The sequence below is a fragment of the Xiphophorus maculatus genome, chromosome 18 (genome assembly GCF_002775205.1).
Source record: "Xiphophorus maculatus strain JP 163 A chromosome 18, X_maculatus-5.0-male, whole genome shotgun sequence".
NCBI classification, from domain to species: Eukaryota; Metazoa; Chordata; class Actinopteri; order Cyprinodontiformes; family Poeciliidae; genus Xiphophorus; species Xiphophorus maculatus.
In genome coordinates, this window is record NC_036460.1 from 15641354 (window position 1) to 15767281 (window position 125928).

At 37.6% G+C, this 125928-nt stretch overlaps 2 protein-coding genes across 3 annotated transcripts; one reads left to right on the forward strand and one right to left on the reverse strand.

Annotated features, from left to right (window-relative positions):
- Positions 1 to 2032: 2032 nt before the first annotated feature.
- On the forward strand, positions 2033 to 93381 carry kcnab1 (potassium voltage-gated channel subfamily A member regulatory beta subunit 1). Of its 2 annotated transcripts, none has more exons than XM_023351402.1 (14): positions 2033 to 2822; positions 57596 to 57639; positions 70553 to 70590; positions 75345 to 75424; positions 76576 to 76620; positions 78100 to 78144; positions 79459 to 79502; positions 79618 to 79704; positions 83004 to 83089; positions 86104 to 86224; positions 87058 to 87152; positions 87384 to 87504; positions 87818 to 87906; positions 89137 to 93381. In XM_023351402.1, exons 1-14 carry the CDS (start codon positions 2542 to 2544, stop codon positions 89224 to 89226), a joined length of 1266 nt encoding a protein of 421 aa, XP_023207170.1. In that variant the 5' UTR covers positions 2033 to 2541; the 3' UTR covers positions 89227 to 93381. The 2 variants fall into 2 exon arrangements, with proteins under 2 accessions (XP_023207170.1, XP_005805983.1); XM_005805926.2 differs by lacking the exon at positions 2033 to 2822 and adding an exon at positions 25447 to 26214.
- Positions 93382 to 94394: 1013 nt separating this feature from the next.
- On the reverse strand, positions 94395 to 97429 carry ssr3 (signal sequence receptor subunit 3). Its single transcript, XM_005805927.3, has 5 exons — positions 97181 to 97429; positions 95480 to 95606; positions 95213 to 95311; positions 94920 to 95051; positions 94395 to 94642 (listed from the first exon to the last, which is right to left on the reverse strand). The coding sequence occupies exons 1-5, from the start codon at positions 97311 to 97313 to the stop codon at positions 94576 to 94578; spliced, it is 558 nt and encodes a 185-aa protein (XP_005805984.1). The 5' UTR covers positions 97314 to 97429; the 3' UTR covers positions 94395 to 94575.
- Between the last annotated feature and the right edge of the window lie 28499 nt (positions 97430 to 125928).

Below are 125928 nucleotides of genomic sequence, written 5' to 3' on the forward strand. Positions count from 1 at the left end.
TGTATGGATCCCATGTCTATAAATACATGCTAAACACACTTATGCACTGCATAAACTCAGCTGACATTCCTGACGCCTGGCTGGATCAGTTTTTCCATCGACCCTGCTGGACAACAAACGCAGCTGCCCCCCCACCCCCCTGCCTCCACCGACCTCTCTGCCTAATTCTGTGTGCTCAGATGTGCATGCACTCGCTTTCACCTTGGCAATGCTGAAAACCTTTTTTAGTTTATAAATATCTATGCTGCATAAAAAAATGGAGGCTCTGAGGCATAATGGGGGTCATGACTGAATAAGTGCAAATCACTTTTGTTGCTAAGAATGTCAAAGACCTGAAATGTGAAACATTTTGGGGTCCAGAGAGAATACCTTCACATTTTTCATCTCATGATACGACACTTTTCCAACACTGTTTATGAATTTATTACAGACATCAACAATAATACGAGTTTAAAGATAGATGGCTAGATAACAGACAATGCTGGAATCTTGCATTGTTCTAGTAAAAGCAAACTTTCTTGCAGGTTTTAAATGATGATTTTTAAGAATGGATGCAAAGCTTAAAGAGAGGAAGGGGTATTAAATAAAAATCTATATTCTGATCTTTATATTCTTTATATCATGTTATGTTATTTCCTCATCAAAGATATACCTAATGTGTTGCTTTGATTCTTTCATGGATGTTTGAGAAATCATTTAATCTCCTGTTGCAGCAATCCCTTCATTGATCTGAAGTGCTTCCTCTCATCTTTTCCACAAAGTTCTTCTTTGGAGCTGCAGTCTCCTACCGCATACTTTCCCTACAGCTCCTCCAGACTAGCGGCAGCAGCAATTAGCAAACACCTGGCGGAACATGTGTGTCTGCTGAGCTTATGATACGGACTACTTCTCAGTCCATTGCTCCTATGAATGATTGTAAACGGCATAATGGAGGAGCATTTCTGTGGTGATGTGAATGTCGGGAAGAATAGAGGCTTCTTAAAGAGACACAGGCCCATTTTCAAGGAACACAATTGTGAAGTGAAATTTTGTTTAAGTTGTGTTTGATGTTCAGCGTTTGATTCTGCTGTAAAATGGCACCATGTGCATGGAAAGTGCATACCACATCTTTATGAAAACCTACAGAAAAACCAGTGACCTAAGAAACCAAATAATAAATGTGGATTTATTCTGAAGCAGTGCATGAATGAAAGCATCCATCATTTGCCTGCATGTGCGGATCTGCAGAAAGAGTGACAGAGTGTATCTGAACACAGATTTCCTCATATGGGAGAACGGCATTTTTCTTCATTCCTACAATCCACTGGAGGACCAGACATGATGTCACTGAACGTTCTCATGAGAGGACCAAAGGGGTGTGTTTGTGTATGTAAGCAAAGAGAAAAAAGCAGCTTCCCCTCTTCATTATGGTGGTTCACCTTGTTAAAAACATGTCCTCCAACAGGGTGAAACTGGGCATAACATGCTGCTGGCTATGTACGACAAAGTGTTTGAGAGTTGTTTTTTTTATTTCAGATGTTTATTGTGGACAAAACTCCACTACGATTTAAGAGGTGGACAGATAAGGAGATGGAATGGTAGGAAATACAAGATACAAACGAAAACAAATGAATATATGTTTAAGAAAAACTTTTTACAGTAGCTTTGTAACATTAAAACGTTTGAATAAAGCTAATATATGGGGCACGACCCCATACAAAACGTACAAGACAAATGTTAAGAGGAAGATGGAGACAAGAAAGGAAACCAGGAGTTGGGTAAGAGCTTGTGACGTAGGGAATAGTGGGAGACAAAGGAAGGATGATGAGGAAAATGAGAATGGGAGAACGGATAAAAGGGAGTTGAGGGGGGAAAAAAAGGCTAAAAGGAATGAGAGAGTAAAAGAAACCAATGGAGAGAGAGAACGACAGAAAGAGAGAGAGAGGTGGGGGGGTGGAAATGGAGGGAGGGAGAAAAATAACGTCCCAGATTCCCAGACCATTTAATAGGGAGCAAAACCAAACTGAGCTTATATTGTAGTCTGGCTGAGCAAGGGGCAAAGTGACAGCATGAGTGCATGTTTTGTGTGTGTGAGAGCGATAAGAGGGGGGGAAGAGTCAGGGTTATCTGTGAGTGCATGTTGCCACTCTGTGTCTACATGTGGGGTTTGACAACATATGTGGCCCAGCGCATCGAGATGTACATGTAAGGAAAAATCAGTTTTCACTGAGTGGACATGCGGCTGCCTGCACGTTGATTGGACTCCATTCATTTTGTTGCATTTTTTTTTCCCTCGGAGTATTTTAAGCTACTTCTTTTTTTCTCTTTTTTAAATTAGAGAGTTAAAAAAAACACAAAATCATTTTGTGTTTTGTTTGGAGATAAGTTTTCTACTGTTAGGTTTTCATCAAAAGCTGACGTACTCCCACTCCTCAGCACTGCGTAGGGCTGAGTGGGCGAGGGGCCTACCTGGATTACTGGGAGCTTAGATGTTTGTGGGGCACACAAACAGGAGAAAAGAGAGACTGAAAGAGAAGATAAAGTGACAAAGACAGCTTGAAGATGTACCTGTACAAAGCAACATGCCCGGAGATCCCCAACCCGAAGCAGAAGAATTCCAGGAATCCTGGTGGAGTCGGAGTCCCGACCCAGGGCCTGGGTCAGGGGAGACTGATCAAGCAGGTGTCCATGGGGCCGGGGTCACAGTCTTATGCCCCTGTGATGCTGTGGGCCACAAACAAAGCCAACAATGCAGGGCAGCTCAAACAGCTGGAGGAGTTCCTGAACTTCCATTCGCTGTCTTTGCACGACACTGTGAGGAGTCAGACTGGCATGGTCTACAGGTAACCCTACCTGGCTTTTTTTTTTTCAAATTTGCAGTCCACTTACCTCTGAAATCAGTGTGTAGGTTAGGAAAAGGGGCTGTGTAATATCTCCTGTCTCTTTGCGAAAGGAATTTAAGAGAAAACGTTTTCAGAACATTTGCAGAGAGAAAAAGAACTGCAATCACTCCTGCATTGGTTTTATGCACTTTAATGTTCTTTAATATTCACTTGAATATGCTGTTCACAATGCATTACACGGACTGTTGAGCTCACTTTAAATCTAAATCTTTATGGTTCTTAAACAGTTTGAGAGAAAGGAAATAGATGTTTGGTTGTTTTTTTAACTGAGTTACATACCTTAAAGTTGACACAAACTAAAACTTTAACAAAATGCAAATGAAAGTAATCTTAATCTTCTACCATTAAACATTAATAGAAATTTATAATATTTTGCATCAAATGCCCCTTTCCCTTTCTAATTTTACATTACCTTTAGCAGGTTTGTATTGTGGACACACAATAGAAGCATAACTGTAATCATGACAGCAATAATTCGGCTCAGATCTGCATTTTAAAAGCAGGTTTTTACCTGATTGGCTTAATAGTCGACTGTAATCAGAATGTCAGCACTAGATAACAGATAACAGGATTAAATCATCTTCCTGTTAAAGGTCTATTATTAAATAATTGCTTTGAATGTAATCCAGTTTCTGTTAGTACGGCGCTGGTGGAAACGACTGCTCTGTGCTTGTTGTTCAGAGGGTTTGTCATGTCTGTGAGTAGGCATCATGGTTCTAGTGAGTGGTTTGAGTGGATGTGACTGGGACTGTTGATCGCTGCTCAACCCTCAGGCAAGGAAGCAGCATGTAGCTGCCTTACACACACTGAACTGTCTTTGGTAGGATGGAAAAGAAGCTGTGCAGAACGAGGGATTTTATCTTTATGTTATCCTTTTCATGCTTGATTTACTCTAAATCATAACACTTCAATAACAGCAGCACAAGACTTTTTTTAATCTACCTGCAGAAATATTGTGTTTGCGTTTACAGGGGGCTGTACTCTGTGATTTTAAGATGTGTGTGCATTAGGGTTTTATATTTGGAGAGGCTGCCGGCTTAACTTTTCCATGAATGACTGTATGCTTTGGTCATTTGAATAGTCCGTTTATCCCCCAGGGCTTTCTCTCAATTCTCTGCTAAATTCTGCCAACATACTTGAATGTATTAGTCAGAGTAATAATAACGTGACCTAAACCTATGCTACAGTTGCGCTGGCCTAATAAAACTGGCAGCTGTTTCCATTAATAAACCAAGAAATGAAGAAGATCTTTTTCTGCATCAACCTGCTTATGGGAGCTGATGCTTTCCAGATTTTCCTGCAATAACTCATGCAAATGTATGCCTAAACATTTAGCATTATAGGAGCCTAATAAAATGGCTCGTAAATAATTGAGGATCAGAAGTAAAGACTCCTGCGTTAATCAAAGTCACAACAAAAAGGAACATTTATATGCAATGCCATCACTTTCTTCTCTAGCTTAACCACCAGGATGTTTTAGTTCTTTTATTGCTTTTGCAAATCAATCATGATGTACACAATTTGCGTTTTTTAACACAAAAATATGTAATGTAAAATAAGTGATTTCATAAATATTCACCTGCTTTAAATCAGTATTTAGTAAATGCACCTTTGGTTGGAATCACAGCATGGAGTAGATAGGTCTGTCAGGCTTGCATTTTTGGATTCTGCATTCTTAATCTATTCTTCCTTCCATAACTGTTCATATTCTGTCAGGTTGTGTAGAGATCAGCTGTGAAAATCCCCTTTTCAAGTCACAAATTGTCTATCAGATTTAGGTCTGGGCTTTGAGTAGGCCACTCCAGAGCTTCCACCTTGTTGTCTTCAAATTATATCTCTGTAGCTTTAGCTGGATGGTTTGGGTCATTGTCTTGCTGGGAAATAAATGTCCTCTGAAGCCGCAGTTCTCCTACAAATGGAAACAAATTGTCCTCCAGGATTTTCTCATATTTGCTGCCTTCATTTGACCTTCTACCTTTACAAGCTTTCTAACGGCACATTAATAAAAACTCTCCACTCTGTTGTGATTTATGGATTTAGTGTGCTACTCTTAGGAATATCAGTAGTCACCATCTGCCCTTTCACTGCTTTGTGGAGGAAAGCTATTTATTAGTCAGGCTATCTGCTCAGGTCACTAGCCTGCAGTCAGACATGCTCCCTGTAGCTGGCCAATAGTAGTTTTAAACAGTAACGTTATTTCAATAATAACAATAATAATAATAAGTGATAATGCCCAGGTTAAAAGGGAGGTGTTCACTTTGTGGCAACCAGAAATATTTTCATCCAAATATTTCTTTCTTATAAGTGAGGAAAAAACGTTTAACCTTCTTTCAACCGGTAGATGGTAGTGCCCAGCAAAAGATGAGGGGTGGGCATCTTTAAACAGCTAGTCTTCAAGTTGACACATTTTTCTGTCAAAGAGCAGAAACTGTATCAATCTATAACTGCAACACCTGCCAATACCTGCTTATGTATCATCTAAATCTCATGGTAAAAGCCTTGATATTCCCTTTCAAATGTGAAGGGCTTCTTTTATGTTTTCTTGAAACCTTTTTTATTTTAATTTTCCAGAAACAGAATAAAACAGGAGCACAAAAAGCAATCAAGATTTGTGCAATTTTCATCTCATTTTTAATCAGCTCAGAGTTAAACAGATGGTTCTTTTTCTAAGCGTTTCAGTTCTGAAAGTTTCAAGCAAAGAAATGCAGCATTTCTGCATGCACACACATTTATATTATTGTTAGTGTTAAGGCTATGAGCTGTGGTGACAGTTGGCTGTTGTTCAGTTCAGAGCATTTGCATTAAACATTTCCTCCAGGCTGATGCGGCCAATGTTAACACTAATTATGTAATGATGAGGACCAGATACTGCTGCTATGTGTAGTACTTTGTGAGGCCTGTGAGGAAAGCTATTTTCCTAGAAACGTATAATAAAATAAAGACTTCAGAAATGGATATTGACAGCCCGCCAGCACACGTGTCTTTCTACAACACAGCCAGGATTCACTCTGACTTCACTTTGTCTGTTTTCTCATTTGCTTTATTTGTGTGAAATAAGATGCAGCTGTTGCAGTTTCCTGTGACATTTTCTGGAATATTTCTGCTTTTTTTAAACTTGCAAAATACACCATAATGCCTGGTATGCTTTTTATGTGACGTTATTAATCTGGGAGAAAAAACAGGCTTTCTTTTAAAAGACAAAAAGCAGAAACCTTGCACATCCCCTTTTAACCTAAATGCCAGTGAGCCAAAAGCACTCTTCTGATTTTTGATTACTTTCACTGAATTAAAGGGCATCAATTCAATCAGCCAAGTGGAAAGATTAATCAAAAGCCCATGATATTGTTGGATACAGAGGAGAGTGAAGGCTTGAGGGAGGAAGTGAAGTGTCGTGTAAGCCTCTAGGGGGCAGACAGACATATTACGGGACATATGGTTTGTACTTGTGTGTTGCGGTATCTAGGCACTCACTCTGTGAGGTGAATATACAGGAAATTATAAAAATTTACTGCCAAAACTCGATTTGATAGGAATGAACTAAAATTCAGTGAAACATCCTCCATAAATTGATGGTGTGTGTGCGTGTGTGAGATTCTCCGACCCTCTGGATGCTTCTCAATCCCTCTGATTAAATGAACTAAGCCTGCTTCCAGACAGCAATTTAAAGGTGATGGAGTTAATGCCCTCACAGTTGCGTCCTCACTCTGCGGCCCCTCAGTTTGCAGGCTTATTTCTTGTCTGAAATGTGCGGCATTGTTGTGCTCACATCTATTTTTGACATCATAAAGTTCATGTTGTAGTCAAAAGATGAAAAAAGATTATGTTGAATAAATATCTGTTAATGTGTAATAAGTATTCCCATTAGGATACCATAATAATAAAAAATCTTTGGATTTTGCATTTTTACCTACAGACGTATAGCAAACTAATTCTCACTGGAGTCAACTCCAGCCTGTTGTACAATTAATCTATTTGTGAGTTTCTCTGTGGACTTTTAACTCCACAGTATTTACAGAAACTTTGCCTATTTCTGGATTTTTTGTTGTTGTAGTGCATACCTAAAATATTTGAGAGAAACACTCTGACATAAGTACAATACTACTTCTCACGCCAAGGGTTGTTTGTAAAGCACAAGCCCAAAGCTGAACAGTCTGCATATGGTCACGTTCATGTTTGAACTCACCTTTCACACACATTGCAGACCATCTGGGGGACACTTCCACTTAAGTTTGCGTCTCGCTGGGGTCCAGACTTTGTTCCTGCATCCTTCGTTAATAAAATGGTCATAGAGAGGGGGCCGCACCTTTTTGCTGTCCTCCATGGACAGCCACTTTCCAATTTCAATGCAGGAGTTTTTAGGCATTTGACATGTAATGTTTCAGTTGTTGATGGTATGGTGTTTTCTATGACTGTGTTTTTGTGTTTTTATGATGGTGTAGCACTATGATTGATTGAATTATTGCAGGTATTTTGTGAAGAGTCATACAAATTTACAACATGTCTGATAAATACTCAAAAATATTTATGTCTCCTCTGGATACAAAACCGGATAGTTGTATGTGGCTGCAAGTTTAATTTTGTTTGCAGTTGAAGCAGGGACGCCTCCTTGCAAACAAGGCTACACAACTACTACAATAAGAGCTGATTTTGACGCGTTGGGTGAAGTAAGGGAGACCTTAAGGGAGAACGTACTTACGTCCACCTGACAGTGGAGGAATAAGAAGTGACGAAAGGCAGGGCCAAGTTCTCTAGTGTGTCGGATATTTAAGAAATCAGCAGGGATTAGTGCAGACTGTTTGCGTAGCATAATTTGGGATTGTGAAGCATAATAGCTGGATCACTGCTCTGTAACATTTACAGAAGTTAGAAAACAGTTGCTGCTGTTATTTTTTTATTTTTTTTACAGTGGTTTATCTACATAGTCATAGATGTGTGAATTTCAAACACTTTTGTTTTGTAGGCTAAAACACAACAGGCTGAGAGAACACCAATAGTTTTTGTGTTCTCTTCTTCTTACTTAAAACAAAAATAACCAAGTCATGTGAGCTTCAATGTGTTTTTACTGCAAATTACAAGTTTTTCCTCACTGCACTGTGCATATTTAAAACGTTTGTTTGCTTCTGCCTGTGTTCTTAAATAGAAACTGACCGGAGACACTCTTTTTATTAATTATGGTGCCAAACATATGGAAACACCATAAAGCAAAATCTAAAGCATTGTTTCTCTACCTTTTTTGGGTCAGCGCCCCTCTATCCATTATACAGGTTCCTTACCGCCCTCCATCAAAGATTTGTAGGCTTCTTTGCACTGAATATTATTTTATTGTTAATATTACTATCACTATTGTTGATGTATTAATTTTTATGGTTGTTTCTGTATTTATCATCAAAAATAATTTTCCAGAGAACAGAAAACCCATGGGAAGAATTTTTTTTTTTTACAAGTGTCTATGGAAAATTCAATGGACATTCAACTTAAAATTGGTAGACCTACCAGCAGCCAATCAGAGTGGAAAAAAAATTCTTCTGTGCCATTTTCTGATGTTAGTTGTTATATATTGCACAAAATGACCAGATAAAAGATGTACAACAATGCCAGTTTAAGCTTTGAACCATTTGCAAAAGATTGTGCTGTGCAACATTAAAACATGGGCGATGTTTCACTGAATTTTAGCGGTATCGCCGCCCCCGTTGAGAAACACTAGTCTAAAGCCTTGGTTGCTTGTTTGTTAATATGGGCAACATGAAAACACCAATGTAAGAGGGATTTAAAGTTAAGAAATATACTATATCAAAAGTATTTTCTCCCCTGTCCAGTTAAATGAAATCTGATTCTCCAATCTCTTCTATGGCCATGGGTCCATAAAACTAAGCACCTAACCAGAAACATTTGTGAAGATTCATCTCTAGATCAGTAGAAAGATGTTCTATGGAGTAATAAATAAAGCCTCTTTGTCTGTAAATCAAATGTACAAGTCAGTCCTTCTCAGCTGCCAGGAGAAGAGCGATTATCTAAATGTGCTGTATCAAGTGTGAGGGTGCAGATGCCAGGGGTTTTTTTCAGGGGTCGTATGAACAATTGTGGTGAGGAAGAATCTGATTGCTCTGCAGAGCTCTGACCTCAATTATGATCAGCAACAAGCAATCTTTCCCACTCTATTGTGTTACATGTTTATGGCTGCAGGTTTAATTTTGTTTGTAGTCATTTTATAGGTGTGTGGGCATGGTTTACATTATTCCTTGAAGGCTGTAATGGGTAACTGAACACAGTTGGCATGCTTCTAGAGAACAAGCACGAGTGAGCACACACTGACACAATCGCGACACTTGCGGTTGGACGCACAAACGTACACATGCAGATAAATGCGTCATTTGCTCATCCTTTATTCATCTTGGAAAACAAGTGAATATTTAACAGAAGAGCTGGTGTCCTTTTTGAATACTTAATTGCTCAGACGGACACAGAAACCTACATTTGTGTTGTGCACGTGTTTGTAGACTGGCGTCCAACTGCATATCCACATTACATACATAGTTATGGTTATTAGAGAATTTAAGCACAATTTTCTGCGTTGATTAATTTGTTCTGATCACTGAGGTTGAATTAAGCTTTAATTCAAACTATGAATGTGTTTAATGGTTTTTGGCTAAGACAAAATGTCCCAAAATTTTTTTTTGTATTTTATTAGAGTATAAATAAGGAATGTAGAGAAGGGGATTGTGCTAAAAGTACTTGATGTATACTGATGTCTTGTGTAAATGCAGGTGGGTGTGTTAAACCGTGAAGGGCTTTACACAAAGGCCATTAGATCGACCAAGATCCTGTGACACCTGTGGCTTGAATGCAAGAAGTGATAAATTACTCTGGACAAAGAGACAGAGAGCATCACCTTTGTCTTTGTAACTAGAAAAGTTGTTAAAGTGGCTCTATGTACAAAATATTGAGGATTTATATGTTATATTTCAAGTGTTTAAGAAGGAATTATACTTCCTCAATCGGTTTTTGCATTTTCAGGCGATATGAGTATTTTGAGGAGCATTTAACAGAAGTGTTAGAAATTACGTACATTTGTATGATTCTTCACAAAATTCCTACAAGCCTTGCTATTTGGGAATATTGTGGCTTTTTATTCAGCTACAACAAGGATGGAAATAAAAAATATACATGTTTGTTTGTTTCTCTTGACTGAACATACTAAAAAAAAAAGCGTTGAACAGTGACTAAAACAGCTGAATTGCTGTATATTATTAACTTTCAAACAATAGTTACAGACTGAGAACCATTGATCCAAATAACTGAGCCTAAGAATGTTCTTTTTTTTTATAAGTCTACGTAAACCAGATAAAAAGGCAAAAAGGATAGATAAAACAATCTGCAGTTCTGTCAGAATTAAAATTTATCTCACATAATGAGCCGTCACCTAATAAAAAAAAGCTTTTCAAAATTAATATTTTCTAAATGAAAAATTTAAGTCGAATTCAACAAGCCCCATAAAGGCTTATGATATTGGAAATATTAAAATATATGTAAAGCCTCATCCAGAACTTGACTACAGTTTTTAAAATTCAAGTATTCAGTAAATTTTCCATTACAAAGAAAAAAGGTTGATTTTCCCAGTAGTGTAGTGATAATGGATTTATTAAAGATTTATTCCTAAAGTACTAAAGAAATCAAACATCTCTGGTTCATTAAATACCAATGAACTAATTCACAATTTTTACTGGATTCCAGTCAATAGATCTGCTTTACAGCTTTAAGAAAGATGATTAAACTCTTCTTGCAATCACCTACTATTCCCAGCACATACTGTACATATGGCTTTGGTGTTTCACGTATGTCAGCACTAACTGACTGTGTGAATCAATAGGAAATCAGATTGTCCTATTGACATATTCATTCAGGAATAGTGCCAGGCTGCTGTCAGTGCGGATCATTGCTTGGCTGAGCAATCTCCAGAGCTTTCCCAGCTTATAAAAGGTCTTTTAAAGTGTGAGAAATCTGAACCAGGACTCAGAAAATCAGAATATGACTTTAAGTAAACAAAGCAATATTGTCAGCATGGTGGAGTACATGCTAATGAATGTTGGTTGATCAATTATCAGCTTTTAAATTCCTGTCTTTCTACTCTTTATCTTGGCATCCGACTGCTTGGCCCTCCTCTCCTGGCTTAGTATTTGTCCATTATTGATGAGGACTGATAAAGCTTTCTTTAGGAGGCAGCTCTCTCCTTGAGTCTCAATGAGGTTGTATAAGAATAACAACCCCTGCAGAGCTTCATCTTACTCTCCCACACATAGGAGAAGGCACCTGGCCAAGTTCAGCCTTGTGGTTATTACTCTCCAAGACGCTTATACACACACACACAAACGTACACACACGGATGCAATCTTGTTCTATAAATCTATTAAGTGATGTTCAAGGTGACTTCCATTTCTGGCCGAGCTAAAGTGCCACAGCTCTAAACGACATCTTGTAATATCTTTGGACATATGAAGCATTTGTAATAATAGATGTGTGCTTAAGGGCAGAAGATTCATCTTTTCTCTGTTTAATTATGTTTTTACAACATGTCTTTAGGAATATAGCTGCCATCAAACACTCGGTTTGGTGTGTAGAAAGCAGGATGGGTAACTGCGTGGGTGTGCTTTAGAGCTCTTGGGGGGAAACTAGAGACTCTGTGGATCAGTAAGGCACAATTATAGGAAAATGAAGAAAGCAAACGAGAGTCCTTAGAGACTGGAAAGGAGATTAAAAGAGAGAAGCAAAGAGAAACCCAGGAGGTGTGTTTGTAGTATACTTTGTGGTGTTCTTTCTTTATATTGCCACAAGGGGGAGCTGTGAACCCACTGAATTAGCAAGGTTTTTACTTGTTTGTGTGAGCTGATGAGCATTTTCTCATTGTAGATTGAAAATGTGAACCTTTACTCCTGCCACCTTGATGTCTGCTGATGAAACTGAAGCTGCACATCTTTACAGGAGTAGCATCACGGTGCCCAATGTTTTATTCAAGAGTGTCATAATTGCTGTCACTGTCTGAGACGCTTAAAGTCAATTATTCATGTGTGCCATGAAATAGCCCCATGTGCGCTGTGCTTTGTTTGCCTAGAGATGAGGGAATGTTTTGACCAAGGCAGGTCCTGCGGTGCTCCTGCAGAGGTGGAATCGGTTGTGCTGTCACCTGCTGTGCATTTGTAGAAACAACTTTCAAGCTCTGCTCAATATCATATCCAACAAAGCACCTTTATAAAATGAGGTGTGACGTCATGTTGGAACTATCTACTTAAACATTATTCAAAGACGACACAAGTACATACAAATGAAAGTTTTAAATGAAGGTGTTTATTATTGTGGGAGAAAAAAAATCCAAACATACATGACCCTGTGTGAAAAAGTGATTGGCCCCACTGTTCAAATATAACTTAAACGTGGTTTATCACACCTGAGTTCACTGTCTCTAGCATCATGCATCGACCATAAGAAAGGGACTGAGTAGAAATGGCCTGCGTGGCAGAGTTCTAAGGCAAAAACCACTGCTGAGCAAAAAGTTACATTACGTTTTGTCTTAACATATTATAGTATTAAATTATATATTAAAGTATTATATATACATACCATAAGCCTGTAAGAATAATTTTAACCTTATGTCATCTTTGAGAATTATTTAAATACACAGATAATCTCTCTGTGCTGTTTTCACGGAACTGCATTCAGAGATTATTTCATGTTTCCGAGTGTTGTTACTTGTAACATGATTTACATTGATTTTCCTCCTACCAAATCACACTTATGAAAGCAATCATCATTGTTTCTAAACAGACACGTTTGTTACATCCTACGTCACAAGTTGCATGTGTTTTAAGAAATACGTTTTATAGGACGTGGTTCAGAAACCAGCAAAAGATAAGATTAGATTTACTGAGTAACCTGTCGTTATATAAATAAATATGTACTTGCTGTAACAAGTTAATTGCACATTTGAGACTTGAATAAAGCGGAACTGAACCTTATAGTTTACAAAATAAAACATAATTTCAAGCCCAAATCTATTCACACCCCTCCTAGCTTTAAATCTAAGTCCACCAGAAATATTAATTATTTGTGGTGTAACTCTAAGTACAGTTTTTATGTTAACAATAATTCAACTCACTTTCATTTTAGTGATTATTAAAGCCACATTAAAGTCCCTATTAGAGTAGTTAAGTGGTTTGTTGGGATGTAAGAGCTCTCCTCATTACTGTTTCTCCTTCCCATTATCTTTAAGTAGATTCATACTAAAGCTTCATGATTTAAGTGCTAATAATTATTTCCTACAAAGTGTATTGAGGAATTAATTTCAACTGCAGGGTGATTATTTCAAAATGTTGTATTATAAAAAGTTACGCTGCAGAAAATGCATTTACATTTTGAGTACTAAACATGGCTTTATTATTTGCCCACTACTTAAAAGTGAGAGATATAATATATACTTAAATAGTCATCAAAATCTGCAGATTAAACTAATTGTGTTTAGAAGACTGGATGTATGTTTAGGGTTATTGTTGTCTAGTGACTTTTTTTCATACTGACCTTCTAGCTTTGTCCATTTTTCAATGAACTTTTATCAGTTTTGCGATCTTTGCTGCCGAAATGCTGCCACCACCATCTTTTAGTATTTCAGTTTTTCATCATGCATAATGTTTAGAATGTATACCAAAAAAGGGGAATTTTGGTCTACATTACTAAAGAACCATGTTTCACATGTTTGCAAGGTGAAAGTAGCTGGTTACTCTGGGTGGTTCTATTTAGAGGATTTTGAGTTAAAGAAAACTGAATACATGCACACCACACCTTCTGATTTGTAAAAACAAACAAAATTAAACACAAATAAACTTGCAATTTCTTTTCTTTTCACAGCCATTCAAATTGTTTGGATCCGTCACAAAATCCCAACAATAAATAAACTATTGTTCAAGGAATGTAAATACATTTACAAAGCCTTGCATGTTTCTTGACTTAAATGTAATTGGGGTAGTCTTGATTTCAGAGTTAATCATTTAGTAAAACTGCATTGCACATGAAGCAGCTGTAGAGAAGGGTAAACAGTGTGAGTATTTAAATTATGAAGATCACAAACAAAATGTAAAAGGAGCTTATGGCAGAGCCAGGTTTTATTTCTCTCAGTGCCAGTGCAGGATTAAAGATGCTGCCTTCTTCCACTAAGATTTTCTTTTCTTTTTTTTTCATCTGCTCAGCCTTGCAAAACATATTTCCAACAATGCAAAAAACAAAAAGAAAAGTCATTGTAAGTGATTTTCTTTTTATTAGATAAATTTTTACTGTTCCCTGAATTACACACTGAAAATATTATTTTCAAAGCTATAATTACCACTGATTTTAGAAAAATATATACTTAACAATTTTTAATTCTCTCTAGCAACCTGCGCTTTTACCCTGGTTACTAAAAACCTTAATCTCCACAGTAACCGCTGTGCATCCTTTATTTCTACAGATGCTGCCTGGTTGCATTCTGGCACCTTTATTCTTTCCCCGAGTTTTTTTTTATTGCTGCTTTTTCCCACACACATAACGCCTCCATACTGTTTCCATAGCAATGCTATTATCGAGATGACGACTTTCTCTCGTTGTTACCACTCTTGACTATCAAGTGTCCGTATCTGGAGACTCTCTGGCAGTGAGGAATGCAGGTCTCTGCCACAAACAGTTAATTGTGTTGTCAATGTAGGCGTTTGGGCCAATCGGGCGCAAGGTCGAGAGCAACTTGTGTCATCCGTCATAGTACAGTGGATAACTTTACACAGAACTTCATTCTCTCACTTGCTGTGACAAGAATTACATCTAAATTGCAGTCTGCAAACTTGTTTGATTTGAAAACCTAGCCATACAGAGCAAGCAGAGAGCACTCATTTCCTTTTTCACGGCTTCCTCTGAGCATATTTACAACTGTGACCCTGAATAGAAACAGCTCTGATCGGAGATGAAGTGAGAGGAAGTGTTAATAAACACTTACACACACGGAGGCACACGCAAACATTTCACCATTAGTACACACAACACAGCTGAAGCTCACCTGCAGAAGTATGTCTACACAGCAATCCATTTGTCTTCTGCTGAAGTGCGTAATTTTCATTCAGGCACCTCACGTGGCACTACACACCAATATTACCATGGTGACCAACTTGGAAATTGAGACATTACGACAATTAAAGCTTGTGTGCCACACATTATTGAACATGTTGCTCAGCTAATAGTGATATGGTCCATACGTAGACTAGTTGCATTATTTATGTATTGTAGGCAAATGCAACTACTTTCTATCTTGTTTCCTTGTTTTAATGAGCTCTTCACTAAACAGTTTCCTGATCTCTGTTTGTACTTTTTGTGATTTTATGTATGAACCACCAGTCAGTAACCTGTGCAGCTACAATTTGTACAGGCCAAATTTGAAAAAGCATGACCCACTTAATATGGATGGTTTGCAAAGATACATCGTAGGCCTTGTATATTATTGTAACCTAATGGATCTGGCTTTGTGTGTGTGGGTTTTTTTTTTTTTAAAACAATGTTGTTTACACTGAAAGAGATACTGTGTTGGCTGTGGTAGCTTCCTGTCTGTAACCTGCCCTGCATGCTGTTCCCATAAAGCTGCTGAAGTGGTGACAGCTGAAACTTTAGCCAGTGCATTCACAGTGCTATGTTTATCAGGCAAGATGCACACAAATAACTGGAAGTACATTGAAATATCTAATGAACTGAAGTCTTAACAAGTCATATTAAAAGCATTGCATTTTAGCAAACTGCTCTGCATGAAAACATCAACACAATAGTTAATAATATTTAACTAAACTAAACATTTTCTTTTTTAGATCAGTTAAAATCATAAAAATTATTCTTATTCGTTAAATATTAAAAACAATGAGGGGCAGATTTTTAGAGATTGTATCAAGATATCTTCACATTCATAAGTTTACACAATTGAATGTGAAGCAGTTTTAAGTTGATAGTTTTGTTTTGTGGGCATTTTATGAAGCTGTGTACAATTGAGGCCTTTTCATACAAATATACAATCATATTCAGTAAATTAGAATACATATTTAGATGAGGCCCATGTGTCAGGATGAAAGTAGCTTTGAAAATAACCTTTTAATAAAGTATTAAATATACTTTTCATTATGCACACATTTCTGTATTAAATGTTCTTTTATGGTCTGATGTATTATTTTATTTTTAAATATCATGTTTTCATGGCTTGTAAGTGAGAAAATCACAATTTAAGGAAATGAAGGCTTTCACACATCCATAGAGCACATCTATATGTGCTTCACATAGTGATAAAGATTTTTTTCAGTAATATTTTAATTCATTGAATGGGTCTGTAGTCTGAAGTTGACATGTTGCTGATCTCAAGGCAAAGACATATCACTAGAAAATGCTTACAGCTGTGGTATCATAGGCCTGTGGTTTGCCCCAGTGCAGTGAAACACATGCTTTAATGTCACAAAGGATCATGTTGTAAATACCCCGGAGTAATGAGTGACATTCAGCTGGTTTCTTGGACATATTTCCCTAATCTTATACGATAGTATGAAAGATAAAACCCACATGCCTGGTGACAAATATGCTCCTTCAAAAAAATATTTTTGTGTCCCAGAGCTGGTTACTTTCTTTCTTTTTTAAAAAAAATTTTTTAGCAAAAATGTAAATAAGGTTATATAATAATAAAAAAAAAATAACTCATGTATAATAACATGACCTACAGTATTCTCACACAGATGTTGGCTTATCTATCCTACAACTTCTAGGACAAAATGTTAACTTGCAGCCTCACCTCTCTCTCCCACTTCACCTGACAGTTGTCATAATGCTAAGCTTGATCGGTACATGTTGCCACAGTTTGGAGCTACAGTGTATGTAGCTCATTTTGACTCCAGCTGTTCCAGGAGAAGCTGCTTCCTGAGCATCACCTTCACACATTCTGGTTCCTCTCTGTAGGATTAGGCCCAACTTTGTATCTGAAATGCATTACCCCACGCCCTGAATTACATGTTTTAGTGGATACTAAATACTACATACAGGAAACACCCTGCAAGACCTGCTGTTTTTAAAGATCTGTGTCATTTTTTCCTGCTTGCAGCAACTCAGCCTTAGGAGTAGGTATTTTATTGCTGCAGGACAATGGGTGAAATACCCATTACCTGTCCATGGTTTTATTGTGGAGCCTCCAATTCTGTAATTTTAAAAATATACTGAGTATGTGATATTTGTTTTATAGCAACAGCAAAGCAAATGCAGTTTGTTTTGACAGTACCAAAAAAAAAAATCTAGTATTTTATTTGTCATCGTGTTTTCTTGGCAGCAGCGTTTACAGAGGTGATGCTGCCTCATGCCGTGTTCTGCACTGAGAACAAGGTCTGTCACAGGGTGCAAAATGACATGCTGTTTTTATGACTTTCTGGTTGGGTTTTGCTTCCCATTCTTGTATATTTTTTTCACTTTAATCTTTGGCTTGTTTCATGCCTGGAGAAGCTCCAGAACATTTAATGGCAACAGGACTTTGTACAATAAATGTGTGTTTGTGTGTGCATGGCCTTGTATCTGATAGATTTTTTCAACAAATACTATGTTGTAAGCCCTATAAGAAGAGGTGCTGTTTTTAGGTTATTGGTTAAGTTTAGGACTAAGGTGTGAATTGATTTTAGGCCAGGATTAGGAATGTACTGGCAATGGTTAGAATGAAATCAAAGATATAGTATGTGTGTGTATGTGTGTCAATGTTTATATCACTGTAATTTCTCAGATTTCAGTTTGAATTTAAGCCTTCTTTGCTGTTTTTCTTTGCTAAATTTTAATTTGATGTTTTTCGGTCAACTCTGAAATTTTTATAGTTGTAGCAAGTGGAGTAAAAAGTCAGGATATTTTTTAATTTATCCTGATATATTAATGTTCTCTATGTGGACAATTTATTTTTAAATTGCATCCACATACAGTATATGTATACCAATGCACCTGATCATTGGTCCATTGGTATACATACCATGGATGTATATCAGTGGACCAATGATCAACTGGGATCTTTTGTTAACTGGCCTGGCACATGAGTAAGTGTGACTTAGAACTCAAATATGAGACCTAACTATGTGTTAGGTCTCATATTTGTGGTAGCAATCCTATAAAGAACAAACTTTAAGAATACATTTGTAAAAATCCTCAAATAAAAGCCATTTCTGTCCAGTTATGACTATTTTTCCACATGGCTTTATATAGCAGATCAGATGGATTCTGCTCATTGTTAGTCTCTTGTTTTCATTCTATGTCTTCTCTTTGTTGATGCTTCCAAGTTTGTTTCTAGAGTTCTCAGGTTTTCCTTCAAAATGCTTTTGCTGTGAATTTAAGTCTGTGCTATTTTGAAGTTTCACCTACAGATCAGGAAACACCCCCAGGCAGAAATTCTGAATGGCAAACAGAAGCTAATTTGTTTCTGATTAATACATATGGATCTTCTTTTCAACTCGGGTATAAACATTTTAATGTTGCAAACCATTATTTCCAGTTCAGTATAGTTTATTTATTCTCCCCCATTGTTTTTCTATTGCTTGTTTTGTGTCCCTCTTCTTCTGATGCAGCAATAGTCTGAATATTGTTCCAAAGAAGAGTCAGCCTCTGCATTATCTTATTTTAAACTATGGCAAAGCGTTTCACTGTTGGGCTTTACAGTATATATAGTACATAGAGAAAAGAATGCTGTTACCTTGTATTTAAAGGGGGACTTTAGGACTTTCTTTCTTTGGTGAAAAAAGGTGTTGGTGTTTCTGAGACACTTGGAGAACCTTATGTTTTTAATAAAATCCTAAAAGTACTTCATTTAAAAAAATACTTTATTTGCATGCTGTTTAAGAACAACCTTTAGGAAGCAAACTAGTTTGATCCAATGTTAGCTGTGCCCAGCAGAAGCTCGGTGCTCCAGCTCATAATTTTGGGGACAACTCAAAATTGTGCGAGGAAAGACAACTCTGATGCTGTCCTTTTAACTTGCATCATTACACTCAGAGCACAACTGTAAACAAAGGCCAAATAAATACTTTGTGGTACATACTAGACAGCTCATGATGCCTCACATCCAGCTTTTCCCTCAGCAGCAACAACAGAGAGCTTAAAATTCTACTGTGAAGAAAAAGAATCACAAACAGGAATAAGAACTAACACCATAACACCGTAACAACCTTTGGAAAAAGGGCATTTTTTTTTCTTTTTGTAAACAAAAATGCTCCAGTTCACATATGAGCCATTGCTGATTCATGATTTGTTGAGGCTTTGTTAATGTACACAGTGCTGTGTCACATGAAAATGTTTCAGGCCATCAAATAAATACTAATACCACAGAAAGATAAACAGAGTAAATACAAAGTGCTGTTTTCAAATGATCATTTATTTAACTGATTGAAAAAGCTTTCAAACCAACATGGTTGTTAAACTAATCCAACCACTAACCTTTTTTTTTCTTTTACCCATTCAGTGAGGTACTTTCTGCAAAGTGCGCTTGAGCTCAAATCAGAAAGTCACGGCCAGATATTCTCCTGGCTCTCCTGTAATTCCATTTTTTTATGTATGGCAAGGTGTCATGGTCTGCTGTATGATGCTCCATTTCTGAAATGCTGCTAGTTTTACACCAGATGATCCTTTTCAAAAACTTTCACTTTTGCTTCGTCAGTCCACAAATTATTTTTAAAGTCTTGGGGAGCATTAAGATGCAAATGTAAAGGAGGTGTACAGCCTCTGAACGTGGAGCATGTGCACCACGTTCAGAGGTTGTAACCCTTGATGCAGTTGTCGATTCCCGTTTCTCTTCACCCTCCTTCCTATCAGGCTACTGTTCATTAAAGGTCAGTAATGCCAAAAACCATTCCATTTTGAATTGTGTCGTTTCAATCAACCTTTTATAATGCAATACATAAAAATATGTGTAAAAAATGGCTAGGAACAAAGTTATTGATGAACTCTGGGAGTAATTACCACTCCTAGGAAAGTTCTGCACTGTTCCATGGTCTTGCCATTCGTTGGTAATGGCTGTGTTTCTTTGAAATAGAACAATTGTAATTTTGTGTTTTTTCAGTTATGTTTATAAGATGGACATTTTAACATCTAGATATCATATTTGTTTGATGGTCAGAGATATTTTGATGTGACCAAAAATCCAAAACAGAGGAAATTTAGCAGATGCTCTTGTGCCTCTCTGTAAATGAGACGACTTTTCAGGCCTTGCACATCCTTGTAGATTTGTGACTGTTGTTTAAATCTGTTCTTTAGGCTGTAATTGATGATGTTCAAAGCTAGAACATATGAGAATGTTCTTTCTAGTTTCCCTCAGCGTCTCGACAAGCCATTAAAATAGCTAAATTGTGCCACCAAGATTCAGCTCTAGCAAAAGGCAACTCAATGGGAATTCACTGAGTTGTAAGTAGACTTTTGCTGACCAAGCGCAGCATGAACTCAACGTACACACGCAGCTGCTAAAGTAGGACACAGGCGGAGCTTTGCACTCAGAGTTATGAAAGTTATCACTTGCTGGATACAGGTCAGGTGCAGCTGCACAAAAACAAAACAGGGATGGAAATCAGGAGGAGGGAGATGAAGACCTGAGAACCAATCAAAGAGAAAAAGATTAATTTTACCCTCAAATGAGATGCTTTTCTGTAAGCAAACATGGTAAGCAAACTGGCTGTCTAAAAATATTTCGATACAAACCTACTGCATAAAAACTGAGATAGGACGCAGCTGCACAACTCTCCCAAGCTGACTGATGAATCAGGTTGAGTTTAGCTCAACTGGAAGAGCAGAGGCAAACATCACAGGCAATGAGTCAGTTTACTGCAGCACAGACATAGAGGATCCCACTGCGTTTTGTTATCATTACATCTGAAACACATTCATACAAACATACAAAGAGAGCCAAGGTAGAATAAGTTGGCATGTTAAGACAGTGTTACTAAAGCTTTCTGGGAGACATTTTCTAAATTGATTATTTTATGAGGTGAGAGCCACAGTGATGTGGAAAAACTCAAAATGTATCTAATACATGATGACTCATTTCCCCAAATTTTATATTTTCATGTTTCTCATTGTAAATGTTAACTCAACAAGTCTACGTTAATACTGCAAAAAGTGGATACTGGTCGTATTAGACATATATGTGCATTTCAGTCAGTATAATACCCCTGATACCAGAACCCCCATTTCTAATATATATTTTTTAATAGCTCTAAGTCATTATCACCAAAGTCAGCTGAAATATATGCATAAAGCCAATCAATTAGTGGGTGTAACATTTACAGAACAAAAGTTTTACTTCCTCAGTTAAATTACTGAAATAAATTTACTTTTGAAAAAGAGGCACATGTTTTACTATTTGTTTAAAAATCAATCCAGCTCATGAGATGATATGTGATATTTGCCAAAGTTTTATCAACATTTTTGGAGAAAACTACAAGTCTTTCATATTTGCTTTACTAACTAGAGTAAAAGTTTCACAAATCAGAATCTGTAGCCAGTATAGAATGTGTTGAGGCAGGTTGTCATCATACTGGTTTTATATTTGTCTACTTCCAAAGTTTTCATACCTGAAATTTGTGTAAATTTTATAAGGCTATTTTAATACCACACTATGAATTTCATCTGCAATTTAGGTTTGTTGTTTCAAACCTCTGCAGGCTACTCAAACTGCTAGAAGTCACTAAAACTGATTAAATGAAAATCTTACCATATTCACAAATAACCAACACCCAAGCCAATTCTGAAGATCTTACAGTCATCTGACCTCCGTGACTCCCTGGCTCAACATGATGTGATGGACATACGTATGTTTATAAAAGGAAGACAGTAAATTTCTTAACTTTAAGACTTAACACAGAGCATGTTTGGGTTTGCTACACAGATTGAGGCAGCGTGAGTTAACTTTAGCTGAACTACGTCCCTCAAACATAGGGGCTCTCAATTTAAGTCATTAAACACTGCAATAAATCAGTGTTCTGTTGATGTGATGGAGTTCACTTAAAGTAGTTTGGTGACTATTTTATAACAGGGTGCATTATTCACTTGGAAATACATAGAAAACGATTTATCGGTCCTTTAATCCTTTAGTCCTTTATTTACAGTCCGTTAATCCCTCTGCACATTTCACTCTTCATTAGAGAAAGAAGTTCACTTTGCTTTCTTGTCTGGATCTGTTTGGAAATCTGTGGATCCATTCTCCTCGGAGAGAACGGATATTGATTTTGAATGAGCCGCTTTTCCATTTAGTCTAAGACGGGTTCTCGAGCTGTAAGTAAGGTTCAGTGAGGTGAAGGATGCTGCAGATGCACAGACGGTATGAAATGTGCAGAATGTGAGAGTGCCTCTTCTTTGCGTTTCTCAGAGTCAAACCGCTTCTTCAATGCAGAAGCAATTTCATGAGAAATACCTCAGCAAAACAAATGTCCATGGAGTCTTAAAGGTGTTAAGTGAATGCACATTATCAGCTGCTCTGCCCCCAACATAAACCTACAAATGCTGAAACAATTACACAGATACTGACTTTGAGTGTGAGTGTTTAATCATACCACATAGTACATCAGAATTGGTGAACAGTAATGTCAAGAGGTGAAACTGATAGCAGGGGAAGCTTGTAGACTACAGTTGAGAAAAAGTTTAAACGCTTGACAGCAATAATCAAAGGACACAGAGAAGCAAAATGCTCCAGTTACCTCAGTTTGACATCCTTGTAGAATCAAAGGAAAGTGTGATTCACACCAAAGCATTTGTAAAATGCATAGCCATATGGACAAATGCACACTCTTCAGAGTGTAATCAGACACAGAGATGCAGAAACTTCTTTTCCTTTCAGCTCTGGATTGCCTCAGTCCAAATCTTTTAGTCTCTCTAGATTTACATCTTAGCACCTCCCTCGATCTCAACTATCATTTTTTCCTTCCATCTTTGATGCAATGCTGCCTTTAGGGGTTGTATGTGCAGCCTGTTGTGTGATTTTGGGAGAATAATTACTTTGTGTCAGCAAATATTTCCCTGACTAGTATATTATGAAACTTTTTAAGCATTTGCATGCATGTGAATGTGCAGGGAACATATTGGTTGTGGGGAAAGACACGTTCTAGTGTTGCAAAACTATGGGTGCACTGTTTAGAATTTTGCAGCCAATTTGTATTCCATGGATTTTGCCAAGATTAACCTGCTGCTGAAATAACATGCATGTGTCTATTGTGTGTTGAAATCAAATATTTACATATAAAATAACACAAAGGACACATAACCGTGCAGTTTTAGGTGGAACCCAGAACAACCAGAGGAAGTGGAGTGCTGATACTTTAATGATAAATCCATGTTGTGCCTGGTTGTAATGCTAAAGCAAGGCACAAATGGAGAACTCTCTCAAAACTGACATGACACAGAAAGGAATAGAGGAAGAATAAATGGAAATATCACAGATAATCACAGAGTGCAATAGAAGGAACCATTGGAGAACAGGGAGTTATTTATGCTGAGGATATAGTGAATAATGGCATGAGAACCAGAGGAGCTACTCACAGGTGAGTAGAGACAGCTGGGGAAGAGAGCTGGCAGAGGAAATTAGGAGATGTGCAACAGCTGCGCTGAGAGACAGGCAGAGGGTAGGAGAAAAATAGCCAGAGCAGGATGAAAACCAGCATCTCCAAATCTGAGAGCATGGTCTTGAGCCAGAAAAGGCTAGAATGTTTTCTCTGGGTTAGGGACGAGGCCCTGCCTTAAAGGGGGACGGGGTTATTATGTGAAATCAACTTTTTAAAGCTACATATCATGTAATAATATTTCTTCATGAGAGACTGTACATGAAGTGTTGCTTTGATTCTTTCATGCATGTTTGAGAAAGTTTTGAATTTCCCAAGGCAGCCATTCGGATGTGCCTAAGCACTTGCTCAGACTATTCAGATGCCTCTTTGGAGCTTCCCCCTCACAGAACATCCCTCCCCACTCCTCTTCCACTCAGCTCCTCCAGACTAGCAGTAACAGCAATCATCAAACACTGCACATCTACTGAGCTTATCACACAAACTACTTCTCAGCCCAACACTCCTAAACATGATTGTAAACAGCTTAAGCGGAGTGTCAGAAAGAGTAAGAGCTTCTTACAGAGACAAAGGCAAATTTCGTGGCGTGAAATTTCAAAGTCAGTTTGTCTTTAAGTTATGAAACATAGTTACTTAATTGTGCTGTAAAATGGCACTATGTGCCTCAGTAATACATAACATTGGAGACAGGTAGCTAGATTAGTTTTGCATCTGTGGTGATGCGTGCACTGTATGGATCCGTTATGGTAAAGAGAAAGCTGAGCCAAAAGACAAAACTCTCGATTTACCTGTTGATCTACGTTCCTACCCTCATTGGTCACGAGTTTAGGGTAGAAAAGAACAAGACTGTGTTTACAAGAGACTGAAAATAATTTTCTGTGCAGGTTACCTGGGTTCTCCCTTAGATATAGAGTGAGCAACTCTGTAATCTAAGAGGGACTCAGAGTAGAGCCACTTCTTCTTCACATCAAGAGGAGCCACTCAATGGATGCACCCTAACCTTTTGGGACCCAGTGGGACTGTTTCTCAACTGGCCTGGGAACATTTTGGGATTTCTCTGGAGGAGCTGGCCCAAGTGGTTGAGTCTTTGTCTCTCTGCTCAGGCTGCTCCCCCCACCATCCGACTCCAAGCTAAGTAGAAGATGATGGATGGGTGGATGGATGGACATGTCACCAAAAATAACAATCGTTATAATGATATTCTGGAACCAGCTGTAGTCAGTGACTTCCCAAAGCCTTTTGCTTTTGTTATGGGATTGATTCACACAACTTTTTGTCTCTGGGAAACATAATCTCCTTCCTGAACCAGATGATGGCAGGACATCTCCATACAACCTGTGCATAATTGTTTGAACAAAAAGAGCATGGCCTAGATAAAAGAACAAGTAAAACATTCTGTGCCGTGTTCAAACCGAATAAATGGTTTGATGTGTGGGAAAAAAAGGAGAAAATAGGAGGGAGGCCGTCAAACACTGTAACAATGAGAGGAGGAAGAAGACAGGTGGAGTGGCAGCTAAACACACAGGGAGAAGAAGTAGGAGGGAGTAATGGAGAGAAACAGTGTGAAGCACTACATTGCTCTCTCCTCGCTGCCTGTGATGGAGGAGCTGCCCTGCTCACAGAATTGACAACAGAAAGGAGATGTCAAAAGGAGCTGAGCACCCAAACAATGAGTGCAGATCAAACAGAGTCTGAGGAGAGAAACGTGGGGAAACTGGGGCACACGCACATTAGTGAAACTCAGTGAAATTTAGGAAGCATGTGAGAGCTAAGACGGAAAAAGTGCTGATGGCAGAAGTGTGTACCCTCCCAGGTCCTGAGCGTGACCCCCCACCCATCCCTCCACCTCGTTCATGCTTCATCTGTACCCTGCCTCCTTCTCCATGCTCTGACCCTGTCCCCTCCTCCTTCACCCTCCTCTCCTTTTTCTCTCACATGCCATCCCTCGCGCACTGTTTCCCACAGTCAGACCAGGGAGAGCGCAGCGCCTGGATCGCGTCTCTGCTTCTCTCTGCTTCCCTTTTCCTTCCTCTGCCAACCCTCTGCAAGCGCGCTCTCTCTCTCTGGTTTCCTCTCTGCAGCTAAAATCCCTCAGCTCGACATCAGAGGCAAGCCGCAAGAGAAGAGAGAACCAATGAGGGACTAAATTGAGGATCCAAAGAAGAACTGAGGAATCCTTCCTCTTGTCAGGGTTTTGGCTGCTCTGCAGTCAGTCTTCTGAGAGGAAAGACTGAAGATGGGAAGCTCAATCTGAACACAGAAAGAAGGAGAAAAGGACTGTTTTGCCTTAAAGAACAAAGTGATGAAGACAGAGCTTCTGCAAGTGAACAAATAAGGACTTAATCCATACACAGGAAAACTGCAAAGAACTCCAAAAGTAACGGGACTAGAAGAAAAGGGGGGAAAAAGAGGAAAGCGACTCCAACAAATCAACATATTTTAGAAGATCTGACTGAGAGAATTAAGGTTCTCCTATCAGTTTTCCTTTTTTCTCCTCACCTGTTTTTGTACGAGTTTGCCTGAAGCTCAGCCATGCAGGTGTCCATCGCCTGTACAGACCACAACCTGAAGAGGGGCAATGGGGACCACAGCAAGCAGAGCGCCACCAGCCCCAACGTGGTGAACCAGGCCAGGGCCAAGTTCCGCACTGTGGCCATCATCGCCCGCAGCTTCGGCTCCTTCACTCCCCGACACATCTCCCTGAAGGAGTCGACCGGCAAACACACGGGCATGAAGTACAGGTGTGTGTGTGTGTGTGTGTGTGTGTGTGTGTGTGTGTGTGAGTCAGAGATGTGTGTGTGCTGGATTCAGTGGCTTGGAAAACATTTTCACCAGTCCACATTTTTTTGTTTTCATCTTTATACTCAAGTCTTTTAAATCATAACTGTCGGTCTTTATCTCAAAAATGATTTTTGATCTTACTGCTTGTATGTACTTTAATACTCGACACGAAAGCTTTAAGAAAGCTTTAATGAGCTAAAAAGAACTTCTAGCGAAGTATTTTTTATTTTATTTCATAAATAAGCTCTCAGATGAATTCTAAAAGAAGGCAACATAACAAATAGAGATCCATTTGTGGTTTACATGTGCCATGCGTAAAGCCAGTTAATGAAGATTATGAACATTATGTTTCTGGGGATTAAGCACTCACGCGTAAATATCAATAACTAAATGATAACTTTGTCAAGATCCCATATAATTTAGCCTTCCTTAATAATCAGTTTCCAAAATGTTTGATTGTTCTATCTTAAGACAAAAATGTATTCATCTTGGATGAAATCACCTTGTGCCATTTTTTAAAACTTCTTCCAGCACTTTCTTCTGCTACACATTTTAAACTTCATCCTTAGTCTTTATGCTCACATTTGCAATGAATCGGGAGGTTTCAGATGTTTCCTACAAACCTCGTTTGTGTTCATTGTTTTTGTTCCTTACTTTGGCTCGTATCTTCTCCTTTGCTTGTTGTCCCGTACAAACTTTCCCTTCCTGCCCTTAGATGCACTAAGATGCACTATATTTTCAGAATGGAAGAGCACTCTTTCTCCTCTGCCTCTCTCCCACACACCTAAACACTTCTCCACCTGTATGGCACGGAGAGACAGCTCTGCAGTGTGGGCAGAGCGTCTGAGTTGGATTTGACCTCCATGGTGCTGCGGCTCAACTGAGTTCTGCTTTCCTATCTCTTGGGCCTCAAGACTTAAAATCTTGTTGTGTTATAAACTTTTTTTACAAGCTCCAAACAGAGCTATCAAATCCGACTTGGGAGGGAAAGGAGTTGGTGTGCTTTGATGTTAATCAGAAATATAGAAATGATCAAATGTGGGCATTATAAATTAGTGGGTCAATTTATTTTCCTCATAATTCAACATCAAATGAATATATCTTAATACCCATCATGTTCATTACTATTATTGTCTAGCAGGCACCTGCTATTTAAGACTTCTTAGAATGAGTTATTCTAAACATCAAATCACTATACTGTTCATTTTCACTTCCCCTTGGCAACAGGACAAAATAAAGACAAATGTGTATAATTTTATAGCCTTTTTCTAAGAATGCTATGATGAACTGTATCTTGGCTGGACCTGGTTATGAACTGGACTTGTATTACACATTGTCTGGACTCTGAGGCAGTCCAGACAGTGTGTAATGCGAGTGAGCTGTGATACTGCCTGAGGTGTAATGAGAGCAGGCAGGCGACTGAGCATCGACCCGGCTGTAGCTCGGTGCTTGTCACTTTATATTGGTAATAATATATCAATATCCTAAGAACAGCGTAAAGGCATGATGGGTCCAGCTTCACCTTTTTTTTTTTTTTGGTTACCCCTCCAGGGGGTCTTTTGTGGGCTCTAGTGTCCCTTATATGACAGTAGACTGACAGGAAACGGGGAAGGAGAGGGGGGTAGACATGCGGCAAATGTCGTCGGGTCCGGGATTCGAACCCGCGACGGCCGCATCGAGGACTGAAGGCCTCCAAATACGGGTCGCGCTAACCACTATGCCACCACGGCACGCCCCAGCTTCACCTTTTTATTATAAGCAAACAAGCAGTAACAAATGTATCAAAATGTGTTACTGCACCAAATGTGGGGTGCAGCATGCCCTTGATTCAATTGACAATATATTTACTGTGCAAATTTATTTGAAATAAAACAATTTTCTCATCCGTTTTATCTCATCTAATCTCATAATTTGTTTTAACATTTTAATAACCAATCAGTTATAATCTATTAAAATTTGAAAGAATTAGATACATTTCTATCACTCTTTAAATCAGGAGATCTTTGTTTATTTCTCAGCTTTTGAATTTAATTTGAAACTAAAGATTGAAGGATTAAATCAAGAATATCTCTTACATGATGATTAACCAACCAAAGTCAGAAACTGTCAAACATAAGGACAAAGGTGAAAAATGCTAACTAATATTTAAACTGCAAACAGCTTCAGAACCAGAAACAAAAGTTTTGAAATACTAACAACTACACTGATAAACATAGAATATTCATCAAGATTTCATCAGCTTCCCCCAAAGCTCGCTGGAAAGGTTTTATGGCTTTGCTCATAATAGGCACTGTAAATTAATTTCAGGATTGATCTTTGTGTAAAAACCTGTTAAAACATTTCTACTGAAAAATGCAACACTTGGACAAAGTTCCTTTGCAAAACTTTTAGAGAACAGGGAGCTTTAAATTGGAGTCAGACATTTTTATTGCGCAATAAAATGTAAAAGTAAAAAGCACAATAAAAGCTTTGTGTCAGCGGTTTAATGAGCAAAAGTATAGCAAATCTACTCTATACTGACTTAATGGTAATAAGAGAGTTATAAGTAACTGCAGTTACACACATAAGAGGAGTACTAATACTTCAGAGTTGTTTTGTTTTCTGACAGTAAAACTCTAGAAATATGTAAATAAGAGTGGCTGTTTTGGAAAGTCAGCCATTATAAATTACGGTTAGTGAGCAAACACAATAGAGAAAAACAAATGCCACAAAACAAGATTACCCGATGGCAAATAGACATTTAAAGTTGATCTCAGACAAATATGAATAATAATGTGAACAACTTAATGTTGGAGCTGGGAACTTTGTACTGATTGCTTAGGGATTGATCTGTGAGCATGAATTAATTAATTTCAACCTGGCTGAACTGACTTTAGAACCAGTACTTGTTAAGGATGAACTGGAACTCCACTATCAGATTCTGTAGCCAGCTTAATATGCAAGCTCAGTTGTCCTCTCAAACTCTCATTAAAAGTTTAGTAGGCAGATGATGCTGAAAACTGCTGGTGATGATGGATGATGATAGGCCAGAGGCTCTGCTCTGTGTTGCGTGTGTAACTAAACATGAGAAAAAACAGACAGAAAAGAGAGAGAGAGGCGATACCACAGAGTGCCCTAATCTTTGTCTGCTGCGTTCTTCTCTGCTGACAGTAATGCTCTGAGAAAATCTCTTTGCGACGAGTCTCTGCTTTCCTGTCCTCTACCACTCTCTTTTCACTTGTCAGTTTTTCTTTTGGTTTCTGGAAGTTAACAGGTTTACGTTGCATCTGCCTGCCATGAAAACAGAGGCATTGTACAGTGGAGAGGTCAGCAGAGGTTAAACATTAGAGGATCTGAAATATGTCGGGATGGCAGAAAGCACCTGCACTCTGTTTATCACTTTAAACAGCTGCTAACCTCTGGCCAGTGAATGCTGCCAGACATATGTGATGATAACGTGCTGACATGGCAGAATCTGTAGTCCTGTATGAAAACAGGACATCAAAATATTTTCATTTTCCATAACTTCTTATCTTCATCCGTTGACTAATGTGATATTTACTATTAGAATCAGCTAGATTTTCATATTAGTAGGTTCAGTTTGTTTCTGTGTGATTGTTCTGAGTGATTTACTGTGTATTCTAGATATTTTTTTAATTTTGTTTAAGTTATTATTACCATTTATTTTTATTTTGAAAATGTCAATTTAATATGTTATGGTGTTAGTCATTTCTTCATTTCACTATTATTTGTGACTCAACAACTTTTGGTGTTTTATGTTTTGAATTGGCAATGCTTCACAGATTCCTTTTCTACAAAAAGTTGAAATTAAAATCTTGCAAGTTCCCTTTTCGTTTACTTATTTTGTGTGTTTTTTAACTAGACAATTTTGGCAATCCGCAAAACGTTTAGACGCCACTGTTAAAAACTATTACACATGGATGTCACAAAAACATTGCAGCGCACACTCTGCAACATTGCATGTTTCTGAAATTCAGTCCAAAATTCAGTGTTTGAAAAAAATGTGTGTGTATGTTCTAAGGGAGCCTTGCAAAAGCATGAACACCTTTTGAAGTTGTCTACCTAGTTCTTACATTTCAACCTCAGGCTTGTATACTTTTTTCAGACATGAAAGTGAATAATTCTAATTTCCAGTTTAATATGTTATATCTAAACTGGAAACCTATTAAATCACGACAGTTCACTTAATATGTGTCAGGGCTGGCATGAAGAGCAATAATTAGAGAATACCAAAATGTTTTCCATAGGGACATGGCAAACAAGATAAGAAAAAGCTTCTGATTTTCAAAATCAGCCTCTGATCTAAAACTGTAAATTAAATAGTTTAAAGCAAACCAGGTTCATTAGTTAGTTGAATGAACCTCTGGAAAGCCTAGACCTAAACTAAACTTAGAATCTATGTTGATGTTGAGTTGTTTTGCAAATAAAAATGGGTGAAATTTCAAGCTTTTTGATTTTTAAAGCTGGTAAAGTCTCTATAGACCTGCAGGTTTAATTCCAGAGAATGGTTTTATTCCAAACCTAAAATATTGACTCAGTGGGGCTGGACATAAATGTATGACAAAATGTTCTGTTTTTTATTTGTAGAAGATTTGAAAATCCTGGATGTTTTCTTTTATGCATCCATGATTTCCTAATTATGTATATTTTATATTGGTTTGTTGGATAATATTCTAAATACACTAGTATTCTAGTCTCTAAATACATTATTAATGTAACTAAGTTTGCAATATAGTTGCTTAAAAGTTGTAGAAATCCCTCCAGAAATCCATTTGTCCTCATTTTCAACCTTAGTTCTGCAGTTTGCTGACTAACACCTTTGCTCAGCTTGTTACAGTCTGACAGAATCTACTTATAGCAGCGACTCACTGTTGTGTTAAATTGAATTTGAATGTGGAACAGATTTTAAATTTGTTGTATAGAAGGCATATTATGCTGTGGGAATAGAAAAGCATTGGCTTTTGTTTAATGACAACTCTCAATCGAATGTGAAAGTCAACATTTTTAACTTTTACTCAGAATCTCTAAAGGCTTTTGACCTAACTTTGTTCTTTAGATACTTGTATTTTTTTAGATCCTAATGTTCAAACTCATAAGCAGATGCTGTGTGTAGATGCTGTGTGTTGTTTTTTTTTTTTTTTGCAGTAGCAAGCTTTTTAATGCAGTTCACCGTGTGCAGACACTCGAGGTGCATGTGGCCCATTCACAGCAGCTGTCAGTGTTTTCTAAGGTCATTGCACACACTGGGAACACAATAACTCTCTATGTAAAAAGGTAGATTGCTACCTACCTGAATGGTAAATGCACTATAGTGTAGTATGCTTATAGATGCAAAATATATAAAGCACACAAGCATAAATTAATTAAAGTGTTTCTCACTTTAGCCTTTTCACACTCTAAACTTTTTTAGATATCATGGACAGTTGCCGAGGGCGGAGTTGGGGCACACAAGCACCAGATTGTTAGTGGTGCCTTAAAGCTTTCTATTATATTTTTGCATGTGCAGTTAGTGAAAAGTTGGCACCCCCTACGTTGAGAATGTATTTCTGTTAATACTTTTTAATTGGTTGGTGGTGGAAGAAGGAGGGCTTGCCCAGGGCACCATTCATGGAAGAACTGCCACTGTTTTCAGATTTGGAAGACAGGAAAGGCCATGCCGTATTGCTTTAATTTTCTGTGTAAGGTGTGCAAAGCTTTGTATACTGTTTCATTATTTATCGTTTACATTTATTATGTATTATATTATTATTATCTGCTATTGTTTTATAGCCTTACTTGGCTTTAAACTTCTCCACAACTGTATCTCTGACAAGAGTGTTTTCGACTCAAATTGGGTGATTTCTACAGAATTTTATTCATGTGTATTGGAGAAACAAGGGTTAAATGCAAAGCCTAAACTTCAGAGATTTCTCTTTGGGTTTGCTGGCATTAGGGCATTTTGGTGCTGCTGGTGCTGCTGGTTGGGGGCATATGAGGTCGCTGACATTTTGGTTGGTTGGTGACGATGGATCTGGACTTGGTGGTGGTTCTCCCTGTGTTGACGTTGCAGTGGCAGTGATGTGTGTTTGTTCCTACGGTCCAGACCACTTGCTGTCTTGGTGTTGGGTCAGGGGTTATCACAAGGAACTGGTCAACTAATCAAAATCTGTCTTGCAAATACATGAGCTTATCTGCGAACACCCTCCTTAGGTGTCTGAGAGACTCCTCTGTGATTCAAAAATGTCAGCAATCTATCTATTTCTTGACGAAGCAGTTGCACACGTTAGTGATCAGTATATACATTTTGCACAAGGTCAGTATTTGTTTGTTCAGAACAAAAAAGCAAACAAAGAATAAGGGAGGGAATAAAAGTTTGTTTTGACAGAATCTAAAACCTAGCAAAGTCATTTAAGGTGAAGAAGATATCTCTTTTCAAACCTCCTTCTTATAGCCAAAGTTGAAAGGCCACATCACACACTCTGCAGTTGTGATTAAATAAGAAAAAAGGTCAAGGGCTCTCATTACCTTTGCAAGGCACTGTATTTCAGTTGAAAAGTGAAACACAGGAGAGGCAAGAAAAAAAACAAACTCCATAGACGGACTGATGTAAAAACAGCCAAACGTTTCTCTGCTGGAGCCACAGCATGTGCTGTGATCTAAGACCCTGATTGCTCTGTGAAAACTGGGCAAGCTTTTGGATGAACCAATTCACACGTAGCTCTTTTGGCAGATGATGGTGTCCTCTCCGTACGTTGCCTGGCGAGAGCTTTCGCAGCACAGTGGTGTGAAATGGCCAGATTAGCAACTGTTGCCACTGTTTCTATAAAATGTGCCACACAGTGGAGGAGCTGTGAAATGAGAGGGATGATAATGAATAAAAGAGGAAATCTTTGCTGTTGGTTGGGCTCCAAACCACTAAACAACAAACGCACCATAATGGCCCAAACTGACACATTAAAATATGCTTGTTGCCATGGTAATCATGTGCTTGGCTTTGGAACCTTTTTTACAGCGGCCTACGCAGAAACTTGCTTCACTATCTTTATGGGGACTTTTGAGAGAGTCCCTTATTCTAAACTAAAGCAAACGATTTAAAAGCCTCACCCAAAATATTCCCATTCCTTGAGTCCTAATTTAAAAAGCACCTTTTATCTTAATAGAATCTTTTGCCAGCACACACATATTAAGAAACTGGAAGATTAGACAAATTGAGTGTGCGCTTTCTTGATGTGATGAAAGCAGGATGAAAAGTGAGATGTTCAAGAGAGGCTTTCAAACAGATTCATTGTAAATTAACTTGTCAGCACTCTTAATTTAATCTGTTAATGGGTCGGGGTGGGTGGGTGAGGGTTATACCTAAATTTATTTAAAAAGTGAAGAAAACTAGTAAACGGTCAGCTTTTCAGATAAGTGATTAAACAACACAGAATTTTGAGATTAAAATAATGCAGAATAACTATTTGCCATTAAATTAGAGGTACAGAAATAGCTGTGTTGCACTAGAGAAGCTCACTGAGACCCAAAGAGGCACAATAATCAATCCTATCAGCTGACTGTAGTTAGACTTGACAGATGTCCACCAGGATTTTAAGGAACTTTAATTACATTCTGCTGCAAGAGGTTTAACCATTTCTGTTTGAGGCAACGTTTGACTTTGATAACTCCTCCGTAAAGATGGATGCTGCTGTGGATGATGAACCTGGAGCAAATGGTGGTGATAGCAATGATCATCCTCTGAACTGGTATGCACGAGTTTCCATTACAGATAGAATTTGTAAGACCTAATTCATTCCTCCATGTCTGTTGTCTTCACCAGCAAAGCCTGCAAATTTCCACATTTGTTCTAGGATCCACAAGGACTCTGCAGTGTGCAGTCCAGGCTTTTGTGATCATGCTGGCTGTGCATGTCGACAGAGTCCATAACAGTCCCTTTTAAAGGGTGTTGCCAAAAACAGTTAATAAATAAATCAGCAACCACAAGCAGAAGAGGAAAAGAACAATGCTTTTTTTAAGAAACACAGTGAGGAGAGATTTGTCGTTTTTTTCCTCGTTTGGACAATTCATGTCTTAGGAACATGAAATGCACAAAACATTGCTTTTCTGTTGAAAAAGAACAAAAAAATCCTTCATTTTAGTTGAAGTCCTCTTTACCTCTTAGTAGCAAGAGCTTAAACTGCTGCATTATTGCCCCCCTATAGTGCCATAGTTTAGCGCTGTGTATCTCTGAGAAAACCAACTAAGATAAAAACTATATGAGGTCATAATGCCGTGGTTTAAACAGCACAGAGAGAGGAGGAGCTATGCTCACTTCTTTATTATTAAATTCTATATTACACATCTTTAAAAGCAAACTGATTTTCTAGAACAGTGGCACTGCATGCAGCACCACACTAATGCTCTAACGTACTCGCAGAAATCTTTCTGACATCAAGCATTGATGGTTTTTCTCACTTCTTTCCTCTGTTGTGAACAACGATAATTGCAGTGGTGTAGGATCTACTGCATGTGCATTCACAGAAGGGCTCACTATGGGAGTAGTTCTTGGCAGAAGTAGTGTGTGACGCAGTGGTTTTTGAATGAAACATTGTTGGACTGTTTGGATTTTATACCACCTCAGCTCAAAATGATAACTTAAGATCTTTGATTGTAATATCTGGCCCTTCTGGTCTGCCTTACTCTTCCTCTCACATCGCTCACATGAGCTTTAAAGTTGTCAAACTTTCCTGAAATAAAATGTGCTCTCACATACAGCTGAGACAATTTGATACATGGAAACATCTTTGAAAGAGAAATTTAATTAAAGACTTTAACTTCCTTTATGCATTATGTAATGTCATCAAAGGCATGTGTGTGTGAAACTTTTTTTTTAGAGTAGAATTTATCTTGATTTAATAATTAACAGTGAAACAGCAGGACAAATTGAAAAATTTACTATAATTCATATACAAACTGTATCTCAAGGGACTGATATTTTTCTGAATTTTACAGTTAGAATCTTTAAAATTGATTTATTAAAGGGATGCGGGGACCTGTAATTGCCGCCAATGATTGCTTTTGTTATTACAGTAGTTGGCTAGCAGCTAAAACTTGAACAAAGATAAAACATTTTGTCTTATGAAACATCTCTTCACTTCATGAGAACAAAGAGAAGACATCTGACTCAGCTGAAGTTGACTTTCCTTTTGATTCTTGTTCTAATTTTTTTTTTTTGTAACAGCGCACTAGACACCTCTAATTTTAGTAATCCCATTCACTGAACTCACTTTTGCTCTCAAGCTCAAGGAAGTGCCAGAATGGTTTGTCAGACTGTTTTTAGGTGTAGAAGAGCAATGAGAGTGAAGACTGATATTACTGATGAAGATGTTAATGAGGAGCAAAGAGAATGAGTGTGAAGGGAGATGTAGTGATGTGAAAGAAAGGTCATTGTAACCATGTTATTACTAATGATGGGTATTAAGGGGCTGAACCTTTTAAACAGTAGTCCTTTGATTCAAAGACAAAAATCCTGTCCTCCCAGGAAACATTAGAAACTCCCCAAAGCTTTCTACAGTCAGTAATTAGTCCTTCATTACTGGGTTCTCAGTTATTAGCACAAACAAGTGCATCTCTAATGAGTCTTTAGAAGAATCTGTTTTTGATTTGCAACTTTAAGCTCGCTGGTTTGATTGATTCTAGCCAAATAAGATGAACTAACCAGAAAAAATACTGTTTCTTACAAGAAAATTAAGATTCACTTGGAGTCAGATGCAGAATCTGCATTTTGATTTCAGCTAAATATTACAAGAGTAAAGTGATGTAAGCGTTCCAATTTATGTAGTGTTCTTACAAGAATGTCAGTTTAGAAAAACTGAACCATCTGAAGTCTGTTTCTGCATGATCACATCTCTGAAGACTTTCCCTGGACTAACCAGAATCAGCTGTTGCTTATCCCCATTGTTCGAGAAGCTGCAGGTTTTATATTAGAACCAGATACTTTGAAATCTTAGCCGCCTATTTGTGTTAAATCTCTGCTTTGTGCAGCAATAAATCAAACAGTGAAAACTTGCCTCCCGTATTAATCAAACTCAATGCACAAAAACGACTGCTGACATTTCAGCAAGCACTTTAAAATTTACAAAGGCCCCACTGAAAATAGGTGCATTATGAGTCACTTGGAGCCACCCAGCAGTCCTCCTTGTCCGCAAAGACATTTATTTAGGTTACTTTCACATCATGAAAATGTGAATTTTAATGCACCTAATGTTCTTTTTTAATTAAAATAAAGGTCCCGGGGTTCCTTTTAGACCCACACAGAGAAATGCATGTTTTTAAAACATGTCTCCGCACTTCAATTTCTCACAATTATTATAGCAGCAAACTTTACTCATTGCAGAAAAAAATATTACTACCTAAAAGAGTGGCATCCTTTTGGCATCACTTGTTTGCAGCAATTTGTTTCTCCTTGAAACTTTTAAACTTTGCATACTTAGTACATTAAAGAGATGGCATAGAGTTTGTTCAAGTGGGGTCTTATAAAGTAGTTTTTAGTATTTTGTAAAAGAAAAAAAAGCACTAAAAAATCTGCTAATGTACAAATCCATATGCTCTGATTGGTGACTGCTTGGACATTTTAAAATGTTATCTATCTTTGTTATATAACAATCCTTAGTGTGTATTTTGTTATTGACGGAAGTAGACAGAAGTCAGAAGTAGTACAGAGATGCAAGATAAAACTATATTTTCTGCAACATGTTTATTTGGGCCTCAATATTGAAGCACAACTTCAGCAAAGTTGTTCTGTTTGATCCTTCTTAGCTATAAACCTCGGTCTGTCATGAAATTATGCTGGATTGGAAAATGTCAAAAGCTCATGGAAATCTCAGAGTTCAGATTGAAATTTGCATTCTTTAAGAAACACTCATTGAGTGGCGATTTAGTAATGTTAACCATAATAAGTGTTCACATGGTGGTTTTAAAAATGAGCTCCATATTCATTTGAGTGAGTCGTCATCTTTGCTCAGAAAATGTAAAGAGCATACAAGGAGGGGAGAACAAATATTTTAGTGCAGTCAAGAGACGAGAACCAGCTCAAGATCTAAAACTCAAAATAATAAGTTGGTCACATTTGAACTTTATTCAAGTCACATAAACTTATTTAAATCCACACATTTTATACCAGTCCAGTCAATTACATTATTAATTGATTTCAGAGGACTACACCAGGTCAAACCTGATATGCAAACTTATGTGTACTGAGGTTGCTGGTTATATTAGCCTCTTTGATCAGCTTAGACTCTAACCTTTTGGTATAATTTTAAGTCAACAATAAAACAAACAAAAAATGAACGGATTGGCTTTTTCTGGGGAGATAACACAAGAACCATTCAGACAGAGTAAAATCTGGGACAATTTTCACATGGAAACTGCAGAGAGTACATAATGTATCTGCTGCTGCTGAGGCAATAATTGTGTGCCTCTTCAGCTTCCTCTCAGGTTAATCTTGAAAGAACACTACCTCACAGTATATTCAGTGGAGAGGTCAGCAATTTGATGTCAGACATGCGACATCCAGAGTTCTCAGCATTTCTAACTTCTGGAGTTTAAAGCCGCAGTATGAAACTTTTATTTTAAATAAAGTTATTTTTGTATATTTGTTGAAGCTGTTTGATTATCTTTGATAAATGCTTCAAGTATTAAATTTTAACTTTAAAAATAAATTTGCAAGAGGTATGAATAATATTGGACTTGGTCGTATTTCTTTTATTACTTGGGCAAAGTCAAGGAAGCTTCTACCCGTCTTTCATTCAAAGTTAAGAAGCTGACATGGCATAAATTTCCTACTGCTGTTTGAACAGTTGTCTTCTCTCAGGTGCATTGCAGTCTATGAAATGTGCATTTATGAAAGTACTTAAAACACGTTTTGAAGGACAAGGTTATGAGTATGTCTTTATGATTTCACACAGGTTTCTTTCTGCAGTGTTGTGGAAAAGTTAATAATGAGAAGCATAATGTTAATGTTCAAAGATCTTTACTATGGAATTTAAATCAGTGTGAGTTGCTTCACTCTCTGAAACAATTAAAAGTTTGTTGATTAAAGTAAGCTGTAGCTGCTGATGTCTTCTCTCTAACCTTGTTTCCTAACATTATTTAGCAGATCATATGTGCTTCTTATGTGCTGACAGTGGTCGGTTTTCATTTAGGATTGGAAGCTAGATAATATATCTACCTCTAAAGGTTAGACTGCTGAAAATCTAACTAATGTGAATGTAGATGTTTCTTTTCAATCTGACTTTGCCTTCCTTTTGCCTGTAGACACTCTTTCCCTCTCCTTCCCTGTTTTCCATTCCTCTGTCAGCCTGCTCTTTCCTTTACAGCATTGACGTACTATGTGCGCTATATAGATGTCGCAGTGCAACGCCAGCTTAGCTCAGTGCAGTTCATTCTTCACTGAGAATGAATTGTGAAGAACTTTATACGTAAAAGCATTTTATGCTTTTCCGTATAAAGTGCTGAAACCCAAACTTTTTATGAGTGAAGTGCACTCAAATATAAAAAGCAGCTATGTTGGTATGAATACATTTCACCATGTTGAGTGTCCGTTTTTTAATATATTTACCACCAATGAAAATAAAAAACATTTTCACTTTTCTGCAAAATTCGCGTTTTCTGATAATGAAGTGCTGTCTAGCAAAAGTCTAACCTGCAATGCTTTTTTAATGAGGTACATTAAATATACATTGTACGCATTACATACCAGAAAAACTCAATGGCAATAAACAATGAACATTTCCATCATCTTATTAATGAACAATAATTATTTGACTGCTTGAGCAATAGTCCTGGAGAAAATTGGCTGAGTTTGTGTTTGTATCTATATGAAGGAGGTGTGCTGTAATTGACTTCTGCCTCCTTGGAGATACAAATGACTGCTGAAGCTGCAGGAGCATCATCTGCTGCGTCTGTTTTAGTTGGTGGAAGCATTTTATGACAGCAGACTTTGCAGAGTGGGAGCTTTGTTCAATGTTTTAGCCGTTCACCCTTAGCACGAAATAGTTCGAACCTACAGTATGTTTCGCATTGGTTAAAACTAAATTGACTCATCTTCATCATCACCTAAATAACTAAATTCACAGACCTCACATGGAAAAGGTGATTTATTACATTTAATAAACAACAGTCTCTGAGGATACGGATGCTTTTGCAATCTTCCATTCATGCTTAAATCTTCTGACACACAGGTATACATCAGTCACTAAGTTGTCATCTTTGTAGGAGGAATGTTGCAACTCTTTTTAATAAGAAATCACAGTTTACATCTTTCCTGCAACAAACCTAAGACTGATCCTCCAAAGCCAACCAGCTAGTACTTTCTCCTTTGAATGTTTAATTTATATATATATATATATATATACAGTATATACCGTATATCAGCATCATTGTATGTGTTATGATTTGGTCTTTTCAAGAGTCCAGAGATGAAATAAGTGCCCCAGTTAGAATGGGTTTTTTTTCTTTGCTTTTGTTTACAGATCTAATGAACTCACACAGTCACATAAGTTCATAAACACAACAACGGGTGAGACCATGAGAGTATTCCCATTGAAAGAGCAGCGATGAATTAAAAGTGGATAATGATGTAAAGATCATGAGCGGGTTGAGAGCAGTTAAAGTTAGGTGAGTCAATTTTACAGGGAGTGATGAGTGAAGCAGGATGAAATGAGCTGCTCATGGATGGGAAGTAGATCTGCACACAGGTATTCAATCACACAGTGAATATGAAACTCTCAACTCATTCTTTAATTTGACTAAGATGGATATGTTCTCCCTCTGTTTCTCTTTTTCTCACATTATGCAATCCAAGTGGCGGCAGAAAATTGGGCAGATTTATTATCTACCAATCTCTTTTCTCTACTGTCCTAATCTTTGTATTTGGAGGTAGATTTCAAGGTGTCACACCGCTAAGGGCAGCTAAAGGCTCGTTTTAGATGTGACTTCAGCTTTAAAAATGAAATGTAGAACAGTGAACCGGCCAAAGTCCACTGTAAAAAAGTCAACCAAACCAGCCATCTCATTTGGAGAGCAGGAAGTGACTGTGATTTAAACTCTGGTACAACCATCATCATGAAAATGGACTCCTTATTATCAGTGCTTTAAAGGTAGAGCTTTATGTCAAACCTGTTTCTTTCAGTATTGAAAGAGCTCTTCCTGTCAGTGATTCAGAAGCAACATAAATCTGTAGACGCAGAAGGGTTGCAGGGATGGGAGACATAAAGACACTAATGAGAAATCTGGGAAATGTGAACAACTATAAGCTCATTATGGTTGAGACTTAAGGCTCATGTTCAGAGTGTTTAGGAAGCTCTGCTCATGTTTTCAAATACTTAGATTCATAACAGTTTTTCTTAAATACATAAAATGATTAAAAGTGCCCAGGCATATCATAAGATAGTCTTTCATTCATTGTTCATTCTGACTGTAAATGTTCTTTAAACTGAAAGAAAATGCCTTTTTTCAACCTTTATGTGTCCATGGGTCCAACCAGCTTTATTTGTGGGTTTCCTTTTCCGCAGACCTGTCAGTGTTTGTCTGCTTCATTATATCTCCACCAGGCTTCATCTCTCGCTCTGTGTTTTATTGAATATTCACTGTTTGTTTCCTTTTTATGGAGCATGTAATTAGCTGAGCGTATATGTGGATTTAATAGACGGGTACTCCCATAATTGTGGGCTTAGTGTATGATCTCTGTTCATCTCCCCTCTTTATATTTCTCTTTAATGATCTGTTTTTCTTCCCTCTCAATCCATTTTTTCCTATTTGCTGTTATTTTTTCGGGGTTAATGTTGGTTGTGTAGGCTGTGCAGACACACACAGAACGGGGATACACACACAATTAGTCCAGCCAAGTTTTTGCTGAAGAAAAAAACTAAAACTGAAACAAATCAAATAATAGTTGCATTTAAACAATGTAAGTTTAAGGGTTCACTAGTGCTCAAATAGCTGCTCATTCTGTTTGTATCACTTTAGAAGCATTGTGTATCAGGGGTCTAATTTTTTTTTTTTTTTTTTTTTTTTTTTTTTTTTTTTTTTTTTTTTTTGTAACCCCTCCAGGGGGTCTTTTTGTGGGCTCTAGTGTCCCTTTTCATGAAGTAGGCTGACAGGAAAGGGGGAGGGAGAGGGGGGAAGACATGCGGTAAATGTCGCCGGGTCCGGGAGTCGAACCCGCGACAGCCGCGTCGAGGACTTGAGGCCTCCAAATGTGGGTCGCGCTAACCCCTACGCCACCACGGCACGCCCTAGGGGTCTAATTTATAGCTAAAAAATATAATAAAGCTCAGCCATGAGCACCTGGCTGATGCAAACACACCTTGGGACCTTGGTTCGCATAAACCTCACACTGCATGCAGTAATGCCCATTTCTGTCTGAACTAAATTTACTGCCGGCTTGTAATTAAACGATAGTCCCAGTTCTTCCCAGGCTGGAGCAGGTGCACTTGGACGCAGTGGCAAAATTGATTCAGTGAACTTATCCAAAGGAGATTATTAAAAAAATTGTAGGATAAGAACAAAACTTGAACTTGTGTGTGACATAAGAGGCCGTTTTTTACTACACGGCAAAAAGTTAATGAGTAGCTCAGGAATTTTTTCATGTTTGTTTTTTAATGAAAATTAATGGCATACAGTTATTGCTGAAATGAAAAGTAAGATCAAACTAATTTTAATGTGGAACATCATGATGTATATAAAAATAATTGAACTAATTCTGAGAAATGGGTGATTAAAAACTGACTTCACTCATAACCACAACAGGATTGAGAGAGAAGAAGAGACTCTACAAAGTTGACTGGAGTTAAATTTTATGAAGTAAACAGAGTTGCTTTGCAGCAGTTTGCTGCGTTCATGACTGACTCAGCAGTGCTCCACATTTATGAAGGCTCCTGGTTACTTTCCTCCTACTTTACCTCTCACATCCCACTAAGATGTTACTATTTCATTCTAACTTACTTCCATCATCAGGGCTTCTGCAGCTTTCAATAAGAGAAAATTAGGAGTTGTATAAAAAAATTTAAGACAATAATAATTGCTTTATTTTGTGTATCAACTGACTGGTTGATGGATTAAGCAGGTTAAATGTAACTTTGTGAACTTAAATTTGTCAGCTACAAAGTATACTGTCCCTCCTCAAACTACTGTTATGCACCGCTCTCTCCTACATTTGACAAATTAGCTGTGTGGAAGGTCCAGTCTTGAAAAACATAACCTGTAATGTGTAGAGATTAAAGAAAAAACACTCTTATTAAGACAACACTCTTTCAAAACAATCGTCGGGAGCTGCAGTGGGCATGCCTATGAAGCAACTGAATGCAGGCTGAGCAGATAGTCAGACTAATTAACAAGCTGATATACTTTTGTTTTGCTTGTGCTATGCCATGAAGAGCAGACCAGCAGAAAGGTCACAAACAACTCAGTTTTCCAAAATAACGTATCTTACTGTAATAATGTTGCACACTGGAAAGCATTGCTCAAGTGTTGTTGTTTTTTACAATGTGATGCAATGAGGTTGTGACGAAGCGGCAGCAGGCTATGTGATGTCTTACATGAGATGACTCACTGTCAAACACTGTGTGACACAAATACTGCATGCTTCTGCTCATATGCATCCAGATACAGATGGGAAAATTTTGCAAGGACAGCTTCTTATGTAACACAGCATGTTACGCTTTCAGTTACTCTTGCATATAGAATGAAGATATGCACAGTTAATAAATCAAGGTTAGGAGAATGGAGCACTACATGCCTCTATGTCATAGGTAATTTCAATGGGATCTTTATTTGCCCTGGAGGTTTATTGTAAATCCGTTTGTACATTAGTAAAGGTCATGTCATAAAAATGATTTAGATTCTCTTTATATGTCTATATATACAGTACATGTGTTTCAGTATCTAACTTTCCAGTTACAGTATCAAACTTCCATGTGTTTCATTGAGCTTTTGTGTGAGAAATCAGCCTACAAATATCTTCAGCTCCTCTGCTATGTCTGAATAAGATTCAAAAGAGGCTCGATAAAACAACCATTTAGTTAAAAAGGTTTACGTGTATGTAGCTGCTTTGGTAAAAAGAAACGTATTGAAATAGTTTGCTGTTAGCCACAAGCCATGTAGGAGGTAGATCATTCATGTAGAATAAGGTGATCTGGTCAAGTAAAACTAACACAGACAGACTAGTTTAGCCATGATGAATCCAGTGTGGGGCAGGAAACTAACTCAATCACTTTAAACACATGAACTATTAAGCATGGTGGTAGCAGCATCATGCTTTGGGGACGTTTTTATTTTTATTTTTTAAAGATACAGTAAACTGGTCAAAGTCTATGGATGAAGTTAAATGCAGAGCAATCTTAAGAAAACCTTTTAGAGGATTACAGACCAATCTTGAAGGTTCACCCTGCAGCAAATGACAACCCTAAACATTTAGCTGACTTGACTCGAAATCTAAATCTCAAAGTTGCTGAAGAAATGCTCCAAAAGAATCGCAGCTTTTCTAAGTTATTAACACAGTGCCTCTAAATACTTTTTTTTCTTTTTCACTATAATGTACTATTTTGTTTTGATCTAACCCTTAAAACCTTGATACAAACATATTTTTTTGACTGTAGCTTCATGAGAAACATGAATTCTGCAGAACAGCACAGTTTTTGTCAAATTAATGAGCCTTCATATTACTGCTTTTATTACTGCTTCAGTTTTCAGGCGAGACTATAACTGTATTTTTTTTATGTAGGAAAGATGTATCTACGAAGCAGAAAATAGCACCTCTTTAAGCATACATTGTTCTTTATATATTTTAAGAAAATTTTAATGTGGTTATTGGAGCATTATCCAGATGCCACAATGGATTTTATTTTATGATTCTTAAGTGTGCTCAGTTGGCACCTTCAGACTGTCCCACCAATCCTAAAACAGCAATAAGAAACAATAAAACCTGCATAAAGCTGTCCAAAGGCAGACCTATTGCCTAGTACATCACAGATTTTATGTCCCGCAGTCGTTTTGTGACATTCATTAAACTGTTCGTTTTAACTGAGTTTGCACTTTAGGTGCAGTACGTGTTCATGTGCTATTTCTGTTGGGAATGCATATCAGTCTGCACACTTTGAACACACTGTGCATATTTACCTGCGTGTCTATGTACCTGAATCTGGCGTGTGAGGGAGTGCAGTGAAGTCTAAAAGCAGTAGCTTAAAGGGAATCCATTGGAGCGTTTCTTGTGGACACTTTCTGCAGGATTCATCGATTTTTGTTCCCTTTCCTGCAGCTCCTCAGCACACACTCTGAAGGCCTAAAAAATGTGCTGGCTTGGACTTTCCTAGTGTCCTAAGATTAGGTTTAATTTGATCACTTCTGTTGTGCTGTCTCAGTGCAACTTCTGGGTATATTTCATTTTTTCTAAAATTTTTATCATAAAACTAAACCAATTTTAGCAAAATTTACCAGTTTTGTAGCAGAAATGTTTTAAATATTTTTCTGCTTTTGATAAATAAATGTTTTTTGTTTCTTTTAGTGCATATTTGCATTTATTTTATGAAGGCCAACCTTAGTATTGTGAAAGTTCAGTTTAGATATGATTTCACTTGAACAGCTCAACGCCTGCATGTATTCTCTGTCAATCTGACTCACTTGTGAATGTTGATATGCTACCTTGTCTCTGTCTGTCGTTTTTTTGGCATAAATAAATGTATTTTCTAAAAAACTAAAACGTTCTTTCAATAGAGTGAGAATGGAGGATATGAAGCTCCAACTCTCTACAGTGCATGTTTACTTGAAAAGGCAACAAATATATTTCATTCCCCATGATAAGTAGCTCTTTGTGCTTTAGGTCGAGGATATCTTGTGCTTCTCAGCTAAATCCTTGAGACATTACTCTTTGAGTTCGATTTTATTCTGCAGGATTTAGTGCTCCAAAGTGTAACCCTCGTGCTGACTCTGCTCTGTTGTGAGTGGGAATATGCTTTCACGATCAAGTGACCTATAAATGCTGTGCTTTTATGGGCGTTTGTTCCTACATGGGTCTAAAGGCAGAACGGGGTTGCTGCTGACTTGTGAAGCTCAGTTATAATCGCAACATTGTAGCAATCCTCACTATTCAACTTAAGGTGGATGCTCTCAGTCCCATTATAAATGATTTCCCTCTTTAAATGTAAAGTAAAACCTAAAAAAATATATTAAAAACACATTTCTGCACAATTTTGATAAGGAATGTAATAATATGAAAGTTTTGCATCATTATTATAAGTTACGAAATAATTAAAGCTTTGTTAAAAGTATGCCAAAAGTATTACAAGCTTAAATTAATGCATTAATCACAATGTACAGCAAAGAATTATATGGATGAAAGTGATATTTCATGCTATGTTTATTATAATAGTCTGCTTCCATCTGAAATACTGAATGTTGAACTTTCAAAGATTACAAAAGTTTTAACATTTTTCTTAAATTTCAGACTGATTTAATTAGCAAATCAATCCAAATTGTAATAGACTCAAAATAACACGTCTGGGCTGGCAGATTGAGTCAACAGCAGCTTATTAAAAATCATCAAACGTTCCAAGTTACAAATATGTGATATTGTCAAAAACAAAGACCAAGTCAATACATAAAAAACTGGAAAAGATACAGAAGGTATATGAGGCACTTGTGAGGAGGAGCAAACATGATGCGGCTCACACAGGATGCAGCACAGACTCATAAAAGTAAGCACAGGTGGGACTAATCAGGCCAACATGCTTGGAAATCAGTGAGGCAAAAAAGAAAGTCAAACCTAAAACCAGCTAGATGAGTAATTGGTCAACTGGGATACTGCTGACCAGTGCCCACTGCAACTCAGCAAAACGTTCACAAAATGATTTGATTTGATAAAGACAGCTGGCCTTTTAAAAATGGTAGAGTATAAATTATTGAGATTTTGAACTGATCAGGAGATCGCACTTCTCAGCCTCCCTCACCTTCACTGCTGGGTGTTTGAAGGGAGGCTCTGACTTATTGTCAACCTCCACATCCAGAAAAAGTAATGAGCTTTTCTCTCAGGCCCCTTGGAACATTGAACCAGATCTTCACCCAGGTGGGACTGCTGAGAAGGAAGTCCCACCCTATTATTATACTAAAACATGTGTCTGTCCACCAATGATGTCTGCGCCAAGCATTGATTACGCTAGGTAAGCAGTTTAAGAACCTCAACCATTTAGCGTTTGGGATTCAATTATTATTTATTCAGTGGATGCAAACTCTGAAGTTCAGTTTAACATCCTCTCAAAAGCTGTTAGCTACTGAAAATATGAGTAAACTAATAATTAATTATTAATAATCTTCTCTGACTTCAGTATCTACAGGCCACGTTTCTTCTGAAACATGTGCTATTTAGGACATTTAAGCATATAAATCCCATAAAATAAGCTTAGTTTCAAGTTTAATGTGGTGTTCAGAGTTGGAAAGGTAAATATGAAATTATATTTTCTTTAACATGCTGCGTGCTGCTTAATATCTACTAAACTTTTACAACACAAAGTATCTGTCATGAATGCATCAAAAGAAATGTGCAGGTGACAGAAATCCCAGCTGTTTATATTTCTCAGTCTTTGACCTGTCACTGTTGTACTTACCCTTTCTTTATTTTATAAATGTAACCATGCGTGATGCAGACTCATCACTAAGTGTTTGACTTCTAGTCTGTTTCCATTAAATTGACCCCCTTACTCAAAGGTGGCAGAGCTTCTGTATGTATTCTGCTGGTCATGCATATTATGCAGGGAATGACTCAAGCTTATGTATGAGGACGGATATTTGAGTCTACTTCTCTCTGTGCTCTATTTTCATAGAAGTTCCTCTATGCCACATTTTAAAGGTTTACTTTTTAAAGAAACCTGGCAATTCTTAATTAATTTTCAAGAAGAAAAAAACTTCAGGCGGAATGACATCTAATACTCATTTAAACTGGATTAGTGTTTTCCTGAGTCTGATGGGAAGGGATGCCGCAAGAAGCATCTTCAGTTTTAATCCGAAAGGAATCCGCTGCACCAGTGTTATACATATACTGTATGTATGTTATATATTTTTTTCTTTCAAAATCCAGAGAAGTAATTGTGACAGGAAATACCAACTAAATGCACATAAAGCAGTACATCATATTCTGTAATTTCCCACTGAACAATAAGTGGCAAGCCAGGTCAGATTATCTGGAGACACTGCTGAATTGATCGATTTAGCTCAGGAGATTATACACAATATTGGATTATTAAGACAAGACTATAATGCTTTCGGAAACACCAACCATCCTCATGTCTTCACTAGTACAGCAAAGGTTTTACAAACCACAAACGGTCTTAAAGACACTGTAATAAAGTAAGAGGCCAGGATGGACCAGGTTTTATTTTTGCTGTTTTCATGCGTGTCTCAAACAGTCACAGTATTCTCTAAAATCTTGCAGGTCATCTTTTGTCTTCTCTACCGAAAGTGTTTCTAGTCAAATCTTTCTAATTAGTAGAGGTTTCGTTTGCTTAGTTCTTAGAAACTAAAGAACGAATTCCTTTCTTAACATCCAAATCAGCATCTCAAACATGGAAATGTGGCAAGCCTAAACACTAAGACTTTTATCTGGGGCTCAATGTACCAAGAAAGCCTTTTAGACTAAGTGCTGAAAGCAATTAGAAATCACTTCTGGAGATAAATTTCGCCAAGCTGAAAAATACTACTTTGAGTTGGCCTTGCACATAAATTCCTGCTTAAAATGCATTGAAGTTTCTTGCTGGAATATGACAAAATGTAAAAATGTTAGAGGTTAGAGGTTTGACAATACTATGTGGCCACAGAGGGTCACAATGTTTTTATCTTTATTATACTGACCTAATCAGATTTATGTCCGCCATACTTAACATTTTATGCAAGGTGGTTCTTTTCCAGTGTTTATAAGATTAAATGGCCAGTCAAAATGATTTGGTAAAAAAAATTGAAAAAAATAGACTTTGTTTTCCATTTTCATTTTTATTTTCCTCGTTTAAGATCATAAAATAATTCTCACTGTGGTACTGAATAGGACAACACTTACAGACCCAAAACGGCCTCAACAAAGAGTCACCTCAGAATGGTTTGTGTGTATCTCTCTCTCTCTGTGTGTGTGTGTGTGTGTGTGTGTGTCTTAACTTTTTCCAGGTTTTGCTGAAGGGGAATGTGGTCGTTGTGAAGAATCTCATTTGTTTTCCTTATCTTGTTTTGCCTTCCAGCTCTGAGGCATCTTTGAGGTTTGAGGAAAGTCATTACTAAAGCAATGTTTTGCTCAAACACAACCTTGATGTCTTTTACTCTCCAAAATAATCAAAACGTCTTTTTCTTTGCTTTTTACCTAAATGGACCATGTGAAGTCTAGATTTTTTTCATGCTGCTAATATTCAGAAAAAGTCATGCTTAGTAAAATTATTTTTACTATTGTTCACACATATACAAAAAACAAAACAAACCAACAAAACAAGGTTGATCAGCGTTGCCAGTTTGTTTTTCTTAGTAACTACTTCACATCTACTTTCTGTGGATCTGAACTGAATTCAGACTCTGAACCTTTTAAACTGATCTTGGTTTTATTTCTCAATTCTAGCTGATTGCCACGCTCATAAAAAATGGCCTTATTCACCCTTAAAATTAGAAATTCACCTTTTCTATTGTATAAGCGTAATGAACGAATGTGATTTAGTGACTCCGAGAACTTAAACGACCTGCTTTGCATGTTTCTAAGAGGCAGCTGAGAAACTTTGTAGAATGATGTACATAGAAATTGGTTTAGATGTTGCAACAGAGAGCAAAGAGGAAAAATGATTAGAGCGCAGCTGAGGAAATACTGTTATGCATCCCGGTTAGTTTAAATTGCTTTCATCTCGTTTTACTGGGCTCACACAGCTTAGGAAAGCAGTCAGGCTCTGCAGCCGAGTGGGACGGTCTCTCGACTGCAAATATTAGATCCTATAGCTTGATGGGGTGATTTAGGTCTGAAATGTGAGGATGTTTTGCCCACGCAGCCTTCCTGAGTCACTGCACACACAATTAGGGTTGTGCTTGGTTTTGTTCCCAATGTGCCAGCAACATGCAATCACAAATAGCGATCACTGCTTATTATTTGCGCATGCGTGACTCCATTAGGATCTTATTAAAAATCCTGTGTTTATAATTCCTGTCTTAACCTCTGTTACACCATCAGCATGTTTGCAAATACTCTGTGAGCTGGGAGCAATTAGCATTTTCAGTACGCATCCTAATGCAGATTTGCCTCTGGATGGAAATCGAGAGGTGCTGTATGTGTGTTTGTCATAATAAGGGGACCACCAGGACAACAGCCACGTTATATTGGAGCTAAAAAGATGGAGGTGGCTACAGGATGATCCAATACAGCTGTTATAGCTATGGGTTACTGTGGGGGATTAATTACAGCACTCTGCATGTTCGTAACATTTTCCCTAAACCAATGCTTGTGTCCATGTTGGCCTTCCAACAAATAACCTCAATTTTTAGTCTGCTTTTCAGATGGAATAGAGCTTAAATGTTTAACATGTTTCTATTTGTACTATTCTTAAGCATAATAAAGGTCAAGATGATTATTTTAAATACTTTTCATGTTTTGTCTCAAAATTTAGTTAAAGCTGTGAAAAAGTATTTACCTTCTTAGAGATATCCTGTCCTTTATTCCTTATTACACTGAAATATTTTTGATCATTCCAAATAATGTCAGCCAAGATAACCTGGCAAAATGCAGCTTTTTAAATAAAAACTACACTATTGCTTAACCCCGAACAGGTCGCCTGTTCATCGTTAAGGTTTTTTTTTTTTATCTTTACCAGAAAATGTGTTTATCTCATTATTACATCTCCACATAGGGCCAAGTTGGTATGGATAGAACTTTTCTACTTAGCAAACAGATTTTTTTATCTGCTATTTTGAGGATCTGAAATATTAAAGTATGCTAAAAAAAATCAATGAAAGAACTCTGTAAGGTAGCAAATACGTTGTGCAGCATGACTTTACCTCTGCACATAGCATTCATAATTCCCCTTCCTGCAAAGATGGAATATTATTAAAAAATGCATTGCATACTTGCACGTCCCAAACCAAATTCCAGACACACATGTTGACATGTACGCAGAGTTTCCACAGACTTTCCATTACTGCTCTTGTCACAGTTTATGTTTCAGCAGCAACTGTGAAGGACAAAAGACGTATCGCGCTATCCTGTCAGTCCCATTATCCCGCTCGGCTTGCTGGGTGACGGCTTTTATATTTCTAGAACATTGCTCTGACTGAATGTAGGCGTTACTTTCCACTCAATAAATGTTAAGACTTTGATAGGTATGAAATAGAAAACTGTTGCTGGATTTGCTCTTTAGTTCACAGACAGCTCAGCTTACATATAAAGACAAGAATTACCGCATGCATGCCCAACATACAGGGAAACGCATAAAATCTTGCAATTTTGTCCTTAAGGTACGTCAAGCTGCATATCTGAAAGCTTTGTCTCCTACGCACCAGTTTGAAGAAATTTTCTGAACAAAATTTGTTCAAAATAAAAAACAACAGAAATGTGGCCCAGGTATATTAATGTTACATCTAATTCAGTTGTAACTGTTCCATGAATAGTATGTTTTGTTCTTTAATCTCATGTTTTGGCTACAATTTTCAAATTTTTTTCTTGAGTAGTGTCAGTCTCTGTTTCAGGTCTTTATATTATTCAATACTCATTTTAATACAAAAGAGAGAAAAAAACACAATTATTCACACACTCTCTTAATTTACAAAGTGCAGGTGCTCACACCGAGTACAGAGGTCACAAAAAAATAATTAACAGACCGTTTTAGATTATATATATTTTTTATCTCTTTCTGGTAAATTTTAGAAATGTGCATTTAAACAAAACTAGGAAAATCTGTTTGTGTGATCACTAAGTTTGTAGCATAATAGGAGACACACAACCAGCAAAATAATGCTAGGAAACTCTTTGTGACAATAGAAGAGTGAATCATATTTTTTTGACAGATTTACACTGATGTCCATAATGTTGCATATTTTAGAAATGACTAATCATTGAAATTTGTTAACTGCTGCTTGAACAAAGCATTTCCAAAATCAGCACATAAATGATAAACATAATTTACCACAGCGGGACAAAGTGTGATAAAGGAAAACAAAATGGGATTCCTTTGTCTCTAGTTTGTCAGCGTAGTACTGGAAGGATAATATATAAAATGAGCATATGTCTAATTTTTTAAATATTTTATTTGTATCTTTTGGTTTTAAGTTTTCCTTTATTTTTACACATGGCTAAATATACAGAAATAACATGGTGACTTTGAAAGATATGTTTGTTTCCTGTTTTATTACCTGCACACTGGATCTCACAGCTGTAATAAATCACTGGATTCTACAAAATATTTTATTGCTTTTCTTGCTTTATACCAGTCATTGCTGTGCCATTCATATTCACTGAGTCAATTAAAAAGTCCTGAATAATTAGTCCACAGAGAATGATAATTATCCATAGATGGCTTTCTTTTCTTCATAATTGAAGCAATTTACATTGCAATAATTTGTCGCTAATAAAAATGTCTTTATCACAGAGACTGCAGTGAATGGAATATAATTTATTTACTGTGTTGATCTCTTACCAATTCTGCTGCATTTTAAGGTGTCTTAAAAGTGAAAACTGAACCATGAAATAAATTGGAATGTACATAGTAAATTTTAAAATGTATATTTCACTACTACATAGCTACATAGCTACCTCTATGGTCTATGTGTCTTATCTCTTCCTGTTGTCAACTTCTGCTTTTGTTATTTTCTTATTCTCATTATTTCTCCCACTCCAGTTTATTTTTAGGTGGTTCAGTTCCTGAGTTTTGGATTTGGCTTGCACTTAGCATATCTTCCCAATCTCCCCTTTTTTATTTGTTCAGTCTTGTTCTGTTCAGTCTTATTTTAGATTCCGTGTTTAGTTATTTGCTTCAATTTCATTTTCCTAGTTCCCCTGTTCTCCTTCGCCCCCTTGTGCCATTCTCTCTCTCTCTACGTTTCTCATCTCTCAGCTGCAGCCCGTTACTAATCAGCCACTGGTTCTTCATCCAGTTATCAACTCACCAGTATTTAAGCTCCTCATTATCAGTCAGCCACTGTTGGATTCTGCTGTTATGTACTTTATGTTTTGTCCTTTGTAATTTGCGCTTGCCTCATTAAACCGACCATCGTCAGATCTCGTCTGGGTGTCTGCATTTTGGTCCTCACATTGGACCAAACGGGACACTATGTCGTTATATGTGGAAGTACTTTGAGGTCTGTTTTGGCCAGCCTTAATCAAAATATCCAAAGCTCAGTCAGGTTGTATGGAAAGCATCTGTGTCCATTGTTTTTCTTTCTGAGCACAGATTCTCAATTGGATTTAAAGGAGTCCTAATGGCAGTCATCCAGCTTCTTGACACTTTTCCATAAAGGCCACATTTGTGTAATGTGTGAATCAAAGTTATCCTGTCAAACAATCGGCCCACCTGAGCTGTGGTTCTCTGACGAACGTCAGCGTTACCAAAATCCTCTTGGTTGCTTTTTTGTTCATTGGAGTTTATTTAGGGGCATTTAGGTACTTAGATTAAAAAGATTTGGATACAAATGCAGGCACACATTTCAATTACACATTACAATTATGCACAGATTTATATTAGTCAATCTCTTAAAATGTCAACAAAATGCAATCCTGATTGTGACAATTTTTTTGAAAAAAGTTATAGAGTAGGGATACTTCTACAAAATACTCTGAGGACGCAAGACAAAATAAAATATTCAATTCGAGACACTGAGCTCTGAAAAGCCTCATGGCATCAGCATGTCTTTGGCTTCCAATAAAGTTGAAAAACACTAAGTGACTGCTCACATAGATAAATGCCGAATCCAACAAACATTTTAATCTCATGACAAGATTAATTATAAACTAAAATGCTGCCTGTCGCCTCGTCCCTTAACATTGAAGCCAGTTGCCACATGTGGAGCCTTCCCTCTGAGCTTCTGGGTCGGCTTCCATCATCTGTCTACCAAAATCTAATCTGGTTAAAATGCAAACTGAAGGCATTGCCTTTGTTTACTTCTTTTTTTTAAGCACTGTCAAGGGGGAACTAATCGGCTAATCAGTTTCACATCTCTGGTGACGACTGCAGAGATGCAGGAAAGAGCAAGCAAACAAGAGAGAGAGAGAGAGAGCGAGCGCTGGGACAAGTGATTTGGTAGATAAAAAGAGAAGATGATATTGCCACAGTGCTGGGGGTATTAGAGGAAGTCATTACTGTCCATCATCAGGCAAATGAAGACATGTTTAAGAGGAGATGAATGGTCTCATTGTTGGTCTTTCTGGAAGGGGAGCTATTGGGGTTTCATGTTTCAGTTAATATTTGATGTATGAGGATGGTTGCAGCACTGAGTGAGTTTAGTGGTGATGGACTAGTTAAATATGTCTGGCTTTAAGCATGTTTGAATATTTGAGTCTTTTTAAAACGTTTTAAAATTAGGAGAATTTTATCTTCCAATTGTTAGCATTTTATTCTGTTCTTTCATCTACAGTATCTTCTCTATTTATTCAGCAATTCTCGCCTTTCTCTCCTTGTTTACCACAGAATCTACTCTTCTGAGAGGTGAATGAGGTATTTCATAGTTCAGCAGAATAACCAAGCTGATGAGAGAATAATTATTTGTTCATTTGCTGCATTGGGCCTTGAGTTTGGCTTTGCATTAATTTTTTTGTTTACTGTGAAATAATCAACATTGATGTTGGTGTATTTCTTGTGAAGTTAATGGGAAAACACTGATCTAAGGTTTGCAAGTTGAACTAAAGCTCATGTAAAAAGCTCAGAATGGCTAGTGGCACAATAATTGGCACTCCCAAAAGAAGTTGCTTAAATTATCTGGCACAAATGGCATCAATTTGTGAGATTAGGATTCAGGACTAAAAGATCGATTTATTAAAAGTCATTTTACAAATCTTTGTAAGAGATGCTAATAAAAGTGGATTGTGTTGTATGTATTCACCCATACAGTTTCAGTTGTCATTGTTGGCAGATAAAAAGAGAAGATGACATTATCACTGTGCTGTTTTTGCCTTTGTTTGCTGCTTTATTTGCTAATATGACATTATATAAGTAGCTAAGTTGCCCAAGTCAAATATCAGGTTAACAAGTGATTGACAACATAGACAGAACTGAAATGCATCATGGTCTGGGTGAGAACAGAGGATGGTTTGACACGACCAGTGACTCAAAACTATCACACTGTTTGGAAGTGAAGCGCATGTGTAAGCAGAAAAGTCCACACACATTAGACTGGAGCACTCAGACAATGACCCAAGGTGTTCTAACCCCAGAAAGAGCAGAATATGGAGCAGTTCCTCTGGTGAACAGGGATTTCAAATGTCTGGAAACTCAAGTTTTCAGGCTGTGTTTGACTGACAGATGAGCTAACATAAACATGTCACTTTGATACCAATCACATTTGGGTTTCTCCCTTCAAGATCCCTCTTCTGTCCTCCTACATACTCCCAAAATGCAGCTGAAAATAAGTTCGCTCTTCTTTAGTATTGTGGCACTTGTAAGCTGTTAAGCCTAAGCAAAAAACAAATGCTTCCAAACGTTCACATTTTGTTGCAAAGTCCATGAAGACAGCTTGAATGAAATAGGAGTTTCATACTGGTATTGAGGTCGACATGTTTTCTGCTCCAGTTCTGACATCCATCCTTACCTTGTCAAGTTTTAGCACTTCCATCTTCTCCAAACACCTGGATATTTTATACAGCTGAATCATAGCACCATAGCTGTGTAAAAAATTGCAGTAGTGAATAAAAGCAGCTGGAAGTTCACTGTCTTACTTTGAAGATTTCTATCCTTTTTTCCTCAAATATTTTATGTTCTTAAAAACAGCTCGATCTATTCAGGAGAAAAAAAATCGCATCTCCACACAAAAAGTTTATGTTAATACTTGTTTAGGGGTATAGATTGCTCTGGCAATGTCTTCTGTCAAGTGAGGATGTTTTTTCATTTAAGCTGATCTTTAGAGCATAGAAGCTGCACCAGCACTGCAGCTGGACAATTTATAATTTGACTTTGGAGCAAAAACATTTGAGAATCCTTGCAGCTATGGATAAAGTACTGTTCAATCAGCAAACTGGATAATTGCATATGATTGTTAAGTGAAGGAAAATCACATGCATAACTGCAGTTTTAGATTTAAAAAAAGTTTCTTATTGGCATAGAGAAAATGTGACTTAACACTTCTAACTAGTGCTTTTGTAGCATTTTTAAATAAACTCAAAGATTAAATACTTTAACTCTGAACAGGTTTATGTTGAGCTCTAACTAGTCAACATGTGTTTTAAATTCAGGAGTATTTTTTTTATGAACTGTTATGCTATATATGTCTTCACAGTTTACTCAATGCTCTAAAAATAAATGTAGGTTCAGTCCTAAAATAATATGTGAATAAAGTTGTTCTTCTCCCATGAGTATTGCCTACAGGTTGATGAATTAGATCAGGGATTTCAGCTTTGCACCTGTTTGAGTCATATAGGTCTGCATTACAGGTGTGCATGTCTGCCCCTGTGTTCTATCATTAGAAATGTTTTCTACATGAGGAGTGAGGCTCAGTCCTAACAAAGCAACATGTACAGCACAATGCACATTGTTTGACTGATAAGACTTTCTGTGGGATTTAGGCAGATTTTTCACAGGTCTGTAGGCCATGACCCGAAGTGAATGTCGATGCATTTATATCTAGCATGTTAATCATTACCCTTCCTCAATAAATAATTTTTTTTTTTTGCGATGCATATTTTTATTATCTGGATTGTAGTGCTATTATTGTTCAGCTGCAGTCTCCATCCCTAATCCTGAAGGACAGAGTAGTTCTAAAAATGAATGGATGGTTTTGAGGAATGCTTTGATAAAATCAAGAGGAGTGTTGGGTGGTGTAACTGATAAGATTTAAAGTTGGGTTCAGACTGAGGTCATGTTTTTTAGTATTGTGTTACTCTGTCCTCCATTAATGGAAGTTGAAGCACTCCTCTCACAGGGATTCCTGCCTGAATGTGTGTGTTTGCATGCTATCTGCCCGGTGGACAGAGTTTAGAGCAAGCTGATGTGATGGGACAATAAATGTTCCGGAGGCTTGATTGCAGATGACTTGGATAGCTGCAGAGTGCGGGAACAGATGAGAAGGACAAAGTCTGGTGGAAAAAACACATCAGAGAATGGTGCTGTACCAAGAACATTTCCCAAAGGACTGAGCTGGCAGCAAAAGAGGAAAACTAAATGCACTTAAAATTTTTAAGAGTAAATATGTTCCAAAATAACACAAAATGTCACTCTAATTTATATTAAAAAAAACACTCAGAAACTGCTATTGTATATTTCTCTTAGCTTGGAAAACTTAAAAAACACATGAAACACATATTATGCTCTCATCTATAGCTGTAATATTACAAATTAATGCACCAGTTCCATATAAAGAACAATTTAGAGATGGCACTGTTGTGTTACTGACCAGTTTCTTATCTTGTCTCAGCTTGAGATGGTACATGCCTGAAAATGACTGTGTCTCAGTCTCATTTTACAGGGTCAAGAAAGTGACAGTGAACTTCTTGTCAAAACGAATTAAAACCCAAATAGATGTTTCATGGTTGTCATGGTAGTCAGAATAAATGCTATATCCTGTCTCGTGTGAAAACAAGAAGCCTTCTGGTTGTTCTGTTACGTATCAGCCTCTATTGCGTCAGTTTTGTGATTTGAAATGTGTTAAGGAAATAAATAAATCACACCTAAGGTGAAACACAGAGTCAATCAAGAGAGAATCAAGATGCAATTTGATTCTTATTTTATTAATAAATTAAGGAAATAATATTAACAATGACTCCCCTGGCTAGTTCAGGAAAGTGAAGAAAAGATGAAGGTACATTGCTTTTAATATCCACCAGCCTTCTTACAAAGAGGGGAGGAAAAGGGAGTATCCCACCAGTTTCAGTTTACTTCACAACTATGGTATTTGCACCTGCAGACTGTGATGGTTCAAACCCAGTTCAGAAATATCCTTTAATTTGTGTTTCCAGCTAGCTGCCTCCAACATGAAGGGTGCTTTATAGATCAAATTGATTGACTGCTTTTCTGATTGAAATAAAACAATTACTGGATGTCATAACAAATGTCTTTAAGAATTTATGACAAATTCATACATCATTTGCATTTGCATTCCTTCTACATGAACAAATACAAATAAGACCAATTTGACTTTTGTAGATACGCAAAACTTGATTCAGTGTTTTTTTTTTTGTTCACACAGGAACCTTGGGAAGTCTGGGCTCAGAGTGTCATGCTTGGGATTAGGTGAGTCTGCTCTGAATATGTTTTTATACACCCTGCAACCATGTTTTGTTACTCACTGATCAGTCACTTTTATAGCAACTATGCGATATAAATTCAAGGTGATTGACTTCTTATGTCTTGAAATTCAGTTTGTTTGGTCTAAGTCTGTGCGAGAGCATCGGAAGCTCTGCAGCTTGAAGTTAACATCAGTGACGCATTTGCCTCTTTACAGTTTCTGTTAAAAATTTTCCCCAGCTCAGCGTCAATATTTAGCATTACTGTGGGAAGAAGACAACGAACACACACTCAGATAGTCCCCTGAGTAGCATTCCTATTTCTGTTACCAGGAAGAGATTTAAAAAACAACAGCTGAGGGAAATGTGGCTACGGGAAAAAAAAAAAGAACCAAATATCTTTGTTCTTTTACTGAGATATTTCTCTGGTATGATGCCGAAACTGAGATGGAAAAATAAAATGCAGCTGGCATCACTGATGCAGGAACTAGAACATTTATCTAGTGATTTTATGAGCAGTAAAAGAGAAAAGATTGTTTTAAGTCAAAGTTCTACAGATCGCCACTATGTTCAGTCCATTGTAACCATGAAACATTTACTCACTGGACCTACACTTAATGGCCTTATCGTTGTGGCTGCCATGCAACTGTTTGTTTTAATAATGGAAAACCTTTTTCTCTAAATACTCCCTCATCCCTGTCTAAAATGTTGTTGTCAGTAATTATCAGTAAGGGAATCCAAACAACTGCTGCAAAGTATGCAGAAACCGATGCTCTTATTATCAAGCTGCCATCTGTTTTCTCAGAAGCTCAAGATGATTCCACGAATCCTCAGATTTATAAGTTTAACATAGAGTACTGTAAATCTTTAAACTATGAAAGCAAACAGCATATTAGTTTGTCTTGTGCTTAATGTGAAAAAAGCAGTGGGCATTTTGTTTTATTCAGGATTCAAATTTAAAAAAAAAAACTACATTAAATAAGTTTTGCCAAATGTGTTCTGATATTATTTGAGCCAAACTCAAAATAGTGAGCTGTTAAACTCAATTCCTTATCATGAGCTGCCCCGAAAAGTAAAAAATGTGATCTATATGTGAAAAAAATTCACCACAACAATGGGGACATGGGAGCTATGTTAAGCAGTCTGCGGCTTTTTTTCTGACTCAAAAAAAGAGTGATGACACACTGAAGACGTACAGGAAATAGTTGGAAACAAACGGTGACTCTTCCTCCTATCCAATCAGGGGCAGGCGATCTTCCAATGTTGCATCTTCAACCCGCCTCAGCATAGTTGGAACCCCATCGAAGTAGGTTCTAACAAAGCGTCTGGTAGCCGTTGCTAGTGGAAAACCTTTATGACTGGGTAACATCGAGTCAAGCCGCATCGAACAGGTGCTGCTGGAAAAGGGCAATTAGGTCGCCTCCAAAGAGACTCTGTTCAGCATGTTTATTTTGTGAGAGTATAATGTTGGGCTCTAACAACGTCTCTGAGCACCCCAGGCGGTTTGTGGTAGTCTCAGAGGTCTGGTTGGTGCTGCTCAGTGCAGAAAAGGTCAACCTGATGCCTGCAGGCTGGCGCATGCTGTGGCCTGGCCAGACATGATGCTGGCAGGGGAGATGAAGCTACAGGGCAAAGAGTATGATGCTAGATAGTGTTTGATTGTGTCTACGGAAGGAGACGTGCTGAGATGGATGAGGATTATTTGTCTACTCTGTGTGTCGTGAGTGCAGAGTTTCTCGTGATCAAGATGTTATTTCTTTGCCACCAAGGCCAAAGCTTTTTCTGTTGCTGGTTTTGTCACTGAATTTGTTCCTGAATATTTGAATATTTTTTTGTTTTGTCCCTGAGAGAGTGGCGTCTTACTGAAAAGTAATGTTAAAGTGCAGTGAGTGACTTGGGGTTCTGCAGCTCAAATTTCTACAACTTGATTTGACTGCACTGACTTACTCTGATGTAGAAAATTCACATTGAAGGCATAATATATTTATTGTCCAAATATCAGCATGATGATGAATGGTATTATTCCTGCACCACATGCTCTCTTTGAACTACGTTCTGGCAGAAGTATTATCACCGCAGGTTTGTAGTGTCAAACCTAAACACATAAACCACTTGATAATTATCTGAGAGTCGTTTTTTGCTCATTGTTTGTCTTTTTGGGGTTTTTTTGTTGTTATTTTTGCTTTATCTTTAAAGCAAACGATAGAGCACAGTTTTATGCTCTATTTGCTTTCTGTTGAAATGTTTACTGTTAAAATATAGTGCTGTACTAAAGCATTCACACCTTTTGAGGTTGTTCACATTTCAGTGTTTGGCAGGTTTCAGCCACAACCTCCAATGTAAATTATTTGGTTTGTCAGTTTAGGTGGATGGTCTGGTACGTCTGCAGTCATGCCATCCTCATTTCATATTCAGGTTAATTAATGCTCTGGGAGATGTTCAAAACCTGGGATATTGTTTCATGACCCAGCTCTAGTTTAAACTGTTCAACCAGTTTACAATCGGCAAAAAGGCTGAGTACAAAGACAAACCACACTTATGTATTCTTCTACTTTGTATAGACGCACTTCTTTTTTCTTTTTTTTTTTTTTGACCCATCACATAAAATCCCAATAAGTTACACTGACGTTTTTGGTTGTAAACATGAGAAAATGTGAAAATGTTTCAGGGATATGAATAATCTTGCAACATATTATATAACAGGAGTAATCACAGCATCGACACTGAGAATATGTCATCGGAACATTTCACTTAATGGAAAAATTCACTCAGAGGCACTCATCAAGTAATGAGCCACACATTCAGCGGTGCTAAATCATGACTCAGCAATCTGTTTCTTATTCTCACTGCTTGTGTGAATGACAACGAGAGGATGTAACTGTCAACTGAGTTGCACATGTTTTTTTTTTTTTTTAGGAACCAGACCACAGCTGCAGGATGATGCTTTGAACGATACACTCAGCAGCTTCATTTACATAAGACCTCGTTTGCCCAGAAAATCTCCTCTCATTGCTGCTCAGAAGTCCCCGCAGCTACTTTCCTCTCACTATTCAGCAACACGGCTGAATGCAGCCGTTAATCCAAATATTCTGATTCGTTCTAACATAGTTAGAACAGTAACAGGAGAAATTGGCATTAATATTGGGATGGTTGGTAAAACCTACGTGCAAAAAGGGCTCAAAGTAAAAAAAATTCTTACAAATTACAAGAAAATCATAGCAACACTTCTGTAAATCAAACAAGACAAACAAAACTGAACGAGAAACTGCAAAAGATAAGATCAATCAATAAAATATCTTTATACATTTTAATCCATCCGTTTGATAATATAAAGCCGTGTATTATCAGTGTTGTCATAAATTTTAAGGCTGCAACCTCATTACACATGTATCAAACTGCAAGTTCCTTCCAACTAAACCTGACTCCAATCAAAACCATCTCACCAGAGAGCAATCCCTAAACCACCACAACAAAATCTGTCCCGGCAGTGAGAAAAAGAAGGAAAAAAGTCCTGTTATAATTCACAACCAGCTGCAGATGCATTGAAGAAAAATAAAAACCAACCATAGTCTTCACAGATTTGGTGTGGTTGACTGGCAGTGATCATTACAGAGTGTTTTGGATCCCTTGTGCATGAATCCTTCTTACTGAATGTGCCAGGAAAATAAAGAAACTTATTGGCAAGTATGAAGAGTTTTGAAGGTAGAAGATCACCTGCACATAGAAGATGTTCTTTATTTTCCACAGTCCAACTACATTCTAACTGTAGAGGAAAATTCATTCAGTTTGAATGAGCCAAACCTCGAATGAGTTTAACAAGAAACTTTGCTGAAATGCACCTTAACAACCTTTAAAATGTAAAACTTTTACGATTTATCCAAGATAATCCAGGATCCTAAATGTTGTATTTTTCTACTGTAGAAGATGAACAAAAATCTCCAAGATTTATAGAGATTTTTTCTTTGTTAAATTCATTACTCTATACAATGGGCTACACATTCTAGACATTGCGTTTGCAGTGAACAATAATTGCCCATGCAATGTCATTATGGTATGGGTACTGGTGTGACAAAGCAAATACATTAAAACTATCTTTTCATCTCTCCTACCTCATCTAAATCCTCCCCAAACACATGCAGATTGTAAAAATAAAAAAAACATAGAATCCAACAGAAAGTTTTAAGACCTTTTTAAACTCCTAATCTTCCCACAGTAGCAACACTGAGGTGCCAGAATCATCTAAAACTCATTTTCTGGTGCGACAGCATGCTCAAACACATGGGCTGAGTAAGAACAAAATCACAGGAAGTCCAGGAGCAGATGGTGAGGCCTCCATGGAGCTCTGAATTCATGGAAACACAGCGAGATAATGTGAAGAAACTGAAATTCACAAAAGAACTGTGGGAAGTTCTCCAAGATGCTGACAAAACACTTTCAAAGTGGGGTAAAAAAAGGAGGATTAGTGGAGTGTAATGGAAGGTTTGTTAAAAAAAATATTAATTTAAGGATTTCCAGGCTTTCTGGAAGTGTTATGTGTTCAACCAAACTTTATTGCATTTTAAATTTGACTTGCACTGTTTCTTAATTGGCTAGGTTAATCTGCATTTGGTCTGCTTTAGGCTCTTACAGTAAAAATATTTCTTGCCATAAAACCAATGGTTTTATCTCAATGTAATGATAATTTATTAAACCACTTTTTTTAAGTTTACATAACTGAGAAATGATTTCTGCAAAGAGTTGTTGTAAATTCTCACCTCACCAAAAATGTCATCTGCAAGTACAAAAAAATTAAGTGTTTTGGAAATTTGACATGTCATTTGTATTTAAAATAAATAATTTTGGTCTCAATGTTGACCCCTAGGGGGCACCACAAACAAAGTCCAAGCATGATGTCTGAAAGTTACCCAATTGTTGCCTTTTGCTGAGATAACTTCTCATCCAGTGAAGAACTAAGTTGAAAGGATATTTCCTCTGTGCACTGACCAGGAGAGCTTCTGCAAACAAACATAAATGCAAATATAAGTGCTAAAGCGGAAGGAACATAATGCATAGTTTTTAGTTTACGAAAACACAACATATATTTGAAAGCGTGCATTTGTCCATACTTTGTAAAACCACTACTCACTGCAGTTTAAGGCGCAGTGAAATGTGCCTTTAACTGCACATCTAGAGACCAAAGGTGGCTAAAGGTGCAGGTGGCTGCACTCAATTTTATTTCAGGTTAAGCGAGTAGAGGGGCATAAATACAAATAGCTGTAGAAAACATTTAACATTTTCTCCTCACAATATGTTCGGACATAAAAACACAATAAAACACATTTAAGTTTGTAGTTGTGTGTAAAAATGTTAAATATTTTAGGTGGTGAAAACTTTGCAAGGCACTGTTGGCGTATTATATTAACACGCACTACTCCCTGTCTGGCTGTATTTCAGAATGTCATATTTAAAAATATTCAGAAACCGACTGCACATTGGTTTAAACTCTCTCACTATGGATCAGGAAGGAATTTAATCTCTGCTCACGTTCTGCTAACATCGAAGCAAAACATAATATAATTACACCTCAATTTACATCTCTCTAAAGACGTAAATTGACTCTGTCTGCTTGAAACTGAATCAGTTAAGCAAAGACCATCCAGAGAGAGGAACCTGCAGGATGGACTGATTGATAGGCTATTAACAAATTCATGAGAACGTTGGAGCAGGAGCAGCCTGCAGCCACTGATAACCCCCTTTTTCTGCCAACACACTGACCATGGGGTTTATAGTGGCATGCTGTAAGCACACACACACACACACACACACACACACACGCACACACACACACACACACTTAGTTATTGGTTGGAATTATGGAGAGATTGTACAGAGAGTTTGTTTTTAATGTGAAAGCACATTTTAGGTTGTTGGTGTTGCTAACACAAGAAAGCGCTCATGCAGAATTCATGAGCAGTATCATCTCAGCCTTTTTTATTGTCGTCTCACACACTCAAAACGCATTATTCAGGTCCAGGTCTTCTTCCCTGGATTCTTGCTGCACTGATGCGGCACTAATAATGTATTCTTAGAAAGTTCCCCAAGAAATTCCTGCAGTCCTGCAGTTTGCAAGACAGCTGGACGGAGCATGTCACAGTGGTGCTTCTCAAGGAGAGATGCCGCATAGGCCACTGTCCTCACAACTTTTTGTTTTCTGCTGTTATCAGTTGCCAGAAGCTCAACCATCATCTCAGAAGTAAGGAGGACAAATATTTCAGAGGCCTATTGAGTGATTTATTATCCTCTCACATTCAATCGCACCTCTCCTTAGTGCCTAAAAACACAAACAGGGGCTCCGTCTGGGGGAAACGATATGACAATTCTAAGGGCCCCTAACTGAAAGGGGGCCCTCCACAATTTATTTATTTATTTTTTTGTTCATAGAAGTAAAAAAAAAAGGGGGCCCTGTCAATTACAAAATTAATCATATTGTGTTTTCGAAGATTGTTTTTAGCAGTAAAAATTTTATGTTACCCCTCAAAGACCAAAAAGCAGACATCCATATTTGCTCTGGATCTGCATGAAATGGTTCGTTCCTGCTTGGACCTCTTGACAGTGACGGTGTTCAGCAGCAGTTAGTGCCTGTTTGGCCACAACCACTGTGGCAGTTACTATGCTGCTAAGAAAAATGATAAAATCAGGTTTTCAAAAAATAAATAAAAATAGAGAGAGGGAGAGAAAAAGGTAAGGATGTCAATTTGTAACCCAGTTTTTCTCCGAGAGGTGGGTAGACTGTGAAATTATCAACCATTCAGCATAGTTAGCCTAGCTACAGACTACTGTTTGCCTCCTTTTCACTAGCATTTAATGAATTAAGGAAAAAAATTACCAACATATTGATATATTTAACCTGTCCCTTGTACCTTTTACCACTTCACAACAGATGAGTCAGTCAGGAGCAGCTCTAGCCCACGACCCTCCTGACCCGTCCTCTCCTGAGTGAAATTACAGCTGTAGTATGAAACTTTTATGTATTTTTTTTTTACATATTTGTTAAAACTGTCATTATGTTGTGACAATATGGCATGAGAGATAATCTGTGAAAAATCTATTTCCTCTGCTTTCTCCCAGTGCTTGAAACAACCAGTCAGTGGTAGGAGAGTTTTAGTGCTGTCAATCACAATCTCATGTGGTGCTGCTCATCCTTCCTTCCCTCGCTCTGTGCTATGCTGCAGCTCGCATAGCCTGTTGTGAGTGCTCAGTCTAGTTAGCATAGCTACCAATGACGGCAGATAAACAGTTTTCCTGTAACAATAAGTTGTTTTTCCACCATTACCACATTTAGCAGTGAGTGAATGAGGATGATTGACAGCACTAAGATCCTCCTCTTGGTTCTGATTGGTTGTTTTGGCCATAATGTTGCATTACTTTAACCAGTAATAGTAGTTCAGGGAGGAGGGGGAGGACATTGATCTTTTCACAAATGGAGAAAACATATTTTTTTATTAAAGTTATATACTGTAACTTGAATAAAATGCAACTACATAGTCTGGATTGCTTTATGTGTATTTTGCACGTTGCTTTTGACTGTTGCTTGTGGGGAGAGACATTTCAGTAATCTAAAACTAATAGAAAAAAATTTAAGCAACCTAATTGCATACTGTATGCAGACTGTTGGATGTAAAATTCATGAGCAGTAAATATTGTGCTAGTATCAGTATTGAACCAAAGAAAGCAAGTTGCAAGCTTTTAAAATTGCGATGCTGAGGGGCCCAATCAAATTTTTTGTCAGGGGGCCCAAGATTCCTGGCGGCGCCCCTGAACACAAATAAATATTAACAGCCACAGTACAGCACAAGGGTGCGGACTTTAGTTTTCTAAGCTAACTAAATGTAAAGTTTTAGCTGCCACACTCTGGTTGAGTGGACACAATTACCTTTGGACAGTAACAGCAGGGATTTTCAAATCCAGGACTCCAGGGCCAGTGTCCTTCAACTTTTAGATGCTTCTCTGCTTCAACACACCTGAGTCAAATAATGAGGTCATTAGCAGGACTCTGGAGAACCGCTGCTGTCCCCTGATTTCAGATGAGCAGAATCGGATCCTGATAATAATATACTGAGGAAGACGCGTAACAACTTTGATTTTGTCAAAAGCACTTAATGCATTTACACTACCTGCACAGGGATTGTGATACAGAACTGAAAATCCTACACAAGAAATGCTGTGAGTTGTAAGGAAAATTACTTTGATTCTGTTGAATTGCCATACTAAAATCTTTTAAATTATTGAACCATGATTAAATGATTTGTTGGATTTTTAAAAATCTTTCAAGCACAAAAGGGTTTTAATCTTGGGAACATACAAGAGATCCTGAATTTGTATGCATCTGGTGGAGATCATGTGCCAAGGTTAGGTTATTTTCAAAGCCACACACATTTTCTGTCACTTCTATGGTATTAAAAGAATTTTATTGAAATACTTAACCAAAAATAAAATAAAAAAAAACCTTATTCAGACGAGCACATTTGAAAAGCAACTGACTGCAGAAAGGAGACAGCCTGACTGATCACCAGTCATTTATGACTTTTTATACTACATTAGTTTATAATAGTTGAACATCAAGAATTTATATTCTGTGCAATAAGTACTTGAAAACCGATTTCCCCCCCATAAATCTAACAAAACAACAATAATAAATGTTATAGTTCACATAATTAATGTGAGTAAGCAGCAGTATGAATTAACTTTAAAACTTTTTCAAACTTTTATCAACCTAACTAGTATGAGCAGCTGTTGATTTTGCCCTTACATTTTCATCCTGTGTCCTTTTGTTTTTTATGCTGTATAGAGTAAAATAAACATATTGTATACTGTCCACTATTTTTGTTGTTTTCAAAAGGTAGAAAAAAGGCTGAGCGATATAACACTAGAGATAAAATAGGAAATCAATAAGGCTTGAAGAGCAGCACAGAGAGGACAAAGTGATGCAACTGAACTGAAAATAAGTGCATAAGTGAGGATACAAAAATGATCTTTAGGTGAAAAATTATTTTTAACTCACTATGCTGCATGAGGACTTATCTTGCAGTATATTTCTATCCCTTGAGACCAAAAACAACTTGGTCAAAGCTTTGTTCAAGTCTGGAAGATTTTTATGCACTTTTTCTAAATATAATCTAGTTTTACTTGTGTTTGTTAGCATCATTAATCCCCTGGTGTCTCAAGATTCTGCATGTCTGTCTGAGTTTGAGCTACTCTTGGTTCCTGGATGTCCTCGGTAACCTGTGTCTTGTCTGCCACCTGTGACTAATCTCTCACCCACATCCACACACTTAATCACTTCTACTATTACAAATAGCCTCCGTTAATTACTGTCACATCCTCTGCTCAGCATCAGTCTCAATCTCAAGTTTCCTGCCCTTCTGGACTTTAGTTTTATCCTGCTGAACTTTCTGCTCCTTCATCATCTTAAGTTTGTGTAATGAAGATTTTTTTTTTAACTATTCCTGTGTTGACCAGTTATTATTCATGGTAAACATAAAGAAGGCTCAAAGGTAATTCAAAGGACCTGTAGCACAGGAAACTGATTTCTATTTTAGGGGGGGAAAGAAACCAAAAACATTGAGTTCTGATAGTTTAAAAGCCAGGTTTGTCATGTAGGTTCCCCTAATTACCCGTGAAGAATTGGGAAATACTTTTGTCTCTTGATGTTGAACGTTGGGAGAGACATCTCTAAAATACTTACTCCTGTAATTGCAATAAAATAACATAGTATTGACTCATGGGAGTTGAGTACAAATGCACTCCCCCTCTGTTCAAATGTTTGTTAGAAAGATAGTTTTAAAACCAAGTGTCATTTTCTTTTCACTTCAGCCACAGCTACTTTGATTTGTTTTGGTTCTTAAAAAAATTATCAAGAGATCGATCCGTTCTCCTAGAAATTTTTGTGACGTGAGTAGGCATGACTAAGCTTTGCTATTTGCAGCCAGGCTGTGTGAAAAACTGACAAAGGAGAGTTGAGTTGAAGCCCCACAAAGCGTTTACTTTGAACACGTATCAATCATTACATGATATCTATTGTAGATTAGGGTTAAAAGAACTTAACGGGAAAACACCTTTAGCCAAGATTGTGCCTTTTTGTAGAATAACTTGTTTATAAGAAGCAGTGTTTATCATAGGGCATGATTTTACTATAAATATCATAGTTACCATCTTCCCCAGTTGTTTACTAGAAGTTAATTAGAGCTTGGTTGAGTTGAACTCGTCACAGTTTCAGTTAGAGATGCTAAAAGATCACTGCATTAACTAAAGCTCCAAAGCAACTTCAAGTGACACCTTCAGCAGTTTCCATCCTTAGCTTGATGTAATCAGGGCTTTAGCTTCCATCAAACAGAAGGCTGAGCTGGGTCATGAGGAGCAGCAGCCTTGACATTAGAGCTCTGCAGGCTTATCATCCCACGCTGAGTCTCTAACAGAAAGCCCAGAGCTGGGACCGAACTCCGTCAGCAGTGGTTACGTCTCCACCGCTCCGGCATCAGATTAGAGAGATGATTGAGCACTCGCATACGTGCAAAAAGCTTGTGCGTGGAATGTGGTTAAAGGTAGCAAGATGTATTACGAAGCTGCACTGCAGCATTGTAAGGCCGCGCTGTAATGGCTCAGCTTCAAGCTGCATTTGAGGATAACCAAAGCTGCCATGGTTACTGGCGTTAACAATGTCCTGAGGAGACTTCTCCTTCAGGCGCTGACATTGCTTCAGCCCGTCATTCCTGTGGTGAACAAAACTATGATTGCCATTCTGCTGGTGATACATGTGATACATTCAGAACTTTCTGTTCCTTATTAGTAATGCGTTACGGCGCCACAGAGCCAGTGTGTCTTTAGGGTGCCATCTGTACAGAATAATGAGCGCCGCTATATCATTACTTCTCCTCTAGTGGGATGCGCAGATGGGATTCAGGTTTTTATTCCATAGTTTTATGAAAGTTTAGAAGTGGAGGTCAGTAAAGTCAGAGAAAGAACAACCTCTTTGTGTAAAGTGTTCAACATTTGGATGAGAGATTCAGTATCCAAAGCAGAACCAGGGAGGAGCTGATTCTTTTGAGCTTATGAGTGGCCAGGCATAATCAAAAACAGTGAATGCCTAAATTGTTGCATTCTTTGAAGAAAAAAAAAATTATATTACAGCTTTTTTTCTGTTTCCATTTTGTTTTGTGGAACCTTTTGAATTTAATGACACTTCAACAACAATAGTGAAAACATTTCAGCTAACAAATGAGATGTAGTTAAAGTTACACTGTTGTAATATTTTTTTATTCATGTGAGGACAGATTTTCCTTCTCAGGTTTTTAGAAGTTCTTTGTACAACCTACATGTAACATGACATCTACATCCTCATGTTTCCTGCAATTGCTTCTCCGATTGAGACACAACACACGGCTCAGATTTTTATTTCTAAGAAATGTTATGAAACAATTATTTATTGTAATGCTATTGAAATCCAAATAACAAAATGTGAATAAAAATGTAAACAAATAAAGGAGAAAAGTTTTACAAGACTCTTATAGTTTAATCAAAAGTCTAAATGCCACAGTAATGTTGCCTGCAGGAGCTGAATGTAGCTTATTAAACACATTTTTAACAGATTCCAGTTCTATGTCTGACACCATTAAGCTTCACTAAGTTACTTAGAGGTCTTAACTCTTGAATATTTTAAAGCATTTCTTAAAGAATAACTGAGTCTGGGAGAAGATTGCAAACATAAATACTGTCACAGTTCATGATATTCATTATAATCCATTTAGACACTAAAAAGGAAACAAAAAAATTATCTAGCTTGTTTTACTTTTTTAATTGTTTTGGTCAATTGAGCCGGACAGTTTTTGAAATGATCAGAATCTCCCATCATCTGTCCGTCTGTCTGCCCATCCATCATCTTCGACCTTTTTGAGATCATGTTATAGAGGTAATAGGTCCACCAGGGAAACTCAGATATCCCTCTGCCCAGCGACAATATCTGGCTTTATTAAGAAAATAAATGTTTGGAGAACATGATGTGTAAATAATTTATCATCACAACAGCAGAATAATAATGACTTAAAAGAGTTTGAATATTCATTTATAATGTAGGTTCTGGAAATGTCTGGGAAGGTGATAGTAAAAGATTTGTTCAAAAGCATAATTGAAACAAACTTAACTTACTTTGAAAGCCAAAATCTATAAATAATTTTCCTTTCAACAAAAATTGCCCATAAATGTTCCATAAGCATTCTCTATTATATATTATTGTCCATTTTTATGAGTTTCTTTATAAAATTTCTAATTTTCTTTCCAGGCAGAATAAATATTTATGCCGTTTCTAACGCTTTGTGTATTTCTGTGATTCCCTCTGGAGACAGTTTTCAAATAGCTAAACCTTTTCTGACATCAGCTGAATAGAAAGCATTTTCTTCCAGGTATGTATTCACCAAGGAACTGTGCACTGAGGATTTACTGTCTCCTCCTGAAAGTGGAGGATCACCCTTTTGTCTGGCTCTTCCGTTTTGTCAGCAAGGCCCTTGGGGACCGGTTGTCCAGATGTGCACTCTTCACACACAGATAGGCACGTTGTCAGAAAATGGACATAAGGACAGGGAAGACAAGGTCCTCTAAATATGCATGACAGCGGCAAACAGAAACAGCCACCCGTAAAGACAGAGTGACTAACGGGCATTCACACAAGGTGATCCCTCAGCCCTCAGAGGCGGCGCTGAACAGGACAGATTCTTCTCTCGGGAGCCTGACAGCCTCCATCGGCTGGTGTGACAATGCAGGGATTAGTTGTGTTTACTGCAGGATGTCAGACGCAAACACAGAGCAGCACTGACAAAAAGACTGACAGTGGAGAAATGGTGATGAAATTCCCAAGTGATGAGAAGTCTCTGTTTTCCCCTCTCCTGCAGGTACATGGGTGACATTTGGAGGACAGATAACAGACGAGGTATGAAAAACATTCCCACGTTTTATTTCTGTTTTTGTGTATTTCTTCTTCAGGGTTTTCCACCTTCGATCTGACATAAATAAAAAATAAAAAAATTCAGCAAAAAAGCTTCCAAATCATCACCTTCCTAAAATAATGGTATAAGTATTTTTTATTTTTCTTCTTTTGGCCAAAATGTGATTTAGACAAAAATAAAATCACTTTTGGCAAAAAGTTACTCAGGCCAATATTTTAGAAAAGTGATTAAATAATCTTGAACCTAAAAAGAATCCCAGTGTCTCATTCAATCTGCTGGTTTTACACATCTTTATATTCACAAACTCCTTTCTGTTGCTACTTTAAGTACAACCTTGAACTTAGTAGTAATTTGACAATGAAAATAAAATCTCTTTTCATGTTTCAGTCAGACACCTGACAATTTGGGATCAAAATTACCTATTTAAATCCATCAAAATAACTTCATCAGCCTTGGAAAATAAACAGTTCAATCTGAAGAAAAGCAACCCCAAAGCATAATGCTTATACTACCTTTCTTTACTGAGGGTTTGATAATGCTTGATGGGTTTTTCTTTCATGGCTTAGCTTTTGGATGAGTAGCCTGAAAGCTCAAGTTTGTTTTCCAAGGTCTGAAAGAGTTTGGCCGCTTTCAAAGAGAAGGATTCTTGTTGGAGCGCACATGAGGAGAATATAGCCGACTGCCATCACACGTAGAACACAACTACAAAGCAGACATTCACAAAATCTTCAGAAAACCTTTTATTCGTCTGAAATTAAGTCAGACTAAGCATTTCCTGTTTTATGGCTACTTGCTAAACTTGTGAACAATGACAGAAGTTCAAAAATAAACTTCTAGGAATATCGGGAAATCTGTGATGTGATCATCATTCCTTCAGATCAAGATAATTAATTTTTAAATGAGAAATGGATAAAGTTTGGTAGTTACATAACATGGAAACTTTCAAAACACCACTGTGCTTTTAGAGGCGAAGGACATATAATATGTATGTACATATGTGAACACAGGTCCCCTTCACGCTATTGCTGATTTACATTAATATTATTTGATGTCGGGTTCAGGTTCCTGGCCCTGATCATCAGACCCTTGTACACATAGTGACAGAAAAGAGAGCAGAGCTGATCCCGGAGGTCAGAGAAAGAAAATGCTTATGTAACTGAGTCATTTTTCCTACCTAAGGGCTGAGTGCTGTCTAGTTACATGATGACCCCTTGAAATGCTGCACTCTTTTTCACTCCATTATTCTGTATGTCCCTGGTGCCAACACCAATGTCACTCATATTTCTCAGTAACTTCAGGCGACTTGAACAGCAGAGAGTTATGAGGGAACAGCTTGTTAATGCACACTGAGTGAGTTTTAATACTACAGTGCACATCTGGGGGAAAAATCACAAAAAAGCACATCCAGATTTTTGTTTCAGTGCAGCTGACAGAAGGTCTCTGCGTTAGTAAACATTTGCTCCGTTTCTATTACAAATGTGAGCAAAACGATTATATTTTTCTAATGTAGCACCCCCCACCCTCCTCCACAATTGTGCAATTGTGGTGTTTTGATTAAGGGATGCAATTAAAATCATAATTAAGATATGAGATGAGATCTATTTACATGAGAGCCACGGCACTATTGGTCATCATTTATGTTGGCATCTTAATGAGGCGTTGCAGCAACAATCTTATTGTTAGGAGCGGCTACATAAGCAGCGTTTTTGGAAAACTTTAGTTGGCAATTTTGCAGAAAATTTTGAATGACACACTTAATTTTTGTCCAGGGAGATCAGTGCCTCCAAAAAAAGCATGTTGCTGCTGTATAGCTACAAACTAGTGAGATTCATATGAGAAAAGGTATTTCCATTGCAGTTTTGTGAAATACAACAGTTTTGATAGAAAAAGCACTTCATTCTAGATCAAAAAATATTTTATCAAAAAATGGGAGTTTTTACAGAACTGCTGTATGTTGACAACCTCAGTACAATTACAACCTGTAAAATTAATTAATCTCTATTATAGTAGAGTTATGGTCTTTTTCAGTGCGGCCCGACTTGACCAGAAACGTTTTCATGTCACCAGTCTCTCTTTTTTAAGAATTACTTCACTGGGGTTCCAAGTGTTGGGATGAAAAACTGTCACTAATCTGCCGTTATAAATTTCTGTCAAACATTCAGCGTTGGTAGGAAGTTAATAAAAAGTTTTCATTGCATTGAAGAAGTGGCCTCTGTCTACCGTCAAATGTAAAACCCCAGAAAAACTAGAAGTCGTTGATTACTTATTAGGAGTCATTAGAAACTCTGATCAACCTGAACCAATTAAATCTAAATTAAAAAAAGGAACTGAAGTGATTGTTTGTGGAAGACTTGATGAATCCAAAGAACTGCATGGCGTTCTGTCGGGTTATGTAGTCCCACATTGCATAGTTAAATATTATTAATGCCATGTCCCATAAATTAGGGTATATAAACCTCTTATGTTTGGGTTCTGTAAATAAATAAATAGCTTGCAGTTAATATTTAAAAAGTACTTCATCTAAAAATCATTACTCATAGGTTTTAAAGTTATTTTTTGTGTATTTAAGTATAGTTCTATTTCTGGTTTCCAGACAGAAAGTTCAAGAGTGTGTGGGTAAGCAAGTATGCATTGCTTACTCATTCAAAAAGGTCAAAATCAGATCTATAAATCGCATAGTGAGTTTTAGAAAACCTTGGTGTTGCAGCTCTGATTCTAATGCAGCCTGGAGTTTGGAGGTGAGGAAGCAGCACCGTCATAAAGTCCTCTCTCGCCGCTGTGTGGGTGGGATGTAGGAAGATGTGGCGGCCTTGGATCTGGGGTTGTGAGAGAGAAGAAAATGTTGGTTTTTATTGTTCTCCCTCTGTCTGTTAAGCTTTTGTTTTCTACAAACCTTTGCAGACCAGGAAAAAACAAGAAGCCTGAGGTGTTGCCAACATAATATTTCTGAAACTTTAATGACTCACTTACTGTATTTACCAATGAGAGTGGAAAACATGGCTTTTCAATTTATGCATTTAGTTAAGAGCATCAATTTGTACAAAAAGGTAAATGTAATACGTTTTAGTAAAAACCCTGGCGTACATATATTTACGCCAGGGTAAATATATGTACATATATTTTTACTATTTTTGACAGTATTCGACCTTTTAGTCACATAAAGGACAAGTTGCCCTTTGGAGAGTGATTCTGGTCATTGTCTCAGCCTTTGTTTCTTATTAAGTCTTTACAACTCTCACCGCCACATTTATCAAGTTGACAAGTTTAATACCTTTTTGCTTCTTGTGCACTTTTCTTTTTTTTGTTTGCTTCATTCAACTTCCATCATCTCACTTTTAAATTACCTTTTAACACTGGACCTTTGTGAAAAGAAGAGCTAGGTGTTCCTTCCCTATAGTAATGATCACTGTCTGGTACCCACAGTACTGTGTGCCTCTCACTTAGTAGTATGAAGAACGGAAATTCATACAGTTCATTTTCTCCATCCACTCATACTACTTCACTTAACTAGTCCCTCTTTTTATACAATGCATTACTTTTCTTTTTATTCTGCTCTGCCTGTCCTAAGGGCTGTCCAAGACTCAGAGACTCTTACTGAGTCACTTAAAAGTGAGAACATTGTTCTCCATGTCCCTGTATATGAATGGACTTTGAAAGCAATGGTCATACTTAATGTACTAAAAAAAAAAAGGTTAAATTATGTATCCTTAAGCTGGTCATAGATTTCTATAATGTTGTCGCGTTGTAACCTTTACTAGCTATCGTCTGTGATCATTTTGCAGTTGCATGTTAACTGATTCAAACCACCACTGCAAATTAAGTTTTCAAGCAAAATGTGCAAGCTAGCTGCTGTTAGCCAAAATCAAATCAAACAGGATTAATTAAAACAGCTAAAAAAAAACTAATTGAAATGGAGTTTCTCCTAATTCAACACTAAATTACACAACCTCTTAATGTCAAGCACCTTTAGCACCTAGTAGATCCTTCATTGTTATTGTGATCTCTAGTAAAATGCGATTGATAGCCAGACATGACCTTCTGGTAAAGTTCCTAAATCTGTAGATTTGAAGTGATGTTGACATAAACACAGTTGACCAAAATGAATCCATAGGAAAGCGAGAGACTGGAAAATTCCTACAGGAAACAACTACATAAATTTATTGTTTCTAAAACTTGTTGAAGCAATTGGTTCTTAGTTTTCTTCAATTACCCTGTTAATAGCGTCGACACCTCTTTATTTTCCATGACCGATATTTTTCCCCCCACACTTTTGGTAACTCAATTAATTCACAAGTTGGGCAACAAGCAGCAAAACCTTATTAAGAGCATGTTGCATTTCTGTTTGAGGAATCATTATTTAATGAAGACGTTCATGCATTTTCAGCTGCTGTTAGGAGGGTGAAGCTCTGTTACTAAATTCTGTATTTATGCTGAGGATCGCTATAAAAATAAGTTACATAAATGAGTTACTTTAAATAGTATTCATGCCCTGCAGAAGCCTCCCAGCTTAAATGCACCACTAATGTTTAGATAACATCTACTGTGTTATGCTTTTATTAGTTGTCCAAGTTTTCAAGGTTTTATCAATGTTTAATTCACTCTTTGGAAGAATTGTTTTATTAAAAAACATCTAGATGATTAGATAAAATATTAACAGGTGGAAAAATATTAAAACTGGTTAATAAACTGACCTCATATTCTCATTTCTCCCCTCTGCCGTGATCTGACATCTTGGCAGGTTGCAGAGCAGCTAATGACCATCGCCTATGAGAGCGGAGTCAACTTGTTTGACACAGCCGAGGTTTACGCAGGCGGCAGGTGGGTGTTGTGTGAACCTCAGAGTTTGAATGAAGCTGAGCAAACGCCAGTTCTTTATTTTACTTACTGATGTGTGACTGTGGAAAAGAGGTTATCTTTTATTTTAATTTGAAATTAGTTGTAGACGCACACATAAGAGAGTTTCTGATTTCTGGGGAAAAAAATGCATGTTGTACATAATACACTTCAGGAAGTGGCTTTCTGTTCCTTGTGAAATATTTATTTACAATCATTTTAACTGATAGCTTAAGTAAGGATACTGTTTAGCTTTAAAGCATTTAGAATAATATTACTTATGGTCAAAAATGAAAAAATACCATATTTTGAGATAATATACTCATCCAATATGCTTACACTAAAGCGTACACAGTTCAGGCAAGCCGGAACAAACGTCACAGCATGTTTCTAATAGCATCTTTTAAACATTTTTTCATACGGTCACATTCCAGACACAAACGTTAATGTACGTTGGAAGTTTTATTATAATAGAGAGCAGCACAAAGTACTACAGGACATTTAGAGATGGATGGAAAAATGCCAAGAAAAAAACCATTATTAACACAAGAAGTCACGTTTACAGTATGAAGCCCTGCAGAGGACCCAGTAAAATACAGTGTTGGCAGCTTCATGCTATTCTTTCTTCATTGGGAACAGGAAGGCCGGTCAAAGTTGATGTGACCTTCAAAAAATATCCAAAATATGAAGCTGCAAAATACCTGAAACTGGGGCAGAAGTTCACCTTCCAGGAGGGCAACGACTCTGTACACAGCCAGAGCTACAGTGTGGTGGTTTTGTTCAAAGCACATTCACTGTTTGAATGACCCAATTAGAGTCCAGGACTAAATCCAATTCAGAATCTGTTAAAATATTTGAATGGAAATGTTTCACTTTACAATTATGTACTGGTCTTTCACATTCATTTCCAAATAAATACAAATAACTGAAGCGAAAATGTTAATGGGGAATGAATTATTTTGCAGCGCATTGAACATAGAGTAACACGGGGTTTCCATATCATTAAGGACACACTGTAAAAATTGCTGCCCTGTCCGGTTTAACAGCAGGAAATTGCATTGCTGATGTTGTGCTAGAAACAGTTCTGACTTTAAAATGCAGCTTAATAGCCCCGCCTCATTTGTGTTGCCTTGCAGGGCCGAAATCATTCTAGGAAACATCATCAAGAAGAAATGCTGGAGGTAATGAAGACATTAATGTATCAGATTGAGTTAACAGTTCAGTGTGTAAAGAGATACGTATGTAGAAAGACAACATGCGTGAGGTTTTATGTGTAAAGCATGAATGTTCAGAGTATAACAAACATGATCCTTGCTATGTTTTTGTGTTGTAATTTAAAGTTAGATCTTAAATCTGCCATATATTCACACATACACATTATATCAGAACTGTAACATAAAATATTCAATGTATGAGCGTTCGCCTGCAGGCATTTTCATATGGGATCACCTCCTCAGTTACAATAATTACATTTTATTCAATGTGATGTTGTGGATGTCATAGAATTGTTCTATAACATCTATAATTATGCAAAAGCAAGTAATTATGGATGTATAAGCTGAGTTACATTTTCCACATTGTTTCAACGTTTCCATTATTGGTTATTGCGTTCTGAAAACAAGTGTGTCTCTGTGTAACATAGTGCTGGACACAGACGCTGCAGTAAATGTGGGAACATTTAGCTGCTGCCACTTTGCCACTTTGTTCTGATTTGGCTCCGTCATTATGCCGCTCACAGTGGTGTCATGTACTGGGCTGACTACATTACACCAGTGGGCGTTTTGATGTGGCTACAGTTAAGACACACTGAACCTGACATTTCAGACTGAGTGTCCTCATGAATGTGGGGAGAGGAGATTTAGTGGTGCAGGAAAATAATGGCAGCTGAGTAAGGCTGTTATCAGTTTGTATTATGTTTATGTCAATAACAACACAGAGCTACATTACATGCAGCCATATATTGATTTGTCCCATGACACTGAAGTCTGTGTCTTTCACAATTTTTATCAATACAAGAAATACTACATGATAAAAATGATTCAGCATGCATACTAAAGAAACACTTAACATATATGGAAGAGTGGTGAATAAATCTAAAGCAACTGACTGAAACGCCAACATAGTCCAAAACATCCAACAAGACATTGTTCATGAACTGGACAAACTTTCTGACCCAAAATGTTTAACAGATAGAAAATTTAAACTGGTTTTCACTGTTTTCTAACAAGGGAAGACAAACAAAACACTAAATATTCACTCAGATCCTTTTCTATGCTGCATACAGTTAAACTCAAGATAATTTTTATTTAAATTTATTTTTAACACCCCAATTTCTTTATTTTTTCCAGAGCTGTAGTTCCAGTGCTGAAGCACATCATGTATTAATTTAAACAGTCAACTTCACCCATAAAACAGATTTGCTTCTGTACAGACTGTGATGTCTTGTTTTAAACAGCAAATAATCCCACATTGATGAATGGTCAGCAGGATGTGGTCATGATGTTGGACAAGGGAACCTCTCAATCACTTAACACAATGTGGAGAAACTGCAGCAGAGTCCATTTTGTCTAAGTAGAAAACACAGTGAACCACTCTAGCGCAGTTTGTGTCCCCTGGTCATGTTGCTCCTGTTTTCTGTTTCTTTCCCTCCAACATTTTAGGCGGTCAAGCTTGGTGATCACAACTAAGCTTTACTGGGGAGGAAAGTAAGTAAAACAATTCACTTTTCAACAGGTAAATGTCTGATTGATTCTCATTGGAAATATATTTTTTAACATACAGTAAATCATTGGTAAAATACTTTTTTTGTCATTTTGTGATCAAATCAAGCATTTGTTACATGAGTAAGTCCTCTTTGTCACCAAAGATGATTAAAAGTAGCATAAATACATATGATGCTGAAATTGAGGATGTTCTCAAAGAGCCTGTGTTTCATTTGTCCTAAAAGTCAAAATGTTAATATGTTAGTGCCTTAAAATGAAACATTGAACAGATAACCTCACTATTTACCCAGCAAGTTCCAAACTCTTTGATATTGGTTACTATCTAAAAAGTATGATGAGCAAAGCTTATAATATTACACGCCGAGAGGATAGCATTTTCTCATTCTACTTTCTTGCTTATGCAAATTTATCAGAATTGAAATTTGATAAGTGATTAAATTATTATAGCTGTAATATTCAATAGGATTATTTTTTGCAGCAGTTAGGATAGCTGTTTCATTAATCTGTTATGATGCAATGCAGTGCTATATTTTTATTTCATAATTAAATTTTAAATACTCTAAGACTGGTATAGTCTTTGCGACCCGAGAATCTCATGCCAGCTGATTATCAGCTGCATCATGTTAAAATCTGTACTGCATTAGGAAAGCAACGCACATAATAGTTCAACTATTTCTTTTTTTTTTGTATGTTTGAATCAGACCTGTTGTTTTTAAAAGGGGGGGATTACACCCTATTGTTTTCATCAATGTGTAATATTTGTGAGTTTCTGAGACGAGTTTAGTTTTTTTGTGCAATCTGCAGAAAAAAACTGCAGATTGCAGTTTCTCAAATTGTTTCTCTGTTAACAATTTGAAACCAAGTAAAAGAGATAAAAAAGAAACCTGTTTTCTAACACTCAGACAGATTAACTCCAACACTCAGGATATCAGACTGTTTGGATAGATAGACCTGCTTTCTGGGTCTGGTGATAAGTAGAAAACTATTCTCAGGATGTTTACATTCCTGCAGGGAAGATTCAAACCTCCATCTATTCCTGCCGAGCTGGAAATATGATGTTAATTCACATTTATCCATTTACATAAAACATCCCAAAATGTTAATTTTAGTTGCTATATGTCTGAGTGACTCACATGATTGAAAGATGAATTTCAGGAAAAAAATGAGTATTTTCTTTTTTAAACAAAAATTGTTTTGCTGTAACCCTCAGTGCACTGAACGTTTCTTGATTTTAGCTTTTTTAGACCATTAAAGCTGATGACTGATTCAGCTTTTTGTCTTGGTTTGTTTTCTCAGAGCTGAGACAGAAAGAGGATTGTCAAGGAAGCACATTATTGAAGGTGAAACTTTATTTTTTGGTTACCTTGAGTTTATTATAAGCTCAAAAACAAAAATCTCTTCTAAACGTACTTTGAAACCTTCCATTTAGCTTTATTTTTTTCATTTATCTCTCAGGTCTGAAAGGTTCCTTACAAAGGATGCAGATGGAGTACGTAGACGTAGTTTTTGCCAACCGCCCAGACAGCAATACTCCTATGGAGGGTGAGTCATCTTATCCATATTCATCTGTCCAACTCAGGGAAATCATGAAAAGTCTGTTTCACAATGAAACACTGTGGAACCTCAGCTGTTCTGCTGCAAAGCATGATTGGCTTCTCATCCTATTAAAAGTTTAGCTCTTACAAATTGTAATCTTCTTCATACAAACTGATACGCAGATGCAAGGAAGGAGCCACAACATAATGACAAAGAGCTGTTCTTAAGTTGTCCTTTTTCTTTACTAAAACAATTTAATAAAGCAATTAAAGTGCTGAACCTGCAGCCTGTTTCAGAATGGAGGACTTGTCTGGAAAAAATAGATTAAAGTCTTGTCTTTATGTAGAGTTAATATGTTTTTTTTTATAGCTTCAACCTCCAAATTAAAAGCTTAGAAGGAGTTTTTTTATTTTTGTAATTCTGGCATTTTTTTCTGGGAATACAAATTTGACCAGGTGCTTATAGACCATACATACTGTAACCCAGTGGTTCCCAAAGTGTTGGATGCGCCCCCTATGGGGGGCGCAGGGCCATTGCAGGGGGGGGGGGGGGAAGCTGTACGGATGAATGAAAAAAAAAAACAGTTGCACAAAAGTGTTTCACTGTAAAGATGGTTTGTAGTTTGTTTTGTTGCAACCTGAAGTGTGAAATAAACTTCAGTGGAGTTTGAAAACAAAATATGTGTATAGGTTTATGTCTGGTTGAACGATGTGTGTGCCCAGTTGATTTTTTTTTCTTTTGTGGGGGAGGGATTTTATTGTATCCATAGGAGGGTGCAGAAAATCTTTAGCAACCACTGGGGGAGCCCAGAAGAAAATCTTTGGGAACCGCTGCTGTAACGCATTTACACTTTGTTCCCAGGAGGTCAGGTGATTTATTGAAAAAAAAAGGAAAAAAAGTCAGTCAATGAGATCACAGCCAAATTCACCCTTTACATTTTACACCCTTTATCCCAATATACATGAAATACATTCTAAGCTGCCCATATACTCCATATTTGAGGGAAAATGTGCTTATTTCTTCACAGCTAGATCCACATAAAATACGTTTTTAGAGAATATAACATACAATAAGAACAAGAATGACGACACCTTTAATGACTGACTTCTACTGATACTGATGAATTTAACTTAATTCCTTATTTGTTCCTCTAAAAGGTCTAAAATGTAGCTGATAAAGTATATTTACTCTTATTTGGTAGTTTACATATGATTAATGGTTTTCAATTTATTTGAAAATGTGCTGGAATTTGATATGATGTTTGGATCTGAACACCTTATTGTGGAAACCTTGTTTTCTTTTCTGGCTTAGCTGTGTGAACTGTGGTTCTGAAAAAAACAATAAATCTTCTCCCTTTTCTTATTCCAGCGGCTTCTTATTGATTGCTTTTGTCCTGCTCATTCCCCCCCTCTACGAACCCTCGCTGGTCACTTCCTCCTTCAAGCATCAGAAACGTTGTCCTGCTTTCCACAGACTTGCTTTGTACTCACTCCTACTACATGGTCCGGAAATTGTGTCAGGTTGCATTTAAATGTGAACCCAGCATGGTTAGAAAACAGACAAAATGTCAGGAGGGCAGGATGAGGGTTGGAAACACACAGCAGGAACAAAGAAATTGACATTTTGTTGTTTTATTGCAGCATGTTATTTCCTTTGCCAGGAGGCAGTTCAGAAAGACAGGTTATTAATTATCTCTTGCTGAATGAAAAGGAAAAATAAAAGCCTTTCTTTAAGTTCTGGTGGATCTTTTGGACTTTGCTTTTATTCTAGTCAGCGATTGCACGTTTCCTTCTCCCGCCCTAGAACTCTGTTGCCATTATTTGTTTTCTATTTGTTTTATTACTGTACATTATCTGCTGTCTTGCCGAGAACTACTTGAAAAATAAGAGTCCCGCCACAGTGACGGATGGCGCTATAATTGGAGTGAACATATTGTGATGATGAATAACCATAACGACGGTCCTAATTTGAGTTTTTGTTGGCCCTGACTGCTCCCGGCTTGCCCAGTCAGCAGTGTTTGAGTTTTAATTGCTCTGTTAAAAATGCAGCAGATTGAATGTGATCACAGGGGCTTTGAGTATGTGAGCTTGTTAGAAAATCCCTGAGTTTTAAAAGTTTGGGACAAACCAATTTACAGGTAGTAGTATTTTTATTTTTTATTTACAAAAATAGAACTAAATTATGAACTCCTGTCCCACAAGGGATGGTATTTTCATACTACCATCATTGAATACAGAATGACTGAGAATTTCTCAGTCATTCTGTATCCAATCGTTTATTCTAGACTGAAAAGTTTGCACAAATAAAACGCCTCCCCTGCTATTACTTCTTCTCTCTTTGGCTCGGTCTCACAGTGTCTGATGGCTATCACGGATTAACAACATGTTGCCTTAACATATTAGGGCTGCAGCTAACCATAAATTTAGAAATTATTCTGTGGATTATTCTTACGATGGAGTAATCTGATAAAACAAGTAACACATTCTGCAGATTTTTCTACTGACCTCTTGGGGTTACAAGTAAAAAGGAAAATAAAAATAAGCAAATTATTAATTTTCATTTTTCCAATAAAAAAAAAAATCTCATTACCAAAAATGCATTAACAAAGCATTCCTTCACTATACGCTTGATAATTTGCAGCTAAAAACTACTTCTGACATCAACATGTGAAAAGTTCAGCCCTGTTTCATTTAGCATCAATACAGCTCAGATTTTGACTGTTTTTTTCAATTAGCCAATGAATGATTGGATAGCAAAAGGTACGCATAAGAGATTTTTTTTAACTTTTTATTATTTTTTTTACAGAATTTTAACTTGGTAAAACTTAATTATGCAACTAGAGGAGTTCTGGGTAAAATACACTTATAAACAAAGAATGTTTCTTATCTTAATGTATACATTCTTTGTACAATATCTGCTCCTAGAGTGTTCTTTCAGCAAATGGCATGTTTTATAGCATGTAGACTGAAATTACAGATTAATCAGAATTCATTTGATAAATTGTCTCAGCCCCAGAATATGTTCTTCTCTTTTATGTATTCTTGGGGAAGAAAAGTACACAAACCAAACTCGTAGTGGTCATAGAACTAGAAAATACTTCTTTTCTCCTTTTATGACTGAAACTCATTGGAAGCGACTATTTAATGCCTTTTTAATCCCGTAAAAGGATCGACAGTGTTTATAGTTTTGTTAACATTAGATGAGTATTGTTCTGTTGTTAACACTTCATTTAGTGAATTAAATCAATGACTTGCTTACTCTCCATCCAGCTGATTGGTATTATTTAAAATGTGCATTTTCTGCAGAAATTGTTCGAGCTATGACCTACGTGATAAACCAAGGCATGGCCATGTATTGGGGGACGTCTCGGTGGACAGCTATGGAGATCATGGTAAGTACCTCTCCGCTTTTCTTAAATGTCTCTAGCAGATTCTCTTGGAGTAACTAAAATAAAAGAGGAAAGTATCTGAAATAATTCAACACAGTGTGGAACATTCTAGGAAAGTAAAAACCAGTACACATCATCCTCCTGAGTGCTGAAGATTACATTTTCAGTCTAAACTTGTTACGAAGTCACATCCTAGTATAATTAAAATGTAACACTGCCTTTACTTTAACTCCAGAAATATAATTTATTTCATATAACATCAGCGTCCTTGACCAGGATTACAATGGTTTGCACAATTTCAGCTGCAATACGAAGGATTTTAAACACATTTTTGGTCACCTTAAGAGCGCCAGCAGGCAAGCATCAGCAAACACTGAGCATGTCTCTTGGACTGGCTGGTTGTGCCACATATGAAGCTCTGTATTGCTCTACGTTGTGTTTATTGAGCTCTGGACTGTGATTTGTCTTTTTGTTTTAAAAGATTCTAAAAGCCAAATTATTATCAGTGATCCTAAAATTTAGATAACTTCCACAGCGACCTCGTTCTGGACAATCACGTTGCCTTTCTGACAGCTTTCACGTCAGACCCTCGATTCTGCTCAGGAAGAGTTTGACAGCAGGAAGTAAAAAATGAACAATAGACAAACTTCACAGCACACAATGTGACTGCTGCTCTGTGAAAACTGCATGACTTTGTATTCACAATCTATGCTGAACAATCCTACTTACAAGGTAGTTACACCAACATGTCACTTTCTGTTGTTTGATCCAGTCTCCTTTAAAATAAGTTTTATCATAACATAATTGCTAGTCTAATACACACATGTTGGTGTGTAGCAACGGCATTTATTTCACTAAATTACATAAACTGCATGTGACATTATGTCTTATCCCACACATGCAGGTTACTTTAGAGCAGGGGTGGGCACTCCCGGTCCTCGAGGGCCGGTGTCCTGCAACTCTTAGATGTCTCCCTGGTCCAACACACCTGAATCCAACAGCTGAATCTCCTCCTAAGTGCAGTCAAGTTCTCCAGAGTCCTGTTAACGACCTCATTATTTGACTCAGGTGTGTTGAAGTAGAGATGCATCTAAAAGTTGCAGGACACCGGCCCTCGAGGACCAGGAGTGCCCACCCCTGCTTTAGAGCAATTGACTCGCATTCAAAGAAAATCGAATAGACCAAAAATCTGGAACTGAACATGAAGATCTTCTGCTTGAACACATTTCTTACTTCTGAGGGAAGTGAGGAAAACACAGGATGAATCCTAATTCCATCCCATCAATAATTGAGGAGCCAGTTTCTCACCTGGAAAAGGTCGCCAACAGAACTTTGAGGAACAGAGCCAAATGTCAGGAAATAAAGACTTAGAACCCTGGCAGGTAGTAGTGGACAACTTGAGGTCTGAATTTATGAGAATGGCATCATGGCGTGAATCCTCAGGCCCATTGCTCTTTTACCATATCCTCCTAAATATTTCAAGAGGAAAGCTGCCCTCTTTCTGCGCAGTTTGGGGGACTTTCCTCATAGCCTAAGCATCATCACAACTTTAGGCCGCAAGAACATCTCTTTGGCAGGATTGTTGGAGATATTTGGTAATAAAAGTGTTCCACTAATGAGATTTTAGCCTTCGTAAAGACCACAGGAAGCGGAATAACAGGCCTCACGATCAGCAAAAGTAGCTTCTATCCAAATATTTTACTGCAGGCAGGGATGGAGAAAGGCAAGAAACCAGCAGGTTGAAGAAATAGCCAAGATGAAAGATTGTTTATATGCAGCAGCAAAAAAGAAACATTTGAACCTTTGGTTATTATTGCTCACAACTGGCCTCCCAAGATCAATCTGGAGAGAAATATTCTCAGATCATGCAGCAATGTTAAATGAAGGCCTCTTGTGGTTCTGGTGTTATCAAGGTTTATGGTTCGGCTAGGTAAGGAGGAGTTTGACAGAACTGGAAGAGATCCACCAAGAATGATCACTGATACTGATCACTAAAATGAAGTTTTGAATCAAAATGCAAAGGTGGTAAGAGACAAGTCAGAGTCTGGTCACTCTTGATTCAGACACCCAGGTAAGAGTGCTTGATACTGCATGAAGTAAAACAACCAGTGACCCCTGGTCACGTAACTCCTGATGCGCCTGCATGAGCTTGTAATTAGGGCTAAGGCAATCCTGTGTTTCCCTGAAGATCTGAGACTGGGAGCACAAACTAACAGCGGTGAACAAAACACCCGTCTTATATCCTCTTCTTCACGCCCTTTGTAGACACGCTGCAATCTGTATTCATCTTCTCTCCCTGTGATCTCGCTGAAAGGGAGTTTATATCCTGAATAGTTCAGGCCCTAGTGACAGCTCTGCTATTTAGACAGCTTCGGTAATGAAGGGGGCTAAAAGGGGGCGTTGAAGTGTACGTGACAAGGCAGCTATTTGCTGTATGTGTGCGCCGACCCACATGATCAGGCTGGAGCCGTATGTCACAAACTGCAGTACATGAGGGTAGCTAGTAATTGTTAGGCTGGATGAGGGCAGGAGACAAACAAATAAAAGATGGTTTAAATAATCAACCATTTTATTGTGAGCGTTTGGGGCGAGGGAGTCGCTTATCTAACTTTCTGATGGCTGAAGACTGGGAATTCACTGACACCTATAAGTTTTGATGTTTTCAAGTTTTTCAGGGTTATAACTAGAATTGGGTTTATATGTGCTGTGCTGTGAGACTTTATAGAAAAAACAAGGAGAAAAACATGTTTGTGTGCTTGCTTCAGTATTTTGCTCTTGAAATACACAGGGAAAGAATAGATATGATTAAAAGCTTTCAGTATGATGTCTCAGGGAATCAGTACAGAAGATTGATTCTCTGACTCTAAGCTGTGCATTACAAATTTGGCCTTGCTCTTGCAGGCATATACTGTATATCTGAACGAGAATGATATAGTATGAAAATCACTTTATAATTAGACTACAGTATAACAATAACTATTCATTTCCCCCTTTTTTTAATTCTCTTAAATTACTAGGAGGCGTATTCGGTGGCACGGCAGTTTAATTTGATCCCTCCGGTGTGCGAACAGGCAGAATATCACCTCTTTCAGAGAGAGAAAGTGGAGGTGCAACTCCCTGAACTTTATCATAAAATAGGCAAGTATTCTTTATGTCAATGTGTAAAAATGTCTTTTTGCTGGGCTGACCAGGCTGCTGATTTTTTTAAAAAGACACTTTTTCATTCACTGCATGTACACCAGCACCTACAAGTCATTTCCTCAACCTTAATCTATTTTGTCCAGTAGACGTTTTTACAGGACAGGCTAAAAGTACTGATTCAACACAAACTTAACCTGGTTAGGAAACCTACTGTAATGTTCTGACATGTTACCTAAAACATGAATATCTACATATTTTCTATAGTTGAAGTGATAAGAAAATGTATTTGTCCTTCTATATACAGTATGTCTTTTGGTTTTACTTTTTCGTCCCTCTCAGATAAATTTTAATACCAGAAAAATGTAATCTAGTCTAATACAAAATATGGTTTTAAAATGATGATTTCATTTAAAGGAGGCTTTTATGTATTTTCCCAGCACATGGTGCCATTTTCTAGCATCATAAAGTAACCATGTTGCCTTCAGTTCTTATAAAAATGCTGCATTCGGCAAAAACAACTTAAAAGAAAAATTTGACTTTGCAATTAATTTCTTGAAATTGGCCTCTGTCTTTTTAAAAAAAATCTTATTCTTTCCGCCATCAGCATGTCATCACAACAGCGCTCCCCCATGATGCTGTTTACAACTGTGGAGCGCTGAGCTGAGAAATAGTTTGTATAATGAGCTCAGCAGATTCCACCAGGTGTTTGCTATATTCTGCTGCCACTAGGCTAGGGACCCGAGCAGGGGAGCGGTGCCCTGTGAGGCAGAAGTTCAGCTGGAGACTGCAGCTCCATGTCTTAACTCCCATTTTGAATTCCATCATCACAGGAGTTGGCGCAATGACTTGGTCACCACTAGCGTGTGGCATCATTACGGGAAAATATGAAAACGGCATCCCAGAATCGTCAAGGGCCTCAATGAAGGTCAGTATGCCTAAAGGTCACCTGCTATGCTCCTCACAACATTCACTAGAGCAGGTTGAAGAATTTAAATAGAGCCTTTGTTGTATGATGCCTAAAGCATGCAGCTCTATGAATGAAACGGCAAAATTGACCTCTTTTTTCCCTTTTTTTAGTCTTTCTTGTTCTTGGTCTCTTGAAATGTCTTCTTGTTCTACTGATCACTCATTCTGTCTGTCTCGTATCTTCTGCCAGTCGTATCAGTGGCTGAAGGAGAAAATAGTAAGCGAGGATGGAAGAAAGCAGCAAGCTAAGCTGAAGGAGCTAAACCACATTGCAGAGAAGCTGGGCTGCACGTTGCCTCAGCTGGCTGTGGGTAAGGCTGAGTGGCACATTCTGCTGAAGGAGCGTCTTAGACTGCATCTTGATAGTAATGTTAACCTTCAAAAGATATCATCAAAATGCATGTTTCCTAGCTAGGACTGACTGCCTGTTACACTAAAGTGCAGACATTTCATATTCGTTCTTGTATTCGACAGTATTACAGAACACTAAAGTTAAAAACAAAGCTAACTCCACTGAGAATCCCGCATGCAGTTGAAGGACAGACTGAACGCTGACCTTTCTCCTGTTTATAATATTCAGTGCTTAGTTATCAGGGAGGGGGTATTCATTGCGATTTTCTCCAGCATGGTGTTTAAGAAACGAAGGAGTGAGCTCAGTCCTTCTGGGAACATCCAACCCTGAGCAGCTTACAGAGAACCTCGGGGCCATCCAGGTACAAACACAAGCCGACTTTTCTGTTTTCACCCGCCTAGTTTCACATGCATCTGGGGCGTTACACGTGTGGATAATGTCATGCCATGTTCAATTCAAATTAATTAGTAATTAATTGTTTTTTAGTAATTATTTCATTCATGCGTCATTTGTGATTTTGAAAACCATAGTGGCTGGTTTTGTTGTGGATGGTTAGCATTAGAGGTGGGAGTTTATGGCTCTTTCCAGGAAATTGTCAGGATTCATTCACTTCAAAGAGTTCAAATGATAAATGTTTTAAAAAGTACATTTTTCTAAGAACAAACCATTTTATCCTTATTCCATGTAGCTTTTCTGCAAGTGTTGTGTGCATTAGTAACATTTGAGTGTTATTTGTCATAAAAAAGGAAAATGTAACAACCAGTGGAGGAAAAATGTGGACTTGAGTTGCTTTGGCAGAAACAAAAATCTTTTTGTGAATCATTAAATGTAATAATTAAGGCAACACATTAATGGTAAACACCCAACTATGAACATTGAACAGCAAACAGAAGAAACCAAGGAGAAGGGAGCGTACCGTGACTACTGCTACCCTCTCTCCTGTGTCAGTGTCATGTACAGAGCTGTATATCACTATACATCTGCCACCATAAAGTGATATGTCCAGCCATTTGTTTTACTTTATTTATTTGACTTTTAAATAAGAAACATTTTAAATTAAAAAGAATGATAATTACTGCAGTGTGCAGTGCAGCAAGCAAAGATGTAAAAATCAAAGAATAGTTCTCACGAACAGAATTGAGTCCTATAGTTCATGGTATAGAGTCGTTCAAAAGAATCGGATTGTTTGTGAACGCCACATCACTAGTTATAGTCAACCATGTTCAGGATTAGTTTCAGAGGATGTGCATAAGGTTCAGTAAAACATCTAACCAAAATGTTTCCTACAGATCTGCAAAGTCAAAAGTTCATATTTTTTCCATAGTCACAGTTCTAGAGTTTGTCTTCCTTATTTATGTATTGATGGCCACTTTTTAAAGTATAAATACAAATAGTTAAGTCCTGTTTACAGTGAGTATTTTGACTGTGGGCAGGCTTTAAATGTGGAAACTTAAAAAAACAGATGGATGAAAATGGCCACTTTTTCATCTTTACATCTTTTGCAATATATTCAAAATATAACCTTTGGTTCCGTTTGTCTCACTTTATTTCCTGCTTTCAGCCTCAGGTAAAAACTCTCTGTTTTGTCCAGGTCCTCCCTAAGATGACCTCTCACATTGTGTCGGACATTGACCACATCCTTGGCAACAGACCATACACTAAGAAGGACTATCGCTCTTAGAGACCGGGCTGATGGACCGACAAGAGGTCTACTGACGACTACCTAACTTCACCTACACCTTGAACCCTCCTTGGTTCAGAGTTCAGATCCACAGCTCTCTCCTTGGATGTGCCTAACAAGCCACAGACCACTCTAGCCGGAAACGGACAACCTTGCTACATCCAACCATTGCATTCTGTAACTATCTTCAGCCGAGACTTATGGTTCGATCAGCTCTACCGTGTTCATCTCAGGTGCAGTCCAGCTTAGCCAAGAAAAGCTCAGACTTTCCATGGCCTCGACCGCAGCTTAGTCGATCAAAACTTTCCACCACCAATCAAAGGCATTTGCTACTCAGCTAGCGTGCAAAGATACAGAAATAGAACTATGCAGAGACCAGAGTAGCTTAGATCCAACAGCATGCTTAAATTATTGAAACACTAGACCCACTGCTAGAAAAGGTTAAAGTTCTGATACTCATTTATGTCGAGATTTTAATATGTTTACTACTACATCTCATTTTTAGAGATATTAGACTCCTCATTAACTCCAGATGGTTCATGAAGACAAAGAGACATTGCAGAACTATTTAAAATTAAAGTGCCTTTTTTAAGTGCACCTTAATAATTAATCAGAAAACATATAACGCTTGTATTAACAGTTCATTTAAGCACAAAATTCATATTGCAAACATGTTTTGTTTCATAGAAAAGTACTCCAGTAGAGGCACCTTATGTATAGAAATTAGACAAACCTCAAATGAGTAGAGACCTCAGATGCATGCTGAAACAAATACCTTATTCAAACCTTTTATTAATATGCCAAACAGCGTAGCAAAATAAATTACCATAAGCGCTTCAAACTCTCACCTCCTTCGTCAGAGGTGCCTGCTAAAGTCCTGGGATGAAACATCTTCCAGTAGTTACCAACAACAAGGTGACTCCCTCACACGTCTTGCAAAAACAAGCTTTATGAATATAAATAAGACCTCGACACTCATCGGCTCAACTCGTCTTTAAAATGCCTTCTAAATGCAATCGATCCCTATATTTACAGTAGGCTAGTGAATAGATATTTCTGGCTGCAGATCCCTGAGTATAGCAACAACCAGATGCATGTTTCTCTGCTACAGTGTGCCTCCTTCTTCTTTTTGATAAGTTTTTGGTCAAAAATGCTGCAAGCTTGTCTGCTGTGTGACTCTGGTGAAGCAAGCGGATTGTGGTACCAGAAAGAAAAAAGAAAAAGAACTGGACTCGAGAAGAAATGGGCAAACGTGACGCATGTCGCCCTCGTGTGGAAATTTTAAGGAACTGCAGACATCTTCCACAAAACGGAGACGAGTAAAACATGTGGATTGCTCAGCTTAAAGTCACAAAAGAAAAAGAGTATTTACTTGTGAACTGAAGCAGCATCACTAATTTCTTCAAAGAGCTTTGACTGTATTAATGGAAACAATTTAAGATATTCGAGGGGGAAAACACTGGTTTTAAACCACAATATGACGGAATAAGCTTGTCATGTGTGGAAAATAATTGTTCTAAACTGCTCATAGGATCTAAAAGTCTATTTTGACATTTGAAAAAAATAGCTTGTTTGAGGATGTTAAATGTATATATAGAGGTTTAAGGCTAATCTTGTTACATAAGCAAACTACAAGAAGCCTGTCTTGCATATGAGGGCTTTGCTGTACTGTATGAGAAATCTATAAATGAGATGTAAATAGAGATATTTTATTGCTCACTGCACATCACAGAGATTTCATCATCCTCGCTCAGAGTGATTCGACAGCCACAAAGTCTTCATTTTTCTCTCCTCAAGGAAATCCAAATGTAGTACGAATTGTTTCCCATTTGTGAAGTTAACTATGAACTGGCCTGAATTAGCTTTTACTTAGTTATGTAACAGGTTTAATGATAAACACCAAACTCCTGTCGTAATCATTCATATTCTGACTTTTCAGTAGTTTGTGGCAGTTGCCCTTTATGTACTCCCTTAGTTCTGTTTCATCTGGAAAATAAGCCATCGTTGAGATGAGTAGAAAAAGATGTTGGCCAGGTTTCAGCTGAGTCACGGTCTTGTCCTTGGTGTCCATGTGTTGACTTGCAGCACAGTCGGCCTTTAAATCTCAGTAGCGAACTGTTTTTGTGCTTGACAGATGGTTCCACACTTTGAGGAGAAATGAAAAGCAGCCTTTGTCTTACATCTTACTTTGAGACGACTGCCTCAGAAGGATTACGAACCCTGGACCTCGCAAACATTTCAAAACAAAACTGATTTAGGAAGAAAAGAACTGGGAATTTGCTGAAAATATCTAATCTTTTTTTTTTTAAGACCTGTAAAATTTTTTGTCAAATTGTGTGATTTTATGTTTTTAAATGGGATCCCAGAGAAAGTGATGACGTGACAGGAATTAACCTGGTGCTGCCCCTCCCCAACTCGTTGGTGGTCAGCTGTCTAAATAAAGGATATTGTGCTTTTTCCTAATTTACAAGAAAGAGAAATGTAGCTGTTTTGAAATTTGTGAAAAACACAAGCAGTCATCATGAAACTTAAGTTCTCCACATACGAGGTTTGTGTTTAAATGTTTGGAGGAAAACCTCTTTTCTTTACATATTATTCCAAGGAGACAGACTTTCTGGTAATCTGGTCTTGATCAATATTTGATTCAATTTTCTGAATGCCTTCGTTTACAAAGTTTTCTTTTGACTTTATTTGCTTTTCTACACATTGTCGGCTCAATACTTGAAACTGAATTCTAATCCTTAGAAACTTAATATATAAAAAAGAAAACTCCTACGTTAAAGATAAGAACTGGTTTTGTCAACACATTTGATCAAATTGGACAAATTGAATCTTTAGGTGTTGTTGGTTTCAATGAAAAAGTATTCGAACAAATAAGAAATGTCACTTTTAGCCCCAACAAGGTAATTCTTAAAAAGGCAGTAATACTTCTAAGACAGTAGATGATCAGCAAAAGGGTGATGCCTTTAATCGGCTTGTAATTGTTTTTTTCTCTTACTTTTATCTCCACCTGACCATTTCCCTGATTTTTAATGACGCAATAAGATTCATTTACTCATAGTCAGACCAAATGTGTGAAAACATCCAACAAAAAGACCTTCAGAAAGTTTGAAGATCTCTTGATCTACACTACAAAAAGTCTCCATCACTGGAATTAAGTGAGAAATACATTCTGGCTGGTTTTAAGTGTCTGTATTTAGAGTTTGTGTTCAAGTCGTCACTTTGCTCATCAGTCTGTTAGACTGTGGCTGCCTGGTAGAGTGCCTTCACCCCGGTCCTAAGAGATACATTCAGGGATGTCTTTCATTATAAAGTTGGTATGTGGTGCATAGGTGTTCCTCTGAAACATGTTGGAAAATTACTTAGCATTCAGTATAATGGTTATATACTTAAATGAGGTTTGTTATTTCAACAAAGAATTGTCAGAACATTACACTCAGAACCAAAACTGCAGCTCTAAGGCAGAAACTCTCTGAAAGTAAAGATTAACCGCAAACCTTAGCTTGTATTTTGTCTGTTAACATAGCAGAAAATTGTATCCTGAATTTTTATTCCATCTTAAATAGATTTGCTTCTTGTCCCTGAGCTTCACATTGTTGGAGTAGATGTGAAGGTGAGTGCACAGGAATATTCACGGTATAAGGAAAATACTAGAACGAATAAAAGGTAAGGTTGAATAATATGAAATGCAGTGTAATTAGTGCAAATTGTTTTATGACTGGCTTAGGGAAAAATATCCTTGAACCACATATTTGAACACTTTAGTGTTTCTTATCCACCAAAAAGTAAAAAACATCTAGTTCCACAGACTGCAGCAAGCTGGATTTCAAAGCAGTGAAGCCATTTAAAAGAGCTGATATGGGCAATATAACAGGTAGACTCACTGGCTGCTGGATGCAAGAGCAAAATATTTCATTCATCAGCAGCTACGCAACAACAAAGAACAAAAAGACAAAATGGAACAAAGTAATTGATCCAGTAATCTTAATTCTAATTTAGTAAAATATGATACAAAAATCCCCCAACATTGTTCCAGTCATTGTTTTCCTCATGTGCCGTTCTAAGCAAGTGTACTGTCTCTTTGCTGACGAGTGCTCTCTCTGTAAATACTCTATATGAATGTGTGATAATAAATACATGTATTGCCAATGAAAACCGTGTCTTTGCTTTTATGCAAAATAAGATAAAACACAGCCATGTGGAAAAATCCACTTTTGATTCAGTTGTGGGAATAAATCATTTAAGATCTTGTAGAAACAACTTCAGATTTTTTGTTTTACGTTATTCTCCCTAATTATTGAGGGCCTTGACTGGATTAACCTTACCTCTAGTTTGCTTCTGGCTTCCCATTTGATGTTTTGCTTGGCATCATTGTCCTGCAGCTGTTGGCTCCAGAGTAGTTTGGTGTACAAGGAGTTCATGGTCATTCAACATCTCCTTTTACTCCGTTTATTGCAGAGCATGATTTGAAAGTGGCAAATGACCACAAAGTGCCACGGTGCTCCGACAGCAGCCCCTCTGCCCCCACACTGCTTGACAGCAGGTCTTATAGGCTTGCGTTAATACACCACGTATTTTTGTTTGACACTTCTACCTGCTGATGCCCGAATTTTTGGATTCAGGTTGAAGCAGAAAAAACCTCTAAGAGTTAGAAGACATCAGCCCTCGAGTTGAACTTTAGTGTTTTATCTTAGATTTAAGGGCATGCTCAGAAGTCTATTTCTGATATATTTTTTTTAAATCAATGCTCTGAATATTCCACAATTCTACATTCAGGTGGAAAAACTCTTCTTGAATGTTAATGTTTTCAAATGTTTGACGTTAATCCCTTGAAATGTGGAGTGATTAATTCGAACTGAAACCACACCATAATCCTTCCTAGATTGATTGGCAGCAGCAATTGCTTCACTGTAATTTCTGATTTATCTCCTTGATAGCGTTGGGTCAAAACCTACCTCTATGCTTCAGAGCAGTTAAAACAAAACCTGCTGCTTCTCCAGAGCCAGACACAACTGCTAATGGATTAGCAACACCTACCTGCTGCCCTCATTAAAACCTATACAAAAAAAGCAAAGATTGACTCCATTTTTCCCCATTTCGAACAGATTACTGTAGTTCAAAAAAGGTTTTAAAAATATTTAAATGAATGAATGAAACACACAAACAAGTGTAGCTGGTTGCTTTATTTGTTACAAAAACAATTTCATGAAAGTGAACTCTGCATCCACACCAAAACCACATGCCTAACCTGTAAAAAATTAGATCCTGTGTCTTTTTCTTAATCCTTCATCCTCACTCACTCCCACCCATCATTTATCCCTCCAACTTCTTGTCCATTTTCTTCTTGGTTTACTTGGAGCCGGTGGACAGAAGAGCAATGAGTCCTGAAGAGGCGCTGATGGACAGAATGTAGTTGCTAGGAAGCAAAAGGTTAAGGAGAAAATAATTCACTTTTCCAAGGCAACAACTAATTTCACATATTTACAATGTCCCTCTCTCCACAAATGGGGAAAGGCAGATTAAAGAAGATCTGTAGCTTGAACCAAGTACATATCGAGAATGGATAAATGACATTTCGGATCTAGGCAGTGGTTCTAAAAGAAATTTCTGATAAGTTGTGCAGAGTATTTAAATTCTGACCTCCACAAATCTCATGTAGTCAACATTGAAAAGTAATTTGACTGAAAGGATACACAGTGGGGTTGAAGTTCTTGAGCAAGAAGAAGGAAGCGACGATGACGAGCACCAGGAAGAGGGTGTTGTTGTAAAAGATGGAGAAGGTGGTGGCTTCATAGTCGGCCACCTCATTCTTCTTCCACAGGATCCTGGAGAAAAAGAAAAACTGAGTCAATCTCTTTCTCACTAATGATGTTCAGATAAAATGCAGTAAAGCTTTGGGTTTATTTCCTTTTAAAAATACAAAACAATGTTCAGTTTGGCTTAATTTATCAACCTTAAAAAAAAAAAGAGGGGAAGAAAGTTTCACCTTTCATCCTTCTCTTTGCGTGACATCTTGCGATTGTCTGCTTCAGACAGCTTCCTGGTTACCTCTTTGGAAACGGCATCCTCTCGTTTCTGAGCCACTCTGAAACAAAAACAAACAAAACAGTCATTTCATTGAAACTCTATTTCAAAGCAGATTAACTTGGCAAACAAAAATTGAGAAATTGTGCAAATTTACATATATCTTTCCGCCAACATTTTCCTATTTTGTCAATGTGGTCGACTGAGCTGCTCTTTTCATTATTCTTACTTGTGTTTGAGTACAAACTTGACGTTCTTGTAGGCGAACGCGACCAGGTATGTGCTGACCAGGGTCATGACGGCGTACAGCACCGCAGACTGGACGAGGTCCATGTGCCAGATCCTCCAGAACAACCCTGTGAGGTCACATACAAAGAAAAAACACAATCTGAAATACAATTTCATTGTGTCGATGCTACACCTCGACTAACATTTGAAGCCTTTGTGGACTTAAATGAACCATTTCTCACTGCTTTAACACAAACTGCATTGAAGAAGCACAACTATCAAAACTGCACCATGGGGTCATCCTAACGAAGTTATTTTCTCCCTAAATCACTCAGATAAAGACTTAAATGGGACCATATCTTGAAAAAGCTTCACCACAACCATAAACTTGAATGTACTTGTTAGTGTATATGTAACTAACACAAAATACAGCACAGTAGGAGACAAGGAGCACAAAATCTAAACGTCTTTTCAATCTTTAAAAGTAAAAAGTCAAAAATGTTGTGTTGCATCGATTTCCCCTGAAACAATAACTCAGAAGAACCACTTTTTGCTCCAATTCTAGGTTTCCCCCCAGAAAACTTGCTAGTGGTGGTTGGGCGCCAGGGCAGTTATTCATCCAGCAGTCTGTTGTGTTTTCAAGTTAAAAATTGTTTAAAGTTGGCAGGAAATTTGAAAATATCACTTGATATTTATGCGTTATTTAAATATTGAAGATTAATACCGAAACACCAACTATAAAGTCTTTAAAAAATGCAAACATTTTAAAAAAGAAAAAAAGCCTGGTGGGGGCACAAGTAAAGCCTGGTGGCCCGCCAGGCTTATAATACGCTGGGGGAAACCCTGTAATTACCACTTCCAAGTCTTTCAGGGTACATCTACCTGCTGCAAACACAGATGTAAATACATACCAGTTTGTTTTAAAACAACTCGTCTAGTCAGGCTGGATGGAGAGCATCTGAAATTCAGTTTAAGCTTTAAAACAGATTCTCAGGTGGATTCAGATCCTGATTTTGAGTCATTCTAGTATATGAATATGCTTTCATCTAAACCATGTAATTGTGGATCTGGTTGCATGTTTTGTTTCGTGGAAGACTGCTGGATGGAAGATTTGAGTCATCCCCAGACTCAAATCTTTTTATGGTTTCGGATGGTTTAGTCCTTTATTTATCTCCACCCATCATCCAGTCAGATTTGAGCAGATTCCCTGATGCTGCCACCATGTTTCACCATGGCGATGATATGTTCAGAAAGATATTTAGTTAGTTTTTAGCCACACAATGTTTTGCAGACTACCCTCTTCCACGTGTCCCTGACATGATGCAGGTAAACTGCAAATGAAATGACTTTTCAAAGTGACTCTCCTTTTGCTACTCTTTCATAAAATCAGCACTAATTGTTATCTTTACAGCTCCCATCACACTTCACAACTTTGTGCTGGTTTATCACAACAGCTCAAAAAATACAAAAAGGAAATTGTGGTAGTAAGACATTTGGAAAACTTAAAGGTGCGTGAACACAATGTTCAAACGTAGCACAACTTTAGCCATTTCTATCATTACTGTTGCTTTAAATCATTAATCCATTACGTGGCGTTTACTTTCTTAAACGCTCCTCGTTTTTGTTTATACTTTTCTAGTCCTTCAGCGTTAGCTGAGGCAGTTAGCAGCGGCTGTTTTTTTTTTTTCTTTCTTGTACTCACAGATAGGAATGGCTGAAACGATGAGGGCATTCCCGTAAAACAAAGCCGTTGACTTTGCCGACAGATTTCTGCTGAAGTCCTGCAAGAGGAGGTCCTCCTCGGACTGCTGCTTGTTGCTGCCTTTCGGGGGCATTTTTTCTGGCAGGGAGGCCGGTGTGGAAACTACTCAGAGCGGACTGAAGAGGACTGACACGTCGGTGAATGAGAGGAAGAGGGACGCGTCAGCACAAACCCGGAACTACATCGACTCATTTCCTCTGAGAAACGAGGAGCCGTTGCTGAGTGCTGCCCCCTGCTGGAAGATAAAGGCTTCGTTGTACTAAGTGCTGTGGTTTACTGAAGGTTAGAGCCCCAGCAGTGTCTTTCTGTTTTGTATTTGTCAGACAGCACTGCGTATTCCTTAAAGCACAACACTAATTTGAAAACCAAGATTGAAAACCACCACAAAATGTACTATCTGTTTTTGTTCTGCTCTTGTTTGTTTGGTGAATAAGGATTCTTCAAACTTGAGGTTATGTTTAATACAGACTTTTCTATTTAAGATCCACTTTATTCATTAAACCCACAATGCTTAGCATAAACTCTTTTCAGGACGTCATCAGCATTCTTACATGCAAACAAATACTCTCGCAGAAAGCAAACAGGTTAAAAAAATGTGGGAATATCAGTTTTGTAAATGGGGTGGTGTAATAATAGTTGATCCCCAGCTTCATATTCACATGCTAAAGACAGTGTCTTTAGCATGTGAAAAGACATGCTAAAGACAATCAGCCAAAGGCTAATTGCAATGGCAGCCATGCTCTCTGGTCAGAGACAACATGGCTGTTTCTGACAGTAACCAGCAATGAGCCCTGGTGGTTCCCTGTCCACCACAAGGACCCTGGCCCATTCAAGATGCTAATGTCTGTGTCTGCTGGTGCTGTAGTCAGGTAACCTTGCAAGTCATCTATCATGCAGACCATACCAATGTAAACTGTTTTGAATGATCTGATCAATTCCCTTAAATGTGTCTTTACGTGGGCATAAACCATTCGTTTCTGCTGGGCACTGTCCACAATGAAGAGATCATCTGCGTAGGCTGTGGTCAAAGGATTTCCACTATTGTGCTTTGCTATGACTGCAGCCTTCATGTTTGCATTGAAACAAGATCATCACAATTTGTGACAATCTCTCCTTTTAATTGATTATTTTTATGAAGAATATTTTTCTTCTGCATTTTTCATTTCTATTACTCTCTAGATATAGCTCTTACCCTGTAGTATTTTATTGGCTGAAAGAGGCACAGTCACAGTGATTTTTACCTTGTAAGGTTCACACTTCTGCCACTAGAGGTCAACTTCTACTCATACTTGGACTATATTCCTGCAATGTGTTGACTGTTAGACCGCGAGTGTATCACCACATCAGAAAGTTCAGACTAACTAGAAATACAAGCTGTGTTTTCAGATCCTGCAAATCAGAAGTACACTATGATTCCAATGGGTGCATTGATTTATTCATTACTGACTCAGCTATCAGATCTATATCAGAATGTTGGTATGACCTTTTTGGAGATACGAATGGATAAGTAAACTGCACCACCTCCAATAAAATAATAACAAGTAAAGTCTTTGGTAAATAAAGTGTGTTTTATCTTAACCCTACAGACCTCAGCAGAGGCTGCACATATCTGGTGCACTATTTAAAAGTTCTCTTCAACATATTCCCATCTGACAAACACGTCACATTCCATGGTGTGTGTCTGAGTGTGACCATGGCGTCATAAAAGCTAACCTATTAAGAATGAGCCTCCTCAAAAGTCCCTTCCACTCCTTATGTCATCGTCAAAGTCTGTCACATGCCTGCCACCGGGGATGTTTTAGTACTGTGGAAGGAAGACAATAAAGAAACAGACAGAAATGTGTTCTGCTGCTGTGGCTGACACACTGCTTAACCCCCCACTGAGCTATTTTCCTCTTGCTTCCACGAGAGCAAGCTGCATGCATGTGCAACTGAGTGAGTGTATTTGTGTGAGTGGCAGAGTGCGTTGCAGGGAGGGCAGGTTTGCGTGATGTGCCTGCCTTTAAATGGGGATAGGGCTTAGGGATTATCTGTTCACTTCAGGGGTGCAGGAAGGAGGCAAAGCGGTGAAGCAAGGGACGGGAGAGGTGGGGCAGGGGATGAGGGAGATGCCAATAACAGTGCCAACATTCTGCCTGGCAAGAGTAGCGATCCCTTTTTCCTCGTGTTTGTCAGCCTGATTGCTTTGGCTTTGGTGACACCACAGACATAATCATCAAAGAGCAAAAGCCCCACACATACGGTACTGCCTAGAACAAACTGCAGGAAACAAGGAGAAGTCACATTCAAGTCTGTTTTTTTACAAACCAGACAGCCTGATAACATTTTTATTATTTCTAGGTGAATTTGTGGCATATTACCCGTCAAATTTATTCTTTGAATACCTAAAGCTAACATGGATTGTATAAATACATATACAGTAGTACTTAATACTTAAGAGAAAAGGACAGGACTTATCGTTTTTGCAAAATCTTAAACAAATATAAATCAGACAAGTGTAGCTTGGCTTTGTGTAACCACCTTCCACTCCAGTTGCATCTCCAAGCACTTTGGGGTTATGTCTCTGCCAGCTTTACACATCTACACTATAGAGGGAAATATTCCAAACAAATACCAAGCTCTCTTAGTTTAGATGGAGAGTGTTTGTAGATATCAACATTAAAATCTTACCAGAGATTCTCAATGGGATTTAGGTCTGAACTTTGCCCAGGCCTCTCTGCAACCTGCTGACGGAGTGTTTCATCTGCAGTGACAACAAGATTTTGGGGACGGGGGAAAGTTTATAGTTTATTAGAATTCAAGGATAATTCATCCAATAAGTTTTGTTTTAGACACCAAAAGATTGACTTGGGATGAACTAAACGCAAACAAAATGTTACAAATATACAGCACCTTTACTGACAGCTTGTGGAATATTATTAATTTAAATAGAGAACAGAGTGGATCCCAGAATGGACCACACCTTTGGAAAGTCAAAGAAACACAATGTACAGAGTGTGTATTCACCTGCTGCACTGTCACACAGGTAGCTAGAAAACCATGATAAAAACGGATTCCAATGTGGCTACGTATTTTGATTAAAAAAGAATGATTCACTGTATCAAAAGCTATTGCTAAGTCAGTGAAAATTGCAGCACATTACTGTCTGGAGTCCAGAGCAGAGGCTGTATCATCTACAACCTTTAAAACTGTTGTGACACATCCACGACCAGAACAGAAACCAGACTGTGCCAGAGATAACAAGTTGTTGACCTCAAGATACCAGATTAACAGTTTATTAACAAGTCTTTCTACAAAATGAGGTGCACAAGATAAAATATAAACTGGCCTGCAACAGTTCAAAACAGAATGACCACCAATTTTGAAGAGGAGGTGTACCAGATTTCCGGTCATTTGGTATTTCACCAGTATGGATAGACTGGATAGAAGCTGCCTCAGAAAAGAAATGAGCAAAGCCATCTGTCCCAGTTTTCTTTTTAAGCACTAACGAGAGCCATTCAACTTTCACTTCTTTTACACTAAATGTTTTCAGTGTAAGTCTTTGAGATGCAACAGGTAAATCAGATGTGGCATTCAGTCCAGCATTGGTATCAGAGCTTGTGAACATGTCAGAATGTCCTGACTTTGTGAAATGCAACAATATTGTCTGATGTGATAGATAATGGTGCGCTTGATAATTTATTTTCCAACTGCTGTGCTGTTTTCAAATAGAAATTTTGTCACTTTCTATTCCAGATCTTCTGTCTTTGCACCAGGCAACATTATTTTTGCTGTAGCAGTAACACCAGGTCTTGGGACAAGAGGGGACTGGTTTGATTTTTATACATTTTTACATTTTACTAGGGCATGCTTATTAATAAGAGAAATATCAGGATATCAGAAAGAGTCCACACTTCCTTTACAGTTGAAATATGTACAATTTTGTCCCAATAGACTATTGAAAAGTCATGTAAGAAAGTATTAAAAAAAGTAGAAGAGTATTAAAATCTTTAATTATACACATAACTAATCCATGTTATTTTAGTCACGTTATTTGCAGCTATTCAGATTAAACAATCATAAACAGTAATCCAATCTGATAAATATAGAAAACAGAAATAAATATTAAAATTTATTGAGTATGACCAATGGGTTTAAATATTAAATAGTTATGCTCTCTAATATAAAAGCTAATTACTTTTCCAAAGCTTTTGTGTTCCATGGCAGTTCCCTGCATGTACCATCTAACAAATGGTAAACAGCATTTATGAGCTGGCATGTGGTCAGACGACATCCTCTGGCTTCTGCGGGATTAAAGAGAAAGAAAGGCTTTTGAATCTTTTATCACAAACATATGTCATTAAAAGTCTCAAGTTGGATGTTTTGGAGAGGAATTTCAATTTTTTTCTCCATTTCTCAGAAGCGTTGGTTATTAAGTTTCCCCTTAATATATTTAAATATATCCATATATTATTAATGTGTGCAAAGCACATCACCCAAGTTTATAGAACCATGCAAAAGTATTTATGTCCTTTGAACTTTTTCACACTTGTGCTAGGTTCAAACCCAACATCAGAATATTTTACAGAGATTTTATGAGAAAGAATAATAAGAAATAATACTGACATGGCAAAAAAATAAATAAATTAAGTGTGGTTTTCAAAGATTTTTGCAAATAAAAATCATAAAAGTGTGTTCAGCCCCCTTTACTTTGATACCCGTGAATAAGCCAGTACAACCAGTTTCCTTTAGAAGTCTCCAATTTAGTAAATGTAATAAAATAAATTATTTAAGAGCACTACGTTGCAAAGGGTAATTGATAAAAGAAATTCAGTCTAGATGTGCAAAACATTTGCAGTGAAAGGTTAATTTAAAAAGTATTTACTTCAGGAGTTTTATTGTAAATCAACTTCCTCGGTGGTAGGAGTTCATCCTGTAACTGGTGGGTTGCTGGTTCAAACCCCCATTCAATCGTTGCGTCTTTAAGCAAGACACTTAACTTGCCTTATCTGCTGGTAGTAGCACATTTAACATTGATGAACTATGGTAATTTATCAAATAAGGATATCATAACATAAACATAAAGTTAACATATCACATTGTAGCATAACAAAATGGGCAAAGCTTGGAGGGAAGGAATACTTTTGATCATAAATTACTTATATTTATAATCAAAGAATATGCTGTGTTATTTTTGTTATTAATGTAAATCATATCATGTAGATATTAAAGTTTTCATGAAACAAAAAATGCAAAAAATAGAGAAATGTGAAATACACTATAAAGATTTTGACAACCACTCGATAAACTCTGTGGTCCCCGATCTTTCACGATCTAACTAAAAGTTTACTTTACTCTTGTACATATTGCTGCTACGTGTCACTTCCTGGTGTGACATAGCTTTGATTGTTCATTAGGGCCTAGAAAACATCCACACACTCCTTCAAATGTGGCCAGCAGCCAAGCACCCACCCATATGTCTCCCCTCTCACGGACATCCACTCAGGCACAGTTCCATGTGATGCTTCTCAGCTTCTATTTTACTCTCTCCCCTTTAGCTCAAAGGCCCAGAATTAAACGTGTTGTGGTGGAAGTGGGTATGGAAGGTGGAACTCGAACAGGGAAGTGAGCAAATTCTTCCTTAGTGTAGAGAGGAGGATAAAATGGAATAAAACGTTTGTCTTTTCAAAAGATGCCAGACATGTGTTTACACTTTCTGCCCACTTTTACCATAAATGGTTTCCTAAGCCTTGGGGTTGAGTGCTTGCATGTCAACCTTCATGTGACTGTATGACTGAGTCAAAAAGAGCGTGGAAAGTGTGTTGGGTTCACCAATTTATCTATTTATTTTTATTGGTGAGGATTACTTTTTTGACGTAAAGATTTTTTACTTTCTGAACATGCTCTGACACAAACAACAAAACAGAAATGCATCTCATATGTCATTTCTAACACTTTCAGGAAGTTCTTGATAAAAAAAAAATACTGTTTTCTATAAATAATCATGAAATCGTCACTAACCATCTGTCAGTTGTGTTTGTTTCCATTCCGCCACTGATTCTCTGAAAATCCTTTCTGGATCTGCTTTCATCTTTTATGACTGAAGCAAATTTCTGGAAAATTCTTGGAATCCACAGATCACCAGAGGCAGACGCAATTATGCATTTTAAGGATCAAAGTTAGAATTTTTCTCGGGGTGATTGGATTTATGGTTTGCTCTGTTTATAAACCGATAAGAGGAGTGATGAATTGTGAGTCATATTGTAGGTGTTGAAGTGCAGCTGGGGTAAGATAGACAATTATTTATCAGGTCAGCTAGACCCGGGCATGACGACTCAAAGCTATCCGGACTGGGATGACTTTTCCTTCCAGAGCTGGTAGAGTTATGGTGACCCTTTCAGACAGACTTCAGTCCCAAAGCAAATGCTCACATGCTTCCATTCCTTAACTCTTAATATGGCCTAGATTTTACAGTGTATCCATACAGAAACATGTAGATAAGAGTGCTCTGCTGTGTTTTGATGTGCGGACACACACGGTGGGAGTGCATTGTGTCCCAGTGCTTGTCTCTTTACAACACTGTTTGTTTTTGACTAAATGACATAGGAATTTATAGCCCCAAATAAAAAAAAATGTGAACACTTAGCCCAGAACAGTGTGTGCATTTATGGTGAGCCCATGTGGAAAGACACGAAGGCTAACCTGCTGCCAACTTGGTTGTTCTAAAAAGCAGAGTGAGTGCAGAAGATGTTGACATTTTCTCAGTGGAGGGAATCTGCTGCTCCATCTGCATCTGAAAGGTCACTGCAGCGCATTTTAGAGCGCAGTGTGCGCCCAACCGCATGTATTTGTGCCTCTGTGACCGCCAAAAGCGATACGCTTAATGTGTCTGCCTTTTTCATCAAGTCCATGTGAAAAGAGCAGAGGAGGACTACAAGCAAAAGATGCTGGAAGTGTTGGGCATAGCTCAAACAGAGTAGCAGGAATCCACCCGCCCCCCACCACCACCATCATCACTGCTTTCACCAAACACACACATGACATTCACACATCCTCGCTTTGAGGGTGTTTACAGGTCCGATGTGGGGAATAATTTTACAGCATTTATTTTATGTCAAATGGGGCTAAACAAAGACTGCAGGTTTTTCTCTGGGATAGGAAGGATTGACACCTGACTCTTGACAAAATAAAAAGAGACAAATTATATATTCCCATATTACTTATATTTACTCACTCTGTTTTTTCAATATGTCATAGTGCCTGTTACCTTTGCCTGTATTTAACAGAACACATGGCACAGGCAAACAGCAAACATGTTTTCACTCACTTTTTCTTGGATTTTTCTGATATTTTAGTTCAGACAATATTCAAGAACATAAATGTATGCATAAGAAGCAACAGCGATTGTTCAGCATTCACCACATCCTTGATTAGAATGAGTCATTACAGGTTCAGTTGCCAGAAAACTTCAGATACGCTATGTTGCTCTTTCACATGTGCTTACATGAACAATGCTAAATATGCCATGAATAAATCTAGATGTACACATACATGTCCATTCCCACAGATAGTGATCCATTACTGTAAAAGGGAAAAGTTTCATTGGCATTCTGGCTTGTCACCACTGTGTCTTGTCCCAAATTACTGAGTTTGGATATTTTTAGGACAAATCCCTTTGTGAATCTCTGTAGTCTGCATGCATAAAACTAAGTGTGTCAGAAAACAAACACTAGACATCACACTATATATCCATGATGACTCAAGACGGCGGCAGTATCATGTCACAAAAATACTTTTCTTCAAAGACACATTCCTCTATATACGTATCAGTTTTTAAGACAGATTTGAAAGGTAAATATCTGCCAGAATACATAAAAGTAGATATTAATCCAGCTCTTTTGGCCATTTCTTTTCATTTCTTTTTACCAAAACAAACAAAAAAATGGTCGTCTTTGCTAGCACAACTCTTGCACATTCAGTCCAAACTGAGTTGATGTGGGAACAAGCACTGAACATTTTACTGTTGAGACAAGATGAAATCAGGATGAACTTTTCTCTACAAAGAGCAACTGAACTATACCAATTGGGAAAAAGGTCCTTTTGTGACATGCTTCAGAAATATTTAATCACCTGCAGGCTTCTGTGAGGATGCCTGATTCAAATGTCTTTTTTGTGTGTGTTTTTTTCAAGGCAATGCTGCCAAGAAATCTTGACAGATGATCTAGTGTTGTGGAAGCAGTTAAGATAAGCAGCATCCAAAACACGTTACCTCCCACTCATAGAGGCTTCTGTCCTAGTCTGCAGTTGAATAAGCGCTCTGCAGCCTAGTAGTTGGAGAGCTCCTATGATCCAGATCAAGAACACAGCCTCATTTATTTTAATAGACTTGAATTCCACTTTAATGATGTCACTATTCACAAGCTTTGCACAGTTTCAAAGATAATACATGTATAAACAGAGCTCAGCTCATGCGGTCACACTGTTTTATTGATCTGTAAAAGACAAACGTACTCGCAATGAAACGTGTCTGAAGTGTGGAAACCATAAGTTCAATCCAACTTTACAGACGTGGTGTGAGACACTTCCTGGCTTCAAGTTAAGCTCTTTGGATCTGGAGATCAGCTCCTGGAAAAGATGTAAAAAAAAATTACCAGATCCTGACCTTTTCTTCTCACTGAAAACATTTGTCTTCAAATAGGTCATGATGAGGACCGTGTTTAGAAAGGTCACATTAAGGTGGAATCCATGTAATAAAAATAGAGAAGTGGAGTTGAGTAAAGAGTTTTATTTTTATTAAGCCCTTCATGAAAGGAAAAGGCATGCAACATACAAAGCTGTGGCTTCATCTTTGACACGAACAGACAGAGAATATCTCTAATGTGTTTGTGCACAGCACACCAGAGCATAAATGATTGGACATGTGGCTGCAACACATGTGTGAGATAACAAGGATTCCTCCTGGACCGACTGTGTTCCATATTAGGATCCAGGTTCAAAGCTATGCTGCTGCACACCATGCTACTGAATCATACCATCCGTCTCAGAACATGCTACAGTAATTGTGACTACAGAGCAAATACCTGATGGAAATGTATTGATGAATAAAATCCAGTAATGTGTGAAATTTAAATATTTCGGGTTATAAAGCAGATGTTTTAAAGGCCATAAAAATCTGATTTTGTAACTTGCAGTATCTTGACAACTAGCCAAGCTAGCAAATTAGCTTAGCTCTAATATTATCTGTGCTGAACAAAGCACACTTTTTTAACATGTAATCTATGAGTATAGAAATACAGTTTGTTAACGACATTCCACTTTGATTATACAATGTGTGTGTGTGAATCTATGTCACCTGTAATGTCCATTTTTGTGTGTAATGTCTTTGTGAGCTTCCAGCAGAGACAGGAGCTAAAGGTCTCAGCACTCTTCTCTTGTGCGTGCCTGTATGTGAGCGTGCAGGAGCAAACACGTTACTGAATCAGATGCTAAATGAAGAATGGACGTGGCAGGCGAGTGTGTGAAATGTATGCGTGCTTCCAGCAGGAGCTCTAATGAAATGTGAAAACCCTTCAAGTCACCTTTGCCAACTCATATCCATAGTGAATCATGTTTTTGTCCTTTGTCCCATTGTCTCACACACACTCCCCCACACCCCTTATGTATGTGTAAATACACATGCATGTTGAATAAACGTGTAAAAGACGCAGGTCAAAGCTCCTCTTTGTCTCCTCTCTCCTGCTAGTCAGGCTTTCCTTTGGTATGTTGATAATACAGCTGGCGATCCAGGAGCTTCCAGACACTCACGCAGGCATGCATGCAGACAGAGGCACGCTAGGCATGAGGTCATGAAGCTGCTGGCGTGAGGGGGAGACACCAGGGTCTTACAACAGAACAACAGAGCCTCCCTGACATGCACCAGGAAGTAATATCAGGATAACAATGGCGTGCTTGAGTGTAACGATGCGTGCGAATGTGCTTTGGAAAAATTGTACACAAGCTCAGTGTGTGCCCTGACTAAATGAAGCTGGGTGTTATTAGATTAAGATAGCAAATAATTTTTAGAAGTGACATGTTCTCGAAAATGCATTTTCTGGTTCAAAACACGTAACTTCTCCTGATGTTATTTATCATCCATCAGTTCCAATGACCCATAACATGGAAAGATTTCTCCAAGGACACACAGACATGTTCTCTTTGGGTTTTATCACACACTTCATGTTTTGACCTGATTCTAATGAACCTTATCTGCTGACCCTTTTCAAGAGGAAAATACAGACATCATCAGCAGTGATTAATTCAACATGAACGCTGACTCTAAGGCATTGCCGACCTTGATGTCCATGTCTGCAGCTTCTGTGCAGTTAACGTCTGGCTTTTATCATAATAACCTAATTTTACAGAAAACTGGGTTTTTTGGGCGGGGGGTTTCAAAACACAAGTAGTTTTTAAATCTGTCAGTGTGGACAGATGTATTTCGTTGTGTGCTAATGCAGTGATCTGGATGACAAGGTCTTAAAAGCAATTTTGCAACATAATATTTTCTTGAATGAAGATACAGACAGGGATGATCACAAGACAGAAGCTCTGTATATGGGTCACCGTTGTTATGTGCTCCTTTTATGAACAAACCAAGATTTTGGCTGCTTTAATGGCTAAGTAATTTTAAGTTTTAGTAATTTTTTAGTACGATTAAGGCATCAACTTTAATTAACCCATCCTAATAAATGGATATGCTTTGATATGAACCATTCTATTGTTGCAGCTGCTGGAAGATTAAACTCTGTACAGTTTTAAGTCTTTTGCAGCACTTTTTCTTGCACTGTTGCTCTGTATTCAGATCTCTTCCTGTCAACTCTGAATAATTGTCTTGTTTCTGCTGAAGACAATAGAATGAAACATTCCCACAGCATGATACTACCCCCATCCCGTGTTGTGTACCCTACACATCTTTGGGGAAAAAAAGCAAAAACATGACTTCTTCTTCTGGAAAACTAATCCTTTCTTCAGATTTTACTACCTGAAGCTGTGGATTTCTGCAGCTCCTTTAGAGTTGTCGTGCACCATGTGCCTCTTCGCTGGGGAGTCTGCTGTTATGCCAAACTCTTTCCATTTTTAGACGATGATCTACAGTGTAGGTGCTCAGTGAAATGTTCAAAGCGTTGGATATCATTTTACAACCCAATCCTGCTTTAAAATTCTCTTCAATTTGAACTTTTGACTGCCTGCTGTGTTCTTTCATCTTGCTGCAAAATTAAAGACTCAGTGCTGTCAACTGGCCTCTGACGCTAAATGCTCATTTAGGAGAAAGAACTGCTGCAAATTCATTTGATAAAATAACTATACCAATTGGAACAATAAATTTAACCTTGCTGGATTGTTTTATAACTAGGATCAAACTGAATGGAATTTACTCTGTCTATTAAATTAAATTGACAATATATTTAAAAATTTGATTTCTGTTTTGTAAAGTGATTTGAGATTTTTTTTTTAATTATAGGTTTATAGTGTATGAAACTAAATCGAATAAAAGTTCTCCACACAGAACTCCCTTTGTTTTTGAACACCACGTATTATATTTACTAAATAAGTGACTTTCAGCCCAAGGGAAGATTAGCATATTGGTTTTTATTTGCAAAACAGTTTTAGTTTTCTTCCACTGTTATTACTACTACTTAGTGTTCGTTTATCACAAAGAATCCCAACAGCACATTCAGTCTCATTTTTTTTAAAAGACAAAAGGTGAAAAGGTTCAATGGCGATTCATACTTTTTCATGGCACTGTGGATTTTTTTCCACTACTGTCTCCCAGTTCTTGACAAATTACTGAATATGACTCTGAAACCTTATCATTTAATCACATCTGCCTTTCTCTTCTCTCTTATTTGAAATTCAGCCACTCCCCTGTCTGCCATAGTTTCCACTCCTGTTTTTCCCTCTGTCATCCCTCCTTATATTTCTCCCTTTCTTCTTCTTCTCACCCTGTCATTTTTGCTTGTCCTCCTGTGTCACCAAATATGCATTGGTATCCGTGACAAATACACAAAAACATCACAGAGGTGGAAAACCACGGAAAAATGATCAGTGAGGAACGATGAGACGGTTTGAGACGGCATTTCACCTTTGCTGACTAAACAGCCCAGAGGAGTGGTGGAGGGTGACAGAATGACACTTTCTGAAAACAACAACAAAAAAACAAAACAGTTTGACACAACGGTCAGTCAGACAAACGCATGCCTAGATATAACAATGTTGACAGAAAAACAGTTTGTTGCCAGGATGGATTATTCATTTATGGCTTCCCCTCTGTCCCTGTAACACAGGGCATAAAACCATCCACACATGCTCTCTTCTCTGCATTGTTCTGGTGTGTGTTTGTGTGCATGGCAACCACAGCAGGTATTCAATAAAGCAGCAATATGTTCTATCTAAAACAAGAGCTGGAGCTAGAGGTGAAAGCTTGAGTGTGTGTTTCGCCCACTGTTTATTTGTGTATTTGTTGGAAAGCTGACTCACAGAGTACCTGAACTTTATTCCCTGTAGATTCTGCTCAGGAAGCCTGTGCACAGCAGTTGCCTTTGTTTTGAAGGAGGGCTTGAAACTGAATCAATCAGCTCATTTCCTGGTAAGAGGACAGGGTGGCAGAAGAGCAGAGAGGACAGGAGGACCACCAGGGTACACAACAGAAGGGGGAAAAACTGTTGGTAATCTTTTCATGACAGAGTGCGGTAAGTGTGGGTGGCAGGGTGGTCTAATGAACAACATACTGTCCTCAGTCGGGCAGTTCATGACCTTCTCAGGATAAACACACTCCCTGCTGAAGTGTCCTTGGGTAAAGCAGTAATTCCCACCTGCTCTCTGTGTGTAATGTTTCATGCTTTAAATCTAAACTCCAGTCTCGTTCAGAAGGAGCAAAGTAAGTTGTTTTTAATTATCCACAGGAAGTCAGTAACAACCTCATTCATTTAGTTTAAATTGATTTGTATTATTAACATCTCAACTTTATGATGTTAGCATTTACTCTGCTGTGTTCCCATCGACTGTGTCTGGAACCAAAATGTCTTCTAGTTACTGTTCAATAAATCCCTTCTAACAATCTATGCTACGAAGCTGTTTAGTAACAACAGTGTGTTCCTGTCAGAGCTACTTTCAGTTGAAACACTAATCAACCCTCACTAAGCGAATCGCACTCGACCAAAGCAAATCCCAAAGTAAAAGAGTAAAATATTAAAATAACAATAGAAGCAAAAAGTGGTACAATGATGCAACAGATTAGCATGAATTGTGATGTAGAGAAAACAGGGATTTGTTCCAACTTTCAGCCAGCCAATTCACAATGCAAAGCAGAAGTTAAAACCAAATTTTATTTTGAGAAAATAATGTTTCTTTAATTTGATGAATTTGAAGTCAAGTGGCAAGAAAGATAAGAGAAAACTGACATAAAACTGTCAAGTTCCAGTTTGATCAATATCAGTAATCAAACTGGAATGAAGTTTGAACAGTAGAATCGCTGTAGCCTCGTTCTATGGCCTATTCTGTTTGAAACAGCTTTAAGCGTCATCAGTGTAAAAAAATACTATAAACTACACAGTAAAACAGTATTGAAATAGTTTTTCCTTGGCCGGATTTATCTGTCCCAAGATATAAGCTCTTACTTGAGATATTTTTGATCAGAGAAATTCATGCTTTGTAAGTAACACAGAAGCTGTTCTGACATCGTAAATGACTGATATTTTGAGCCTAATATAGAAACCTAGTTTTTCAGTGCAGTTTGTAGGGTTCTTACACATGTTCCATCTTTCTGGAGCACTTAATTATAAAAAGAATAGCAAGGTTTAGTAATCTTCGATTGTATAACAACAAAGCTAGGTTCACATTCAGCAGTTTTCTGGGAACTTTATTAGCTCAAATCAGCTGTATTTCAACGTAAGTAACCTGACAAATCTGGATCCATTACTAAATTTATGTTTTTAAAATACATTTTGTGGTTGCAGTGTGATACCTTTGTAAAACATGAGAAAAGATGCTGTTTCAGTTTTAATACCTGCATGTCCAGTTTGAACCCTAATCTATTAGGAAAAGGAAAATTTAGAGGATTTTCTAAACTGACCCTGTTTTTGGATTTTTGAACTTGTCTGTATTAATCTGAGTTTTCAGTCCTTCACTCAAAAACCCTAAAAACGGACCACGCTTGAGAAAAACAAATTTCTGCTGTCATAAATCAAAGTATGCTATTTGTATAGAAAATAAAGGATTTTCAATGCATTTTTTTAATTCAGAATTTTATCTTTTAGGTGATGGAACAAAAATAATAATGACAGGCATCTTAAACCTTTTTCTGGGATTACACAGATCTGTGAAATTATACAAGCAATTTTCATAGTTTTGCAGACTTTTCAAGACTTCAGAAGAATGCTTAGTCTGCCATTTAGGAGCTGAGATTTACTTGGTAAAGTTTCATTAGTGGTTCATTACTGAGAAAACTTGAGTATCCCTTGTAAAAATTGTGATTACTTGCCCATTAGTTTCTGTGGTAGCTGATCACAGAACCAAGAAATGACCAAACAAGACTGATCCGATCTAATGAACAGCTGGGTTTACCATTCTGTCTGAACTGTTTCATGGTGATTGTTTTGAAGGCTAGAATAGAAGAAATCTTTGTCACCCAGTGGGGAAATTCAGAATATGTTTCCCTGATAAGACTGACAGTGAAGCCCATTTTCACTCCTGTGTCTCAAAACTTGTTTTGAGACAAAAAAAAAGAAGAAATATTTAGTAATTTCCACTTCTATTTCACCTCAACAACACTCCTCTTGTGTGGTTTCATTTTTAACCTGTTTATTGTTAAAAAAAAAAAAAAAAAGCCTTTGAGGTTTCAAAATGTGGTGCGTTTCCTCGAGAGGCTGTGCAGCAACAATATGAATGGACTGGATAAATGAGTGGATTTGCCCCCTTTTTGCTGAAAGTGCTGTTCTGAGTTACGAGATAACATAAGTATTTCTAGGCCATTGTTACAAGGCTGTCTAGGCTACATTTAGCTTTTATCACTATAGGACCTTTCATTTACATAAAACAAAAGGAAGATAAGTATTTCTCTATTTCATACAATACTTTTCTTTTCAAATGATTCTGTTAAATTCTGTTTTAGCATTTAGAAGGAAAATGTGTAGATATTCACAAGAATTTAATCTGCATACTCAGTTTCTGTATCATAAGCAATACAATTCTAAGAAGCCATATGTACTCCACATAAGCAACACTTTACATAAAAAGTGTTAATTGTTACAGTGATGGCCCAACAATAACATTACATGATCTCATCCCATGTTATGCAGACTCTCTGTCTGCACGGGTGAAGATTCACCCACACAAAGCAAGTCCAGGTTGTCACTGGGCTCCATCTAATTCACTCCAAGCTAAGTTCTGATTAATTCGGCTTAAAACTATTGAACCACCATTTGGAACCACTCATAAACTGTGTTTAGGTTATTGACAGAAATTGATGCTCCAAAAAAATTAGCATCACAGCTTCAAACTGAGACCCACATAACGTACAGTTTTAGATATTAGGAAGCAGGTGATGCGAAGTGTGCCAAGAAATTTAAACTACACATTTACAAGGACATGTAGCATGGTGACTACTTAACTACATAAAATATACTCACTAGATACTTTATTAGGAACATTCTGCTAATGTGAAGTTGGACTTCCTTAACTTTTAGAGCTTCCTTAATCCTTTGTTGAACTGAGTTTATGAGGTGTCAGTTAATAAGCAACAATACTCAAGTGTTAAAACAATGTTCAAAAGGTCAGAGTTCAAAATGAGCCAAGAAAAGAGCCTATTCCACCACTACCAACCTGAAACGCTCACATAAGACAGGGTGGATCCATTCTTTAATGCTGTATGTTGCACCTGAAATCAAAATTCACCTGACTAGGCAAAGTTTTCCATTCTGTTCTTGTCCGTTTTTCCTGTGAGAATTGGGTCTTTCTTTTTTCTGTTATGGTTTTCTGATGCTGCTGAAGCCTATTCACTTCAAGCTTTGACATGCGTTTGACATTTAGTGAGTGTTGGGTGTAGCAGGTAATTATGTGATCTACTGTTGCCTTTGTAACGTCTTGAACCTGTCTGTTCATTCTCTACTAACCTCTAACATAGCCAGGCGTTTTCATCCATACAACTGCTGCTCACTGGATATTTTTCTTGTTTCTTAGAATATTTTCCATGGGCACAAGTGATGGCTCTGCACAAAAATACCACCAGCAGCATTATTTTGAATTTTTACAAGGCAGGATTTATTATTACAGTATAATTTACAGGATAGTTTAAAGGTAAATAAATTAAACCCAAGTATTCAGAAAGCTTGTGCAACCTGCTGTGGCTTTATCTCATACCAAAGCAGAGTCAGAGAATGAAACCAAAACAGCACCTCTCCCCGCTCACCCCATTCCTAACCCCACGTAAACAAACACACTCACCGGACACGTGCACAACGCTGCTGCAGTCAGCTCTGCCAGGAAAATTACAGCAGGACAGTCTGTCATTTAGTGATTAGAATGAGGAAGGCATGATGCAGGACCTGACGGGGTAAGGAAAACAGCAGAGTCACGCCACAGGAGGGGAAGGGTTGCTGTCAAGCGAGGCATCTTACGGAAAAGGGAAAGGAAAGGGAAACACATGGGGCCTCGTAAACAGAAACTGTAAGGAATTATCTACTATCTTTTATTGACCAGAAGCTGGGTATTTGGGAATTTGATGTCACATGAAAGCTGCATACAAGGAAGCAGAACTATAAAAAGTAACAGTTTAAATACAACAGAGCAGAATAAAGGTAATAGGTGTGTGAGGTACTTTATTTTCCCTGTAAATGATATGAGGGATAAGCAGAGAGGGTTCGAGAAGTGGTGGAAGGGGTGGGGGGTTTCGTCTCCCAATGTGAGTCTGGAAAGGTGGAGGAGGAGGAGGAGGAGGAGGAGGAGGAGGAGGACCAGGGAGGTGCTTGTGACATTCCACCCCTCCAAACCTGCTGGGCTGGTTTCTGGGTCATTAAAATTCTTCCTCTCCTCTCCAATGCCATGGTTTCTGCCCCGAGCGACATGCTGGCTCATGTCCACCTCCCTCTTGTCTACCTTCTCTCTCAATGTCTCTTATCTCCCTGCTGCAGAGCACGCTGCTGTCTCTTTGAATCCACAAGATTAATTTCTCTGAAACTTTTCTGTGGATTTCTTTCAAGCTGCATTGTGTCTGCCCAAGTCATTTCTTCCCTTCACTTGTATTTTTGTGTGCACAGATTTGATACAATAATTCATCCTTGACAGCACACATCCAGACAGTCATCCCTTGTTTTTGTCTTCTTTTCATCAAAACGTCTCTTTTTCTTCCGGCTCATTTTCCTCTCACTCTGTGTTTTTTTTCTCTTTCCCAGCAGATCTTGCTTGGCAGGGTCCTCAGGAACGTCACTTTTGTTCAAATCAGAGATTATGAGGCAAACAAGGTAAACGTCAAACCTGACTCAACTCCTCACCTCTTGTTAAGTTTGTTTTGCCTACAACAATAACCACAACAAAAACACCCGTGACCATAAATAGAGTCAGGTCTTCAGTTTTAACCGTCACCCACACAATATTTTTTTTCTAAAAACAGCTGAGTCGCAGATAAAGTGGATTTAAATGACAAGATAAATGAAGTCTATAAAGATGACTGCAAATACTGATTGAAGACTATCATCTTTCTGTTGCAACACAACATGAGGAAATTAATTGTGAAATAGAAGGAAAATGACCATGTTTACTCTGAAATCCCTGTAATCAAATTCTACACAATGACTTGCTTTCTGTAAATGGTCATCAGAATCTACCTGTGTGCAATTTAATGTCAGGATAGCTGTTCTGTAAGAGGAGAACATAAGATAACATCAGTGAACAAACAGGATCACAAAGACCAAACAACACACCAGAGAGTCAAAGGATTAAGTTGTAGGAAAGTTTAAAACAGAGTTATAAATATTGTTATATAGCAACATCCGAAGCTTTGGAGATCTTATTCCACGCTTTTGATTTCATCATTTGAAACAAGCAGCGGATGGACCAACGTCAGACTTGTCAACCAGCTGACAGGCTTGACAAAAAGAGCAAAAATAAGAAGCAGCCAGGAGGAAACTCTGAAGGAGCTGCACAGGTGCATAGCTCAGGTGGGAGAATCTGTCATCAGGATAATTAGCTGTGCACTTCTGCACATTACAACTGGCTTTTATGGGATAGTGGAAACCATTTTTTATTCAACCGTTTCTTGCCAGTTCTTCCCAATACATTGTTTGCACTCATCTCCTTGTTGCTCTCCCTCAATTCTGAGATTTGCTCTTTGTTTTCTGGTGCTTTTATTATTATCATATGACAACAGTTTCCTTATGTCTTTGTTAAATATCCAATTCACCTTGACCCTACTATCTAATTCAGTTTCCTTCATTTAAGACGCACTGATTCATGCTCAAAAACAAAATACAGAAAAAAATCTAAGAAAATCTCCACATTTTAACATATAAGATGTCAAAAGATTATATAAGTTATTTCTGCTGTTGCAGCTTGACTGTTTGTCTCTAGGAGCTGGCATGCATTGTCTCATGCTTCCAAGTTTGAAATGTACAAAGAAAGCCTTGTGAAAGAAAGTGTTTGGGTTTTTTTTTTTATCTTAAACGACACAAACCATAAAAAACTACAAATCAAATTTATTGCAAGCTGTTTTGTGGAAAACACAGTAACCTGCTGTTTTTAAAGACAGACAACAAACAGCTAAAATCCTTTCCCAGTACTGTATGGGCCCATTTTGACGCTAAATTAATCTTAGGGTGTCCTGTAGTTTCTGGGATGAGAATGCTCTGAATATTGTTGTGTTGTTGAGAGGAAGGATGTGTCCTTTAGAGAGCGATGTAGCGGGCTTGATGTGCAGCGGGTGTTCAGTTCTCATTAACATTCCTTTCTGCACATTTAGAAGTTCACAAATTTTAGAAAACATAAAACAATGCACCAATGTTATTTTTCAATGTTACTCCCTGCTTGGTGTTGATTTTTGTATTTTTACAAAGTGTCTTAAGGTAAACTTAAGCTAAAACTTAAACTAAAGTAGGTCAGCTCACATGACAAATCTTTTGTCATAAGATAAACACCCAACATAAATATCTTCAAGAAGTTTTTTTATTTTATTTCTTCAATTCAAAGACTTGATAACTTTGGATTAATTAGATCAAAAGCTTTAACTTTGGATCTCATCTAATCAGAGTAAATCAGAAGTTATAATAAATATGTAACTGTATCTTCAACTAAAGCTTTTAGATATAGATGTGAATAATCACAGATGTGACCTGCTGATCTAAGGCATTCACGAATGGGAGGCTTTGGTGAAATAACCCAAGACCCGCTGACCCACAGCACACACAAACACACACATAAACACACGCACACACACACACACACACACACACACACACACACACACACACACACGCACACACACACACACACACACACACACACACACACACACACACACACACACACACACACACACACACACACACACACACACACACACACACACACACACAACTCCCTCCATGGCTAATCTCCCTCACTGCTCCCCCACCTCAGAATAGAGTCTGCCTTTGATCAAAATACATTGTCAAGGCACATTGGGTGACTTGTGTGCCTGCGAGCGAGTATGTGTGAGGGGGAGAGTCTGAAAGCTGCTGGGGGTGTGAGGTCCTAACCTGAAGTGCCGGATATTGTTCCGCTACTTCCTGCCCTCTAAGCTCTGACCCAGGGAACTGCAGCCAAAAGAGCCTTTTGTCTGGCTGACCCCCAGCCTCTTCTCTCCCCCTCCCCATCTCCCTTTCCTCCCCTTTTTTTCTTTATTTTTTCTTGTCCTTTATTCCTCTTTCTCCTTGAACCTCAAACATACACTAATGCCAAACTCTTGGGACTGATCATCAAAGCGACCACCAGAGCACACCCTCACACAAACACACGCATTCCTGCTTTTTGGCAGCAGATAGCCCTGAAACCATGCTTTGGACCTATGAGAAAAGAGAGTTATTCTCACCTTAAGAGGATTTGCAAAGATTAAATGTGATTTCGGAACAATTATTTGAAACTTTTACTTTCATATAACTGTAGAGGTGAGCCTTGCAACATTTATGCAGACAACTTGAACTTTAATGTATTACATTGGCTTTTCAAGCGATACATCAAGTGTAAATGCCAAATATTTCCACAAATAAATCTGTGGTGTACTTTTGTATCAAGATCCATTTACACTGAAACCATCTGCTATCAGAAAATATGCACTTGGTAGATGTGTAAATCACTACTTGTTGAATACAAAGTTCAGTGTAAATCCAGTTATTCTATGAAGGGCTGGATATTTTGGAAACGTGTTTCTTCTGCTTTAATGTGTTATTTTGTGACGATATTGTTTAATTTTACATACCCATACATACTTTCATCTGTAGTTGCCACAAAAAGTTGTTCTACAGTTTGGCTCTGAATTTGATGAACACACTAATTACTCTAAATGACCCAGAGTTGTGATTGACTCAGAATATCTAAACAATTAGATGTACAACTGATATTTACATCATATTAAATAACTGTTTCACTTCATTGTTACTTTGGATATCACTACGTTTAATCACCACTCTCTGGCCAAACCTTTAATTTGTCCACTGCTCTGTTCTTTTTTTTAAAAATTCCTCTCTTGATGAAAGAAAAACAAAACTGTAATGAAATTCCAAGAGCAAAAAAAAAAAACATACACATGCCACCACATGTGACCTAGCTCTCAAAATGTTTAGGTGCACACAGCTCACTGTGCAACAAAAAGCTAACATCTATCCCTGAGCAATTGCAGGTTTGTAGTCAGGAATGTATGTGCACAGCTAATTACCTAAACACACACATGCACGCACGAACTGACAAAATAAACTTTAGAAGTACAGCTGGTACTATAAGATTTCACTAAGTCCATTTAAAGGTGAGTTCATGTCATTGCCCTGTAAGCTATTTCAGGTTGCATTTTCCAGCACTGTCAAAGACAAAGAGTGTGAAACATTTACAGCTAACCTGGCCGCTGGCATCACATGGAGCATTATGCTTTGTGTTTAAGAATGAGGTATGTGTAATACAATTAGTGTGAGGAGTGATCTTAAGACATGCTTAAAGGAGCCTCAGCAGATGAGAGAAATTCCTGATGTCACTGAGCTTCATCAGGAAAGGAAACACCATAATGGGTCACAGCACCTGCGTTCCCTTGAGCACTTTGGGGCCATCAGCAGCTGACTGAACTGAACTTATTGAACCATTATCTGACTTGTTACCTTCTCTCCACTTTCCAGTTTGCCTTTCAAAGTTAAACTTAAACTTAATAGCAATAAATGTATTAAGATCTAGGGTTATCTTACATACATTCTCACTGTCACTAATTGAACCTATATATCTTTCCATATTAACTGATGGTGATCAGTGAAGAACATTATTGTAAAGATCCAAACTACAGAACACACTAAATGTTTCATGATAAATACAGACTTGAGATTTCTCAAATAACAGATGAAAGTTCACATATTGTATCGCCTGCAATGAGAATGAATGAGCTTCCATAAGCATTGTAGCGACTCCAATCAAGCTGCTGCCGGCTGAACTAGTTTTGTTTCAGTAATATGTCTCCAATGAGCAATGCAGAGTCCCACTTGCATTTTGCGTATTTATTTTAAAACTAAAACAATAAACTTTTGGGTTCAATCAAAAAAAAAAAAAAAAAAAAGCAAATGTGTGGACTTGAAAAACAATAACGTCTACAAAACGTTATCCAATAACCTGATGTGGATGCCAATATCAGGTAATCATCTCATCTGATGTGGAGAACCAATCTGAACACCTGTGCACAACAGCAAATAAGCATAAACATTCGCTATGACAGTTATGTGGACATAACACATCCCATTTACACATGCTGCACTTTGAAAACCAGTTTGATTTGCTAGTTATTGTTCTACATACTTAGGCTATTTTTAGTAATACAAGCCAATAAAGCCTTTGTCCGCATTTTAAGTATTCAGACACAATTTACTACCATGTTCGTGACTGACACAATGAGTTTAGCATTACAGAAATGCAAATCAATAGTTTGGGTTCTATATTTTAACTTTGATGCCAGCAAATAATCTGATTTTTTATGAGAATTTGCCATTTTTCTAAGGATTCCTATTTGTTTGTTTAAAAATCGGAAGAGTTCTGACTTGATGTCAAAGAGCCACATTCAATTGCTCTTTTCACATCTTTTTTTTCCAGTTCATGACCTGAACCATTTAAAGGTCCAAATCAAAATAGGGGGCTAAGTCTGACCTATCAATTTCCTCTGGATTTAATCAGTCACATAATCACTACAAGCTGTACCTTGATGCATCTCTTGAAAAAAAGAGGTCAAAAAGTTTGTTCTCATTTTAAACAGCAGGTGGAATGAGTTTGATATAGCGATGTGACAAAAAGCAAAGACAACGCCTCACTCTAAAATCTATCCAACTGTCAGAAATTAATTACAATTAGGGCATAACAAATATTTGGCTTGTATTTAGAGTATTGAATGCCTTTGGACCAAGAATGGCCAAATTTAGGGAAAATGCCAGGCACACACATGAGTGTTGTTTAGGAGGCAGAGCTCACACACCAACACACAACCCTGTGGATACGTCGTCAGAAGAATCCAGGGACCAAAAGTCACTGACGTCTAGGCGACAACTCTTTAACTACACAATCTCAGCTGCATGTTCTGAAAGAAAACGTAGGAATTTGACTCAGTAGGTTTGCATGCTGTGAGTGACAATACTGATCCAAAAAGAAGTACTTGTGGTTGAATTTCTTGTGGACGGATGGCCTAAAATCTGCTGATTTGCCAACCTAGTCCCCTCTAATGGCCGTTGGCTCTGACAGAGCAGAAGATAAAATAACTTCCCTCCGGGTGTGGTAAGTGGAGGGTTGAATGAGGACCTAAAAACAGGACACAAAAGGCAAGAAATAAAAAAGAGCAAAAGATTTTAATCTATCTGGGAAGTTGATGTAAAACCAAGGACACGGAAAGAAAAAAAGACAACCAGATGCACAATCAATGTGGGAAGGGAGAACAGGAATTATAAATACACATCAGGGCTGACAACATACAAGCTACAGGTGAAAACCATCAGACAATTACAGGGCAGGCTCCCAAGGAAGGCAAACAAGATTCAACATGCAGGAAGAGAGCTTATCAAAATAGGACAGGAACTAACAAAAGACTAAGAGATTGCAACTAAAACCAGAAAACCGAGACTGTATGTTTCACAATAGCTACCCAAAGACAAGATCAAATACTGTTTTACATAATTGCTCTAATATTACCTCTGAATGTGTTCATATAATTAAAGGTTCCCTGTAAGGACATTTTAGCTGTCTTAATAGAAATATACAGGTTTGTTTGAAATGCTGAAGAGAAGTGTTCCTACCCTGCTTGCTCTACTTGCATTCAAAAGCCATTACTTTTTATTGTGTGTAAATGAGTTATAGATATAGTGTACACCTTACCGTACTGCAAAATAAATACATTTTACGATACTCAGGAATAAGGAAGCAGGCAGTCTAAGAAATTTATTTTGTGAACAGGTTCTTATTGTTATCTTAAAGGGATTTCTTGGTGGTAAACATAAAGTTTCCATCCAGTGCCTTGTTACCGTAATTGTTTAAAAAGAATTTGATGTTAATCTAAGAGCTTTTATTTTCACTTTTAATCTATGTGAAGAAGAAAACTATTAGACACACAGAAAATTGGATCCAAAAGCAGATTGGACAAGCAGAAGCAGTTTCAGTCTGACAACGATAGGAGCTGAATCACAAAGCAGCACACCTGCTCTGGGCGTTGGAGCTTACACATATCTGCAGCATTAGTCATAAAAAGCAAACAGTTGCAGGTCGTTCACTGTGCTTTCTGTCAAACCAGCAAAGCTTAGCAGTGATTAAAGAATTACTCTGATCTTTTGTATCCTTAAAACAGTAGGAAAATACCCCCACTTGCCCAACCAGTGATTTTGCTTTACAGAGTGACAGTAAAAAGGGTGCATCCTATTTGCTTTAGAGTAACAGAATATACCATGCTAATATTAGCTGGTTAATTAGTCGGGCAATCTCCCAGCTTTGGGAAAGCCCTTCCCAAAGCTGGTTTTAACCGACACTTAATAAGACTGTGCCTGTCCCTGTTTTTCATGACGTGCAGTATTTCCAAACAGCCAAGTCGAGTTACCTCCTTTCAGTCAGTTGGCTGGCAGTCCACAGCAACCTGCCAGGGAGGGGCAGCTCTCAGTTAGCTTAAGCCACATAAATCTTTGGTCACTCCACTCCTTGTCAGAGATCTCATTGAAAAAAAACTGTAAAACTTAAGAATGGGATGACAGAATAATTTTGCAGCCTATATAGAAACTATAGTAACCCAATGTAATTTATCAAGACTGATTATTTTCAAACTTTTAAACAATTTCTTATATAGGCAACTTGATTAATTCTAATTTTAGGCAATTTATGAAGTTTTTGTGAAGATACTAAACTAAAATAAAACAAAACTTAAAACATGACATTGGCAGTTGGGTTGAAAGCTACTATTTTTCCTTTGTCAGTGTCACTAAAAAGTCTCATAAAGGTACCTCTGAGTCAGTAAATGCTAACCACAAATGTCAATGAAATGACCATCACCTTCTTTGTAATGTCTATCTGGTAAGCCAGGATACACGGTGTGCTGAAACTATGTGTCAGTGGTACAGAAAGTACCAGGCTTGATGTTCTGAACACCAAGCAGCAATCATGAAGCAACCACCTGACTGACAAAAGCTAATAATATCCATGCATATTGTTCACCTAAGTGACAGCCCCAAATCGTGGTCTTCACCTGAGCCTTACCAAGGAACTAGTAATGAAAATGAAAACTTTTCACCAGATGCCACATAAACCAGGACAATGGTTTATGTGGCAAATCAGCAGATTTTAGGTAATCCCTCCAAAAGAAACTCAATCACAAACTCCCATATTAAACTGAAACACGTTTGGGCCGTTTCGAAAATGTTTCCATCATGAATTTTAGAGTATTTCTGCCATATCCACTGTAAAACAAAACAATAATCCATAAACAAAGATGAAACTTGTCCTTACATTATTAGTATATCTGAGGGGCTAGTGTGTTATTAAGTGGGTCATTGTCATTTAAAACAGGTTGTTAAACATAGAATCCACAAAGGATGTCACCTGAGTCAAAGTGGCAATGATTATTCATAAAACATTTCCAGAGCCGATTAGATCCATAAAGATTTATGTGCATTTATGTGTCCCTGCCCAGGATTGGTTTTGTGAGACAGGCGTGTCAATACTGAAGTCCTGTCATTGATTTGCCACAATAATTCTATAATGTTCTGACATATGAACAGATAAGACTCAAACAAAACTTTAGAAGTTCTTCACAGTCAAATTGCTTGACTTTCTAAATAAAACAAGATCTAGGTTTGTATTTCTGAATGTGATCACTCTCACATGCCTTTCCTGACCTTTCACCTCCTTTTTAAAAAAAAAATAAATAAAAAGGAAGCAAGAGCTTTACCTGCAGAGACCGGTTTAGCCCGAATGCAAGTGCCTGAGCAAGAGAAAGATTACAAAAGTGTGTGCATAACTGAGCTTTGGCAAATATATCTTTTCATTATGCTCCCAGATCTCTAAAGCACATTACATTCCTTGTTTCATCTCTAATGATATAATAGTCTTGTAATGTTTCGTTGGGTTACAGCTTTATACCAGCTTTAATTAGGGCACTCCTTCTCACATGGATTAAAGGATCTTCGCAGTACTTGTTGTTTCATGTGCTGCCATCCCTTACAGCCTTAGTGAGACAACAAACTAGCTGGATTTGGCAGACAGGTCTCCCTTTTTAAAGGGCGTCCTCTGAAGCTAGTCATGACTTGAACAATAGGACGTCGTTTTGCTTGTCAGGCTGGGAGGAATGCTCACCATTCATCGGTATGCAATCAGGCAATTACTCTCGCATACGTCAGCAGCCAAGTGTTTTCAGCAGCGAACGTGGAAGCTACCAGTAAATGTGCCTCACTGGAACTGCTTTGTTGAGTTCACTGTTTGTCAAAAAGGTGTTGTCAATTTCCTGCAAAATGAGTCATGCAGGGGTCATGCAGGGATCCTGAAGGGAATGGATAAAATGTCTTAAATTTTCTGGCATCTAAGGTCAGCAACAAAATAAAAATTTAAGACACTGCTAAATCAAGGAACCCATTATTCCTGCAAATGGTACAATGCATATGATATCTCTTGTTATGCAACATACTGATCATCAATTCCTTGTAACATTCCTTAGACAAAAAAGTTGTTTTTTTTCTCTTTTTTTTGGCAAACATGGTTAGGATTTTGTAATTGCATACCAACCCTGTTTGAAAAGTCCAGCTTTCAGAAACTAGAAACTGTTGAGCATGCTCAAAAGATGAAACTGCGGCCGGAAGCCGGTGCAGCACAGCAGGTTCCTAAAAAACTACTTCTGGTAAAACAAGCAGGCGAGAAAGGCTGACTCACACAGTAAGCAGTTCACTCCCTTATGGAAACTAGGCAGATCAGCTGCACTGAAACAATATTAGGTTTCTGAAACTCTTAATCAATAATATCCAGTTTGCTTAGAGTAATAGGTTTCATGTTTGCTTTCATGCAAAAGGATTCTGAGTAATAATGCGCTCAAAAGGTTTCTCTGGAGTTTCACCTCCTTTTAAGAAATATTATGAAACCCATTCATGTAACAGTGTTTTTTATGAGAAGGTTAATAAGAGCTCAGTAAGCTTGTTTGGTGTTCATGACACTTTGCATAACATTATCTTTAGTGCAAGTATAATGCAGTGTTTGCTCTATGAGACAGTGCTTAATAGGCAATGTCTGGTCTCCAGTATTAACTGAGGTTAATGTTTTGAAAACACCATTTATAGATTTTAAAGTCAGTTTAACAAGATGGAAGGCGAGAGAGATTTTATCTGATTTTATGGAGCTCCTTAACGAGACACAACATCAGAGACGTCTTACCTGGTCTAAAAATAAAAAGAACTGGACTGTTGTGTGATGGTCTAGAGTCCTGTTTTCAGATTACAGTAAATACAGCACTTCATTTGAAAATCAAGGTCTTGGAGTCTGGAGGAAGAGTGGAGAGGCACAGAACCCATGTTGTTTGAAGTCCAGTGTGATGTTTCCAAGATCATTTCCATGTCATCTGTTGGTGTTGGTCCACTATGTTTTCCAAAGTCCACAGTCAGTCAACCCATTGACCCAACTAAGTATTGAGTGCATAAAAATGTACATATTTTCAGAAGCAAAACATTTGTGCTGAAAAGGACCATTTTTAAAATGGTTTAATGTGATATTCTAATTTCTGAGACACTGAATTTGGACTTTCTTTACCTGCAAGCCATAGTTAGGGCTGGATTTACAAGCATTTGGGATTTGGGCCAGAGCCAGCTTTGGTGCCCTATGTTTTAAAGAAAAAATATTTTACTAATGCAAACTACATGTATAAAAACATGTTTGGTAGGTTTAATATTCCCCCTGTTCAACAAGTCCTTGTTTAAATCAACCATAAATAACTTGATAAATTTCAAATATCTGAATATTGTTTTTCATCATAAGAATCCCAATAATATTATTACAACTCACCTAATATTGGCCTGTGCGTTCTACGTATATAGAATACAATGTTTGCAAAACATGCAATTATTAAAAGAAATTAAAAGGAACAATTTTTTGAGACCCTCCTAAAAAAAATAGGAGCCCTGGGCTGCTGCCACTGTAAGCCCTTTCTAAAGTCTGTCACAGGTTATAATCATTTAAACTACAAAAAATAAAAATGTATTCTATGTGTAATAAATCTATGCAAAATGACTGTTTTACTTTCTGACGTTAAGAAATATGTCATATCTATAGAACAGTCAAATATTTGGGATGCACTAGAACAGTGGTTCCCAACTCTTCCCTCAGGCCCTACATGTTTTAGATATGTCTCTGTTCCAGCACACCTGATAGAAATGACTTCATGACCTCCTCTGCAGGCCATCTGATGCTGCTGAAGCCTGTTAATCATCTACTTATTTAAGTCAGGCGTGTGGGAGGAAGGAGACATGTAAAACAGCAGAACAGAAGGGCTTCGGAACCATGAATAGTACCTCATTCATAATAGGGAAACATAATACAGGTATATGTGATTATGGAGAAGATGAAACTATACTATAAGACATATAGAAATGAAAGAGTGCAGCTGATTAACATTCTTTATTAATTGAAAATAAGATTAAATTCCATTGAAATATTTCAAATAAGTTTAATATCTTATACTTCTCCAGCTTTGATAAATTATCTCAGATTGGCTTGTTTATTTGAAAGAATACATTTTTCCAGCGTCCTTTAAGGCCACATTTAAGGTGTGGTAATGCACATCTAAAGTTTTGCCAAAAACCCTAAGTGAAGAAAATAAAGAAGGTCTGAGGAGGACTAGGGTTGGGAACCAATGTATAGAACAGAGATCCTCAAATTCGGCCCTGTTCTGAAACTTTCAAACGTGTCCCTGGATTCACACCTTAATCAAAAGACTGAATCGCCTCCTCAGTGTCCAGTCAAGT

What these genes read in the sequence shown, in the direction of transcription:
- kcnab1 (XM_023351402.1), top strand. Translation starts at nt 2,542, where the DNA reads ATGTACCTGTACAAAGCAACATGCCCGGAGATCCCCAACCCGAAGCAG. An exon ending in CGTCAAGGGCCTCAATGAAG is followed by an intron (nt 87,153 to 87,383) that starts GTCAGTATGCCT and finishes ATCTTCTGCCAG; the next exon opens with TCGTATCAGTGGCTGAAGGA. An exon ending in AGAACCTCGGGGCCATCCAG is followed by an intron (nt 87,907 to 89,136) that starts GTACAAACACAA and finishes TGTTTTGTCCAG; the next exon opens with GTCCTCCCTAAGATGACCTC.
- ssr3 (XM_005805927.3), bottom strand. Translation starts at nt 97,313, where the DNA reads ATGCCCCCGAAAGGCAGCAACAAGCAGCAGTCCGAGGAGGACCTCCTC. An exon ending in CGTTTCAGCCATTCCTATCT is followed by an intron (nt 95,607 to 97,180) that starts GTGAGTACAAGA and finishes GTGACCTCACAG; the next exon opens with GGTTGTTCTGGAGGATCTGG. An exon ending in AAGAACTTCAACCCCACTGT is followed by an intron (nt 94,643 to 94,919) that starts GTATCCTTTCAG and finishes TTTGCTTCCTAG; the next exon opens with CAACTACATTCTGTCCATCA.